This window comes from Myiozetetes cayanensis, unplaced genomic scaffold (genome assembly GCF_022539395.1).
Source record: "Myiozetetes cayanensis isolate MyiCay16 unplaced genomic scaffold, myiCay2020 scf19, whole genome shotgun sequence".
Classification (NCBI taxonomy): Eukaryota; Metazoa; Chordata; class Aves; order Passeriformes; family Tyrannidae; genus Myiozetetes; species Myiozetetes cayanensis.
The window spans coordinates 12,092,144-12,233,084 of NW_026087400.1; the positions used below are offsets into that span (position 1 = coordinate 12,092,144).

At 49.5% G+C, this 140,941-nt stretch overlaps 3 protein-coding genes across 4 annotated transcripts; 1 reads left to right on the top strand and 2 right to left on the bottom strand.

Moving 5' to 3' along the window:
- Positions 1-14,496: 14,496 nt before the first annotated feature.
- MYH7B (myosin heavy chain 7B) lies at positions 14,497-43,629 on the top strand. The gene is made up of 42 exons (XM_050314044.1): positions 14,497-14,650; positions 15,340-15,443; positions 17,142-17,285; positions 17,392-17,548; positions 17,650-17,677; positions 18,721-18,817; positions 19,686-19,709; positions 21,681-21,773; positions 22,531-22,594; positions 22,716-22,814; positions 23,793-23,896; positions 24,751-24,889; positions 25,994-26,112; positions 26,906-27,055; positions 27,387-27,557; positions 28,217-28,396; positions 28,483-28,615; positions 29,097-29,173; positions 30,764-30,851; positions 31,298-31,415; positions 31,744-31,867; positions 32,120-32,256; positions 32,667-32,922; positions 33,437-33,679; positions 34,036-34,212; positions 34,547-34,692; positions 35,206-35,296; positions 35,905-36,294; positions 37,172-37,298; positions 37,603-37,721; positions 37,976-38,172; positions 38,320-38,669; positions 39,189-39,313; positions 39,580-39,695; positions 39,824-40,016; positions 40,100-40,303; positions 40,413-40,538; positions 40,669-40,839; positions 41,064-41,168; positions 41,562-41,657; positions 41,797-41,934; positions 43,612-43,629. Exons 1-42 carry the CDS (start codon positions 14,554-14,556, stop codon positions 43,627-43,629), a joined length of 5,835 nt encoding a protein of 1,944 aa, XP_050170001.1. The 5' UTR covers positions 14,497-14,553.
- Positions 43,630-44,062: 433 nt separating this feature from the next.
- TRPC4AP (transient receptor potential cation channel subfamily C member 4 associated protein) lies at positions 44,063-78,197 on the bottom strand. Of its 2 annotated transcripts, XM_050313571.1 has the most exons (20): positions 78,057-78,197; positions 68,073-68,201; positions 67,695-67,811; positions 65,086-65,143; positions 64,494-64,565; positions 63,856-63,911; positions 62,226-62,354; positions 60,912-61,113; positions 58,959-59,147; positions 57,854-57,996; positions 53,511-53,642; positions 52,816-52,874; positions 50,716-50,817; positions 49,256-49,339; positions 48,982-49,072; positions 48,515-48,655; positions 47,211-47,319; positions 46,907-47,019; positions 46,474-46,680; positions 44,063-45,232 (listed from the first exon to the last, which is right to left on the bottom strand). In XM_050313571.1, exons 1-20 carry the CDS (start codon positions 78,177-78,179, stop codon positions 45,095-45,097), a joined length of 2,394 nt encoding a protein of 797 aa, XP_050169528.1. In that variant the 5' UTR covers positions 78,180-78,197; the 3' UTR covers positions 44,063-45,094. The 2 variants fall into 2 exon arrangements, with proteins under 2 accessions (XP_050169528.1, XP_050169529.1); XM_050313572.1 differs by lacking the exon at positions 64,494-64,565.
- A 4,331-nt stretch (positions 78,198-82,528) lies between these two features.
- Positions 82,529-91,124, bottom strand: EDEM2 (ER degradation enhancing alpha-mannosidase like protein 2). Its single transcript, XM_050313576.1, has 11 exons — positions 90,938-91,124; positions 90,750-90,860; positions 90,616-90,655; positions 90,020-90,125; positions 88,585-88,710; positions 87,756-87,967; positions 86,581-86,722; positions 86,215-86,339; positions 85,390-85,534; positions 84,139-84,260; positions 82,529-83,178 (listed from the first exon to the last, which is right to left on the bottom strand). Exons 1-11 carry the CDS (start codon positions 91,045-91,047, stop codon positions 82,687-82,689), a joined length of 1,731 nt encoding a protein of 576 aa, XP_050169533.1. The 5' UTR covers positions 91,048-91,124; the 3' UTR covers positions 82,529-82,686.
- Positions 91,125-140,941: the final 49,817 nt, after the last annotated feature.

Below are 140,941 nucleotides of genomic sequence, written 5' to 3' on the forward strand. Positions count from 1 at the left end.
TGGTGACGTCCTATCGCGATGTCGTTACGTCACATCGTGACGTCAGATCGCGATATCATGCGAAGGGCGGGATCACCGGCGGTGCCCGCCCGCACAGGGGGCTCCGGCTGATGAAATCTGGGCTCTGCTGCTCGGTGCCTTTGGAAGGCACAGCCCACGGGCGGCTGGGAGCTAAAAGCCATGGGGGTGATCGGATCCGATGATCTCTGGGGGCCTTTGCAACATGAACAGCTCTGTGGGTCCATGAAACAGCTTGAGGCTAACTCGCTGTCATTTATGCACTGGAGCTGCACCATCTCCTGCTTTTGCATGAGTTGAAATTCACCCTCTGCAGGCAGGGAAAGGCAGAGGAACTGCACCCCTGGCTTGGGAAGTTAAAGGAATTGGAACCATCTTCCTCTTTTCCATTTCTTCAATGATTCATCACCCACATCCCTTTGCTGCACTGCACAGACTGGACCTGGGAAGGGGCTGGCTGGGGCTCCTCTGTGCAGCCCCTATCCCTGATGTCCTCTGTTGTTCCCAGAGGCCATTCACTGTTCCCAGGTGTTCCCAAGGATGTCCATGGCCATGTGCTGGGACTGGGAGGCTCTTCCAGATCCAGGGCACTGTTTGGGGTGTCCTGGGGCTCAGTGCAAGATGGGACTTTCCTCCCATTTCCCTGCCTCTGTCCCTCAGGGGACAGGGTTGCTCTCTGCCCTCGTGTCTCACAGATCCAAGGCTGGGGCTGTTCTGGGCCTCCTCAGTTGGGCACACGTGGGAAATCTCAGCTCTCACAACAGCTTCAGGTACTTGCAGGACATTCCTTTCCCAGCAATGGGGCTTGAAATGGCAGTGTGAGACAGGGAGAGGGTTATTTCTGTAAAAGGAACAGGGAAAATTGTATATAAATCCAAACACAACCAGCTCCTTTCTCCTTTTTTATTTAAATATACAAAGGAACTGTCAGTCCTAACTTGCTCTGCCCTTGAAGAAGTTTAATAAAATGAAAAACACTTTGTTGGTCAGAACAACACAAGAGTGTAACTGGAGAAATTATTTGTTTTCTGTCACCAGGCCATCATTTGTGTTCCTGATGCAGTAATAGAATGACTTGAGCATTTCCATGGCTCACTTATGATACAACTGTGAGGAAACAGCAAAAGCATCGGGGTTGGAGTTGTTTGGGACCTGTGTTAGGAAGGTTGGAAAACATTGCTGGCTGGTGAGGAGAGGGGGTCTGATGTTTCTGTGCAACCGAGAGAACAACAGCTGGACACCTAGATCTGCATCTCAACGTGCCCCAGCCATGTGCCCTCTCAGCCCAGACACCCCCCTGTCCTGGGCTCATCCCCAGCCGTGGGGGCAGCAGGGCAGGGGGGGTTCTGCCGCTCTGCTCCGCTCTCAGCACACCCCACCTGCAGTGCAGCTCCAGCTCTGGGGTCCCCCCCAGAACAAGGACAGGAACTGTTGGGGCAAGGCCAGAGGAGGCCCCCAAGGTGCTCAGGGGACTGGAGCACCTCCCCTCTGCAGACAGGCTGGGAAAGCTGGGGCTGTCCAGCCTGGAGAAGAGAAGGTTGTGTGGAGACCTCGGAGAAACCTTCCCGTGGGTGAAGGGGCCTGCAAGGAAGGGGGGGGACTCTTGGTCAGGAACTGCAGTGACAGGACAAGAGGAATGGGCTCAAACTGACAGAGAGGAGGGTTAGATTTGATGTTAGGACTATATTGTTTCCTGTGAGGGTGGTGAGGCCCAGGCTGTGGCTGTGCAGAGAGGCTGTGGATGCCCCATCCATGGGAACATTCAAGGCCAGGTTGGATGGGCCCTGAGGAACCCGGTCTGGTGGAAGGTTGGTCAGGTTGGAACAAGATGATGTTTAGGGTCCCTTCCAAGCCAAACCATTGAAGGACTCCATCATTCATGATCTCCATCCCACCCTGCAGAGTGGCCCCACAACTCCTGTGACATCCCAGCTGCCAGAGCTGTGCCCGTGTTCCATGTGGAACTGCCAGTGCCCGGCGACGAGCACAGCGCAGCCATTCCCCTGCTGCCAGCCAAGGGTCAGCAGCTCCCAGCGACCCCTCATCAAGTGATCCCTAAAAGACTTGTCAGTCCTGTACTCTCCCTGCTGTCTGGAGCTCAGCATCCATCCCAGCAGGATGTGTACCCTCCTCCCAGTGAAGGTACAGTGCCATTCCATGGAGGTGGGAAATCCCTGAGTTCCCCGGAGGGCTGGAGCTCTGTGGGGATGGTGTGGGACAGGGACCCCTCTCTGAGGTTGTGCTACCATACTTAGACTGCCAGAGATACAGTGGAAGAGATGGAAGTTGACATGGAGATGTATACTGAGAGAGTATGGAGGTGGATGTGGAAGATGATGATGAGGTGGATGTGGAAGATGATGATGAGATGGAGGTGGATATGAAGGAGGATGAAGTAGAAGAGATGGAAGTGGACGCGCAAGATGAGGAGGAGGCCATGGTGCTGGGCTGAGGAGAGTCCCCCAGCAGCAGGACAGGCACGTCCTGGCCATGCCCTGCCCCAGGGACAGGGGGTCCCTGCCGCCAGGCTGGGGCTGGGCTGGGTGGCCCCGCTCAGGGACACGGTGCCCGTGCCCGGCATTGTGGCGGCACAACCCCCACCCCCGGCCTGCCCTGCGCCTGCTTTGGGCCACACAAGCCCCGTGCCAGCGCCTGGGGCCCGGCTCCCATCCCCAGCCGGGCTCAGGCCTGGCGCCAGAGTCCCGCTGTGCCCAGCGTGTGCCAGGCTGGGGGCACAGGGAACACCCAGCAGGGCCCGACTGCACTGACCCTGCCCTTGCTTTGCTTACAGGACTGACAGACATGGAATCGTCCACACTGTACAGATGTTTTCTGAGTTGATTCCTGGTTTTTTTGTATATACGTTTTTTTATTGTCGATTTTTTAAGAAGATAGTTGGTTTTTTACACAAGATTTTTTTTTTTAATTAGGAAGATCATTTTTTTATTAAGATGATAGTTTTTGTACTAAGAAGATTTCTTTATTAGGAAGATAGTTTTTTATTAAGAAAATATTTTATTATTAAGAAGATATTTTAAGAAGATAGTTGTTTTATTTAGAAGATAGGTTTTTCTAAAGAAGATTATTTTTTTCATAAAGAAGATAGTTGTTTAAGAATATAGTTGTTTTTGTTGAGAAGATTGTTGTTTTTATTAAGAAAATTGTTGTTTTTATAAAGATTCTCATAATGTAAATACATTCTGTATAAATGTTTACTGTGTTGTTGTTGTGTTGTCCTTCTGTAACTACATTGTCTGGGGGTGCTGGCACGGCCCCCCCATGCTGGGGGTCCCTGTGCACAGAGGGGTCCCCCTTGGGAAGGTGCCGGCCCTGGGCACTGCTGGTGCTGCTGGGCTGGGGCAGAGCGGTGTCCCCAAGAGCAAAGCTGTCCCAGCACAGAGGGGGGGTGACAGGAGCAGCCCCTGCAGCTGCCCCAAAGCAGGCAGGAAACCTCCTGCTGCCCTTCCTACTGCAGCCAAAGGCACTCCTGGGCCCAGAGCCGGGATCAGGACACAGGGAGGCCAAATCCCAAGGGATGCCCCCAAGGCCATGAGAGCCTTGGGAATTGCTGGAGGCAGGATGTGGGGAGAAGGTTTTGGAGCTGCAGGGGCTGATGTTTAAGGCTTTGAAGCTCCAAGCACTCTGGGTTCCCATACCCATGGCACTGCCCTGGGCCATTGGAGAGCCCAAAGCCCAGCGAGGGATCCTTGCCCTGCCCGGGTTGCTGCTGCTGGCAGCGGGCACTGGCCCATGGCCCCCACTCAGGGCACACGTGGAGTGGGCAGTGCAGGCTGTGGTGGGGAGGGTCTGGGGGCTTTGGTGTTGGGGTGCTGGTGCCGGGGTGCCATGGGCCCCATGGGTGCAGGGCCTGGAGGGGGTGCAGGGTGTGGGAGCCGTGGGTGCTGCAGAGAGTGCCGGGAGGGGCAGGGCTGTGGGATTAACAGCAGATCAATCAACATATTCACTCCCTGTTGGCTTCAAAGAGAAGGGATACAGAAACGGTGCTTCCCTGCACTTTTCCCTGCTCAGGCTCTACTGCCTTTCCCCCACACCGGGGCACTGCGGGCCTGCTGATCCCACGCCCAGGGCCCTGCACCTCCCACCGCTCCAGCACCAAAACCCCTCCTTCTCCCCGGCATTCACTCCACCCCCGTCTTGTTCCTTTGCCCTGATCTTCCACAGAGGGTTCGAAGCTTTGTTGATAAGTTTTTATGGAACACCCTGTGCCCCATCCCGAGTCAGTCACAAGCAGGACCCTCATTAACCCCAGCTCTCCTCTTTGGCGTCTGGTCTAAAGGACTTGGACCCCAGCAAAGCTCTCACAGGTGCAGCTTTGAGAGCTGCACAGGGACGAAGTCAGCAGGGAATCAGCCCTGCAGAGGAGAGGCTTTGATGGCTGCTGGCATTTCCAGCCACGAGCTGGTGAGAGGCTTTGGGAGGGTGTGGAGCAGGCGAAGGTGGGTGCTGAGGCCAGGCAGGAGGACACAGAGAGCTGTGTAACAGCCAAGGGAAAGGCTGCCCTGTTCCATACCAGGACAGGCCCTTTTGCAGTCTCAGAGAGCACTCAGTGTATTAACTTCATCCTTGAGGAGGTGACAGTGTAAAAAATAAAGGGCTTCTGCACAGCTCTTTGCCTGGCCTGCTCCTACGCTCCCACCACCACGCTGTGCCTGCTGCAGAGCCTGGAGACACCCCACAAGCTGCCCTGAGGGAAGCACCAGGACCTGGCAGCAGCTTATTCTGCTTCCCTTTCTTGAAACTGAACCACCTCCTTCCTTTCCCATCCCAGGAAAATTCAACCATGAGTTCCACAGCTCATTTTCTGCACGTTGCTGATTGAAAATGTTCCTCTGGATTTCCTCCATCAGAAACATCACCAGAGCACTGCAAGAGATACCAGGGGCACCATTAAACCCGCACACCCTGGACATGCATCCAGGATCACCAGCTTTTCATCTCTATGACCCAGGTTTCCTGCGCTGTTCCTGCTCATTTTGTCCTCCTCTCTCTTTGCCTTTGGGAACTGTAGAGCTCCCAGGCTTTGGCAGTTCCCAAGGCCAGTCCCTTCTACTGATGTTAGGCTGTCCCATCCCCGATGTTCTCTGTTATTCCCAGAGGCTGTTCAGTGTTCCCAGGTGTCCCAGGGATGTCCATGGCCATGTGCCGGGATCAGGAGGCGCTCCCAGGTCCAGGGCAGTGTCTGGGATGCCCTTGAAGAAGTGTAATAAGATGAAAAGTGCTTCTGTGCAACCAAGAGAACAACAGCTGGACACCATCCCCAGTGTGTACTTCATTTTTCATTAATGCAGCTTTGGGTGTGACGTGTAAATCCATGTAGGATGTTCAGATCCTGCAAACTGAGAAAATGTGATTTTTTCATTGACTTCAGTGTGCTGCCTGTGGATAGTTATTGTTTTCTGTCCGCTCTGCCAGTAGGGATTTGCTTTGATTTCTTGTCTGCCCTAGGAGCTACTTTTATCTAACAGCAAAAGCAGCACCAAGTTTGACACTGCACCAGGGCCAAGCCCCACAGCTCCAGTGCCAAGCCCCACAGGGGGCCCTTTGTCCCAAACCTGTCTGTGTAGGAGGGTCCCTGACCCACCTGACTTGCAGAGAGGCTGTGGATGGATTAAGGCTCTGTGTATATACATACATATAGAGGTACCCCAGACCTGAGGAGGATGCCAGGCTCACCCACCCATGCTGTGCTCACACGTGGGCTGCTCATGCCCTCACCCACACCAACACCCTAGGGGCAGCAGGGGAAAGCCCCAGGAGGGCACCTCACAGTGGGACACAGGCAGAGGAGGCTGCAGTGGCAGCCCTGACCCTGGAATGTGCCTGTTCACAGTGGAGAAGTTTCTCCAGCAAGTTGGGCAATGCCTGTTGTCACACTTGGTCACCCTCCTTAGAGAGTTCATCGGTGGTGGCTTGGACAGGCTAGGATATGTTACCTGTTACCAGTGCCAGGAGCTGTCCAGGTCATTGCAAGGCTCTTAGCTCTGCTCTTAGGGATCTATCACCAAAATGAAGCTCTGAAGTTACAGCTCTCATGGACCTGTTGGAGCAAGGCAAAACCCTCTGCTCTGGAGCCAGGCTGGGAGAGCTGGGGGTGTTCACCTGGAGAAGAGAAGACCTGAGAGCCCCTTCCAGTGCCTAAAGAGGCTCCAGGAGAGCTGGAGAGGGACTTGGAACAAGGGCCTGGAGTGACAGGACAAGGGGGAATGGCTTCACACTGGCAGAGGACAGGATTAGATGGGATATTGGGAAGAAAATCTTCCTTGTGAGGGCAGTGAGGCCTGGGCACTTCCCCAGAGAAGCTGTGGCTGCCCCATTCCTGGAAGTGTTCCAGGTTGGATGGGGCTTGGAGACACCTGGGCTAGTGGAAGGTGTCCCTGCCCATGGCAGGGGATGGAACTGGATGAGCTTTAAGAGCCCTTCCAACCCAAACCATCCTGTGATTCTTTAATATACCCATCTTGTTTCTTTTCTGGACTCAGGGATTCTACTCTTTCTTCTTCCTCTCTGCCACCCCTCTTTGTTCAGTAACTGTGGACTCACACCTTAATACATATCCAGGCTGTGAATTTGGAAGTGGACTGGTGATCCAGTCTTACATTACCAGAAAAATGTCCTGTGCCAGGAGCCAGCTCAGACTCCACCATGGGGCAAGGGCTGTTTGCCCATGTGCTGGTCAAGGGACAGAAATGAGCAACAAAGCCTTAGAGCTTTAACAATGATGCAGAAGGACAGAGTTTACTCAAGCAGAAGCATTTCCCTTCACAATCCTCAGTCCTGGCAGGGTTCTGAGTCCCCCTTCCTTGCTGTTTGCTCTCATAGTTTGAGAAAAGGCATAAAAAGCTTCAGTTTCTAAGCAAAACATTGCAAAAATGGTCCAGGTTCATTGCAAAAAGCTGGAAAAAAGAACTGCCCTGTCCTTTGGAGTTCCTAGAATGAATGTACCCTGCTCAGACTGAGAGAAGGCTTTGACTTACCTTTTCTATCTTTTACAAATTCAGTCTGGAGAATGAGGTTTCTTCAAAGTAATCCAGAAGCCTGGGGAGGATTTGTACATGCACATAGCCCATAATCTCTGGTACAGAGTAAGAGAGTTGCAATGCAGCTCAGAGGAGGTTAAATCACAAAAAAATATGGCAGACATGGTAAGTATTTGGCATGTTACATGCAACAAAAGATGAACAACAGCAACTGGGCCATTATCTTTATTTGCTAAAAATAGAGACCCGCAAAGTTTAAAGAAAAGCGCTTCATATTTGTAAACCTCTCCCCTGGCTGTTAAAGAGCCTTCAAAGATGGGCTTTGTGGCTTTGGGCTGTCGCATCCCCTTTCAAAGGCTGCCCAGCGCTCAGACAATTGAAACTCAATACAACATCAGCCACAGCGGGCTAGGGGAATAAATAGTTCTGGCATGACCCCGCTCTCCTCACTCGTCAGAGAAGACACGTGAATGGGAGCTGTGCAGCAGGTACGGCCCCCACGCAGCCCCATCCACCCCCTGGCGTGCCCACGGCACAGCCCAGGTGCCCCAGCCCTGCAGGCACCGAGGGCACTGCAGAGACACCACACAGGCAGCAGCTCGTTTGCCCAGAGCACTGCTGAGCTTCGCACGGTCATCCGATACCCTGCAGCTGATGGGTGGGTGCAGAGCTGGGCGCTGGCTGCGCCTCCTCACCTCCAAAGAGCCGCTCATCACTCGTGCTCGCTGCCCTGGCACCCTAAAATGGGGCTAAAACCCCAAATCTCCAGTTCTCCTTTGCTCCTCCACCTGCAAAGAAACGACTTAGCCCGGCCTGAGGTTTTGGCCGGCTCTGTTGTAGCTCAGGATATTTGGGCATTAATGAAGAAACTGGTGTTTGTAATAGGGCAGGACCAAAGCCATTCACTTGAGCACAAGAGGAGGGGATGATGTGATGTGCAGCACCAGCCAAACACGGAGAGAACAATAGGGCTATTTGCATGGAAGAGAGTTCAGAGTGCTCCTTGGGGGAGCCAAACCTCTTGCCAGCCCATCAACCACTAGAAAAACAAGACAAGGCTCTGGAACCCTGGCTTTTTTGTCGTTTAAACACCAGCTTCAGCCAGGGTCTGAAAGAAATCTATTGTCTTTAAAGCTGTATTTCGATGTAAAATGCTCTGGTAAGGCCAGCCACCCTCCCCCCCCCACAACGTGTGCCTATTGTTTGAAGTGCAGAACAATTGAAGGGTGCTCTCATGGGCTAAAGATAGAACGGCAGCTGGTGCTGTCCTTTTCCCTGTAACTGAGAATAAAACAATGCCCAAGTATTGTCTGCATTGCTGGAGCGATGACATTGGACTCTCTGCCAAGAGAGCATCTAAAAGATCAATGAAACCCGGGGTTATTTATAAACGGCTAGTGTCATTTCTTCCCCAAAGTAATTTCACTTCCTTAGCTTTTCCACCAGACCTTTCTGCACCGTGAAGTGGCCGTGGAGTGAGGTATAAATAGCACTGAGCCTGGATGTGAGAGGGGCAGCAGGACCTGCTGGTGGAAAACAGAGCTGCTGCACTGAACCTGAGCTGGGCTGCACCTCTGTGCCCCTGAGCTGTGCCCAAACCTCTGCAGCACCAGCCACAGATGCTGATCCCCTTCTGCTGGCAGGGAGCAGATCCCTGCAGGCACAGCCCCTGCTCTGGCTGTGCAGGAACACAGCAGCTGCTCCTCCAGGGCCAGAGCCCACCAGCACCAGGACCTGCTTCCCTGGGGGAGCTTTTAAAATCACAGAATCATAGAATATCCTGAGTTGGAAGCACACACAAGGATCATCAAACTGCTGGCCCTGCACAGACATCTCAACAATCCCATCCTGTCCCTGAGAGTGTTGTTCAAATGCCCCTTGAGCTCTGTCAGCTTTGGGGCTGCACCCACTGCCCTGGGGAGCCTGTTCAGTGCCAACCACCCACTGGGGGAACAACCTTTAAACTTCCCCTGACACTGCTCCAGACATTCCCTTGAATCCTGTCGCTGGTCACTGAGAGCAGAGATTGGTGCTGTTCCTCCACTGCTCCTTGTTAGGAATTTACAGACTTTTATAGGTTTATTTTACCTACCAGCCAACAAGCAGGTGGGAGCATGGGCTGTGTGTGTGTGTCCAGCTCAGCTGCTGTGCTGGGATGCTCAGGAAACCCTTGAGCCCAAACACCAGGGGACAGAGCCTTGTTTAGGGACAGGGGACAGCTGCTCTCTGCAAGACGTCATCCCACTAGGGCATATCCAGACTAGAGACTGGACACCTGGAGTCAGGCATTTGCTGCAGTTTTGAGACAGAAAAGCCCATCTTGTCTGCTGTGCCACAGTGAGATGAGGTCTCATGTCCTGATGTGAGGACATGTAGGAATACTGCTCCCTCCTGCTGACAGCCAGTCTTGAGAAAGGTCCAAGCATCCCGTGGAGAACTCCCATGTCTGTTGCCTCTCCATCTTGAACAGCTGTCCCCTGCCATGAGATGGGCTGAGCTCAATCTCTTGATGACCCAGAGCAGTGGCAGGACAAGCCCAGCAGTGCCTGAGCCCATGGTGAGCAGAATGCTGGGCCAGGAGAGCAGAGCCATGGCCTTCATTAGGCCAAGGAAACAGCTAAAGCCAAGCAGGTCCCAGCCTGGTGCAGCCACTTCCATTGGGTTATGACCTCAATACCATCTTAATCTAGTTTCCCATGGAGCAAAGGAGGAGGTGCATGAGGGCTGGAGAGGGTAGGGGGCTGTGATGGGATCATCCCAGGGACTGATGCTCTGTGAGCAGCTGATTGTGTGGGCTTGTTGTACATGTGCAGGACAACACCCACCCAACCTCCTGCTCCCAAATTCTGACAGCAGATGAAAACTGATGTGAAAGAAGAGCAGCTGGGGCACTACAGGGCAGGTCCTGCCCACAGAGTATCAGAACCACAGCCCAGCTCTGGTTCTGGTCAGGCTCTGCACCTCCCTCACAGCTTCCAAGGCAGCTCCTGGTCATGACTTCCAACAGCTGCAGTGTTCCAGGGTCTGTCCTGGCAGGCCAGGTGTAATTAAGGGGCTATTAAGTATACAAACGAACAGGGCAAAATTCTGTTTTCTCTCATTGTTTTGAAGTGCATTGCCAAAACCTCAAGCATCTTCAGCAAAGCCTTACACATTCCTGCAATTTTTGCAGTGTTCAGTATAGCCTTCATTCCCAAACAGATGCTTTATGATTGCAGTACCCAGAAGAAAGCTCCTTGGAACTCAAAGCTGGTAAATTGAAAGGAAACAATTAAAACCTCTCTGATTTTCCCAGTCTCCAGGTGACCTCACTGCTAACTCTGGACACTAATTTCTCATGCCATGTCTCTTCCAGGTACTTTCTCATTCCTGATACTGATTTTGGAGGCTTCCTGTGTGGAGGGTCATCCACCAATGTCCCCGTGCTCCCCAAGCAAGTTGTGAACCACTGCACCAAGGTGCTCATGGCAGCAGCAGCTTTGTGTGTGTTCATGAAGGGTTTTAGAGGCAGCACTTCACCCTCAGCCAAAGGCCAGCCAGCTCTGGACAGGGGTCCAGCACTGTCCCTAGGGTGGGACATGCTGGGAGGTGCCCAGGGAGGTGGGAGATGAGGGGATCCAGTGCTAACCCCATCCTGAATCCCACAGGAGCACCTTCCCTTTGGGGTCTCTGCAGCAGCATCTCCTGCTCACACGGAAGGGGCATGGAAAGCTGTGCTGGGGTGGTGGCTGCTGTCCCTGTCACCCTGGTGGGACAGGGCTGGGGGGCTTGGGGGTTTGCTTTGAAGGGGGCCTTGCATGGCCAGGCCCAGCCAGAGGGACGTGGCCAGGCTGGCAGTGCTGGCCTGTCACCTCCTGTCCCGCTACAAGCAGACATTCCCACTGGATGGAAATATGCCTGAAATAGCCCCTCTGCAGATTGTCTTTATCTAATCAGCCTCCTTTGCACCCCCCTCCAGTGCATTTCAGGGAGCTGATAGCAGTGATATGTTAAGTGTGGAAACCTCTAGCGAACTGCCCGACACGTAGAGTAATTCTCCTTCCTGCCACTTATCAGAGCCTGCTGATGGGAAACATTCCTCCTGGGGGTTGGGGAGCAGCAGGGGGATTTCTCTGGAGAGGGTGGTTGAGCCCCTGGCACCCTCTTGGCTCTCCAGGGCTGGGTAGTAGCTGATCTGAGCACAAAACACTCACTGAAGGGGCAGCTCTGCAGTCTGGTGCTGGTGGTGTCCTGCCCCATGGGGAGAGGCTTGTCCAGCCCTCGGGGCTCAGCTGAGGAGCCCCATCCTTCTCCATCATATCATGGGACAACAACACCAAGCACAGAGCTGCAGAGGGAAGAACAGGAATCTCAGTGGTCAGGGGAGATGGTCCCACTGCTGAGGATGGTTGTGCAGGGCTGGTGGGACATTTGAGAAGACTGTTTGCTTTGGGCAAGACCCACCTAAAGCAAAGTCCCCTCTCCTCAGGCCACGGGCTTCTCACTGTGCCTGTGGCATTTTGTGGGAGGTCCATGGGAGTCCTCTGTGACCATTACCCCACTGGGAATGCCCTGCCAGCTCAGGCCCTGCCAGCAATACAAGGATGAGCTTCCCACCACCCCGAAAACCACATCACAAACACCAAAAAAGCCCAGACCCATCGGAAGTGCCCTTCAGCAGCTGCTGGAGCCACCGCTCCACATTTCCCCTTCTACAGATCTGCTCGGCCTTTGATGGACCCTGCTGGAACCTCTTCAAAGAGGGAGAGAAACCAGGGCGAACAGAAGGAACTGCAGGAGGAATCTCCGAAAATAAAATCGCTTTAAAGATAAGGCAGGGGAGGGGGTGAGCAGAGAGCAGGGCGGGCACATGCCCTGAGAAGAATGTGTGAGGCTGGACCAGCTGGTGGGTCTGGGCCAAGAGCTCGTCCCACTGCTGGGGCTCTTGTGGCAAAGGTACTTGGCACCAGATGCACCAAAGGCCTCGGGTCCTTCCAGGGAGTGGGTGGAAACCTGACTCTGAGCCCAGGACAGAGAGGCAGAAGACCACCAGGGTAACCTCAGAGGGAGCTGTGGTCCACCAGAGCCCGTGGCTTTTTAGGATGTTGGAACTCTGCCGTCTTGACAAGACTGAGCACCTCTGATGACACGGTCAAGAGGGACCTCAGGAATGGTGTCCCCATGGTCTCCCCGGGGGATTTGCAGCAGGCACATCAGCAGTGCACCAGCTGCTGCCAGATCCTGATCTGCACTTCTGAGCACCCGCCTGGTGAGGAGAGCCTACATGGGAAACAGAGACCTGCATCCTGTTTCATCCTGATGTGCTCAGAGTCCTTGTTCATGCTACAGACTCTGCTCCATGCGAGTATTTGAATTCATGAGGAAGTCTGCCACCGTATAAAGCCCTGACATCACACTGTGCAGCCAGTGAAGGCAACATCAACCTGTCCCTCAGCCCAGCATCCTCCCTTCTGGGGCTCAAGCCACAGGGGATATGTCTGGAGTCCTCCTCCATCCTATGAATCCCTCAGAGTTCACTCCAAAGCAGGGCAGGAGGGCAGGGACCCCTGTCAGAGGGGTGCAGAGGAGATGGCACTGGGCACCCAGACAGTGCAGCAGCAAACCCTGTGTGTGTGCTGGGTGGACTTAACACGCCTGGGCCTTCAGCAGAAAGCCCCTCCGGTGCCTGGCTGGGATTCAGGGCAGGTGCTGGGGCTGCAAAAATCTCTGCAACCTGGGCTGTGTGCCCAGGCTGAAGCCACATGCCCAAAGCAGCCTCTGGTGTTGCTATTCTGGCTGTGGTAGAGGCCACACCACATCCAGCCTGGGCACAGCATTGCACAGATAATCCTTAACCACTCCCTGCCTCAGTTTCCCCCTCTCAGGAGAATACAACAGTGCCAAGTTACTTTGGGGTGTGAGGGGTACTGAGTGGGGAATATCAAACCCAGGCCCTGGTTCTCTGGGGTAGAAACCTCATTGCACCTTGGATGCCAGCAGCTAAGTGACTTTTCCTTGAGCCTGGCACAGAAATCCCTGTGGCATGGCTCTGGGTCTGGCTGGCCCCCACTGTGTCCTGTTCCATTTTGGGTAGCCCATGGTGGTTCTGCCAGGATGGAGATGTGCTCCAGGCTGCAATCAACGTGTTCTTCACAGAGCCTCTGAGTGCTGCTTGGTATAATGGTGTGCAGAAAACCCAGAAACCTGTCTGATGAGAGATTATGAACCTGGCCTAGTCACAAACCAAGCTCCCACACCAAGGTGAGGAGCTCTGGGAACACAGCCTGGGGTTCCAAGCCCCAGAGTCCTTCCCCTTTGGAGCAGACTGTCCAGGAGAGGTTTAACCAGAGCTCAGTGATAGTTTGGGATGCTCCAGCTGGGAAAGGAAGGACCACACAGATCCCACCAAGCAGCAGCTCTCCTGGCAGGGTGCAGGGAAGGAGCAGGAGGACCGAGAGCTCAGGTGCAGGAGGAACCAGCTGAGCACTCATTCTTCAGCTCCCCACTGGAAGCAGCAGTGCAGGCAGGCTGGGAGAGCTGCTCTGCCTTCCCAGGCTGGAGTCTCTCACCCTGCCTTTGTACTCGCCTGACAATACAGGAATAAAAATAACCAGGCTGCATTTGCAGAGAGATAAAAGTGAAGTTTGCCTTTTGTGTCTGTCCGGGCAGTGGGACAGCAGCACCAATGGAGCTGTGTGGACATGACACATGGGAATTTCTGACATATCTTTTCCCACTCTGACCTTGACAGACACAATAAAAAGGGGCTTTGCAGCACTCGCACAGCCACTCAGTCCTAGCACCAAGGTTAGTAATACAGAGCATGTCTGTGTGCACGTGTGTCCCCGCTACTAACCCGCTTCACCTCTGCAGGGTGGATGTTCCCAGAGGACAGGGGAGGGTGGGACAGACCTGGATCAAGAGCATTTTTGCTGAGGACTGTGTGTTTTGCCAAGCTGTGGCTCCATTCGTGGTGGCTGTGGCGTGTGATAGATTAGAAGGATATTAGAAAGCACAATCATACAAGTGCTTTTTCCAAGCAGCTGCCACAGTGGCCTTCCAGAAGGGTCTTCCCAGGGATGATACATCCAGCTTTGCTTTTATCCTCCTGCAGTATCGCTCTGCAGAACAGACCTGGGTCGTTGCAGAGGGTTTGTGCAGGACACCAGGGCTCCAACAGGAGCTGGGATGGGTTTTAGCTGAGTTTATCAAGAAAATGGGTTTTGTTGACAATCTCACACAAAGTGCAAATTTGGATTTTGACACCAAAGCGATGCCAGCTCACCCAGCTGGGACTTCCAGTGGAGGGTTGATAGCAGCAGAAGGGAAAGTGTCCTGGAATTGTCTGGTTGTTATAATTTTTATTAGCTAGTATTGTTGTCGCTGTCTTCTCTCACTCTCTAAAATTAAAAGCATGTTTGGCTCTGTTGCTCTTGGTTCTCAACCCATCAACGGGTGCTTGCCCGTGCACTGATTTTTTGTCCCTTCCCTCCTTTCAGTATTCAGGTGTCTTTCACTCTTCCTTCAGTGCTGCCAAGTGTTTCTCCAGCTGGACAAGATGTCTATGCTGGACATGAGTGAGTTTGGGGAGGCTGCTCCCTACCTCCGGAAAAGCTACACGGAGCAGCTGAAGCTCCAGACAATCCCCTTCGATGGTAAGAGCTCAAAGCAGCTCAGCACAGCCCTATGTGAGTGCCCTGAGCCAGCCCCTTGGAGCTCTCCTGGGAGTCCATCCCTGTCCCTTTCCCAGTGCTGCTCCTCAAGCTATCGCAGGGACTCCAGAATTCCCCCCAGCACCTGGGAGGGAGAATTCCCTCAAAAGTGGGAGAAGCAGGTTTTTGACTTTCCCCTTGTTACCTGAGGTGTGCCCCTGACACTGAGGGGCAGGAGGGCTGAAGGACTGGTGTTAAAGCCTTCTCCAGCTTCATTTCCTTTTGGAGGTGTCCTCTCTGTCCCAGCCACCCTGCTTTTCCTTGGTTTGCTGCGCTTGGGCTCCTGGGCCCAACTTTGCTCCTCTCAGCTGGGCAAACAAGGAGTGTGTTGCTTGCTCACACTGTCCTTTTTCATGATGGTTTGAGGTGCAGGCACACACGAAGCAGAAGATTTCAGGCTAGAATTCAACCCCAGCAGAGTAAACAGTTTCCAAACACAAAGAAGGCGAAATAATCCTGTCTCCTATGACCAAAAACATAGGAAGGAATAATCACTGTCCTTCCATGTTACCAGACTGCATTTATGTGGCTTTCAGTTGACAATTTCAAATGGTTTCCTACATTTCAAGCTGTATTATGTCTCATTTCCTTTCCTTTTTCCTTTGCTTTTCCCTTTCCTTCCCGTCCTCCAGGAAAGAAGCGAGCTTGGATCCCAGATGAGAAAGAAGCCTATATCGAAGTGGAAATCAAAGAAAGCTCTGGTGGCAAAGTCACTGTGGAAACCAAAGATAAGGAAGTAAGCAAAATACCTTTCCTTTTCCGAGGGAGAGCAAGTGTGTGCGGAGGGGGATACGTGTGACAAGATCACGTCTGAAATGAGGAGCTCGGGCTGATAACCCTGCCCCGCTCGCTGATCGCTCATGCCCCGGGGGACACACACAGCACTGTCAGGACACGTAGGCCACTTAGTTGCCAAGAGTGGCCGCGGTTCAGCATCCCCCCTTCGAGCGTTTGCCGTCAAACGCGGGTTATCGTGACAGACAGAGCGAGGGGACGGTCGGGCTGGCCCCGCACAGCCCCTGGATGGAGAAGGACCGGCTGCCCAGAGGCAGCACCGGCTCCATCACAGCCCTGTGCGATGCTGAACCGCTGCCCACCTCATCCCCAAGGCTGAAACAAGAGGTAAGGGGGCGATTGGCAAATTCCTGCTCGTTTTAGCCTGGATTTGCAGCACAACAGGCACTGGGCACAGGGGTAGGACAGGCGGTCTGGTGGTGAGGCTTCAGCTTTCCAGCAGCGGGAGGGAGGCAAAGCAAGCAAGCACCAGCTGGTATTTGTCAAGATAATATCCAGCACAATTAGCTGCAAATGAGCTTAATTAATATTTCTTTCTTGGCTGTGGGAGTCTCATGGCCCTGCAACTTTACTGCAGAGCAGAGACTCACCCTGGTGTGAAGCTGGGAAAAAGGACAAGGACCTGACCAGGCAGCAAACAGTAGATTTTATTATTTCTATCTCTCTGCTAGACAGAATGACACTGAGAAGTGCTCACATCTGCCAAATTTAAAAGAAATACATATAATAATCTTTGAAGAGTGTTAAGGCTTTGGAAATATTTTTGTCTGAGACCGGGAAAAACAAGTAAAGATATTTGTCCCAATTTATTGAGGAGGGGGTATAAATTTTAAAAGTTTATTCTGCTGTTGAGAACACCTTCAGCTTCTGAGAGCAAAGCAATTTCCAAATCTTTCTAGCTGTTCCCTCTTGAAACTGTCTTTTTAAAGACTTTGTCACAGATTTACAAAATCAGAAAGTGTATCAGCTTTCCCTGGATCAGCATTTCCAGCAGAAACAGCTTCAAGAGAGGCATAAACCCACCCTCATCCTTCTGTCTACCCTCCTGCTTTTAACACCTAACACCTTTTAACACCACACATTTCATCTTCACCCATAAAAAAAAAAAAAACAACCTCTGAAAGGTTTCATTTCATCTTTATTAACAAGATGAATTGCTAAATCCAGCTTGTCCCATCCAGGCCAGATACGTAACGCGATAGTTTCCCTGTGCTTGGCTTCATGGGATTAAATAAATCCAGTTTTAAGTGAAGGGGTACAGGCTTCAGCTGTTTGCACAGGGACCGTGCTGCCACAGGCTTTTAGGCTGGGAAGAAGAGCACAGGATGGGGGTGTCAAGCCCATTGTGGGGGGACATAGTGGTGCTCCCTGGATTCTGTCAGGCCCAGCCACAGCCCATCTGCCTCAGCAGGGAGCGAGGCTGGGGCTTGCTTATCCCAACTGGGCTTTGTGTCTGGGTGCTGGTGGGGCTCCCCTAGCCCTGTCACCCCGAAATGAGGGTCACAGCAGGCATGGGGCCAGGGCTGTCCCCAGCATGGGACTATCAGCATGTCCACCAACCCGTCAGGCTTTGGGGTAGGGGGTGTTTGGGGAGGGGGGGGTCTGGGGTCCACCTGATGTGTCCCCCCTCCTCTGGCAGACGCGGGTGGTGAAGGAGGACGAGGTGCAGCCCATGAACCCCCCCAAGTTCGACATGATTGAGGACATGGCCATGCTGACACACCTCAACGAGGCCTCCGTGCTCCACAACCTGAAGCGCCGCTACTCCCACTGGATGATCTACGTGAGGCCACAGCACCCGGGGTGGGGGGGTCATCCTGTGGGCTGGGGAGGTGAAAGGGTGCTGGGACACCCCCATCCCTCACCCAACCCGTTTTTTCTCCCTGCAGACCTACTCAGGGCTCTTCTGTGTCACCATCAACCCCTACAAGTGGCTGCCCGTCTACACGGCGCCCGTGGTGGCCGCCTACAAGGGCAAGCGGCGCTCGGAGGCTCCCCCGCACATCTACTCCATCGCTGACAATGCCTACAACGACATGCTGCGCAGTAAGCCCTGCCCTGGGGACCCCCATCCCGGGGGCAGCTGTGCCCCCCGGGGCAGGGGGGAGGCGGGCAGCACTGCCCTAACGCCGGCTCCTCTCTTCCAGACCGCGAGAACCAGTCCATGCTCATCACGTAAGTGCGCGGTGTGAGCAGCGAGACCCCCTTGTGCTGTGCTGCCAGGGGAGCCCTGCATGGGCACCTGTGCCCAGTAGGGCCCCCCTCAGGCCGTGTCCCCCCCACCCAGCCTGGCAGCTGTCACCCTTCCCGCCCAGGCTGCCGCCGTGCCAGGTGACAAAGCCGGGCGGGAAGGCTCCCCCGCACCCCGACAGCTGCGGGAGCTGCCGTGGGGCTGCCAACATCCTCCCCGGAGCGACGGGAAAGGAGAGATGGAGGCCAAGGCCGCGGGGAGATGGCGGCCAGAGGGGCGGCAGCGGGGGAGGAGGGTGACGTGGGAGGGTGGTATAGGCCAGGTTGATTTCAAGTGACATACAGATAAGGGCTATATAAAGGACTCTAAAGGACCCTTCGTCGCTGCCAGGAGCCACGGACATTTTTAGCCTCGTCCATGGCCTAATTAGGAAAGGCAGGGGCTGTGGAGAGATGCTTGGCGCGTGTCCGGTGGTGGCTCCGCTGCCCGCTCCCCCCCGGCTCTTTGTGATCTGGGATTACAATGGGAGAGCAGCTAACTATAGGGATGAGCTCAGCAGGGCCTGCTGGCCACCCACACCCCACGCCGGGCCGGAGCCACCCGGCTCGATGGCCCTGCCATCTCCAAGATGCCCCAACAAAGCAGGGCGTGCTGAAACCACCAGCGAGGCCAGTTCCTGGCTGATCCCAGACAGCTGAAGCCCCGGGGCCAGGGCTGTGCAGCCTCGGTGGGCGCCGGCACCTCCTGCCATGTCTGCAGAGGGCAGCTGAGCCCCCACGGCACCTCCGAGGAGTCAGGCACGGCCAGGAGGACACGGCGAGGATGGAGCTCAGTTTCTCTCCAAAGGCAATCCCCAAAGACAAGCACACTCCCAGGCTGGAGGGATCCACAGCTGCAGCCTCCCTGTCCCTCCGCCCCTTGGCTGGTCCCTCCTGGCAGTGCAGGGGTGCAGGTGGCAGGGTCTCTGTGTGAGTTGTGCCTGTTCTTTGCCTCATGCCCTTGATCTGTGTATTTCTGTTGCTCTAAGCGGAGAATCTGGTGCTGGTAAGACTGTAAACACCAAGCGGGTCATTCAGTACTTTGCCATTGTCGCAGCCCTGGGCGACACACCGGGCAAGAAATTAGTAAGACCCTCTTTTGAAACAAGTTCTTGCTGTTTTCTTCCTTTCTTTATTTTTTTTTTTTTAATATATATTTTTTCCCTCCCCTCCCCCTTTCTTCTTTTTACTGTTTCTTCCCCCAACTTTTTGCAGTTGGAAGTGTGTTTTGGTCTGACCCACCCAGGGCTTGGCTTTTCCCTGGCTTTTGAATAAGCAAGGCTTGAAATTATTCTGCTCAAGGGGAAATGGATTTTATTTTTTTTTATGTGGCTGCTCAATCTGTGCAGTCTGGAAGAGGCACTTTAGACATTCTTTTCTCTTCCTCCTTCAACACCCCACCAATCTTCTTAAGGAGCATTAAAAGGATGGAATAAACCTTCCATTTCCCACCTTGCCTCTTTTAAGCCTTGCTTTTCAGCCTTTTCTCCTTTTTTTCCCTCCTTTTGTTCATTTTGACCCTTTTCTACCTTGTGCTTTTCTTGCTCTTGTTTTGATTCTTGCATTTCTTTGGTGCTGGTTATTTTTGAGCTGCCCTTGCAATTGCTTATTTCTTCTGGATACATTGAGGCTCCAGCCTGCTTTTCCCTCATGGAAGCAAACTGGCTGCTTTAGGTATCAAACAAGCAATACTTCAGCATTGTTTTATTCCTCTTCTTTGGGTTTGTATTTAACTGTTCTTGCTTTTTGACGCATTTCTTTATTTTCTTGAGCTAATCTATTTAACAACTTTTTGGCATTTCTTACAAAGTTTAACCCTCCTGTTTTTTTGGGATTTTTTTCTTGGACTTCTTTTGGCACTAAATGGTCATGCCCTGCTTTTCTGACCATGCTTCTTGTGGCTCTTGCCTGGCTTTCTTGGATCTCTAAAGACAATTTTCTTTCCTTTCTCTAGGCAGCTCTTGCCACTAAAACTGGGGTAAGTGTTGTGGACTCTTTAATGCTGAGGACAGAGTTCTGCTGCACCATAGATCTATGATGGGGTGATGTGTGGGGCCTCTGCCTTAGGTCTGGGTCCAGGGGCAGTGTTTAGTTCTCCACTTGGCTTTGTATCACCCACCCTCCCATAGCTGGAAACTTTGGTGTTTCATCCTTTAGTGACTTTCTGTCTTACTGACTCCAGCCTCTCCTTCAAAAGGGACCATTACTCTTCAAACGGTCGTTCCTAACCAGCACAGTGTTTGTCTGGGGGTGAATGACGTGGGCTCCTCTAAAGATAAGGTGAAGCCTCCACTCTCTGAAGACATTAGTGTGTCTCAAAGTCCAGCTGAGGTTGGTGGTGCTGAGGGGCAGGGGAAGAACCTCTTTGCTCTGGCTGTAGAACTGGTGATGCCTGGACATGCCACCCTCTGCAAAGCCCTGGAGAGGCTCAGCCCACCACGCTGCAGCCGATGTCCTTCTCTGGGGTACACTGCTGAGGTCCTTGCTTAGCTCCAAGGAAGCCCAGCAAAGGTTCAGTCCCTGGTGCTCCCAGCACCCCAAGGGCTCAGCCCTTCCAGCAGCTCTGCCAAACACCCTCAGGCCTTGTTTTCTCTGAACCTTTAGCTGATGCACACCCTTTGTTGGGGGATGTTCATTATCACATGGGTCTCAGAGCTCTTGGGCAAACTTACAGTGAGACACCTGAATGAGGGGCCGAATCTGTGGGTCCTGGGGCTGCCTCTGTTGAATCTCACAGTCCAGGCAATTTTAGGTCAGGCTGAATTTAAAGATAGCAGATCCCAGGACATCCAGGTGACAAGATACAGCTTGTTGATAGCGGTGATTCAGAGCTGCTCCCTCTCCCTTTTACCCTTCCCATGCCTGGAGCTGCAGAGGTGCAGGAGTGGTGGGTCCAGCACTGAAAGAGAGGGTGGACAGAGCCCAGAGCTGGTGCTCCTCTCCTGAGCAAAGCCCTGTGAACTGTAATTTGTCAGAGAATGGGCAAAAGCTCTCATGAAAAATCCTGCAGGTCCCTGTGCCACCAAGCTATTGCTGTTGTCAAACCCCACCATCCTTCCTGTGGATTGGCACCAGTCTCTTGCTTCTCTCCTCAAATTCTTGTCCTGCTTTACCTGCATTAGGCATTTGCTGCATCTTTGCCTTTGAACTGGGCATGTGAAAACAAAGTCAGGGGAAGATTAATCTCTGGGTTTGCTCAGGAAAGCTCCAGTGTGTCCAGCAGGTCACACCAGCTGGGACCTATGGTGTGTTCCCACCACACCAGGACCCTGCTGTGCAAATTTTTGATATAAAGAGTTGTTGATCCAGCCTGTTTTATAGATCTCTTCTTTTGCAACATGCTGTGATGTGAATTGTCCACAACTTTGGTTTGGTGGAAGAGGAACTGCCTGGCAGAGTCAGAGAGCCTGAAATGACTCAGACTGTTTTGGTGACATCGTGTGCTTGCTCTTGGTTTGCATATTGAAGCTCCAAAGGAAGGGGCTAAGAGCTGCTGTGTGCAGAGGGTGCAGTAGCCTGGGTCTCCAGGGGAACCAGTTCAGGCAAGGAGAAGCCCACAGAGAGCACTGCTGCAAACCCCAGCTCTGCTGACCCCTAAACTCAGCATGTACAGGCTGGAGATTTACTCATTTTGGGGCAGGGGAAGTGTCCTGCAGCCTACTGTGAGCTCCTTCCAGCCTCCCTGGTGAGATGACCTGTTTTGGGTGAGCATGGAAAGAGCTGCAGCAGCTCACTCAGGGTCCTGGTGTAGACCTATACTGGATGTGATCCCCAGAACAGCCCCATTGCCTCCTGAGACAAGGAGGTGCCTCAGGAGCAACAGGTTCTCAAAAACACCTAATGAGGGTAGCAAGGAGCTATCTGTGCTCTGTGTTGTTGGTTACAGATCCCCTCTGGCTCGGTGGAGCTGACACATCTTTTGGTTTGTTGTTTGTTTTTTTTTTTACAGGGCACCCTCGAGGATCAAATCATCGAGGCTAACCCAGCTATGGAAGCTTTTGGCAATGCCAAAACCATAAGGAATGACAACTCCTCGCGTTTTGTAAGTGCCTCAGCAGGACAGGGGAGCCAGGAATGTCTCTGCAGGCTGGATGCCTGGCTGGTGGTATTGTGGGTTTGTACAGTGTGAGCCTGAGGCACTCAGCAGGGAGCTGGACCTGCTTCCTGGTGGGATTGGACTGCCAGGGCCAAGTTTTCCTGGTTACATCAGTGCAGCAAATAGTGGCCAGCACGGATGGCCCTGGTGCCACAGCCTGTGAGAGCGGTAGTCACTGGCAGATCCTGGAGAGATGTCCCTTCCAGGATCAAAGCTGAGGGACACCGAGCACAGCCTGGAGCGCTGGGGCTGGGACAGACAAGTGTGTCCCTTCCAGGAAGCACCAGTTTTTGCTAAGCCCAGCCTGGCTCTGCTCTGGGCTGCAGAGCTCCTGTGCCTTGCAGGGGAAGGAGGCACTGCTGGGGGAGACCCTCAGCACAGCACAGAGCAGGGGGCTGTGGGCAGGCTCAGTATCACACCACCCCACAGGAGTGCTTAGAGTTAAGAACAGGCCTAAGCACAGGGATTTATCTGCTCTCAGTGAAATTTCTGCCAGCCTGGTATTTAAAGCCCTGGGCAATGCTGTCTGAGCCTCTGCACGTTACAAACCAGAGAACTTCACCCCTCCACGGCTCACAGAGCCCAGGAACTTGCCTGGTCAGCAAGAGCCCAAGAAGTGGGACATTAATTCAGTTTCTAGGAGCTCTTCAGAATCATATCTGTGTAGCCAAGCCCAGAACTTACCTCCTGCACGTGCTTTCAGGGCAAGTTCATCCGGATCCACTTTGGTCCCTCCGGGAAGTTGGCCTCGGCAGACATTGACATCTGTGAGTAGAGATGTGCCAGCTGCAGGGGGGTGGGAATTCATCCCACTCTTTGTGCTGATGCTGGGACAGCTCTGGGAAGGAAGCAGCCCTCCTCTAACCCCTCTGCCCTATTTCATTCTAGATCTTCTGGAAAAATCCAGAGTGATTTTCCAGCAGCCCAAAGAGCGAAGCTACCACATCTACTACCAGATCCTCTCTGGGAAGAAACCAGAGCTGCAAGGTAAGGCAGCCAAAGATGCAGCACAGCCCTTACAGCATGATGGCCTGAAAATAGCCACAGACAGCTCTGATGTCAGCTTTGAGGTTCACAGGAATGAGCAAATCCAGCTCACCATGCAGGTACTGCCCTCCAATGCTTTGTAGCTGTGCAGGATCATAGGATTGGTGGATAATTCAGGGTGGAAGGGATTTCAAGAGGTCATCCAGTCCAGTTTCCTTTATCCCCCCAGGCTGAGAAGCCAGACTAAAGCCCTTTCTGCCACTGTCTAAGGAGCAGAGGTCACTCAGGGTCTATCTGAAGGGTGGGAGTGCACTTGGCAAAGCTGCCTTGCACAAAGGCCTTGTCATGTGGTGGGTACAGCACCAACCTCAACCAGCTTGTGCAGATTGGAGATTTACTCATTTTGGGGTGGGGAAAGTGTTCTGCAGCCTAATCTGAGCTCCTTCAGCTGCCCTGATGAGATGACTCATTTCAGGTGGGCTTGAAAACCCCTCACTCAGGGCCCTGGTGAAGACCCATCCTGGGTGTGTCCTCCAAGCAGCTCTGCCCTGCAGGGGCCACATCCCACAGAGTGCTCAGGAAACCTTTCCCCCTGCAGAAGGAAGGCTGGCACAGCCCCCTGGGGTGGTCAGCTTTTAGCTGTGGGCTCTTGAGCTTGGTGCTGAGCAGCACCTTATTAGGCAGCTCTGGAGAGTGGCACAGAGCAGTAATCTTATCTGGTGTCACAAGGGCACGGTGGCCACTTCTAAATCAGTCTGCAGCCAAGCCATATCCCAAGATAGCAAGCTGGAGGCGATCAGAGGAGAGGTGGACCCATGTGTGGACCTGCCTGGGCTGGAAGAGGCTGTTCCTCCACCAGCTGGTGCCCTCTAGTTCAGGCTGGTGAAGCCTTTCCTCTGCATCCATGGCCAAGGCTGCCTCTCTGCCCAGCTCTCTCTGTCAGATTGACCTCACCCTCTGCATGTCTTCCCTCGACAGATATGCTGTTGCTCTCCCTCAACCCCTATGACTACCACTTCTGCTCCCAGGGTGTGACAACTGTGGACAACCTGGATGACGGCGAGGAGCTCATGGCGACAGATGTACGTGGGCAGCCCGAGCCAGGGGGGGCACAACCTCCTCCTGGGCAGCTCTGGGGACCTGTCCTGCCTTCTCGTGTGTGTCCTCCCCCTCTGAATTAGCTGGGAGTTCCCTCTGGTTTATTGGCAGTTGCTCTACACTTGCTGTGAGCCTACGAGAGAGAGCAGAGTGACTCTGATCTCCATCAACTGCCTCATCCAGACAGGGAAGAGAATTCCCTGCATTAGGAAGGGCCTGCTGCACTTTCCATAGTGCCCATGAGAAGGGAGGTTGTAGAATCATAGAGTCATTGAATCGCTGAGGTTGGAAAAGACCTTCAAGGTCACTGAGTCCACCCTGTGCCCAATCCTCACCTTGTCCCTTCAGCACAGAGCACTGAGTGCCACAGCCAGTCCTTCCTTGGACACTTGCAGGGATGGGGACTCCACCACCTCCCTGGGCAGCCCCTTCCAATACTAAACCACCCTTTCAGTGAAGAAATTCTTCCTGATGTCCAACCTAAACCTCCCCTGGCACAGCTTGAGGCCATTTCCTCTTGTCCCATCCCTTGTTCCCTGGAAGCAGAGCCCGACCCCCACCTGTCTCCCCCGTCCTGTCAGGGAATTGTAAAGAGTGAGAAGGTCTCCTGAGACCTCAGTTTGGAAAACCTCCTTCTTGTGGATGCTAAGCTAATCCTTTTGGTTTCAAACAGGTCTTGTGGGACCTGGGCTAACATTCAGAGCCTCATGGACGGGTTTCCTTGGTTAGGTGCTCACCCTGCCCAGAGCCCCAGGACAGGGAGAGCACCTTAGGAGATGGTGGGAAGATGGACCAACCCTCACCTCAGAGTGATTTTGTTCTCTCTGTCTCTCCTCAGCATGCCATGGACATCCTGGGCTTCAGCAATGATGAGAAATACGGCTCCTATAAAATAGTGGGGGCCATCATGCACTTTGGCAACATGAAGTTCAAGCAGAAGCAGCGAGAAGAGCAGGCAGAGGCTGATGGCACTGAAAGTGAGTTGGGCTCTGTGCTCCACACCTGTCCAGCCTGGGCTGGGCAAAGTTTCCCCCAAAGGCAGGCTGGGATAACTCCCCATGCCTGGCCTGTGAAGGTTGGTGACTGTGATCCCAAGCACCCACACTAGGCCCTGCTATAGGTGCACAAAGGGGCAGGAATATTAGGACACTCTTTCTGCAAGCGCTGCGTGGTCTCATCTGCATCAGACCTGCCTCAGCAGCATCTCAGGGTGTCACACCCCAGCTGTGCTTCATCTCGTTCAGTGTTCTCCTGCTTTTCATCTCTTGCACCTCATTAGACAGCATTCCAGAGCAGGGCATCCAGAGGATGAGCCAGGCCAGGATCAGCACTGCAAGGACCTGCTCGGGTCACAGCCTCCCAAAGAGCAGTTAGAGCAGGGTACAGTCACTGTCTATCACTTTTCCTGGTTTGTGGCTTAGGAAAATCCAGTGCAAATCATAGATCTAAGAATAGGCAGAGCAAAGCTGGAGGGAGAGGGTGACTTTCCAGTGTGTGGAAGGATGGGAAGGGGAAGCCCCAGCACTTCCCTAGAAGGTTTAAGCAGGGATCCAGCAGAAGTGACTACCTGGATCAGACTTTGTCATGCTAACATTCACGAGGGAAGAGTTCTCCTTACCTGAGGAATGTCAACACAGGCTTTAGCTACTACCTGGTAATTAATGAAGATTTTGTTCCCAACAGAGGTGATTTTCTAGCTACAATCTGCTACTAGGAGTCTTTGAATGATAAACAAGAATATCACCTCTCTTCTGGTCACTTCAAATTCTCTGCATGGAAATCTAAGCTTCCACTGGAAATTGCATAGAGATTCCCAGATAAAACCTGATAAGCACCTGATGAGGTGCTATAGCCATTGTATCCAAACACTGACTTCTCAGGCAGGAGGTCCAGATTTTAAAAGCATCACACAATACCCAAGATGGGAAATCACATGAGACACTGGAGGAGACTCTGGAGCAGATGGGAAAACCAGTATAGTTAGCACTGGTCATCATAAGAGCTGGTCATTTTTTTCACTTCCTTTTTTCCCTTCCCAGAGCTTCCTTGCTGGCTCCTCATGCCTTTGTGCTGTTTTCCAGGTGCTGACAAGGCTGCCTACCTGATGGGAATCAGCTCAGCTGACCTCATCAAGGGGCTGCTCCACCCTCGTGTCAAAGTGGGCAATGAGTACGTGACCAAAGGTCAGAATGTGGAGCAGGTGAGTGGGACAGGACAGGGGCTCCCTGCTCATGCTGGTGAGTGACTCCTCTGCAGCCAGGCCTGATGTGCTCTGCACAGGGGGAACGGGGCCTCAGCTCACTCCCTTGGGTTTAGTGGGGGGACTCCAGAGCAGCGGGAGAAGATGTATCCACAGTTAGTGGCTTTTAGCAGCTGGGAAAGTTGGTGGCAGAGCTGGCAGATAGCTCTGCATATGAACCATGGCTGGAGGTTCAGTGCGCTCTTTGAAATGTGGGTTGGATCACAGCAGAGGAGGTCCTGGTTCTATGGATCTGCTTCAGAGACAGTCACACTTCTATGGAGAGTCCAGCACTGAAAAGTAGAAGGCTCATCTAAACACTCATCTAAACTGATCTCGTGGGAGATTCAAATGCACCAAAAATGTACCTTGTCAGATTTTGGCCACATCCCAGTTCAGAACCCAAACCTGGCCTGAATAGTGGAAGCCACTCCTTAAATACACTTGAAGAGGATCTTAGGGGCTGGTGTCTTATCCAAAGTGAGCTACAGGCTCTGGCAGGGCACAAGGCTTCTGAAATATCACTTTAGTCTGTATTTGTGTCCTAAGAACCTTGGAAGCAAGACCAGACCAGGGACACGAGAACACACTCGTGAGCAAAGTGAAACCTAATTTTGGAGCATATACTGTAACCACAAACTCCCTGGATCAGCCTGTCCATCCCTTGTGGGCCAGAAGGAGCTCTCCTCATCCTCCTCTGGCTCCTCCAGAAGCAGGGAGCAGCTCACAGCCTGCCCTGTGCCTTGCCTTGCAGGTGCTCTACGCGGTGGGAGCTCTGGCCAAAGCCACCTACGACCGCATGTTCAAGTGGCTGGTGACAAGGATCAACAAGACCCTGGACACCAAGCTGGCCAGGCAGTTCTTCATCGGAGTACTGGACATTGCAGGCTTCGAGATCTTTGATGTGAGTTCTGCAGGCCCCTGCAAAGGGTCTGGGGGGAAGCTGTGGGGGCAGCTCAGTCCCCTGGTGTTCTGCAGCTCTGTCTCCTCCAGGAAACTGCTGGCCTTGATGGGGAAGAGCTCTTGTCTGAGTTACCTGGAGCAAACAGGCAGCTCACAAGGGCTGATTTAGCATTGCTGTGGGCACGTCTCCAGGGATTCCTGGCTACCTGCTCTCACAGCAGATGCAGCTGGGCCTGGCAGAGATCACCCTGCACACCCAGACAAAGCAGAAGGGTGAACCCCTTCACTGCTGGAGCTCCTCCATCTGACTCAGATCTGTTTTGTTCTTGCAGTTCAACAGCTTTGAGCAGCTGTGCATCAACTTCACCAACGAGAAACTGCAACAGTTCTTCAACCATCACATGTTTGTGCTGGAGCAGGAAGAATACAAGAAGGAAGGCATCGAATGGGTCTTCATTGACTTTGGCCTGGACCTGCAGGCCTGCATCGACCTGATTGAGAAGGTAAAATCAGACTCAGGGCACAGGAATGGTACTGATGGTAGATGGTTTGCTTGCAAAGGCTGAAACAGTGAGAGGTGCTCTGCTACCAAAATTCAATTATTCCCTCCCCAGTCAATGGCAAGTGCCAAACTTTATTTTCCCTTTATTTACAGCTCAGAGTCTCCAGCCCACTGAGACCTTTTTGACAGAAATTCTGACTTCATGAAACCATGGAAATTATGTTCCTGTGCACTGGTGAGGCACAAAACCTGGTGCAGCCTTTTCATCCAGAGAACTGCCCTTTTTTTCCTCCCCACTTGCTGCCTCTCAGTGCCTCTTACTTGATTCACAGCATCTTGGAGAAAAGATCTCCATGCATGGAGGAAACTCCCCTTTTTTTGTCTGGGAAAGGAGCAAGCCTGTCAGGATACTGGGGAGGATCTCCCCTTCCCAGCAGTCTGAAGGAACTGGACAAGCTCCCATGTCTTGCAGGCCTGGCCAGTCCCACTCAGACTGGCTGGAGGTCAGATACAGCCTGGGATATGCCAGTGGCAACTTGGTCCCTGGCCAATGTCTTGCACCTGAACCCTTGTTGAGGTCTCCCAACCCCAGCCTTGCCTCACCTTGCTCAGTGCCACATCCCTGTTTTTGAGTGGGACTTGACCCCCTTCTCCCTGCAGCCAATGGGAATCCTGTCCATCCTCGAAGAGGAGTGCATGTTCCCAAAAGCCTCTGACATGACCTTCAAATCGAAGCTCTACGACAACCACATTGGGAAGTCTCCCAACTTCCAGAAGCCCCGTCCGGATAAGAAGCGGAAATACGAGGCGCACTTTGAGGTGGTGCACTATGCTGGTGTGGTACGTCCCTGTCAGCTCTTCCACAGCGTCCCCACCTTCCCCTGACAGGGACAGGGCTTTCCTCACCTGTGCCTCTCCTGTGACAGGTGCCCTACAACATCATTGGGTGGCTGGACAAGAACAAGGACCCCCTGAATGAGACAGTGGTGTCCATCTTCCAGAAATCCCAAAACAAGCTCCTGGCTTGTCTCTATGAGAACTACGTGGGCTCTGCTTCAGGTGAGGGGCACCTTCACCCCTTTTTTGACCTTGGTCTCTCCCTCCCTTTGCAGCAAAACCTTCTCACCCCCATGCCCACCCTCATGCCCGTGTGCAGCCTGGGCAAAGGGAAGACCCACACTGATCCCTAAAAACCTCCCTGGCCTGGATAGGTGGGTGCTGGCCTAAGGGATTTAGCTATGTGGTCAGGACCAGGCTGAGCTGGTGTGGGGCTGTAGGGCTGTCCAGGTGGCCCTGTGACTTTGGGGTGGTGTGTGAAGGGGTCTCTTGTTACCAGGATCTGAGGAACACCCCCCAGAATTTGGTGCTGTGGGAGATGGTTTTGGTGTCTTTGGCTTTGTTCTGCAGCAGGGCACAACCACCTCTGCTTTACAGAGAGCAGGGGCTGGCTGTGGGCATTTCAGGGGTGTTTGAGGGTGCTCCTGAGTCCTCCAAGCTGAGCAGGTGTCTTGCTGATCTAATCAATATTTCAACCCAACAGAGGAGCCTCACAAGCCGGGGACCAAGGAGAAACGTAAAAAGGCAGCTTCTTTCCAGACAGTGTCACAGCTGCACAAGGTAAGAGCCAGCTCCCCATCCAAGGCATTGAGGGAAACGTGCTCAGAGGGTCCCATGGGAGTCCCACTTCCCTGCCAAGACTCTTGGCATCTTGCACTTGAGCTCCTGTGGCCTGAAGGACCCCCAGAGCTCCTCATGGACCCCTAGAACTCTTCAAGGACCACCACTAGGCAAAAACTCCCAACACTCTCTCATCCTTGAGCAAAGGGCCTGTGCCTGGCAGAGTCCCAGCCCTGTCCCCGTGCTCCCAGGACAGGACAGGAGGTGATGGCTCCCTTGGAGCTGGGGCTTGTGCTGCCCCTGCCCACGTGACGCTTGCGCTGCTCGGCAGCTCCTTCGCCTTTGAGAGAGCGGCAGTTAAGACTTGTAGTGATGTTTAGATGATGTATTACATGAACATCACTTTAAGTCTGTGCTACTTCTCTCCTCACTCTTACCAGCGGGAAGGACAACCTTTGGGCAGAAGAAAATGGAGGAGGATCTTGGCAGGTCTCTGTCCTGGGAGGTTTTACAGCCTGAGCTGTAAAACCTGGGCTATCTTACAGCTCAGGATAACACACAGCCCCATTCCATGCTCACCACAGTTATTAGTCCAACCCAGAGCTTAACCAACTGGGAAACAGCCCAGAGGGCTTTGTGGGCCTGCCATGACAGCCTCGTGGTGACAGGGCAGTGGTCACAGCACCAAGGCTGACAGAGCTCAAGGAGTGTTTGGACAGCACTGTCAGGCACATCAGGGGATTGTTGGGTGTCTTGTGCAGGACCAAGAGTTGGACTTGGATGATCCTTGTGGGTCCCTTCCAACTAGAAATACTCTGTGATTCTGTGACAGGGTGCTTGAAGAGGCAGAGCCCCTGCTCAGGGAGAAGTGTGACTTTTTTTTGTCCTGGACAAGTCACAGACCTTGGGGAAAGGTGTTTGTGGTGAGAAATTGCCCCATGGTGATGTGGAGCTGTGGGAAGGTGTTCCCTTCCCTGAGCTGGTCCTGAACAGGCTGAGCCTGTATGAGCAGGGGAAGGATGCAGGTGCTTTTCCCATGAGCAAAGTCAAGGCCATGTCTTGCCTTGAGCCCTGCCTTGGAGAGAAGGGAGGTGCAGTCTGGGTTGGCAGGGCCCTCTCTCACAGCTGTAGGGGGTGAAGCACTGTGGAGGTGCAGGGAACTCCTGATGAGCCGAGGATTGCAGCACTGGAATTGCAGAGTGCTGAGCACAGAGCTGATGGGCACCAGCAGAGATCTCTACCAGGAATACGCCCAGTCCTGTCTTCCTGGCTCTCCCAAGCAGCAAAACTTTACCTACAAGTACTTGGGAAGCATCTGGCTCCTCTCTGGCACAGCAAAACCTGCAGGTGCCACTTGGCTTTGTCTGCCAGCCCAGTCCCCTCTGCCGTGGCTCCCATCCTGACAGGAGGCAGTGGTCCTGCTCCGAGGTGTAGTATGTCCCACTGACAGGATAGCAGGAGGGAATTCCCACTTTCTCATGGCAAAAGGGGCTCTCAGGGTCTGCTCTCTCCCTGCCTGAGGGGAAGGGGCTGGAGAGAAGTGGTTGTAGGGGAGCAGAGCTGTCACCTCATCCCGTGTCTGCCCTGCAGGAGAATCTGAACAAGCTGATGACCAACCTGCGCTCCACCCAGCCCCACTTCGTCCGCTGCATCATCCCCAACGAGACAAAGACCCCAGGTATGGGTGGGCTGAGGCAGCAGCCTGGCAGTGCCCCTGGGGAGACCCACGTGTGGGAGCTGGCAGGGATTCTTGCACCCACCTTCTCCCCAACCCTTTTCATGCTGCCACTGAGCCCTGATCCCATCTCCATGTTGATTCTCTGTGACCCAGGTCAATCTCCTCTGCTGGGGAGAAGGAGCTTTGCCAGGCTCCTGTTTTGGCTGTGCCTTGATGGTTGGGCTGCTTTGCACTTGTGTGTAACAGCAGGCACAGATGAGTCTGTCAGAGTGACTCCCCCGAGCTGAGGCCCAGGCTGCAGCCCTGGTGCTCAGCACAGACCTGCAGGACAGGTCAACACCCAGTTCAAGCCACGGGATGTTGCCAGAGTTCAGGCCCAGGCTGCAGCTCTGTTTGCTCTGCCTTCTTGGGCTGAGCACCTGCTCCAGCTCTGTTCCCACCCACAGGAGCCATGGATTCCTTCCTGGTGCTGCACCAGTTGCGGTGTAACGGGGTCCTTGAGGGCATCCGCATCTGCCGGAAGGGATTCCCCAACAGGATCCTCTACGCAGACTTCAAGCAGCGGTAACTCCCTCTTCTTCCTCACCCAGCAACCCACACATGTTCTGGAGGGAGACAAGACTTGTCCTGGCTCTGATCTGCTCCCCAGCTTGTGCAGGGCTGGTCTGAACCCCCACATACCCCCAGTGCATGTACAGTTTGGGATCTGTCAGGGTTCCCTGGTGTCTTCTCTGCAGAAGAGCCAGGACTGGAGCAGCTGGTTCATACACGGTTCCATCCTGTGCTGCAGCAACATGACTCTGGTGGGAACTGGCATGATAGGGATTCAGGGATGATGATGGAGCTGTGCTGCAGTTCTCCTGCATGTCCTCCCTCTGCTCTGTCCCTGCAGTTACCGTATCCTGAACCCAACAGCCATTCCAGAAGACAAGTTTGTGGACAGCAGGAAGGCCACGGAGAAGCTGCTGAGCTCCCTGGAACTGGACCATGCACAGTACAAGTTTGGCCACACCAAGGTGAGATCAGGCAGCTGGTCCCTAGGAGAGAGACACTGCCCCTTCTATCTCTCTCCATTCCCATTGCCCACATACTCAAGGAAGGACATCAGGTGCCTGTGCCATGTGTGGATGCACCTCCAGCCAGAGCAGGGTGTGGTGTGTGCCCATGCAGGCACTAGATCCCTGCTCCATCTATCTGCACACAGCCCAGGTTGTGTTCCCCCTGAGCCCTCTCTGCTGGTGACTCCATTCCCACTCCCTTCCCCACAGGTGTTTTTCAAGGCTGGTTTGCTGGGCTTGCTGGAGGAGATGCGAGATGAGCGTCTGGCCAAGATCCTGACCATGCTGCAGGCCAGAATCCGCGGGTTCCTCATGCGCCTGGAGTACCAGAAGATCATCAGCAGGAGGTAGAGTTGGAGGGGGGAAGAGGCAGAGCTTTGTGTGTCTCCTTGTTCCTTCTGCACGTGTCAGTGGGTTCGACCTGGAGGTCTACCCCTGTGTCTGGCAGTGGTTGGTGAAGGTCCTGTCCTGAGGGATGGAGGCAGACCTGGGAGAGGTCTGGCATGGCTCTGGTAGGGAGGATCTGGGGTGGGGGAGCCTCTGGTTTCTGCTGGAAGATTCAGAGGGAGGCAGAATGAAGAGACCTGAAAGTCAGGCCACACCACCCATCCCACTAGGGCCAGTCCAGTGTGCAGACAATGATTCATCCACCATTCTGCCATTTATCCAGCTGGTGGAGAATGGAGCCATGTCCAGGCCTGCAGATGGGACATGGGAAATCTACACCCCTGATGATGCTGTACTTGTGTTCCCTCAGGGAAGCCCTCTATACCATCCAGTGGAACATCCGGGCCTTCAACGCTGTCAAGAACTGGTCCTGGATGAAGCTGTTCTTCAAGATCAAGCCCCTACTCAAGTCTGCTCAGACTGAGAAGGAAATGTCCAACCTGAAGGAGGAGTTCCAGAAGCTGAAGGAGGCTCTGGAAAAGTCTGAGGCTAAGAGGAAGGAGCTGGAAGAGAAGCAGGTCTCCATGATCCAGGAGAAGAACGACCTGACTCTCCAGCTGCAGGCAGTGAGTGCCTCACCCTCTCTCTGGAAGTGTAAAGACAGTGCAGGGTCCATGGGTAGAAGAAGGAACAGAGGGTGGTAGATCCCTCCTCCAGCCTCTTGCACTTCTGAGGCTTCCTTATGGCCACAATCTGTCGGGAATGCAATGTAAGACTGTGCAGACATGAAGCAACCTCCCATCTCAGGGCTGTCCCCGGCTCTGGAAAGGGAGGGATGGCAATGTTTGCTCACCAAACTGTGGCTCATCTGTGCCATTTCTGTGCCAACAAGTGCCAGTCCAGTGTTTCCTTCCTCTGGAAAGATTTAGTTGCTTTTTGGCCCTGGTTTAGCGTTAGTGTTTGTCCCTTGAACCTTGAAAATGGGCACTGGCTGTATTTTCTGTACACCTGAGCACCTCGGGCTTGCTCTGCCCATTTCACACAGAGAACTTCAGCTCTGGGCCAGCACACCAGGACTCAGAGCCTGCTGGTGTGCTCTGGGACAGTGGATGAGCTCTGGCTCCCCTGTTCCTCTCCCAGGAGCAAGACAACCTGGCAGACGCCGAGGAACGCTGTGACCTGCTGATCAAGTCCAAGATCCAGCTGGAGGCCAAGGTGAAGGAGCTGATGGAGCGTGTGGAGGACGAGGAGGAGATGAACTCAGAGCTCACGGCCAAGAAACGCAAGCTGGAGGATGAGTGTGCAGAGCTGAAGAAGGACATTGATGACCTAGAGATCACTCTGGCCAAGGTGGAGAAGGAGAAACACGCCACAGAGAACAAGGTAAGAGACCTCCCTGGAGCCTCAGTGCTTGTGGGGACACCAGAGGCACATCAGGTGTGGGGGAGATGGGGTAGGGCAGAGTGAAAAGGGGTGTGGGAGAGGGAAACCTCTCCCCAGTGTCCTCTCTCCTTGCCCAGGGGGGTGTGGGCAAATGGTTCTGTGCTGTGGACAAGTGATTTGGGGCACTGACAAACCCCTGGTGGGACCAGCCTGGCCAAGGGAGAAGGGCTGGCTGTTGTTGGGGTGCTGGGCTGCTGTTGACCATGGACCTGCCCTTCAAGGGTCAGGCTGCTGAAGCAGCTCTGCACCCCCTCTCTCTGAGAAGATGGGCTCCATTTTTGACTGCACTTGTTTAGGTTAAAAACCTGATTGAGGAGATGGCTTCTCTGGATGAGATCATTGCCAAGCTGACAAAGGAGAAGAAAGCCCTACAAGAGGCCCATCAGCAGGCCCTGGATGACCTGCAGGCTGAGGAAGACAAGGTCAACACGCTGACCAAAGCCAAGGTCAAACTGGAACAGCAAGTGGATGATGTGAGTACAGACCAGCGACAGTGAAGCAAGAGAGGTTTGAGTCACACCCCCAGGAGAGCCCAAGGGCTGCCCCTGAGTGGGATCTGGAGGGTGGGGTCATAAGCAGATTCCCATTTAATATGGCCAGTTGATGAATAACCCCACTGGCAAACTGCCCCTGAACCAAGACCACTGGTCTTGAGCACTTGAGGGAGAGCAGTCCTGGGCTGAGGGAATGGGGTTGAAGACCAGCTGTCTCTCAGGGCTGGGTGAACTTCCCACAGCAATGGACACAGGAAGGGTGGGGCTGCAGAGGGTCCTTTCCCTCCCTATCCCACCTCCCTTCATTCTCCAGCTGGAAAGCTCTCTTGAACAAGAAAAGAAGATCCGCATGGACCTGGAGAGAGCAAAGAGGAAGCTTGAGGGAGACCTGAAGCTGGCACAGGAGTCTATAATGGATCTGGAGAATGACAAACAGCAGCTGGAAGAGAAGCTCAAGAAGTGAGTGTGTGAATGTGCCTGGGCTCTGGGTTTGCTCTGCTCCTCTAAATCAAACCTATGTGTGGCCTCTGCAGGGATGTGGCTCCTGGGCACTGCTGGGGTGACCAGTCCAGGCAAAATGAGGGCTGAGTTATCCTGGGCACTTTGCAGGGCTGCTGTGGAGCTTGTGAGCTACACAGACTTATAGATCAGGGCACTATAGACCTTGGGGTACATTAGCAGGACCCAAACACAGCTGGGACCTCAGCTACAAGTACAGACTTCATCACTTATGTCCCATTCATGTTGGGGAGCTGAAGAACACCTTGGGACCTCAGAGGGAAATCCTCAGAACCAGTTGTCTGCAAGTTTGGCCACTCTAGCTCTCCCTGAGAGCCTTCCATGAGCTGCTGCTTACCCCTGCAGTCCCTTTCCTGTGTGGGTTTGTTTGTCCTCTAACCAGGTGTCACAGTGCAGGGAACTTCAGGAGCCGGAAGGACCTGTCAGGACAGTGTTTGTCTTCTTTCTGTGCAGGAAAGACTTTGAAATCAGTCAGCTGAACTCAAGGATTGAAGATGGGCAAGTGACTGAGGCCCAGCTGCAGAAGAAGATCAAGGAGGTCCAGGTATGGTGGGAAGAGCTGTTCTCACAGCCCAGGAGTCCGAAATTCCCATCAGATGTAATGTGCTGGGGAATCTGCATGGGCCAGTCCCTCTCTGAGCACAGAGGCATCTCCTTGGAAAAAGAGTGATGGACAAAGCAGGCCTGGTTAGCAGAAGCAAAGCTCTCTGCCAAAATGTGGTGGGCAGAAAATTAAAGAATGAGCTATTGAGGTGAGCTCTAACACCAACCTGAGGGACAGCTTCTAGAATGTAGCTCTCTGTCCAAAATAAAACCTTTGATCCAGTGCCCAAACTCTGAAAATCCAAGTCTGGTGTGCTGGGCTTCTTCCTGTTGGAGACAGGCCCCCTCATTCATGGAAGTTCCCATGACAAGAAGCTAATACCAGCCTGGATCCTGATGGCAGGGCACAGAGAGGAGCAGGACATGCACAAAACACACTTCCAAGGAGCACCAGGAACTCCTGCCTCCCAAAAAGGCCCGAGCATTTGCTCCAGGCTTGTGTCTTGTTGCTCCCCATCCTCTGTGGAGACACCTTGCTCCATGGTGGAGGGCAAAGACACCAGAGCTTCACGCAGGGCCTGGAGCATCTGCCTTGCTCTGTCCCTGCAGGCCCGCGTGGAGGAGCTGGAGGAGGAGCTGGAGGCCGAGCGCGCGGCCAGAGCCAAGGCGGAGAAGCAGCGGGCAGAGGTGTCCCGGGAGCTGGAGGAGCTCAGCGAGCGGCTGGAGGAGGCCGGCGGGAGCACGGCCACGCAGCTGGAGCTGAACAAGAAGCGGGAGGTGGAATTCCTGAAGCTGAGGCGGGACCTGGAGGAGGCCACGCTGCAGCACGAGGCCACGGCGGCCGCGCTGCGCAAGAAGCATGCGGACAGCGTGGCCGAGCTGAGCGAGCAGATCGACAACCTGCAGCGCGTCAAGCAGAAGCTGGAGAAGGAGAAGAGCGAGATGAAGATGGAGGTGGACGACCTGTCCTCCAATGTTGAGTACATCACCAAGAACAAGGTGGGGGCTGGTCCTGCGCGGGGCTGGCTCGTCTCGTCTGTGAATGTCAGGGCAACTGGTGGTGGTGGGTCCGTGGGGTGGTGTCCCAGGGAGCTCTTTCACTAAATCACAGGATCAGCTGGGCTGGAAAAGACCTCCAAGATCATCAAGTCCAACCTTTGGCCCATTACCACCTTGACTACTAAACCACAGCACTGATGCCACACCAAATCTCACCTTAAACATCTCCAGGGATGGTCAATCCACCACCTCTCTGGGCAGCCCATTCCAATGGCTGATCACTCTCTCTGTAAAGAACTTCTTCCTAATGTCCAAAGTAAAGCTTCCCTGGCACAGCTTCAGACCGAGTCCTCTTGTCCTACTGCTTTTTGCCTGGGAGAGGAGACCAACAGCCACCTGACTCCCCCCTCCTGTCAGGGAGTTGCAGAGAGTGCTGAGGTCTCCCCTGAGCCTCCTCCTCTCCAGGCTCAACAACCCCAGCTCCCTCAGCTGTTCCTCATAGGAACTGTGCTCCAGTCCCCTCATCAGCCTCATTGTCCTTCTTTGGACACACTCCAGCCCCTCAATATCCTTCCTGAACTGAGGGTCCCAGAACTGGACAGTTTGCCATGGCTGAGTCCCTGTTTTTCCCCCCTTGTCACTATGGCAGTGTTCTGGTTGTCCTGGTTGAGTCTGGAAGCTCCGGGAAGGCATTTCCTGTGAGACAGAATTCAGAGAGCCACTGTCAGTTTAGCAGAGACACGAGATCCCAGGCAGGCTCAGCTCCCTGCCCCGTGTGCCCGTGGGATCCCCAGAGCAGGGCAGCGAGTCCCAGGCTGGCAGGACGGTGCTGCCAGGCCCGAGCTGGGCTCACACAGGCCGTGCTTGGTGCCCGCAGGCCAACGCTGAGAAGCTGTGCCGCACCTACGAGGACCAGCTGAACGAGGCCAAGGCCAAAGTGGATGAGCTGCAGCGGCAGCTGACGGACGTGAGCGCGCAGCGGGGCAGGCTGCAGACTGAGAACGGTGTGTGGGGCACAACAGAGGGCACGCAGCTGCCTTGGGGCTGCCATGGGTGGGGGTGCCAGGGTACAGCCAGGCAGGCTGTCCTCCTTCCCCCAGAGACCCTGGTTGTGCATCAGAAGGAGGGATTCCTTTGCTTTAGCTGATTGTGCCTCTGCCCGTGGCCCATCTTGCCCGTGTTGGATGCAGCTGGGACTGCTGAAGGCACAGGCTCTAGGGAGTGAAAGCACACTCTAGGGAGGGCAGGAGAGTGCACATTGCAACCCTTCAGCCCCAAAGTAGCTGGTTTTGCTCTGTTTGAACCCAGGGGAGCTTAGTCGGCTGCTGGAGGAGAAGGAGTCCTTCATCAACCAGCTGAGCCGTGGCAAGATCTCATTCACACAGAGCATCGAGGAGCTCAAGAGGCAGCTGGAGGAAGAGACCAAGGTGAGGCTTCTAGGGCATGGCTGATCTCTGAGTGACAAGGATCACAGGGAATGGAGCGTGTGTCACACTGTGGCAGTGGCCCAGGCTCTTGGACTGGGGAGGTGGGACATGCCCTGCACACGGGGCAGCTCTGAACCTTGGGAAGAGCCTGGGAAGAACAGAAGTTCCCTCCTGCTGCTCCCAGTGCCACGGCCAATGTCCTGGAGCTTTGGGGCCAGCTGCTGCTCTCACAAGGGCTGCTCTCCCTCCCTCAGAGCAAGAACGCCCTGGCCCATGCCCTGCAAGCCTCCCGGCACGACTGTGACCTGCTGCGGGAGCAGTACGAGGAGGAGGTGGAGGCCAAGAGCGAGCTCCAGAGGAACCTGTCCAAGGCCAACGCCGAGGTGGCCCAGTGGAGAACCAAGTACGAGACTGATGCCATCCAGAGGACTGAGGAGCTGGAGGAAGCCAAGTAAGTCCCGTGGCACAAGTCGGGTGGCAGGCCTCCATTCACCAGCAGGGCTCTCCTAGACCCTTCCACGCAGATTTGAGGCTGCTCAGAGCAGCGGGGTGGGGTGACACTCGGGCAGGGAGCGCTCACCCCGGCTGCCGTGGGCAGGAAGAAGCTGGCCACCCGGCTGCAGGAGGCGGAGGAGGCCGTGGAGGCTGCCCACGCCAAGTGCTCCTCGCTGGAGAAGACCAAGCACCGTCTGCAGACGGAGATCGAGGACCTCTCGGTGGACCTGGAACGCGCCAACTCCGCCTGCGCCGCCCTGGACAAGAAGCAGCGCAACTTCGACAAGATCCTGGCTGAGTGGAAGCAGAAGTATGAGGAGACCCAGGTGGAGCTGGAGGCGTCGCAGAAGGAGTCGCGCAGCCTCAGCACGGAGCTCTTCAAGCTCAAGAACGCCTACGAGGAGTCCCTGGACAACCTGGAGACCCTCAAGAGGGAGAACAAGAACCTGCAGGGTAGGACTGGGCTCAAGCTCTCCCCGTGGGCTCTGCCCATGCTCTTGTTCCCACAGGCAGCCTCCTGCTCCTCTGTCCTCAGACCAGGGTGGGATTGGGTCCCTTCTTGGCAGAGAGCAGACCTTACTGCTCAGCCCATCCCTTGGAGGGATACAGCAGCCCTGCCAGGATGCCAAAATGTGTCCTGCCCTCTTGCTGGGGCCCTCTGGGAGGTCAGGCAGAGCCACTTGGCTCCTCTTCCCTAATGGTGCATGATTTGCTGCCAAGTGCCATGGCTGTGGCATGACACTGCCCTGGGGGTGTTGCTCTTGGACAAACAGGTCTCCCCAGGTACTTTATGGCTCTCCCATTCCCTCTCCTTCACCAAGACTTCAGAAATGTCCCCAAGCACAACCTCAGCTGCCCTCTAAGGGGCTGGGGGGACATCAGCTGAGCCTGGGGCAAAGGGATGGGGATCTCACCTTTGCAAGACTGGTCCCATAAATTCCTTGCTGACCAAATGCCTTCTGTCCCTGCCAGAGGAAATTGCTGATCTGACTGACCAGATCAGTCTGGGTGGCAAAACCATCCATGAGCTGGAGAAGGTGAAGAAAACCCTGGAGAGTGAGAAGAATGATATCCAGGCAGCCCTGGAGGAGGCTGAGGTAGATCCTTGTTTCTTACATATTGCTGCTGCCCTCAGGAGCCGCTGGCCCACCCTGCAGCTCTGGTCAGGTGCTGCTGGAGTCCTGAGCCAGGCTCTAACCCCTGGGAGGTCATTCATGGGGTCCTGCAAGCACTGCAGGCACTGGGGTGCTTCCACTGCCTTGTGCCCCATAACGCTGGGCTAGGGGGTAAGGCCAGGCTGCCAGACTGGAGGGGGTGGCCTCCTCCTTCAGGAACCACTTTCCTATGGCTGAGCTGTTTCTAGGGAGCCCTGGAGCACGAGGAGAGCAAGACTCTGCGCATCCAGCTGGAGCTGAACCAGATCAAGGCTGACATGGACAGGAAGCTGGCAGAGAAGGACGAGGAGTTTGAGAACCTGAGGTGTGTGGGGTGAGGGGACAAGGCTGGGCCACGGCTGTGGGGGTAGAGCTGGCACCGTGGCCCTGGCAGGGCTGCCCCAGGCTGGCTGTCCCCAGAGGGCTGTGGTTGATTCACCGTCTCCCCCGCAGGCGCAACCACCAGCGCGCCATGGACTCCATGCAGGCCTCGCTGGACGCAGAGGCCCGGGCCAAGAACGAGGCCGTCCGGCTGAGGAAGAAGATGGAGGGAGACCTGAACGAGATGGAGATCCAGCTGAACCACGCCAACCGCCAGGCTGCCGAGTTCCAGAAGCTGGGCCGCCAGCTCCAGGCCCAGATCAAGGTTGGGTGGTCGTGGTGGGACGAGTCGGGTGCTGTCCCTGCCCGGCCCCCTCCTGTCCCCACTGACCCCGCGCTGCCCCACAGGACCTGCAGATCGAGCTGGATGACACCCAGCGCCAGAACGATGACCTGAAGGAGCAGGTGGGGGCCCTGGAGCGCCGCAACAACCTGCTGCTGGCAGAGGTGGAGGAGCTGCGCGCCGTGCTGGAGCAGGCGGAGAGGAGCAGGAAGCTGGCGGAGCAGGAGCTGCTGGAGGCCACCGAGAGGGTCACCCTGCTCCACTCCCAGGTGAGGCGCTGCCAAGTCCCACGTCTCTGCTGGCAGGAGAGCCAGGAGCCTCTCCACTGGCCACGGTGGAGGGACAGCCCTGGTCACACAGAACCTGCTCTGTGTGCAGAACACAGGCCTGATCAACCAGAAGAAGAAGCTGGAGGCAGACGTGTCCCAGCTGAGCGGAGAGGTGGAGGATGCGGTGCAGGAGTGTCGCAATGCTGAGGAGAAGGCGAAGAAGGCCATCACGGATGTAAGAGCGTGGTGGGCACTGGGCTGGGTGGTTTGGGGTGGGAGGAGAGGGGAGGGTCTCAGAACTTCCCACCGTGTCTGGCAGGGCTGCCTGGCCTTGTGGTGATGCCCCCTTGCTTTTGGCCTGGCAGGCTGCCATGATGGCAGAGGAGCTGAAGAAGGAGCAGGACACGAGCGCACACCTGGAGAGGATGAAGAAGAACATGGAGCAGACCATCAAGGACCTGCAGATGCGCCTGGATGAAGCAGAGCAGATTGCTCTCAAGGGGGGCAAGAAGCAGATCCAGAAGCTGGAGGCCAGGGTGAGAAGGCAGGGGTAGATCCCTGGTTTTGTGCCCCCAGAAGCCATCTGTCCCAAACCCTTGCAGTCCCCAAGGACCTGCAAGCCTGTGCCCAGCTCCCAGCCTGTGCTCAGGGTGGTTTAGCCTCTCCTGTGACTTCTCTGAGCTGGGAAGGTGTCTTGGCCCCGGCTGGGCTGGGCTGGTGCCCAGGAGCAGGGTGCTGAGCCGGGCTGTGGCTCCTGCAGGTGCGGGAGCTGGAGGGAGAGCTGGACGCGGAGCAGAAGAAGATGGCTGAAGCCCAGAAGGGCATCCGCAAGTACGAGAGGAGGATCAAGGAGATGAGCTACCAGGTACAGCAGCCCCAGGCACAGCCCCAGCACAGCAGCACATGGCACAACTCCCTCTGCTCAGCCTCTTGTGTTACCCACACACCGAGCCCAGCCCAGCCTGGGCTTGTTCTGGGCTCTGTGCAGGGACTGACATGGGTGGGACAGGTTTGTCTCTGCCACAGCGTGCACATCCTTCTCTGTCCTTCTGCCCATTTCCCAGCAGCTCCTGAGCTGGGTGACGGGACACAGGGAGGGAACCAGGGGGCAGATGCTGTGACAGGGGGCTGGGTTGGCCTTTGTGTGTGTGTGTGGAGGGCCCTGGCACCACTGGGACTCTCTGAGAAAGGTGGGGGGCAGGTGGACCCTGAGTGGGGGGGCTGCTGAGGTCCTGCTAACAGAACTGGGGCACTGCAGGCTGAGGAAGATCGGAAGAACCTGACTCGGATGCAGGACCTGATTGACAAACTGCAGAGCAAGGTCAAGAGCTACAAGCGCCAGTTCGAGGAGGCCGTAAGTGCCCAGCACTGCTCTGCTGGGGTGGGGGACGGGGCTACCCCTCCCTGGGACCGCCTGGCATCGCTGCAAGGGGCCTTGAGGGCGATGTGGGGAGCTGTGCCCCACACACCCACCCCTCCCCTCACCCCTGCAGGAGCAGCAGGCCAACTCCAACCTGGTGAAGTACCGCAAGGCGCAGCACGAGCTGGATGACGCCGAGGAGCGCGCCGACATCGCCGAGACACAGGTGAACAAGCTGCGCGCCCGCACCAGGGACGTCGTCCTCTCCAAGGTGAGCACGCCTGGCCTGGGGCAGGGGGAGGAGGGCAGGGGCTCCTGCCAGCCCTGGGGCCAGGGCACTGACCACACAGCCCCTGGCCCCCTCCTGCCCTGGCGCTGCTGCCCTCACCTCCCACTGCTGCCAGACCTGAAGGGTGGCACAGTGCTCCCTCCTCCAGATCCCAGCTCTCACCAAAGCCCTTTTGGGGTTTTTTTTCCAGCATTAGGAGCCTAGGTGCCCACCCTACCCTGTCCCAGCTGCTGCTGTAGGTTGGAGGGAAGTGGCTGCAACAGCCACACCAGCTTTGCACTGCGTGAATAAATGTAGATCTGCAGGACTTGCTCTGTTGTGTCTGTCCCTGGGTAACCTTGGCCTCTGCTGCTGGGGATGTGGGGCCAGCTGGGGTCTTTAGGGACATCTTTTCACAGCCAGGTAGGGGCAGAGGAGAGGTCCAGGCCTTGCTCTTCCAGCTCTACAGCCCTGGCTTGGGATGGGTTTTGGGAAAAGAGCCCTTTCCTCGTCCCTCCCCACCAAAACACATCTCTCAGCTGAGGGGTGAGGCAGGGCAGGGGGGCAGAACAGACCTCACCCACTACTCCTGAGAACATAAAATCCCAACTACAGCCCTGCAGGGCACATGGACGGTTGTTACAGCTTTGGCAAAGTCACTGCAAAGAAAGACACCTCCACTCATTTCTTTAAAATAGATTTCTTTAATAGTTTCCATTTGTTTATTTGCAGTTAGTAAATTGGCATTAATCAGGGCAGCACGAAGCTCAGCAATCCATAGGGACAGTGCAGACTGCCAGAGGTATTTGTTAAGTGACAGGAGTCCCACCTTCTCCCTGTCCCAGCTCCCACCCTGCTGCCACCTCTGTGGAGCCAGTGGGCTCTCCCAGCACCACCTGCCCCTGCTCTCCATAAATAACACACAGGGATGAAGGACAGAGGGGTCTGGTCCCTCTCAAAATGAGATCCTTGAGGCATCTGGCATGGACAGGAATGTAGCCCCAGTTAGGATGTACCTGTGACCCTCTGCACCGGGGCAGAGCCTCTCCCTGGAGCCCAGCTCCGTCCTTGCAGGAGCTGCCACGGGTTTCTCCCCTGTGCCTTTCTCTGCCCCTCCTGCCCCAGCCCCAAAGCAAAGCCAAGACACCTCAAACAGGCGAGGACCCAAACATGCCTGTGCTCCCAGGCCTGGGAGCAGATGGGATGGTGTGGGCTCAGCTCAGCCTCCTGGGGGCTCCTGGCCAAGGCCAGAGGCAGCTCAGCCCCAAAATTAAAACACAGAGAGGGGAGTGGGACTGGGCAGGGTTAGAGCAGCAGTCAGTGGCTGCACCAATCAACTACACTATGGAAAAGGCATCCCTTAACTTAAAAGCCTTTTAATTTGAAGCATTTATTTGAAGTGTACATCTATTACAGTTAAGAAGAAGCAAAGATACACCAAAAACACAAATACCCAAGAACAAAAAAGTACAGATGAGAAAGAAATCAGCTGAGGGGAGGGAGGGGCAGGGTGGGGGGGATCTAGTGAAGAACAGAGTTGCAGCTCTGTAGGGAGGAGCTCCCCAGGGTGATCCCACTGGAGCAGCCCCAAGAGAGGGCCCCCAGGATCCCCAGGAGCTCCTGCAAGGCTCCAGGTTTATGCACAAGCTCAGCAGCTCTGACCACCCTGCACGTCCGTAGCAGGACATCGAGAGGTGAGAGAAGAGGAGGAGGGAGATGTTCAGAGACAGGTCCTGCCCTTGGGACTGGAGCCTTGTTTGCTCCTCCCCCCCCAGCACTGGGAACCTCAGGGTGGGATTCATTCTGTTGGAAACGATGAGACACAAAATGCTGCTGCTCTGGGACATCCTCACCCCCTCCAGAGCCTGGACAAAGCTGAAGTCAAGTCATCTCATAAAATAAATTAGAAAATGGAAAAAAAAAAAAAATTATTCAGATGCATGTTTCAAAACTGTTTTCTTTTAGCTGGAGCTGCAAGACACTTTTTTTGACTTAAATGTAGTGGCTGTATCTCATTCCTGGGAATCTGTCTTGGATAACACAGTGTTGGTGAGCAGGCAGGGCACGTGCAGGTTTGGCAACGAGGACTGCCAAAACCCAATCCCCCCCTTTCCCAACATATCCTACAAAGTTACTTTCAGGAACAGGAGTGTTTATTCCCAGCATTTAACACATTCTGATTAAAACAGATGCAGGAAATACGGACATCTCCAGTAAATATTGCACTTCAAGATTAATGTGTGTGTTGATATTAAGGACTGAAAGCAAGAGACTGACATAAGACTTCCAGGCATAGCAGGTTAACATCAAGAGCAATGGTCCTGAAAAGGATTTTAAAACCAGATTAGTTACCCAAGAGAAGGGACAAGCCGCAAGTTTAAAAAATTAGTACATTTTAATGCTAGTGCTCCGTGAAAAAGCCAACCCCTGTTGCAATTCCACCACTGCTCGAATGTCTCTGTTCTCTGCAGCTTTGTAAAACACCTCCAGGTGGGAAGGATCTGCAGGAAAGACAGCAGGAGCAGAGGTTCTCTCCTAATGCACAGATTTAGTACCAAATGATCCAAAAGGAGATGGTGAAGAGGTGACTGGAGCTAGGGCTCTCAGGAATTAAAAGCACACACACCCACACACACACACACACTCACTCATGCTCTACCCAACCCTAAACCCCTGATTCCAAACCCCAGCAGAAAGGTTACACCTGAAGGGGGTCCCCATGGGGGCTCTGCACGTGGCTGGTGTTGGGATCCTGGTCAGACTGGCTCCTTGGACCTCACATTTGGAGGGCAATTGCTGTGCTTTTGACATGCCAGGAGAGAGCCACAACTCGGTTGGCACATACAGAGTATCCTCACTGTCAGCAAAACCATCTCTGACCACCCTGCTGGACCGGGAGAGGGAGAGAAAAAAAAATAAACTGAGGCTGGTTTTTGCAGGTGGTTATTTTTATCCCAGAACAACTGGAAGATACATCCCTGAATGTGTTGCCCAGAGAGCTGCCCGAAGTCTCATGGGTCAGAGATCAGAGCTGGGGACCGGGAGGGGCTGGGGTTTGACAGTGCTCCTCACACTCTCACACACACTACACAGCGTATCCCTGAAAATCCACGGGCTGCAAGGGACCCTCCAAGCGCTGTCCATCGGAAGCTGGAGCCAAGGATTACTCCTCCACAAAGTCTCTGTCAATGTCCATGTACGCCTCGTCGATGTAGCTGACTATGGCACAGGGGGACGTCCGGTCCGGACTGAGCAGTATAGATACAGTCTCTTTCCAGTAGGTAAAACTAATACAGGAGCTCTGTAGGGAGAGAGGAAAGGATGGTTGGAGTGGCCCACAGTGCCAACAAGCAGCACGAGACTCGTCCCAAAGGCACTCAGCAGAGAGAACTGGAAACTGCTCCCTGCTCATCCCGAGCTCCCCAGCCCGACCTTGTAACCAACGCTTCGGATTCACCACCCAGCCCTCCCTCCCTGGGGCCTGGAGCAGAAGGGCTGGGTGCACCAACCCCACCCTCCACAACCAGCCTCCCCCTGGCCAGTACATATAGAGATACAGACACTGTGCCTCCATACAGGGCCTTCCAGCACCTCTGCCTGGGCCAGTTCACCCACACGACCCCAAACTTCCCCTCTGCTGTCCAGTCTGAGCACACTCTGGGTCCCTGCAGTGCTGCAGATACTGGCAGGACATCCCACCTTTGGGAAGACACAGAGGCAACACCCCCTCCCTGCCCACATCCCTCCTGCATCATTCCCTTAAAGCCCAAAGGCCACTCTGGCAGAACAACACACATGATGTGTCACCCACAGCCTTTACACACTGGACTAGTTATTTCCACCCATCCTCCTCCTCCATCACCCTCCTCCTGTCTGGGAACTCATTTTCTCTACTTCCAGAGCCCTAATGGTGCTCCACCTCAGGTACCTCATCTATAGGAGCTTTCTGAACTGAAGGGTTTTTCCTTGAACTCATTAAAAATCAGTTAAAGCTGCCACCCAATCACTGAAAAGAAACCTGTACAACCTCAGTTCACCCTGCAGAGCGTACACAAGGGAGCTGCCTTCTCATCACAGGTCATTTCTACCCCAGTGCCCAACACAGGCCAGCTCTGGAGCAGAAGCCTGCAGGCTGCTTTCCACAGGGCAGCTCCTTGTCTTCCAGCAGCTGCACCAGATAATCTCCTGCACTGTTTGCCACTCCAGGAAGAGGGAACAGCCTGGTTAAGGTGTCTGGGAGCTTGATTTTGTCCTGCCTTCACATCCCTGCCCGTCCTGCCAGCGCTGCCTCTCACCCCACTCAGCACTGGCAAGGTCTGTGTGCCAGAGTCAAGACCTCAGGTTTTGTTCACAGGGAAAGCCATCACCTGCCTTGTGGCAGCCTGACTGTGTGAGATGGTGTTAAAAACACTGCAGGAGTTACAGCAGGGGCAGAACTTCCTCCCTCCCTTCCTTTCACAACCTCCCACTTCCCATTCTCGTGGTAACTGGCAGACAGGCATTGCTACGGTCGAGCCCTGCTGTGGTCAGAGGGTCACATACATTTTCTAAGCAGGTGCTGTCTTTGTCCTTGTTGAGGTAATGCTGCTGCCAGAATCGCAGGAGGCTGTGGAAGTTGTTCAGGATGAATCCAGGGTACTTTTCCGTGTATTCCATCTGTTGCAAGGTGCGCAGGTAAAAAGGGAGCTTTTCTTTCCTCCGGGCCAGCATTAGGATAACTAAACTTGTGTTCAAACAGCTGACATTTTCCTGAGAGTACAAAAGACACAGCAAACAAAAAACTATCAAGATACTGGTTTGTAAACGTGTCCTTACAAAACATGCTTGTGGAAAGCAGGCACAGGAGGTGCTCCTACACACAGCAAGGAGGAAGGGACGTGGATCTCCACAAGAGGAACCAGGTTCCTCCCTGCTCCCAGCTCTGCTCATCACTCCAGAACCAGCAAGGTAACCAAAGTTACTGTCAGCTCTTTACCTGTGTGAGTGTCTGTACATGGATAATATTAATGAGACGGAAAAGGAAGGACATTCTCATGGACATCTGGGACATGTAGGACAAGAGGCGGCACTCGGACAGGACCTCTGCCACTGCAGCGAGAGGAGAAACACAGTCAGCAGTGCTGGAGGGTCAGACACACCGGTCCAAGCACCAGGGCAGCAAGAACTGGTGCTCAGACTGCAGAAACAAACTTTCCCTCTGTCTACACCCCCAATTTTCAAAGCCCAGACTTTAAGATATTCCCAAACAAACACAGCCCACCCCACTTGTCACTGTTCACCTTTAGCATCAGACTGATTCTCAAACCGGTCCAGGGACAGTGTGATGCAGCGAACCAGCATGTTGGAGTCAACCAAGGAACTGTTGATCTGGTTTAAAAATATCTGGAACTGAAGAGAAACCCTTTTTAGTGTCCAATTAAAATAATTAAATACATTAATACTCAGGGCCATGACCCTTTTGTTATCTCTAACAAAATACATCTGCCTCATGCAGCCCAACACTGGCACTGAGGGCTGACCAAAGGATTCCTACAGCAAGTGCCTTAAAATCACTGTGGAACAGAAAAATGCCAGTCCTGGCACCCCTAAAATTTTTGGTGAAGTGCCACTCCAATGAGAGCAAGATTTCATACACTCCTTGTTTTGGGAGACTGGACAGCATTGGCTGCTGGCCTCTAATTCCTCCAGCTCCGTGTTTTCCTACATTTATTTTATACAGGCAGTCCTAGGGAGGAAAAAATACAATGAGGGAGTCACACAGAATGAGAACTAAACCCAGTTTGAGATCAATAAACAGGAAACACATACGAAGCGTAAAGGCATTCTCTAGAATGTGGGAGTTCATTTACTACAGAAAAAAACCCCAAATTAAAACCAACTTTCTTTTAAATACATTTTCATACTTCCATTCTCCAAGGTCTGCCAGACCTAAGAGCAATGACGGAAAAATTACAGTAACAAAAGCAAGAGTCTGAGGCCATTCAGAACCTACCCAACAGCTGATGTTATAGGTACAAAGTGCAGAAGAGCACGAAACCACTTTGCACACAGCTGCCCATCCTTGATTTACACGTGCAACTCAGTTTTACAGGTAATTACATCAGCCACGACTTCTTAAAACGGCTGCAAGTTCAAATAACATCAAAGATATGACATCTTTTTGCAGTATCAAATATTAATACTTGAATCCGTCCATAAGAACTGCAAGCTCCAGCAAAAGACTTTTTGGAGCTGTCTCAATGTCCAGAACTATCAGCTTAACCCAAAACTCGGTGGCTTCCCAGGAAATGCTCTGCCATCCTTGAGCCCTGACCTTAGACCTGCCTGATCATGTAACAGGGCAGCGTTTTGTGAACAGCTCAGCACTTGCTGACCCAGGACAGCAGGAGCACTGCTGAGAAATGAGTGTCTGCAGCAACTCACCTGCCTGTGGAGAGACTTTGGCAGCTCCCCCTTAACGTTTATTGTGGCCCAAGCTCATCAATCACACCCAAACCAAGTGAATCTGAGTTTTAATGCTACCTCTGGCTACAGGAGTTTGTAATTTGACCCCGGTGGGGGGACAGCTTTTACAAATATTTACCTTCTCATCTGTGTTGATGTACTTGTTGAACCTCTTGAATGCATCAATATTGAATTTCATCAGTTCTCCCAGAAGGTCAAAGTAACTCTGAAGCACATCCCGTGATTTGCACTCGCTGTCAACGATGCAGTACAGAATATGCTGGTGGGGGAGGAAAACACGTTATTGCCACAGCTCAGCCCAAGCCAGCAGCACAACCCAGATCAGGTTTAAGCACTACTTAAAGCATTTATATGCAGCTTCAGTTCTTGGATGACAGAACAAAAGACAACAATTCAGGTAAGTCTCTTGTTAAAATAACTTCCCACTGATGCAGGTTATACAACTGGCCACCCCAAGGACGATTCACAGATACTTTCCAAAAGCATTCCCCGTCAATGTTTAACATTTTTACCCACTTTTTTGAATTCACTGCAGATAAATCCCTCTTGATTGCTATGGAGGATGCCTGACATAGACTTCCTTACCTCCAGGAGTCCTCTCTTGAGCAGGAACATCTGGTCTGCATAGGAGGTGGTGCCTCGAAGGAAACTTTCGACCGCCCTTGCTTGCCAAAATCTGAGAAGCAGAAGAAATGAGGTGTTAATTTTGGAGCAAGGGAGTACCTTATTACATCTGTAATTTAAATCCAGTTTCCTGGATTATGGATTCTCAAGCATTCCCAGCTGAAAAAAGCTGTATGAAACCAAAGCTATATCCCAGAGATCTCAAACATCACATCAGAGTGCAGAGTGAACCCACCTGAAGGAAGACTCAGCTGGTTCCTTCTTCATGACCTGAAGCAGTCTGGTCAACAAACCTCTCTTCCCATCACAGACAAGACTCCTGGAGCAGGTGAAGGAATGACAGCATGAGTGGAAGGGCTGGCAAATGCTGTACCTTACAAAACACTGAATCCAGTCTCTGCTCCACAGCTTTTGATGATCAAAATCTCAGTATCAAGCTTATGGTACAAATATCGTGTCAGTTCTACCAGAAGAAGGGTTCTCCTCACTGCCTGAGGTAAATGTCTGCAATACCTGCAACATGACTTCCAAATAAATCCTAAAGAAAAATTATTCATCTTCTCTCATATTGTTAATAGTTCAGAAATACCAATTCACACTTGCAGAAATTAAAAGATTAGGGAAAAAAACCTGCCACGTTTGATCTGAGGAATGAAAACTACACACCTTGCTCAACAAGGAAGCTCTAAATTCCACTTAGAGGCAGAGCAGAGTATGGAAACCTGGATGCTACATGAGATAATTTTGTTCTGTGTGGTAAAAGTATAGAGGCTGTACAACTGCAACAGTAATTGTATTAAACATCTTCAGTGGAGAATCCACCTTGTGCAGAAGCAATGCCTTGACCTCACATTTCAAGAAAGGCAACATGGAAGCTAAATGCTAAAGCTGTAAAAACCCTCGAGTTCTTCCCAATTAGACACAGTATTATGATGATAATTATAATCTGAAAATCCTCTTAGAGGATTCCCTTTTGGAGCAAGGTAAATCTGCTCTGTGCAGCCCAAGTCCCTGCTGAAACCCTGGGAATATTCTGACAACTAAATCCTGCAAACTGTGTTTCACCTGGTGAGGTTTGTACATCAGAATTGTGTATTAAAGAGCTTGTTGAAATCAAAACAGTCAATCCAACAGATACTCCAACGTAACACCAGAGATTCTGTAAGTGGTTTAACGTGTTAATCTAATTTAGCTTATTCTGTTTATTAGCTGCTCTTAAAATACTCTGAGCAGACACCTGGATCTGTTCAAACAGCCTGGAAATGGACATTATGTGTGCACAGACTGCTCCTGAACCTCAAAACTAAGATTTATTTAGCAGGAGCAATTAATGGATTAGAGGGATCAGGGTTTACTTTCCAGGTCTGTCTGCAATGCCTGCTGCACAAAGCCAGGCAAACACTCAGAACTAGAATAACATCATAAAATCTGGGTCATGAACTCAAACCCCCAATTCTGGCTTTCTTTAAGGTTGCTTTTGTTTTTAAAACACCTCACACTGAGCATGAGCACACTTCAGATTTGTTGATAACCATCAATACCACACAAACCTGGACACTTCCTGCTGAAATGAATCACTGAAATTAAAGTGTGGTGGACAGATGGACCTCAAACAGAACAGGTGACATCAAACCTCCACCAGAGATGCTTAAAAAACTCCTAAACTGCTGCCCAAAGCCCTCTATTCCCTCTCACCTGTCAGTGTTGACAACTGCATCAACTTCAGGGATGTTGGCTTTGTGGGAGATTGCACTCAGCTCATTCAGTTCTTGGCTGTTTAGGAGGAGATACTTGTTCCTAAGGCAAGACAGTGGGGGAATAGGGGAGAAAACCAGGATGAATTCCAGAGGCAAACATGCAATTCCACGAGAAGCAAAGCCACAGGGCTGCAGGGCTGGGTAATCCTCTTTCACCTGGCTGCTCTTCACAGCATTCCCACCCTGCTCCCTCCCCCAGGCCAGACAGCTGCTATTTGGTGAACCTCCTCCAAAATTTACCACATTCCAGTTTTAACACTGACCAGCTTTAAGGTGATGATGGCTCTTTGCTGACTTGTTCAAAATCTCATGGCTTGTAATTATTTTCCTCTCATTTTTTAAAATCCCAGCAACATTTTGCTGAATTTCAGAGGACTTAAATAGCAAACCTTTTCACAGCTTCCTACAGTTTTTCTCTGCCTTAGCATACTGCTCTTTATCAGTAATAAGTCTCAGTTAGAAAGCAGAAGCTGCAAAAAAGTACTCAATCATCCTTGTATTTCATTGCTCTCAGCAAACTTCACTCTGGAAATCTTTAAAAACATCATGAAATGTAGAGATCAGAACAGTAATGGATATAAACCCCAGGAATTTGCAGGAAATTCTTTATCAAATACCGAATTTCGCGTAACGAAAATGAATTATTTCATCTGTGAAGCAAATTAAATGCAGAACAAGTCTGACAGAGTACAAATGTAGTCCAGGGGCTCCCTTTGCTGCCCAATGCCAGCATCTTCCTACTTCAAAGTGCTCAGAATCAGACTGTACAGAATTATTTTCAGGGAACCTCAGGGAGTACAGGATGCAGTGATGAGGGGGCAAAAGGAAACTACTCATCAAACCAGCAACTACACGGAAGATAAATTATTAGACCCAAGGGGACTGAGTGTCTCCTTGTTCCAAACACCATCATCCAGATTAGTGCCCACTGAGGCTCTCCTGTAAAGCTTCCTTTGATGTGGATTAACAGGTTTCTGCAAGGAGAACACAGCCCTCCTCTCCCTCCAACAAACAGTTCTGCAAGTCTGCTTTAGACACAATTTTACTGAAATTAATATTAATGTACAAGTACTTGCTCTCCTCTTGTCCTCAGCTAATCTGTGATTTCATAGGAAGTTCGTGCCATTATTTGTTTAAAACCCTTCACCAGATTCCACACATTCCACCTGCTCTGATGTTACAGCTGGGAGCTGTTTTCTGTTTGAACAAGCCTGAGATCTTTGTAGCAGCCACTTAAGTAGGAACGTCATCTAAACAGATTTTATTGGAAAACCTGGAGCGATTCCTGGGCAAACAATGTCTTGCCTGGAGGATTTACAGTGGGTCAGCTTCCCATTCACAAAGCTAAAACTCCACAATCAAAAAGGCTGATACTTCCAATGTAGCCAACAGTATTAGATAAAACCTGCACAGAAATATCATCCTGGCTGTGGATTTGACCAGCACCTGAAGTACAACATGCCTCAAACACAGAGGTTTGTCAGAAGTGGACACCATCTCACAGGACTGAATCAGAGCAACAGGACCCTGATGGAATCAAAGATGCAATTCCACAAGTCAGAACAGAGCAAGAATTACATCTGCACCAGCAGCACAGAAGTAAAAACCCTCCAAGCAAACCCCTCAAACTACTCCAGCAGCCTCAAATTCCCTAAGGATGCCTTTGGCAAGGTAGACAGAAGCTTTCTCCCTGTTCCCACTGGCTCACTACCAGCTCTCAGGGAGAAGGCAGATAAACAACACCATGAAAGCTGCCTCCTTATTTCCTCGGCCAGAAAGTGTTAACTCATCAGAGACATGTTCCAGCACATTGAAGCAAAATGGGCTGGTTTCAAGCATCAACAGGCATATCAAGACATGCCCACTGGAGAGCAGAGCCTTAGGCTGCTCATAGCAGGAGCTGAAAAGCACCTGAAATATGAATTAAGGACAGGACAACATTCCCTTCACGTGGAGCCTGCCCTGTGCTCAGGACAGCTGGAAGTGCAACCAGGCAAACACCACTGAGCCACAACCCACCACAGCTTCTCATACTCACTCGTGGTGATCACTGAAGCTCTGAAGAAGCCTCAAGAATTGTATCTTTAAAGTAATGTCCTAAAAAGAGACAAGAAAAGTAAGAAAAAAAATTTGCTTTAGGGTTTCTGGATATCATTAGTTACCAAGCTGAATAAAAAACCTTTCCAAATCAAAGCCCTCTGGGTCAGCAGAGCAAGTGACTTGCATAAAGGGGAAAGGCTGCACTTTGCAGGCTTCCCAAAATAGACTGCTCCAAGCCTATAAAATTGCTAATTTCTTCTCACTGCAAAGGCAGAAAAGCTCATCAATGTATTGATCAATTCAGAATATCTAGGTTTGGAAGGAAAAAAAAAAGTTAAAGAATACAACAAAAACCTCAACCCCCCCTAAATCTGACTGCGACCCAATTTGTATTCTGTGCCCCTCCTAGTTATCATTTCCTTAAGTTTTGGTTATCTTCTACCTCTGGCTTCCAGGGTCCACCAATTTACCCCCTTTCCCAGTTCCCAAACTAGGAGAGAGGAGAGGCTAAATTGTCCCTGCTAAATGGCTGGCACAAGCCAAAGACTTCAGTGAAAACAATAATTGCCAAGAAACCGAATGCTGCCACATGTCAAGTTGTGGATTGTGCAAGCACCCAGTTCCTCAGCACAACTCCTGAGGATTGTATGACAGGATATGACAACCCAACACAGAATTTTAGGAGTTACTCACTGGGCTGCAGTCACAATTTTGGTTGTGTCCATGCAGAACCAGGGCTGATGCTGAATGCTTCCTCCAGATCAGTTTGTCAAACAAGTTATTGAGGCCAGGAATGAGCCTGAACTCTGCAATCATTTTATGAACCTGGGGACAAAAGAGAGGTACAAAGTCATTTGCTGCAGCCTCAAACACAGATATAACGTGGTCTGGAAACAGATGGGCACAATTCTGTCATTCTCTGCCAAGAGAAGGTGAATTCTTGTACCAAACAGCAAGTGTGAGTTAACACTCACACCCACCATGGTGTATTGTTACAGTAGCTTCCATTTGGTGGACAGGGAGGGAAAACAGACATTTTGGGAGCTGTCTGCCAGTGCTTGTTAACCAATGTTCCTCTGGAAGCAGCTTTGGGCAGGGGGAGATGACTTACAGCACACTGAAAATGCATCTGTACCTAACAATTGTGTTACACAGCTAAGCTGTGAACGTTCTGCTGCCAGTCACCCACGGAGTGTCCTTGTCCTCTCCCTTTCCACTCACACAGCTGAAGCTCAGGAAGGCCTCTGAAGACAACACAAACTATCTAATGGGTGTTGTTCAACTGATCTGGGCAGGAGCTCTGAGCAAAGCTGGGTACAGCAGTAACACAACCACACTCCTTCAGGTTAAGGAGAAGCTGAACTCTTTAGAGAATGATCAGGAGAGAAGGAAATGCTAAAATACTTGGGTTTATTTATCAGTCTGCCTGCCAAGCTGGGACACAGCACATCATGACGTGTTTGAAACAGGGTTACTCATGTAAAAAAGCACCTAATGTTGGTGTGAGCAGCTGCTAAATACCTTCAGTCCAAGCTGTGAGACTTTCGATGTAAGCAATTTGGATGATGAGGAATTAAGGGAAATACAAAGTGGGACTCTCATCAACTGTAGGGCTAGGATAAGCAGTATTCCTTGAGTACAAATGAAAACCACATGACTGGGAAGCACAACAGGCTGCAAAAATTAAGTGCCCAGTGCACTAATGGACATATTCCTTAAAAATCAATAAACAAAATGACTCTATAATGAGCAGCATTTCCAGTAGGTCACTCAAATTTGTTCTATCTACTCAAATATCTGAATGAATCTAAAATAGTTGAACCTGATGCTGTTTTACAGCTCTCCATTTTCTCAGTCTTATTTGCATCATAGCTGATGGCCTTTTTGCATTCTTCCTGGCTGCAGCCACCAGCTGCCCCATCTCTATGGAAATCACGTTCCTGCTGCTGGACATCCCAAGTATCACACCTGAAGATGCATCCAACTCCTTCCCACCTCGTCCATCCTCCCTGAGAGATTGCAAAGCTTGGAGTCCCCTAGTGCTCCAGTATTTTAAAATGCTATTGGACACCTAGATCTCATCACAAACCTCCAACAAAACCAGCTCTGAGGAATCTCTCCAAACAAAGAGCTCCCTGTGTTCTCCCTGTCCCTCCACAGCCAGCATGGCACAGGCACAACAGGAGGAAGCCAAGTGTGTGAGCTGCCTGCAAGAGCCTCAGCCCTCACTACAGGAGAAGCTCTCTCTGTTCCTAGTTTTAACTCCTGAGTCTGCTCCCTCTAAATGACTCATCCCTAATTTCAACTGTGTCTTGTTCACTTTTCAGTTTGCTCAGCTCGAAAGTTCTCACCTTACAGGAGCTGCATGACAGTCACTGCCTTTGCATCACACTTTCTCCCAGACCTCAAACTCATTACAACTACCTGGGGATGCCAAGGCAATCCCTGCTCTGTATTTATCCCTCAAACTCCTTGGATTTTTTCCTACTGCTGCCCACCTTCACATGAATTGGCCTAGTGCTTTCTCACCACTAAAATGTGAGTTTCTGCTGTGTGCAGTGTGGCTCCTTACACCAGGAGCAAGGAAATCACCTGATGGCTTTTCACCCCAGCACAGACATGCAGGACAGCCCAGGAAAATATAAAAGGGGAGCAATTTAGGGTGTGACCATGATGAGAAGGAAGCAAAGGCACAGATATGAGAGAAACACCACTTATCCCCAAGGGTGAGCTCACCCCTGAGGTGGCAGCAAGTCAGTGCTACCACAGTTATCAATTCATGCAAATTAACCAGCAATCAAGTTTACACCCATGATTTGGAGTAAACAGGTTGAGCTGGGGAAGCTGCACAATGCTTCAAGCAAACACCAGACCATCGTGCTGCTTGCCATGGTGGACTGAAGCAGGTTTATGATGCCCTTTAGAAATTCCACGAGAAACGAATCCAACCTAAAACCAGTAAGTCCTCTGGCTGCTTGGACTGGAATCACAGATCCTGTGCTTTAATTCCCTCATGGAAAAGGGACACCACCAAGCAGCTGCAATGCTTGCCAATGAGAGTGCTACTGCAGACACCGCTGTCCCTCACACTGGAGCTTTCCACGGAGAACAGCTCAGCTCCAGTTTCCATCTGCCTGGCTCAGGAAGGGAAACGGAGTCACATCTGCCACACCAGTTTTATGCAGATGAAGGAATGAAAGATATGTGTTTCAAAGGCAAAGGATTTCACAAAAAAGGAAAAAAAAAAGAGCTGACTCTGGACAAGAAGTGTTTGGGAATGAAGTAACTCAAATCTTTCAAGAGTTCAATACCAGTTCCCCTTCCTCAGTCCTGCCAGCTTTATCCTTGGTTTTCCCATCTGCACAGGGGCAGAGAGAGCAGATGAAGGATAAAGAGCTGTTTTCCCAGGAAATTAAAAAATAAATTCAGCTTCAAAGCTAGCTGTTTCAGCAGCATATTTTCTGCCTTGTCATATCTGACAGGAATACACTGGAGCTGACCCAGGGAGGGAAGGAATCCAGCTCCCTGAAGCAGTGGCAGCAGGATGAGTGCAAGCTGTTTCTGCAGTATCTATAAAACTGCATTCCTGTGGTGAAATCAGGCAGGGATGAATTATCTGGCTTGATACAATGGAAAAAAAAAAAGTCCTCCTAACGGATCCACGTTCTGGTGGTTCCCGTTATGCTTGGGCCTCGTTTAAATTTCATTTTATGCCCAACAGAAACAGCATTTCTAAAAGGAACGACAACAGTTGCTTATGGTAGTGATTGTGGTTTCTGCAACAATTGTTTGTTCCCTCTTATAGAGAATCTATTTATTTTTAATGCCAAGTATCCATTTAGAATCCTTGAATGGTTTGGGTTGGAAGGGACCTTAAAGCTCATCTCATTCCACCCCCTGCCATGGGCAGGGACATCTCCCACCAGACCAGGCTGCTCTAAGTCCCATCCAACCTGGCCTTGGACACTCCCAGGGATGGGGAGTCCACAACCACTTCTGTAGGTTCAGAGTGAGCAGGTTAGTTATGTTTGGAACTGCACTACAACTTCTATTTTAAATTCAGGTCAAGAGACTTAAGAGACTGGTGAGTGTTTGTGACTTCGATACAGTGGGAGGTCACCAGCAAAGGCCAAAATCCTCAAGATAAATGTGCTCAAGCAACAGCCCCCCAACACAGCCACTCCTGCTCAACACAACAGCCCTTCAACAACTCACACCAATTTGGCCCTCCTGGTCCCTTCCACCCACACCAGTTTGGCCTCCCAATCTCCAGGGCACGTGAATGTCCCTGCTGTTCCGAGCTCTGCTGAGCTGAGCAGACTGACAAAGTTGGAAACCTGTCAGGACTGCACCAAGGACTGCTTTTCTTTTCCCTGCTCAACATGCTTTTGACCCATTTAAATCAAACCACAGCCAGGCTGCAGGGACTGGTTCTCCATAAGCCCGTGTGAGGCACGGAATAACTTTTTTTTGTTTGTTTCAAAAGGAAGAAAGGCAAAAAGAACAGATAAGTGGGGTTTCCAGGCAGTGACCAGTGCAGACAGCACTCAAGTGCATTCTCTCAGCTCAGAGTTTAACAATTTGCTCACACTCAGCCAAGACATGGGAATCTGCTGCAAAAATCACCCACTCAAACCACTCCAGAGGGTTCCAAAAGTGAGAGCACCCAAGGATGGGGAAGGTACAAAGGGGCTCCATCCAAACAGGTCCCCATGAGGGGTAAGAGGGCCTGGCTGCAGCTTCTGCAGCATCCAGGTACACCCACACACTTCCTCACACAGAGGGACAGGATCCCCATGCAGGAGACATCCTCCTGCATCCATCCTGCACCAGAGCAGCAGCTCTGTGGGGACTGGACCAGCCCTGTCTCCCAGTGGAACACCTCCTGTGTGTCTGGGCACGGCTGCCACGGTGGGACCTGCCCAGCTTTGTGCCTTCAGCCCTGCCCTTCACGTTTCTGTGTCCACGACCCGATTAACAAGCACTCGGGTTCAAAGGCACATCAGCTGCCCGTGTGACCCCGTCCCAGGGCTCACCTGATTCCTCTGCCTCCCCATGAGCAGCACACAGAGAACGTACAACACCTCCAGCTTGTACATGATCTCGTGCATGATCTTCATGGACTGTGGAAGCTGCGTCCGTGTCGAGCTGTTGGCCAACCCACTTTCATCTGAAGACTCTGGACAAGATGGGCAAAAAATGTGAGCCTGAGGCAGCTTCAACAGCAAGGATTTGTTACAGTTATTACTTTTACACCGAACACTGCAGGTGTAGGACCAGCCCCTCTGCTTGGATCTTCCTCTCAGCTAAAAATAGCGATGTACAGCAAGTGACCGATTTAAATCGCAGAAGAGAAAAAAAATACAGCTGGAAATTTAGAGACAAGCTTTTAAAAACTGTTTGTTCATCATAAGCTAAATGACCTAAAATAAGTAGGCTCACCTAAATGAATTAACAGACCACTGCACCAGAACATGGCAGAAAATGTAATGAAAGCATGGGTGAGAGATCAGAAGCATTTACTCCTAATATACTTTCATTTCATACCTCAGGAACAGTATTCTTAGGCCACAGTTAAATAATTTTCATAACCCTCTGCAGAATTACCCTGCTAAGGGCAGAAACAGGAATACTAAGTACTTTGAGTTTTACAAGACATACCCTGCATTTTTGTAATAGCAAAGGGTGAAGAAACAAACCACACATGTGCTTCAAAGCATTTTCCTACGGTTGTATTAACTGGAATAATTATTTTTCTCCAATTACTTACTCAATTTTGCTGAAGTTAGAATGCCTTTTTAAAGAAGGGGCCACTTAACTTGGTATGAAGCACTTGGACCCAAAGCCATCAGCCAAAGTTTTAGAGGAAAATGCTGATGAAGTCACTCACCTCAGAAGGGTTATTTTGTCTCTGCAGGGAGATTAGTGCTGAGGATGTACAGCATTACAGGGCTGTCTAAGCATGCAAAGGGCACAGACTGCTGAAGGACATTTCCTACCTATTCTGCTAACTTTTAATCATGAAAAAAAACATCAGTGCTACATGAGAACAAACTGGGAATAAGATCTAAATACTGATATTTCTAGTTGAGATGAGTGGCAAACCCTGGAGAAGGTTAGGATGGAATGCAAGCCAGGTACCTGTACTGCTCTGCTCTGCCTCTTCATTTGCCACTCTCATCAGTGCATCCAGAACCAGTGCATTGTCCAGCCAGGTGTACCACTCTTCCAGTTCCTGGAGGAAGCTGGAAGTACCTGTGGTTTCAGACACTTTCCGTGTTGCCAGTTTGCACAATCTCTCTATGAAGCCTGGAATATTCAGAAGTGTAGCTGAAAAAATAAAAAGAAAAAAAAAAGGAAAAAAGAAAAATAACTTTATTACTATTTAAGACCAACACAGCAGTCATCAAACCCTCCATACCACAAGGTACCAAAACATCTACATCAGGGATATAGAAGAGTATGGTTAAAAAGATCTGATCAGAAAGATCCAAAGATGGAAGAAGTCAGTGCAGCCTCCTATTAAGGACTGGAAGAGAGTTTCACATCCCAGGAATAATTCAGTGCTGTTTTCCAGTCCACAGTGAGTCAATATCAAGGAACTGATCTGGCTGACAATTAAGCTGGCAGAAGTAAAGCACCAGCCCTTGGAATGGGCAGCTCCACACCCCCTTTCCTCTGTGTGATGCTCCTCCTTCATTTCCCCTCCTGTGTGTGGTGTTTGTCTCACAGCAAACTGAACTGGCTCACTGGAATAGCTGGGGGGAAAGCCCTCAGCTTTTTAAGTAATGGTTTCCTGAATGAGATCATCAAGGAGCAAAACAGATGGGGAATACCCCACAGCAGCCTCAGGTTTGAGGGGTTTAATGGTGAAACTGCACCCTTAGAAGGAACAGTGCAAGGACAGAAGTCACTGCTTTGCAAAATGCTTGGGGAGCTGCATTTTGCCCTCAAGTTTTCAGAGAATAATTTAATTACAGGACCTATTTATTAAAGATACATAGGGTTCACTTCACTACACACTTGCAGATGCAACTGGAAAAAGGCAAAGAATTTGGTCATTAACGTTATAAGAAAGAATTTAATCTCTTAAAGGATAAGCTCCCTGATAAAATTCTTAAAGTAGAATATATTTTATCATCTCAGAATCAGTTTCTAATCGTGCACACAAAAAATGACTAGTTAAACATTTGCTTGGTTAAGTTCAGCTCTGGGGGATCCAATTTCAACTGACTGAAATTGAACTCAGTACCCACACCTACCCATACTGGTCCACTGCTCTTCACAAGAGAATTCTGGCTATCCCAGAGTAGAAAACACACCCATCCCATTAAAGTTTCTCAGTTGCTGTATTATGCTACTCATCTCTCACTGCCTCCTGCTCTCACATCTGCTTCAGAAGCCCAAATGCTTTTCAGCACAGTTAGAACTGAAAACAGCAGATTCTATATTTGAGGGCACTTCAATTTAACTTTTCCAACTCCTACTGATCCTTCTAGGCAAGGCTTTTTGCACTTGAGGAGTACTCAGCAAAATAAGGAAACCTACACTATGCCCTAAGTTAAAGCTGAGATCAGACCTACGGATTTCCAAGGCTGTTTTGGTAACAGTGGGCAACATAACTAATATTAAACACAATTTCCTTGTTGATAAAGGCAGACATCCTGCTCAACACAACATCAGATAAAATCAGAGAGGAACTGCTCCAACAGCAACCACGCTGCACACAGTTTTAGTTCAGAAATCAGTCTTTTAAGGAGGACACGGAATTACCAAGAGTTGCCATGGACATGACTGAGGCAGTGAAAGCAAATCCAATTATTTTAAGCCACTCAGTTCATCAGAGAGTGCTGAAATGACAGAAATTAACCCACCTAATTAGCAACACTGTATCAACCCAAAAGCTACAAAGTAAAGTTCATTAGCAGGAAAGACTGTTTCCAGGAAACTGCCTGAGGGATCACGAAAATAAAGAAAAATGCTCTGTAAGACACAGCACTTTCAGTATCCTCCAGAAACATAAATGACATTGAAAAGGGGAAAATTGAGATTACTATGGAGATTACTGTGATTTGTTCACAGGGTAACAATTACCTTGATTAATCTCAGCTCGAGAAGGACCCAGGTTTTTTTTCTGCTGGGCATTTTTGGCAAGAAGAGTGTGCTTGTCATCACTGCCCGTGTCGAGCTCAGAAATGGTGACAGCCAGGATCCTGCAGAAGTTTGCCAGCTGCTGCTGGTCAAAGCTGGACACCAGGCTGGCCAGGTTGGGAATATCATCCAGCTGGATCATTTCCTGGAGGAGGCAACACCAACTGAGTCACATGTGACGTTCAATAAGTGAACACAGACACAAGATCCTCCCTGGGGAGCTCTGTGGGTTATTCCAATGTTAGTAAAGGAGAAGCAAGCAAAGACTCTGAAAGCAGATGGGATTTACAACTGCTGTACAGATTTTAAAGACTAGATATTTGCAAAAAATCTGGGGGCCCTTTTTAACTAAAAACCCCACAAACCAATTTAACACATAAATTATGTTCGGGTATTAAAAGTTTCAATTTTGTTTTCCACTTCTGTTTTTTCTTTGAAGCTCACAGATAAGAATCACCTTTCAAATTACTTTTCAGTTTTTTCATCAAAAGATCTTTTTAATAAAAAAGAGGCTGAAAACAGTTGTCAGGAAAAAAAACCATTTTTGTTCAGACAAACCAAGCTTTTTTCTTATCTATTTCAGAGAGTACACCTACCTCAACCTCGCTCTAAGTAAAAAAAGTATCAAGTTACAGACACCTGACTCTCTCCACAAAATGTACATAGACACTGCTCATGCAGGGTTTTCCCAGGGTTACACCTTTAATATTTTATTTGCATCACATCAGAGAACTCAGCTGTAATGATGATGGCAAATATTTAAAAAAAACAACCCTCATTTGTGCAGAAGACTGAAGTGTCCTGTTTCCCCAGCCTACAACTTGCTTGAGAGGTGACAAAGCCCAAGGTGAGGGAGAAGGATGGGAAGCCCTTCCAGATGTCATGAGGACAAATATAATGTGTGAAGGGTAATCAGAAGGCAAGGATGAAAAATTACTGTATATGAGGTTCATGTCCTTTATTTGAAACACTGGCTGTACTTTAATGACAGTGAGGTACTCAGATGATGGGTGCTCACCTCCCATCATCCTCTGAGCTATGGAAAAGCATTGCAAGGATGACTCCACGTGAACAGTTTGGCTTCTGTATGAGATGTGATTGAAGTTAATGATCACTGCCAACAGTGAGGTTTCAAATAAACTACAAGTGGGACTGGCAGCTTAAGAGGACTGTCCTCAGCAACTCTTCAAAGCAACAGCTCTTTCCTCTACTGGCCTGAAAAGCCATACAAATAAATCAAAGAAACCAGCAACTAACCTTTTTAACTCCCAGGATATCTTCAATGAGCGTTGCAGTTTGCAGGAATGTCTTTTTGTTTGTCATCAGTGTAAACAGGAACAACACGAAGTCGTTTCTTTCTGCCAGTCGCCTCGTGACTCCTTCCGTCTAGAAACGAGCACAGACCCGGTCAGAGCCCACCCTGAGGAGCCCCACGTCACAGCACCTGCAGGACACAGCCCTACAGATGGTGTGTTACTGAGCCAGCCACCCCTGACACCAGGAAAAGTCGTGTTTACGGCCACCAAAACCAACCCCAGTCCTTGTTCGGAGTTACCATGAACCTGCAAAAACGACAGGCTCCGTGATGAGAGGCTGCACCTCAAGAGTTGTTTACTTGCCTGAATCAAAACTCAACACTGCCTGCCTGGCAACACTCCAGAGAGGCTTGTCTCTGCTTTCCCATACAAATTGTCACCAGCTCCATGTCATGGCAAATGCAGCCACTCCTCAACCCTCAGCACCACTCTCAGCCTGAGCCACCCAAATGCAGCACTGGCCTAAATAAACCTGGTGATGAACCCAAAAGTCACACTGAGGCCTGAACTTGAGTTCAGCACTGAATTTAAGACTGGCTGTCATGCTCTAATTATTAGACAACTTTCATGCTCTGAGCTCTGCTGAGAGCACAGCCAGGAACTTAAAACTGCCTCCTCACTGCCTGCAAAGCTGTCTGCTGTATGTGCCTGGCATATCACCAGTGATCACAGAACTACACTGGCTTAGATAGTTCCTCAATATCTACACATTAATATTGCTCACACACCACTTCTGTGATCCTGCACACTTCTCATTCAAGAGACAGCGGTAATACCAAAACGAATTAAAACAGCAGCTACTCTAAAAATTGCAAACTCGCTTCTTAGCACTTCAGGCTATTCACAGTTTGCAGAAGTAGCGTTACCTGTAGTTAAAAAAAAAATCATCTAAGCCAAGAAAGAAAGCATCCCTTCTCTTTCCCCTCCCATGTTTGCAGATCCTCAGCAGTGAGACATGATTGTGTAAGACTCACACTCTGGAGATTAAGCTGATGTCTTCAGAACAGCTCCAAGCCACCAACTGCCTGTCTTTTTTTATAATTTTTGTTAAACAACGTTCCCTGGGTTATGGCATAATGAAGTGTGTGATGAAGTAAACAATCCTGAGGATGTTCCCTGCATGCATAATTGGAGGCCTGTGCTTTTAGCATCTTAATGACAGGGTATTTCCACAGGCCTTTAACCCAGCACCTTCCCTAGCACTGCTCTGCCATCCACAGAACTGAACTAAACTGATATCCAGAACATGAAGGAGTTGCAGGATCAAACTTAAAACACTTGGCCAGCATCCATTTCTGAACAAGACCAGCTGCAGCTGGGGTTAACAGAGATCCATTTCCAGTTTCAAATTTTAAGATGGAGCTCAACAAAGGCTGGCATGGCTTTCCTGTTGAAACACAGAGACAGAAAGATCCAAACCAGAGGATTTAACTTGACTGAGAAACTGTGTAACACACTGAAGTATAGGGTGGTCCTCTATTTAACTGAAGGAATTTTCACATAAAGCTTCAGAGTAAGTTTAAATTACAGTTAAGAGTCCGTATGTTGTCTTTTGCAGCAGTTGTACTTACACACAGACACGTGTTGTACAGTATGCTGAGACAGTCCTTGATGAGGTCATCACTTACTGCAAAGGAGAGAACAGTCAGTCACCAGCCTGAGGCTGCCAAGGGGCACCAATGCCAAGGAGTGCCACAGAAAGGTATAAAATGGAGAATTTCAGGCTGCTATCTCACATCACTTGTGCAAATGCCTTGGAAGAAGCACTCAAACCGCCAGGGTTAGATGGGATATTGGGGAGAAATCCTTCCCTGTGAGGGTGGGGAGGCCCTGGCACAGGTTGCCCAGAGAAGCTGTGGCTGCCCCATCCCTGGAAGTGTCCAAGGTCAGGTTGGATGGGGGCTTGGAGCAACCTGGGCTAGTGGAAGGTATCCCAGCTCGTGGCAGGGGGTGGAACTGGATGATCTTTAAGGTCCCTGTCAACCCAAACCATTCTACAACTCTGTAAGTCTTTACCTGACCTGTTCACATGTTAAATTATTTAATATGGGGGGGAAAAAAATGACAGTTCATGCAGTTTTCTCCACACAGCACCTGGACTTTATAAGAACAGCTTACCATCTGATTCACTGCACATTTTAATATTTAAAATATGTTTTCAGTACAGCCCTACAACAGCTGACTCTAGCTCAAGTTTAAGCCACTTCACCTTTGAAGTTCCCTGGCTGAAGGGCACAGAGTGCACCAGGACAGTCCCTCTCCTCACAAGGGCTCAGGGAACCTGCAGAGTCACAAACAGGGGAAATGAAAACACTAAAGCAAAGCTGCTCCAGCAGGAAAGTTGTGCTGAAGCCACTGCACCCCCTGGCAAAGTTCTCCTCACAGCAATGTGGAAATGAGTCAGGAGAACAGCACATTTTTTATCTCACAATCTCTGTAGCTCCTATTACATAAACAATGTTTTGTGGCTTATTATTAAAAATTGCTCACTGTAGCTGTAGCCACAGTAGCAATAAGAGTTTCCACGGATTGCAGATTTAGTCCTTTGAGTGAGGGATGTTGTGCTGAGTGTATGAACCCTCTGGAGCTGTGTGACTATCCCAACAGGTGACTATCCCAAATCCCAGCACGAATCAGTACCACGGAGAACAAAGAGCCCAGTGATTCATTCCTAAATGAATCAACAGGAAATTGCTGGTATGGAAAGAGAATAACAGAAAAACAGAACAATTTCTGTCTGAATAAGAACACAAGGAAAAATTAGGGGGGGGAGGAAGAGATAAAACATGCTATTTACTTACTTTTCTGCTTCTTTTTCTGGGTAATAAGAGTTGGTCTCATGAGAATTTCTACCAAAAGCTGTAAAGATAAGATAAAGAATTAAAGGAATGATCATTTAGATACAAATACCAATTAATTTGTCAGTGACAAAAGTCAAACATGGACCTGTCTCTGCTGAAGTCACAGAGGTGAATTATGGAGGCTCTACAATCAAAACTCCACTGGTGTCAAAATCACACTGATAAAAAATAGTTGCATTTACCCTGAAGAAACAGTAATGGTTGTATAAAATAATCTCCCACTGGCAAGTCTGAAAGAATTTGAGCCTGCAAGGAATGTGCCTTCACATGCCTCCAGATAAAATCAGGAATGGCTACCACACATCTCCCAAAACAGGGAATCTTTAGCAATAATCTGCAGAGAAATGCAAATTTTGCAAAGGCTTTCCCTAAATCTTTCTGGCCTTCAAAGGTATTTCAGGTCTAGACACAACAGAATTTGGTTGCTCCAGATTTTAATCTCACCAAGAAAAAGCCACTGCTGGTGTTCATCACCTTGATCTATACTTATTATATACTTACAGATGTTGCCTCATTTCTATTTAAGGAATGTAACAATCAGTTTTCCAAGACTAGGACTGTGGTCCTGTTAAATGCAGAACTGATCTTTAGTTGCTCCAGTCTATACCATTGATTTGTCTTAAAACATTTTGAAAAATAAGTATTTATTTAAAAATGAGAGATAACCACTAGAAGCAACTGATAACTCCTCCCAGTACTGCAAAATGCCCCTAGTTTTAAAATTCAGTTAAAAATTATCAACAGCAATGTAGGCACCACCCACCCGATCAATAAACTTTAAAATTTACTACTTGCCCTCTTAGTCCAAGCTTAACTTTGCCCTTCTTTTAATGAACTACCCACCCAGACACAGAGGAAACCACCTGGAGGCCACATTTTAAGCACTGACAAATAAATAAATAGGAACATACATTTTCCAGCAATATTTGTAATAGTAATTGTAGCATCAACAGAGTAGAGAAAAATGACTGCAGCAGCAATGCAGAGCTCATATGAATGGCTCCTGTTTTAGGAGGAGAATTCACAGCTCAAGGTTTGGGGTTTATGTTTTTTATGCTTTAATGTCGTGTGGTAGAAGGCATGGAAAGGGAATTATGAGATCTTATTGCTTGGAATGGGGGTGCATTCAGGTATAAAATCCAAGAGGCTTCATCAGTTCATGTGTTTGCACCCTCAGGTCATATTTTACATGGATTCATATAAAGGGAGGACAACGTGGTTTTGTTCTTCCTTGATGTAAAGACTGTCAGAATCCAAAAATATTATAAAGAATATACTACCATTATAGCTTAGAGAATACACTGCAAATTGAGGGTCCTTCAGAGTTACTCATGGTTCACAGTCCAAAATATTGCAAAACAATCAGCACCAGCAGGTCAGATTGATTCCCCTTCAAGCCACAGAGCAGGATTTTTGGAAAAAAAAAAAAAAAAAATCACAGCACTGGATTCTACCACTGCCTTTAACCACATTAAACCCACCTGTATCAGCCAAATCTCTGGCCACAGCACCAGGTAATTACAGCATATCTGATATTTGCCATCTCCAGCCCAAGGGGAAAAAAAACCAACCAAACCCCAATCAGCAAAAAAAAAAACCAACTCACCCCCAACACACACAGATTCTGTGCATTATTGTTAAAATCATTCCTACAGGAAGTATCACTATTTTCCTTTAAAATCAAAAGGGAAATTTAGAACATTTTCAGGAAGTGTTCTAAATTGCTTGGGTAGCTGAAGACTTTTGTCCTCAACTGACAGCACACAGGCAACTAAACCACTGCTCCTTTCAAACCAGCACAAATACCAGTTTTACTTAAGTAAAGGCATGCTAAGTGTAACAAGAAAGCAGCAGCAAAAACTGCTTAATTAGATAATTAAAAAAAGGGAAGAAAAAGGCAGAGAGTGACAATTAGTTCATCAGAAAATATAAATCATGCATTTCTGATGGAAGCCAAGATCCCAGAGTGGGTCACTGTAACACTGAACAAAGGGGTATTTCTGTAACATGGAATTAAAACAAATAAACAAAAGGATAAATTGCCAGAACCTCAACAGAAAACTTACAGTTCTTTAAAAAAACCCCACTTTTCCATAGATGAAGCAATAAACACAGACAACGTGGCTAAGAGCGTCCTAAAAAACTGCCACACATCCCTCAGTGGTAAGTGAAATTCTCACTGCTCTGGTTCCAACTGTAGCATTTCATCTCACAATAAGGAATCGTCTGAAACTGTTTTCACTGAGAACTAAAGACCTCACCTTTGTAAGTTAAAAAACAGACTGAGTGAAGAAATATCCAGGTTTTCTGGCTGTTTATCATATAAGAGAAAGCCCACTTTTTTATGTGATACCTTGAAAAACACCCCCCCTTAGTATTTGGATTAATAGAAACAGGCACAACTCCAAGGGTCAACATCAACGTGGTAAACTCATTCTGTAGCTTGCATTTAGGAGCTTCAAAGGTCTCAGAGACCTCACCGAAGGGATTTCTCAGGGGCATGATTGTCATGAGGAAATGTTTTGATATTGTTGAAAAAACACACTCACATCGACTCCTCCGAATAAGTCGAACGTGTACGTATTTGGGAAAGTGGACTCTTGAGCAGCTTTTCTGTCCTCTGTAACATATGCCATGGCTTCCATTGAAAGAAGGGGAGAAATTTCCTGCATGGAGTAAAGAAAAAAATTAAAAAATTAAAAAAAAAAATCAAGAGATGGTTCAAGAAGAAAACTGCTCATGAGCATAAACACAATCACCTCCCACGATTTGTGTGACCCGCTGACTAATCACTACATGCATTCCCAGCTCTTACCTACCAGCCCATTTTCAGAGATATTATCATGCAAACAGCTTCAAAAATTAGTTAGAATTATGATATTAGGCAAAATCATGCCTGGCTGTAAGAAGGACAGTGCAGGCAGTACCTTTAGGATGCTTTGGCACTGGGAGAAGTCGCTGTTTGGGTGGCTGTGCTCATACAGCTTCTGCAACAGCAAGGGAATCCCATTCCACTTTGCTTGCTTATCTCTTTCCTTTAACAAGGCCTCTGTGATCTGCAAGGAAGGAACAACATAATTCCCATGTGTCCAATGCTTCATAAGCAGGAAAATAACCTTATCACCTCCTCCATATCAGCAACAGAATATCATGGAAAAATAGCTTCCTGTAGAGAGTACCACTACAAAATCCAGCACCTCTTTCCATGAAGCAGTTTATCCAGGACTGGGAGCTGCAGAATTTCACAGTATCTGAAGCAGGGCAGGGCTTCAAGCAGATTTTGTCATTTAGAGCACTTCATCTCATCCTGTATTTTTATATTGATCATGTATGTTAAAATGGAACACACTAGTCTCTAAATAATCCCATTAGCAGCACTCCAATTGACAGGTCAGTGAGGGAGGAACTGGGTGCCCTTGCCACTATCCCAAATTAAATTATTCTAAGGTGTAGAACACATTAGCTGGAAAGGCTTCACTACTTGAAATGAGTATTTCCTCAGCCAAGTCCCTGAAGCCATTATTGGTCACAGCACTGACCCAAACCATGAAGACTGACAAGCAACCTCCAGAAGAACACATCAAAGATACAGAGGAAATTCCCTTCTGTTATAAATGGAGGCCACCAACTAAATCAGTAAAACAGCAACGTTGGCTGAGAAAGAGGCTGCAGCCACAAATAAAGAACACTTTGGCATTTGCTATTACGCTTGTCCAAACTATCTTCAAGTTTGTCCTTCTCACCAAAAGATTAAAAAAAAATTCTCAATAATCACCACTGTATTTTACACCTGAAAAAAGAAATGAAGAAGCAGCACAAGACTAAAATATTCTGCTTAGAATCCACGAAAGATGTTTTGAAGCCCGAACACTTCCAGGTTAACACCAGCAGAAGCTGTAGAGAAGGACCTCTTTGGGAAAATTCACCATCCAGTCAATGCTGACCAAAACTTAACTCCCTCTCTTTATGATATTTCAGAAGTACCTACACCAACCCCCAAAAAGGGAACTATTCATGTACAGAAAGGTAAAGCAGACAGTAATTACAGCCAGCAGGATTTCAAGGCAACATTTAGAACACAGATAATCCTGACTTGGAAGGGACCCACAAGGACCATCCAGTCCAACCCCTGGCCCTGCACAGACACCCCAACAATCCCACCCTGTCCCTCAGAGCGTTGTCCAAACCCTCCTGGAGCTCTGGCAGCCTTGGGGCCGTGCCCACTGCCCTGGGGAGCCTGTTCAGTGCCAACCACCCTCTGGGGAAGAACCTTTTCTCAGCATCCAACCTAACTCTGCCCTGACACATGCGTGCATCTGCTCTTACTCCTAGGTCTAAACCTCTAAGCTGTTCTCATTCTGACCCTTCCCGGGGTTAAATGAGTTTCCCTCCCTCCTGCTTAAGTGTTCCTTGTTAATAATTAACAGCCAGGAAATCTCACTCATTGTTTCAGCCAAGACATCCTTCTCAGATACACCTCAGTGTGCAATTCCAAAGGGCCATTCAAGTCCTGATTAGACAATTATATGCAAATATACCCCAATTTCTGACTGAGAATTTAACCCTTTTCTCTGCTTGTTATACAAGAAGACCAGAAAACTGATGCAAGCCCATGAAAATTCAGCCTGGCAATGTAGCTGCTGTGGGTCCTCATCCTTCCAAGCTTCCCAGATACTTAGGGGTCTTTTCCTGATAGAAGACCTAAATTTGTGGGTAACTAAGAACTTCCAGGCTCTTGAAGTATCAGTTCAGGTATGAAGTATCAAGTTTTCTTGCTACAAGGGGTGACTGAAGCAGCATGAGCAGACCTGGGACATGAAGTCAAAAACATTTTTACCTTCTCCCTGCTTTCTGACTTCTGCAACAGAGTAATCAACCAGCACTGCTGGAGAATGACACAGAGTTTCCTTCTGAGGAGGAGAAATAACAAAGGGCAAAACCAGAATGTCACAATGGCTTCTTTTCATTTGGACTCCAGCTCAGCTCCTCCTGAAGACACAGACTCCCATTTCTCCTTGTGATTCCCGGCACAGAGGGAGCCAAAGGAGCTCTCCACAACCCCATCCCAGGTGTGGGAGGAGCACACAACCCCAGGGGCGGTGGAGGAACTGGATTAATGACTGGGTAAAGTGCAAAGAACACACAGCAAAATGCCAGGGAAAGAGTCCAGCTCTGGCTCCAGCTGATGGGAAGATACCCCAGGCAGAGGTGACGTGCTTGGGCTGCAGCTCAGGTTCCAGCAGCAGAATTCAGTATCCAGCTGCTCTCTGGAAAGGCCAAGAGCCCTTAATTGACATTAAAATCTTGTCCTGGGCTTAACACCACTTTGTTAATCTCACATACACTCTTGGTTTGGGGTAGGATCCATCCCCACTCCCATTTTTGTACTCCCTGTCCTGGGCTCCCAGAGGCAGCCACAGGAAAATCTTTTAGAGCTGAAATTCTGAAGGAGTGAAGCAAATGTTTCCTTGCTCTCATCATCTTTTAACTGCTTTCAAAAGAAAAAAAAAAAAAAAAGGCAGTTTTTCTTTCTCTTGATTTAACATGTCTTTGGTTTCATGGCAAGCTCTGGCTTGTGGTCCCTCTTCTGTGTTTATGAGGCTGCCCTGGCTCGGGATATTTCCATTGTGGCCAGGCAGGATTTGCCAACGCAAAGATTTTGGATTCTCTGAAGGGATTAAAATTCAATCTGACTGTATGGAGCTGTCCTTCTTTACAGCCAATTTGGTTAAAAGCTGCATCTCTCCATTTCTGTACCCACAGCCAGTCAATGGTTTTCATTTATAGACAAAGGTGGTTTTCTTCTTGGCTCTTCCTGGGCAAATTTTACTGAATAGTCATCAGTAAAATGGGTTCCTTTCCTCTGTAAAAATTTTTGGTGTCATCCAAGAAGGGTAAGTGCAACCCAACACTGATTTCTCAGAGATTTTGTTCATTCACTGAAAAATTCTGGATAAAATACCTGAAATCTTGCACACAGAGCTTGAGAAGTTGGGTATTACCCAGGAAAGGGGAGGCTGCAGCAGCCCAGGTGGAAATGGTATCCACACCCGTGGTTTCCTGGATCCTGTTCCCAGCCAGGTATCACCACCTCCCCAGGATCATCCATCCATCCATCCATCCATCCATCCATCCATCCATCCATCCATCCATCTCCCCCACTCCAGCTATGCCACAAAGCCGTGGCAGTGTGGATTTGCTGGAAGGACAATCAGAGGCTTTCCAGAGGATTTAAGTACAGAGTTAAAAGTGTGTCCTCAAGCTCATCCATGACTGCAAGGTAGAGCAGACTAAGGGGTTTTCTTTTTAAAGGCTCCTAAAGAACTGGGCCCAGGATTTCCAAGGAAATTACTGATACTACTACACAGTTTAAAATAACTTTTATGCATAATTTTTCTTGGAAGTATAGAAAGAGCTAAACAAAGGCTGCACTCAAGTCTAAATATTTCTTGAAATTTCTTTCTAATCCTCCTGTCTTTTAAATCCTTTTAAAGATCACAAAATCATAGAACAGATTCACAGAATGTCCTGAGCTGGAAGGGACCCACAAGGACCATCCAGTCCAACTCCTGGCCCTGCACAGACACCACAACAATCCCACCCTGTCCCTCAGAGCGTTGTCCAAATCCTCCTGGAGCTCTGGCAGCCTTGGGGCTGTGCCCACTGCCCTGGGGAGCCTGTTCAGTGCCAACCACCCTCTGGGGGAAGAACCTTTTTCTAATATCCCACCTAACACTCCCCTGACAGCAGCCATTTGCAAGATGGTCAGTAAATAATTACGAATAATACCTGAATCTCCATGAAGTTTTATGTTTTTACCCAAATCCACCCCTTGATCAGTTTAGTTTCCCTTCCATTTCTCCCCTCTGCTCATTCTCCAGGCACAGCCTCTCCAGCAGCAGCTCCTCCCTGCTCTGTGTCCCTTCCCCTGCCCAAACATTTGTTACTGCCCTGAGACTTCTTGCAGCTACAACTGCTTCCAAGTCCCTTCCCCTTCCAGTGAGGATTTTCCTTATTATCCGTGTTCCTGCATTCTCATCTCCCAAGAAAGTAAACCCCTGATTTTCCAAACCTTTTCCTCCCCTTTGCTGAGCTGTGGTCTTCCCAGAGCAGGTGACGGCAGGAGAAACACCAGGAGCTCATCCTCCCCTTCGCTCTCCAGAGCAGGGAGAACAGTTCCCTGATAAAATTCTGTCTCTATTTCACATTTTACCCTTCAAACATTTCACTGTCTAGCTGAGCACTCACTCCAGGAGGGCATTTGCTGTCATCTTTCGAAAAGCAAAAAGCAGTGACTCAGGTGTCCAGGCATCTTTGCAGCTCTAAAGGATTCGTGCTGTGACAGACTTCACAGCTATGACACATCAGTTGTGAGTTTCTTTTAATTCCATTTTGCATTGCAACCATACATTAAGGTTGGAAGTGCTTTTAAAAAAGCAGAGTTTTCATTCTTGGTATTTTCCATGACCACTTCTAAAGCACGTATTTAAATGTCCTCAAAGTTTCAAAGCAAAGAGGCTCAAGATTATGGATCTTGAAAAACAGATGCAAGCATATTGTCTCTATGTATTTTTAATAAAATTGAAGCTTTTCCAGATCCTTTCCTTCAAGCCTTTCAGGCTGTACCTTTAAAAACAGGAAACCAATATTTGTGCAATTAAATATTTAATTTTCCTCAGAACATTAATAACTTAGGAAGTCATCTCTGACAGGCTGCCAGGAGAATGATTATTCAAGATTTTGGGGAGTGCCCCATCATCCCAGCTCATTATTACATTTTCCTTTCCAGTTGCTAACAACCATCCATCAGCCTGGCTAAGCTGACTCCTTCCTCACACAACAGGCTGTAACCAAGGTAAGTGACCTCCTCCCAAGTTTTCCTTCACTGCAGGAACACAACTGCTGACCTATGGAGTGATTCTGGAAAGAATTCCAAGGGAGAAGCTGTGGGCCTGCAGCTCTGGGGCAGAACACCGTGGTCAGCCACCACTGAGCTCTGATCAAGAACCATGTCAGAGCCCCCCAGACATAATTCATAAAAAGAAACTCCTCCACTGATATTAAGCCAGGAGAAGTCCATTTAAGAGCACTTATGTCCAGCCTCTCTCCAGCTCCTTGATTCTTCAAGTGCAGATCAAGTTTCCTGTACCTACTGTTTCTCCATCCTCCCCAGCCCCTCTCCCTTCTCCTGCCATCCCAGAAGCCAGGTATGAATCCAGGGACACACTGTCCTAGGATAAAACCTGCCACAGCTTCCAGGCAGGCCTAACCCTCCCAATGATCCCAACTACAGCTCTACTCACCAGGACTGGAAGAAGAGCTGGTCTACCAAGTCAAGAACAGGTCCTGAGATTCCCAAATCCCCACATTTCCAAGAGCAGGACAACTCCAACATGGACCTCTGACACCAACAGCTCTCCAAAACCACTACAGGATCTACCAGAGCTATTAGTGTTTGCTTTGATCATCTTACTCTCAGAGAGAAACAGATCAACTAATAAGTAAAATCATATTAACTTCTCACTGAATACTTTTCCTTGGAACTGCCTAGGTTTCTTCTTTAATTCATTTTGAAAGAAAACAAAACCTGCAGGGATATATCTAAGGAAAAAGCACAGAAACACGAAATATCACAGCTGTAACACTCCTCTTCCCACTCATCTTCAGCCACACAAAAAAATAGACTATTCAAGTCCAATACAACCACTTTTTGAGCACTTCCAGTGCATGACAGAGCTCTGGGGCCTGTTACATAATAAAAGCATTTCTAGGCTTTCTAACACTCCCTCGCTGTCCTCTCCTGAAGAGGCCTAAGCTTGCTAAGACCCACACAATTAGAGCTACTCAAGTGGATTATATTCACGTGAATGTTGTTTTGGCGGTGCTGTTTTAAGGAGGAAACAAAAAACTGATTAGAAAACAAAATATTTTTCTCAGACTTAGGAAGCTACTTCAGCCTGTTGAAAACCTGCAAGGGTAGGAGCTGGAAATCTGGGTGTCTGAGGCAGAAAATGTTTTCCTTGCAGAGAGATTTTTTTTCCTGAGTGGATAGGGACTACCCTGCGAAAGGAAGTGTCTATTCCTAGGGATAGCAGGGCATGAATTACAGCTGGAAAAAGAGGCTTGTTTTTTCCATTCTGATTGTTTCAGCTAAGCCTTGGCAATCCTGTGAGGGTGAGAGCAGTGCTGACAATCAGCTCTTGGGACTGCACCAGGAGCATGCTGGTTTGCCAACAAATCCCTGGTTAGTCCATTATTACACTGCTCTGTCTACAGGGATTCCCATAGCTGCACCTAAATATCTTCTGGTTTCATGCTGTATCCATGTTTTTCACAGCTGGCTTGCAGCAGATGAAGTGTGTGCCCTCTTGCTAAGGGGATTTGAGCTCCATCAGCTGACCCAAAGTGTTATTTTGCCTTCAAGGAACAGCAGCACAAGCCCCATTAGAGCTTGTTCCCTGTGCCTGTGACACACGGCACAGCTGTGTCCAGAGAGGGACAACACACCAGCCCACTCACAACCAGGACTCCTCCTTTTTAGAGAATGTGTGACACTTCTGGAAAGTTGATTCACCAGCTCCTGCAAAGCCCCTTCCACTGGCTCTGGGGTCAGTGCAGGGCAAACCCCGGCCCAAGGTTAAGCAATCTGATACCAACCTGTGTCCTGGGCACCAGCTGATGCCCGAAATATGGATAAAATGGATACAGGAACAGATAATGGCAATATACACTGAAATCTGATTTACCCATCAACCTTATTATCACAGAATCATTTAGGTTGGAAAAGACCTCCAAGTCCAGCCTGTGCCCGACCCCCACCTTGTCCCCCAGCCCGGAGCACTGCCACGTCCAGTCATTCCTGGGACACCTGCAGGGATGGGGACTCCACCACCTCCCTGGGCAGACCCTGCCAATGCCTGAACACCCTTTCAGTGAAGAAATTGTTCCTGATATTCAACCTGAACCTCTTCTGACACAACTTGAGGCCATTTCCTCTTGTCCTGTTCCTTGTTCCCTGGGAGCAGATCCCGACCCCCCACAGCTCCCCTCTCCCATCAGGGAGTTGCAGAGAGCAAGAAGGTCGCCCCTGAGCCTCCTTTTCTCCAGGCTAAGGCCCCCCAGCTCCCTCAGCCCCTCCTCATATGACTCTCTAGACCCTTCCCCAACTTTGTTCCCCCTCTCTTAATAATTTATTATTAATAGTAAAGGAAGAGACCAACTGGCAAGAGAGCTGTGGCTCCTGGTAGGTGAGCACAGCAAGAACACCCAGGGATCCAGATTTCAGAGCCTCAGCTGACCTCAAAACTGCCAGATATTCAGGGGGCTGCTGCTGTCAAAAATGTTTTGATGTCCCTGTAAGATCAGAGGGATGAACTTTCAGATGTAGGCCTGTCAACAGTGATCCTTCCCAGTTCACAGATAAGCCCCTACTTTCCCTATACAAAAATGGATCTTGAGATCATCTAAAAATAGTACACAAAGCTTTGTTTAAGGATAAATGCCTCTGCTGCCCATGGCAGGCACCACAGCAAGGAAGAGTATTCCACAATCTCCCTGAATTAATATCTTGAGAAGGGTTTACCTTCCTCACAGGATACCAACAGTGCAGTTCAGGCAGCACATGACCCAAAACTTCTTTCCAGAGGACAGGAAAAAAGAGCTCCAAGGACATTCCCCTGACTTGCTCTAGACCCCAACAGAGCAACCTGGAAATTCAATCTGCTCTCAGGCTTTTCAGAAGAAAAGGAGTTGAGAAAGGGCTCCCACACTGCCACTGAGGAGTGAACTGCAGGAAAACTGGGAACATTCTGTTAAAAAATAGAACTTAAAAAAAAAAAAAAAGAAAAGGAAAGCACCCAAAACTGCCTCGTGCTTCTTTAAAAGCTACATCAAAGTGTTTTATATTTAGATCGTCTACAAACAAAAAAAAATGCTTCAAGGTAAAAGTACAGAGACACGTAATTTATAAAGTCCAAAATCACTCAGGGAGTTGTTATTTCCCCTCTCTTACTCTAAAAGTGAATCATAAAATGGTTTGGGTTGGAAGGGATATTAAAGACCATCTTGTTCCACCCCTGCCACGGGCAGGGACACCTTCCACTAGCCCAGGGTGCTCCAAACCCCATCCAACCTGGCCTTGGACACTTGCAGGGATGGGGCAGCCACAGCCTCTCTGGGCAACCTGTGCCAGGGCCTCCCCACCCTCCCAGGGAGGAGTTTTTTTCCTAATATCTAACCTAAACCTACTCTCCATCAGCGTGAATCCAACCCCCTTAGTCCTGTCACCCCACTGCCATTATAAAAAGTGATTTAAAAGTGTCTTCCTACAGCATTTATGAAGTGCTGGGAGCTCTGTGTATCCCAGCTTTAAGTCTTTCAAGGCAGTACAGGGATGCCAAAATTTTTCAAGTAAAACAAAACAAAACCCCAGCAACCAAAAACCCACCCCAAACTCGGGCATTTCGAGGAGGAAGATGCAAATAGCAGAAGTTTCCTTGTTCCTTGATTACTGTAAAAGCTTAGTTTTTGCTTCAGCAAATTCATAAAAGCCCCAAGTTAAAACAGCAGCACTGAATTTCTCAGGCAAACCAAAGCCCAGATTGGAGGCACCATGCTACACATCCACAAGTGCACAGGCTTGGTACAGGTTTATCTGACTGAAAGAGCAGAACATGAAATAAAGAGCACAGAAGCGGACAGGTAAGTCAGGGAGACAATATCCGTCCAAGTGCTGTATGAAATCCACTCCTACAACAGTCCCACGGAGATAACTTCCTTCAAAAGAGTCAATACACGTTTATATTCATGCAAATTATTTACTTTTTCTCAAGGATTAACCAAACTAGTAGCTGAGCAAGCAGCACGATAAGGACAAAAGAGCTGTAAGAAATCACCTCCTGCTCTTTTACCCATCCCTGCTACAGAACGAGGCACATTCACGATGAACAAACCTCCCCTCAGTAATTCCTCAGAATCCTTGCTAATCAAAGAAAATACTGTTGTCTGCACTAGTAAATAAATTTAAAGGTGTCCCAATTTTTATTCCATTTGAACTCTTTTAATCTAGTAAGCTATACAGTAGAGGTTTTATGGCCACAACAGTTTAGCTCAACAAATCACCACCCAAATGCAAGTTCTTTATCCCACATTTCGGCTTCCAAGCCTTCGCGCCATTTCGCATTTAATCTGCGAAAATAAACGACAATTATTCTCCATTAAAAGAAGAAATTAATAGTCCATTATGCGTGAGCAGCTTCCCAAAAAAAAAAAAAAGGAAGAAGAAAAAAGGGAAGAAATTAATAGTCCATTATCCGTGAGCAGCTTCTCAAATAATAATAAAAAAAAATAAAATAAAAAAAGACCCAGCATCAGCACGGGGCAGGCACAGGCCTGGGCTGAGGAGCCGATCCCATTTCCCAGCATTATCAGCTGGGAAAGGCGACAAATACGGAACCCAGACCCGGGGCAGGAAAGACCACGAGCACCACGGGGCCGAAAGGGTTTTTCGTTGTGTTTTTTGGGTTTTTTTTTTTTTTTTTTCCTGAACCCCAACACCACGAGGTCGCCTTTGTGCAGGAAATACACCCAAATTTCCACGCCGCATTGTTCCGGCAGAGGAGCAGAGCGGGGGCCGGGAACGGCTCTTTTAACAGCCCGGAGAACGCCCGAGCTGCGAGGCTGGGAGGACGGAGGAGGAAGGCAGGGACGCCCCTCCAGCCCCGCGCCGAGGCCGGGAGGGCTCCGGGGAGCCCCCGGCACCCCCCAGGCGGGCCCCGCCAGGCCCCGCAGAGCGCCGAGAGCGCCGTGCTCGGCCGGGAGCTGCCGCACCCCCAGCCCCGCACCCCGCACACCCCCGGGCCCCGCACACCCCCCCGTGTGTCCCCCTGCTCCCCCGCCAAGGCCGCCCCTACCTGCGCCCCGCGGGTGAGCCCGCGGCCGCTGAGCTGCCCGCGCCGCAGCTGCGACACGATGTTGGTGGTGGTGGCGGCTCGGGCCCCGCGGGCGCCGGGGCCGCCCCTCGCGATGGCCGCCATGGCCCGGCTGGGAGCCGATCCGAGACAAACAACAAGCGCCGCCTCGGCCCCCCCGGGGGGGTGTGGAACGGGCGGCCGCGGGGGGCATGCCGGGAAATGGAGTCCCGCCTGGGGAGCGGACATGGCGGGGCCTGGGCCGCGGCCTCTGCCGCTCCCTGCACGCTCCCTGCGCTGCCATTACAGTGCCTTTATTCCCCATAAAACGCCTTCATTTCTGCCAAAACGCCTTTATTCCCACTGAGATGCCTTTTATCCCCCCCCAAGATAACTTTATTCCCGCTAAAATACCTTCCCCCCTCAACATGCCTTCTCACTAAAATATATTTTTCCCCTCACTAATGTTATAAGTTACTGTAAGAATTTAGACAACTCAATTCCAATTTAACATTCATAAATTTATTAAGCAAGCAATAATAAAGCAAAACAGCGCTGGGTGGCCTGGAGGGCAAGCGCCCTGCTGAGGCACACACCAAAATGTAGTAAATGTTCCTTTTTATACATTTCCAAGTCCCGGGTTTTGAATGCAATTGTTTTATGGCTTGAGTTCGTGGCTTGCTGCTGAGTGGTCATCTGGGATTTGTCAGAGATAAAAGCTGCAGTTCTTATCAGCTGTAAATTTTACTAGTACTGATACTTGTTTGTTTAGCAAGATGTCTGCAATTATTTTTACTGATACTTGCTTGATTAGCAAGATGTCCATGAAACTGATCTTGTTGAATTATAACAAAAGTTCCTTATTCCCTCATACACATAAGATTTTATGAACAAAGTTAACCCTTCTATTACAACTAACATGCCTTTATTCTCACTAAAATATCTTATTCCCACTAAAATATCTTATTCCCACTAAAATGCATTTATTTCCACTAAGACACACCTTTCTGCCCACTAAGATACTTTATTCCCACTAAAATGCCTTTATTTCCACTAAGATACCTTTACCCCCTAAGATAACTTTATTCCCACTAAAATATCTTTACTCCCCCTAAAATATCTTTATTCCCACTAAAATGCCTCTATTTGCACTGACACCTTTATTCACACCAAAATATTTTTATTCCCACTAAAATGCCTTTATTCCCACGAAGATACCTTCGTTCCCTCTAAAATGTCTTTATTTGCTCTAAGATAATTTTCTTCCCAATAAAATACCTTTATTCCCACTAAAATGCCTTTTTCTCCCCACTAAAATGCCTTCATTCCCACTGAAATACCTTAATTCTCCCTAAAATGTCTTTACTTCCATTAAGGTACCTCTATTTGCACTATACAACCTTTTTATTTCCACCAACATGCCTTTATTTCCAACCCAACAGGTCAAAGGAGAGGGAGCACCTTGGGAAGATGGACTCTTGGGGCTAGTTCTGGACTAACGCCCAGGCAGCAGCTCCAAGGGACTCAAGAAGCTGTGTCAGGGCAGGGTCAGGGTGGATCTCAGGGAAAGGTTCTTCCCCCAGAGGGTGGTGGGCACTGAACAGGCTCCCCAGGGCAGTGGGCACAGCCCCAAGGCTGCCAGAGCTGCAGGAGGGTTTGGACAACGCTCTGAGGGACAGGGTGGGATTGTTGGGGTGTCTGTGCAGGGCCAGGTGTTAAACTTCATAGATTCTCCCTCACTTGCCACTCATCCCCTTTCCTAGTGCTCCCCCTGCACCCTCTCCCTTGAATTTTGGTATGTTTGATTTGTTTTGGGGGTTTTTTTGCCATTTGCCAGCAATTCATGTGCAACTCTGACTCTTTTTCCTCTTCCTTCTCCTTTGAAGCAGTCTTTCACAAGCTGTTTGTCTGACTTTCCATCAATCCACTTTCTCTCCAAATCCAAACAATTACTTCTGAAATACCTCAGAAAATCTGGCCTTCAGTTTTGGGCTTTGCAGGCTGCTTGGAGTGGAGAAAAAAAAAAATCGACACAATTACAATGATATCATCAACAGCAAGTGCTAAATTTGGTTTCTGCACTATCTTTCACCACTTAACCCAAATCCAGTTCCAGCCTCTTGACAGATGCCACGAGTTTACTCCGTAGGTGGAACCTTTGGAGTGGTGACCTGCCTCATTTGGAAGCCACCCAAAATTGCCACACACATCCTATTTTGGATTCCTGACAATTCCGTTCACAGGACCAAAGCACTCCCCACATTGCTCCACTGGAGCTCTCCCTCCAGCTGGAAAATGCCAAAATAGACCTGCCATCTCCTCCCTCTTCCTCCCCTGGGAGGAGACATCAGGAGACCACAAGTTTTAGCCTTATTTTATTTTCCCAGCTTGTGACAGTGATTCTGAACCCGTGAAGTTCTCACTGACAGCACGGTCTACACAAAGGGAATTGAATCTGTTCTCCAGTGGGACAGCCAGCCAGCTATTTCATCCCATTATCCCTTAGAGATTCCCAGACATCTGCCCTTCCTCACGCTGCCTGTGAAACAGCACAACTTGTACACGTGCCCCTGAGATTCCATCACGCTCTGCCCTCCAGCAGCAAGGCCAAGCCAGTTTTCCATTTAAAAAACGCTTACTAAAGATCCTAAGAGCTCCTATCAGTTCTTTTGCTTAAAAGAAAGTCTTGCTAAGATGGAACAAACCAAAATTAAGGCTGGCCTGTGTTATTCTGACTCACCCATCCCATAGCACTAATCAAGATCCATCTGATTCACAGTAGCTGTGGGCAGAGGAGTTCTCTCAGCTCCAACTGTGCTGAGGAAAAATCTTCTCTCTTAAGGCTCCTTCCCCTTAGTTCTGCTACTGGAGTCTCACCAAAATGCCCTGGTTAGAAGAGATTTACTGAGCTGGAGATTTGCAGCCTGGCCTCTTAAGTCCTTCCTTTTCCTCTGCTTCATGGGTGGGGCAATTCTGAGAGAAAATGAGGACCCAGCACTTAGCAAAGCCATAGGAGAAGGCCTGTGTTTTGTTTTCAACAGATTACACAATGAATAGTGTGTGAGATGTGAGCAGCTGGAAAAGATAACCTAGGGTTACAACACGGAGCCACTAACAAGAGCTCCATCTTTGCCCAACAGTGCCTGTTTTAGGGTGCTTCTCTCTCAGTATCTCCCCTGCAATTGCTGTATCCATGCAGAATTCCTGAACAGCAGCTGTCCCACCTGCTATGGGAAGGCAGGACAGAAGCAGAACCTTCATAGGTTAACAATCCTAGCAAAATGCCTGTCCAACATTTCAGGTGACTCTTACAATGAGTTTACTCACAACTGCAAAAGGATTTCTACCCTGAAGGGTAAAATGCAGATTTTATGTAATTTTACAGTACTAGTATTGATCAAAACAAAAATGGTTTCTTAAAGCAACCCAACATGAGCACAGACTGGGCATTGGCCCAGTTATATTTAAGTCTCTTGCTGGCCACAGGGATTTATTTATCCTGTATCTCTAACCCACTCCAGTGACTCTAGATTGTGTGCTTGCTCCAGACTCCTCACATTCCAGCAGGTTTGAAGAAAGTCCATCACTTTTCTGCCCCCCTCTTTTTGTTTTTCCTTCAGAAAGAAAATCTTTTGGTAACACTCCTGGTTTCTCCCTTTCTGACCATCACACACACCTGCTGCAAAGACACTGATAACACACTTAAAGGTTTGGATTTGCCAAGTCAGCTGAACACCAAGAACAGCCTCGGGTAGCTCAGCTCAGCTCAGCTCAGCCTCAGTGACTGAGGGGCTGACGTGCAGTAAGGTGAAGCCCAAAGGGAAGTTGAAAAGAGGAAGGAAAATGAGGAAACTTCACCAGAAAAGCACGTTAGGTTCTGTAAAAAGAAAGCAAGCTCCACTGCAGAGTCAATCAAACCTTTGCTAGTCCATCGTCCACCTCAGTTTTCTGTCCAGACAACCTGGAGAATCACTCAGCTGTTTTTCAGGCAGGTGGTACTGACCAAACTGATTCTAAAAAGAGCACCTTTCCCAGTTCTAAGTGCTCTGCTTTCCCCTATGCCACCCTTCATGCTCAACAGACCTGCCAGAGCTCCAAATCTGAGCCTCCACCTCAAAATCAACAGGTTCTCTAGACTGGCCAGTGATCTTTCAGGTGAATCACGTGTTTACAAAGAGACTAAAGATAAAAGATGGAGCACACAGAGAGCTGCAGGCTCAGAAGGGAAGCCACAGTCAGTAATCCCTGCTTTTCCCTTATGACAGGCAGCCACTCAGGCTCCTTTTTAGAGAACAAAGTAAGCTGGGGACTCTGTGTAAGCCTGGAAAACTTCAAACTCCCAAGATGCACTAAACAAGGCACCTTTAACCTGCAGACATTTTGTTTTCTTTCTGAACACCTCTTTGCTATTCAGGCAATGAACTGCTTTGAGATGAGCCCCTGGACAGCATTAACAGGCGGTATCTGAGCCAGGGTTTATGAAGGAGCAGTAGCAGAATTTAATGGGAAGCTGTTTCACTTCATAATACACTTCACATTGTGAGGTACAACATGTTTCCATTATGAAACTATAAAAATATATTCCCAGAGTCTGAAACAAGTTCAATAATTTACACTGAAGATGCAAAAGGGATCAGGTGTTATCTAGGAAAACTTGTCCCAGTACTGCAAGCTTGGAGTTAAAAGACTGGCTGGGGCAACTCAAGAGGGAGTGTGAACTCTTCTTAGAGTTCTCTCTCCTCTTCTCTCCAGCTTTCTCTGCATCTTCAGGGTCTTTTGCACTCTCCCCTTCACCGGGGTCAGAGGGTCTTCTCAAAGTGAATTTCTTGGTTTTCTTCAGTGAGTAGAACTCCCGCATCAAGTCTTCCACCTCCCACTGCTCTTCCTTGCGCTTCCTGCAGCAGTGCAGGGCAGCAGGATCGATGGGATGAGCCTCTGTGTTGAAGATGTATCCTCCAGCATTCAAGACACACTCCCCATATGGCGTAACCACCACGTCGAAGTCGGACCCATCGTTGTGGATGAAGTTGTCCGGGTCAAACAGCAGGTACAAGTATTTGATTGTTTCAGCCAAAAAGAAGGATTCCATGCGATTATCCAGCCTGTGATCCCTCAAGTCTTTGATCTAGGACGGAAGAAACAGAGTGGGTTACATTTATATCAAATTCATTAAAGTTATGAACTCTGGGGGGGGGAAATAAAACCAGCTTGCAATTCATTTCAGTTCAGAGCCCAGTATGACATCAATTCACCCTATTTGTTATCACAGAATGCTTTGGGTTGGAAGGGGCATTAAAGACCATCTTGTTCCACCCCTGCCACTGGCAGGGACACCTTCCACTAGACCAGGTTGCTCCAAGCCCCGTCCAACCTGGCCTTGGACACTTCCAGGGATGGGGCAGCCACAGCTTCTCAGGGCAACCTGTGCCAGGGCCTCCCCACCCTCACAGGAAACAATTTCTTCCTAACATCTAAACTTGCCCTCTGTCAACTCAGTTAGGGCAAAGAGAAGAGCTTCCCATCATTTCCCCTGCTAAAGAAAAAAAGAATCATAAGGCATTTACCTACTTTCCAAATCACAAGACCTAATTCCCAATATATTTTAAGAGTTTTTTGTAAAAGTATGTGGTGGTAGTGGATAGTATGTTTGAAATCCTCATTAAATCATGTTAGAGAAATCACTCCCTGCAGTTCTTGTGTGTTTGATCAGATTTTCAAGGCACAGAGGGAAAGCAGAATCACACATGAACGTGGCAGGCAGAGATCCTACCCACGAACCTCCCTGCTCAGATGCAACATCTGGTAGGGATGCAGGAGAAACTTCTGATGCTTTCCAATGTTTTGGGCTCTGGTGCAACAGCCCATGACAGAAATTGTCCCACTGTTCACACTGTGAGGGAAGTTACTACCAGAAACACAACCAGATCAGCTTCCCAGAAAAATATAAGGGGCTTTTTAAAAAGAAGTCATGTTTCCACCAAAGTGATCACTTAACTCAATGGGAAAACATAATTAATAAGAACACCTTCTAAAAGCTGATTTTCAGCAGCCATTTAGCTGATTTAGCAGATGATTTAGCACTCACAGTTGCAAATCCACAGTCCACCTTGCTGATTTTCTCTATTGACTCCACTGCATCTCTTCCCAGCTCCAGGAGTGTGGGATCTCTCGTAGCACGGTACAGATACATTGCACTCTCAATCAGCTCTGCAAAAACACCCCAGACATTTGCAAGTACCAAAGATGACCAAACCACACACACAGGGATGATGAGATGCTCCTTAGCTAATTTAAAAATCCTTTATGATGATCTAATAAATAACCTAAGTTAATGAATTTCCTCTGGCTCCAAGCACAGATCTGCTTTTCCTACGATGTGCTACTAAGAAATTCCCTCTAACCAGCCTGGATCAGCTCAGGTAAGAGTGACTAATCCTCCTTCCCACATTCAGTGAGTGGGAGGGGGAGCAAGAGAGAAGAAGATTAAAACTCAGTTGTCAAAGGAAGAAAAAAAAATTGCTTCTAGAAAGGCTTACAAACAAGAAATTCCATTTTAAACAATACTGTAAGTAAGTCTCTTGAAACAGGGGTATCCAAAATATCATGAAAACAAGCACCATGGAAATACTCTAAACAGGTAACATATGCACTTTGCTGTGTTTACTTACTAAGATCTTTTTGGATGCTGTAATTAATTTGAAAGTTAACGCTGATGAGTATTTTTGGTGGACTTGTCCAGTGTGGATGTCACCTGAACACTCATACCAAAAGGAAATTATTATTCTCATGTACAAAGTTTTATGGACCTAATAATGAGATTTGACTTTCTTTTTTATTTTGGTCAGAGTTGTAAAAAATCAGAAATAAAGATCATTTCATTGCAGTATCACAGACCACACAGAATCTCACTTAGATCCTGAGCTTTACTAGTGCAACCAGAACGAGTTTATTTCAGGAACTCAGCAGAACTGCAGTGCTCTATTCAAACTCACTTTCACTTCCTAAATTTAAAGGACACAAACATTTCACATGACTGAAACATCCCATGTCAGGCCATCTTAACACTTAAACATGTCAAATCCTACACTACAAACCCAATTCATTAACAGGCCTCCTTTTATGGTAACATTTCCCTTCCTTTAAAGGCAGCCCCGTCCTTGTGAATGGGGGAAAACAAAACGTGCGGTTTTGACTCCGCAAACTCCTGGTGAAATCCGTGCAGGAACTGAGTCAGAGCAAAACTGGGGGAGGGATTTGTGGAAGGCAGGTATTGCTAACACTGCTCTCACCACCACAGCAAAAGCAGGAGTCCATGGCCCTTTCCATTGCTGCTTACCAGGCCTGAGTGGATATCCCTCTCTCTTGTCCACTGTGTAGCCCTGGGGAATGTTGTAGAACTCAGGCAGCCCCCCAAACTGCTTCCAGACAGTGTAATAGTTGAGGAAGGTCCTCATGGCGTTATCCACATCCCCAATTAGGCTCTGGGAGAGAACAATTAGCAAAGCAACATGTGAGTGAAGAACAAAGAGCAAAGGAATCGATGCAGTAACACTCCTACAGGCAAAGCAGTGACAAATGGTTATTTCAGAAGGTCTGAATGGAGGAAATAACACTTGGATATGATGCCTTAGGAATAGGAAAGACTGAAGAGTTACATGCTGCTTTTCTGCTGGATCACATTCTCACACCTGAAATAATATGAGGTCTCTTTGATTTTTTTTTTTTTACAGAAGATTATGTTTAATCAGTCAAATGTTTAATCAGTCATGGCACTTAGTGGGGATAAAAAAGTCTCAGTCCAAACACAAGGACTGATGAGAAAGCAAAGCACTCAGTGGGAAAGCATTCACACAAACAAAGCATTTATGAGGTGATGGAAAAGAGGTGTGAATTTCTTTTTCCTCAGATTTACATCTGGATTATGAGACCACTGTAAGTGGACTTCACTGCAACAAAACTGCCCTCCCATGATGCTGAATGGGAGACTTTTTTATAAACTGTAGATAAAAATCAACATCTGCTCTTCCACAGGCACAGATTTCACCAGAGGTCCAACCAAACTTTTACACCTGCACAGATGAGGGTTATATTTCTAACTTTTATATTAAAGATAGACCCATGACAGATGAACAAAATCACCTTGTACTCTGACAGCTCTTACCTGCAGGCCTGGCCAATAGGCCTCCAGGGACTGAAACACAGGCATGGACACTGTTCCTTTGTACATCTGAACCCACAGGTACCAGTCATCGAACTTGGTGTAATTTTTGATAGCTTTGTTATATTCTATAAAGAAACACAGATGGGTAGGTAAGCCAACAACAAGAAAAAATATCTTTCTTTTTAAGAATGAGAATCACTTTGGTGATTCTGTAATCACAGACTGCTCGAAAGTATCACAGCAAAGGCTTTAGGAACATTCTTGAATGTACCCTGTGAGATTTCTTCATCCACAGTGCCCAGTGCTTTCTACAGGTGCACAGCCAAGCACTGCTGGGTCCCTTCACACAGCAAACCAAACACTCACCCAGAAACATGGACATCAGCTCCTTGTCCTGCAGCAGAATGGCTCCTTTCACCAGGTACTCAAAGTAGGAGTCCACTCCTGCCCCAATGCCAGCATCCTGGGCCACCCACTTGGCAGTGATCACATCAATGTGGTTCCCCACCTGCAAGAGGCGAAGGAGAGAGTTAAAGCGAAAATACAGCATTTCTGCTAATTTGGAATTAACAAATCCCCACAACACCCCCACACAAGAAACCCTTGACCTTTCTCCAGACCACTGGTTCCCATTCCAACCAGCATTTTCTTCATTCAACATGGGCGTGGCTGGTCCTAATTCTGATCTTACAAAAAGAGTAAAGAAGGATGAAGAGGTGAAAATACAGAGGTGGAGGCCAAGAATATCAAAGGCACAAGAGCTGCCATGGTAATATTTAAATAGACCCTTCAGACCTGGGACTCTTCAGCCTATGAACAAACCCAGCTGATGAATAAAATACACAGTCATGCCTTGCTTAACAAACATGAAAAAAAATAGCTATTCAGCTTCTTTCTTGAATGAGGATTAGGGGTATAAACCAAAAAGAAACAAATCCCAAAGCAAACAAAAGGACAAACAAAGCTCTTCATACAGCCTGTGAATAAATCTGTTTCAATAAACACAGGGTATGAATAAATCTGTTTCGCTTCACATCTGCAGCACCAAGTTTTCCACATAGGCTAAAAAAGCAGCAATAGAAAAGACCAGGAGACAGTGAACACCGAGTTGACACTTCCAGCTCTGGATATTCCTAAAGCACCAAAGCTATATAGGCTGGGAATATCTTGGTGCACTTGCCATGCTCTTATTCTCTTCCCTAGACCATTGTCCCACCAGGCATTAGACAGACCTTCTATTTAATCTGCTACAGCTGCTGTTACAAAAGCTGCAGTACCCAGCAGGAGGGATTTGTCTCCCAGTCACATCTGTCAGGGGATGGAACAATGGGATAATGTTGGGCTGCACTGGTAAAGCAGAGATGTGGATGCTGCAGGTGTTCAGGAACAATGTGAAACACGAGACTGCAGCCCAGCTATGGGCACTGTGGTTATTTATCCAATTCTATCTCCTCTCTGTTTATGCTTTCTTACGCTCAGCACTGCATCCCCAAAACCATACAGAAAGCAGCCAGCACATTCCAAGTCGGTTCTTCACTCACCAGCCCAATATCTGAGCGATTTTTCCACAGGGCCTTCAAAGCCTTCCTGGCCACGTCCTCGAACACTGGGTCACCAGTGAGGTGGCTTAAAGTGGCAAATTCCACTATAAAAGTACCAATTCCAGCAGTACAGGTAACTGGGGTCTCCCCAGGGTTGACTCCATGCAGGAGGTTCACTGTGCCATAGGGCATCCCAGTTGGGGTCTGGAAAGCTGAAACACAGGATTTTTGGGTGACATGAGTGTTCAGTGTCATGTTTAACAGACTCTCGAGCTTCACATCCCACTGCACACGGGCAAGGAGTGGGACTGGAGCAGCTGCAGTGACTTTAATGAACAGAGTGAGCAGCAGTGTGATCCTGGGAGGGGCAGTCCCAAGGCACACACAGTCCTGGGAAGGTACTGTGGATCTCTTCCACCTTGCCACAGCAGCATCCCTACGTTTTTTTCCAGCAAAGTGCCAACACTGAGGTTGTGATTCCTCCTGGGTGGACAGTGCCATGCCATCAAGGAACACATCCCAGCTGCAGCCCACAGAGAGGAGATAAGGCTGCATCTCCTTGTCTTTACAAGCTGCCCTTTCACAGCCTTTATTTATTATTTATATTGAGTACATTTCCCCTCAGCAAGCCACAAACTGATGTGTTAAGCCCCTGCAACACTTGATATGCACATATACAACCACATTCTCCCTGCAAACTAAACTTGCTTTGAGCTCAGGGAACACAGGGCTGGTTTATGAGCCGACACATCACGTTGTGCATGTTCCCCAAAGCCAGCAGCCACCTCCAGACCCACAGCACAGTGACACAAAGCAGACAAGGGCTCACCTGGCAGCAGTTTCCGAGCTGCTTCCTCTGCCATCCTCAGGAGAGGCCCTGAGCACGGCCAGCCCGCCTCGACTTGCACACCAGCCTTCCTGGAGAGCAGGTGGGCAGAGAGGAGCCCCCCCACCACTGCAAGGGCACAGGAGAACCCATTTAACAGTGTGGAAGGAATGAAATGCAGCACCAGTTGTGCTCCTCTTTATCAGAGGCACGGTTTTACAGGGGAGAGAGCTGAGGAGGCTCATCCTTCCCAGCCTCACTCAAACACCAGGAAAGAGCGGTTTGACTGTTCCTGCAAGTTTGTGTGTGGAGCGACAGCACAGGGGGTGATTGATGGCTCCAAAGTGACAGAGGGCAGGGTTAGATGGGATATTGGGAAGGAATTCTTCCCCACGAGGGAGGTGAGGCCCTGGCACAGGCTGCCCAGAGAGCTCTGGCTGCCCCATCCCTGGAAGTGTCCAAGCCAGGTTGGAACAATGTGGGGTAGTGGAAGGTGTCCCTGCCCCTTGGAAACAAGATGGTCTTTAAGGTCCCTTCTAACCCAAAACACTCTCAGATTCTATGACATATTTATTTAGAAGCATCAGATCCTACTTGCCCTACTACAGCTGCACTGCCCTGAGGGCTGTCAGGGTATATATGACATTATACAACAGTGTAATGGACACAAACCTCTGTGAGAGGAATTCTGAATAATTTCTTCCAGAAAGTGGAATACTGTGTTTGTGTAAAGTTCTTAAACTCCTTGGAGAAAACTGCCCAGGCCAGAGACACAACTTTCTGTGTGACTGACAGAGGCAGGGAGTTATTAGCTATATTTAGCTGTTAGTTCTGTATTGCTAACATAGCTATATTAGTTAATATTAGTTATTTCACAGGTCTGTCTACAGTAACAATAACAACCACAAACATAGAGAAATTACACTGCTGTAAAATTGGCTCAGCAATATCTGACAGGAGAAACAACAAAAGCATAACTAACAGTTGTGTACCCTGACAGTGTTTTTAGTTGGATGGCACTGAAGCAGTCAGGAATTCAGTCAGGTGCAAGACTCCAAAGGCCTCTGTGATTTTCAAGGAGAAAAGGCTGAAACTAGAAATTAATAATCTCTATTCCAAAACAGCGTGTGAAGGAAGAAAGGGTATAATCTGTCCCTGATTCAGTGGAAAAGATGTTTATTCTAAGGCTCGAAAACCTCACACCAGAATATTGAAACTGCCACGTCTACTTCTGTTTCTGTCGGGGCAGGAAGCTGAGAGGGACGTGCAAAGACACAAAGGAGTTGAATTTCTTTGGGATTTTTCTGCCTGTTTACATGTCCTGTTACTCTGCAGCAACAACTCCCTGTGACCACTACCTCACATTTCCCTGTGTGCAGCTCAGAGGCTCCCACAGAAAGGAAACCCACCACAAACCCCCCAGGAAAACCCACCTCACCTCGAATGTTGGTTTCAAAGACAGATGCATTGACATCAATATCGAAGTCCACCCCTTCCTGCAGCACACTGACAACTCTCTGGAACTCAGAGACATTCCCCAGGATCTGCAGGGGAGCAGGAGAACAGGGAACAAAGCTCAGAGTTCACGGGAAAACGGGTGGCAGTTCAGTGCTTGCGGCTGATTCTAGTTTTGTTTTGCTATTTTGCAAAATCAGAAATTACAGATAGCACTAAAAAGGGAACTGATGTTTTCATCACGTTTAAAATGCTTTCTTGGCACATTTTAGGCCTTTATTCCAGAGTTAGGAAGTGTGAGGGATGGGGAGCTTTGGCCACCTGCTCCCCAGGGGTGATGCCAAGTAAAATCCAAAGCTCCAGGGTCAATAAATAGCTGACTTTCTGTCACTGCCACGTAAAAAACAGGTGTGCAGGCAGCTCCCAACGGCCTTGAGGGCACAGTGTGGGTGCTGCAGGTGTTCAGGAACAAGGCCAAACACGAGACTCCAGCCCAGTTACAAGCACCTCTCCTCTGCTTATGCCTTTTCACACTTAGCGCTGCATCCACAGAACCATACAGGGCCGGCTCCTACTCACTAGCAGCGTGTCCAGGGCGTCGATGAGCGTGAGGGAGAAGCTGCGGAGGAGGAGAGAAGCCAGGTGAGACCCGGCGGGGGAAGGACGCTCATCCCCATCCCCATCCCCATGCCCACCGCGGGGACACCCCTCACCTGCCCCAGGTGTCCTGCCCGTCGCAGGTCAGCGGCCGCAGCTCGTCGTAGGGGAAGGCGCTCTCCAGGTAGTGCTCGTAGGCGTGGTAGAACATGGCCCGCACCCTGTCCCTGCAGCACAGGCACACGGCGCTCAGCCCAGCCCATCCCATCCCAGCCCATCCCAGCCCCGCCCGCCCCGCACTCACCGGTACGAAGCCACGTCCAGCCCGCGGGCGGCCCCGGCCGGGAGCCGCAGCGCCCACAGGCACAGCAGGGAGCCGAGGCAGCGCAGCGCGGCCGCGCCGGGGCCACGCATCGCCGGGGGAGCCCCTCCTGTGGATCCTCCTCTGGATCTCACCTGGATCTCCCTTGGATCCTCCCCTGGATCCTCCTCTGGATCCTCCTCCCCTGGATCCTCCTGTGGATCTCACCTGGATCCTCCTCCCCTGGATCCTCCCCTGGATCTCACCTGGATCCCCGGCGCTCCCGCTCCCCCGCCCCGCCCGCCCCGCCCCCCGGCCAATGGGAGCGCGCTCCGCCTGACCTGGCCCCGCCCCCGCCGCGCCCGCCAGCCAATGGGAGCGCCGAGCGCTCGGCGCACGCGCCGGCGGAAGCGCTGGGGGCGGCGCGGCTGCATCCGGGGAGGAGCGGGGATGGAGCCGGGATGGAGCGGGGGAGTTGGGGATGTTGTTGGGGTTGTGGGGCTCCGGCTGCGGGAATTGTCGCCGGGAACGGTGTGTGTGTGTGTGTGACGGAGTCCGGCGGTGCCTCCCCGCAGGCAATAGCGCGTCTGCGGTAGGGATGATCCTCCCCGGGCGGGTGGGAGAGCGGGCAGCGCTGGAGTGATGCTCTCACACCCAGAAATAAAGATAACGAGTGCTGCGAGGCTCGCGTAGTAATGAGGTGTTGCCAGAGGAGGGCTCTCAGCTGCTCGGGAAGCGATTGCCCCGTGTGGGGTGAGGGGGTGGTGTGAACTACACAGCGATGCACCGGAGCACGTCTGGAGGGGTCACTTCTCCAGCATTCATCTCCTTTTTGCCTTTTTATTTTTGCATTCAACATAAGACCATTTCCAGAAGCACTGGCACAGGTTGCCCAGAGAAACTGTGGCTGCCCCATCCCTGGAAGTGTCCAAGGCCAGGTTGGACGGGGCTTGGAGAAACCTGGGATAGTGGAAAGTGACCCTGCCCCTGGCAGAGGGTGGAATGAGATGGTCTTTAAGGTGTCTTCCAACCTAAACCACTCAGTGATTCTGCCATCAGCGCTGTGGCTCACACCAGGAAAGATTCCAAAGCCTGTATTCCCAGTGTGATCACGCTGATTTTGGCACCCTGCTGTATAACCAGGTTGAATTTTAACATCAGAAGGACTGGCAGAGCTCTCCCTACACCTACACCTTTAGACTTGTATTGATCCACAGTAAATCCTTGCTGTTCTCCCTATCCATGCCCATGGGTGAGAAGGGGGGTGAGCTGGGCAGGAGAGAGCAGGAACAAGAGAAAAAGTCATAAACCAGCCCTTTGCCCGACAAAAGTGCAGCATTTAAAAGTCAAAACTAACCCACTTTGCTTGCAGGAGAGGAGGGGGCACAAATAACCCAACACTTTGTCTTGTCGTGACATTTATAGACTCATGGAATGGCTTGGATCAGGAAAGACCCCAAAAATACCTAATTCCAGCCACCCCACCATGGGAAAGGATGTTTATCATCCGAGAGGGCTGGCTGTTGATGTTCTGTAACAAACCCAGTTTCCCCTCAGCTCCCATCCCGGAGCCATCCCACTAGGTGTCAGTGCACACCCGGATACCAGTGGCCCAAACAAGAAGCCACCAAGTAATTTAAACACATTGTTCATTTGCTGCAGCTGTAATTTGGGTTTCTGGGACCATTTATCATAAAACTGTCTGCTTGCTTATTCTGTGGCTCAAGGCTGCTGGAGGATATCTCGCTGTGTTCCTGGGAAAATCAAACTGCTGGAGCTGATTTCACCAAGAGCTGCCACAGTCCATTTTGTTGAAGTTCATTTTCCAGACTTAAATTTAACAGTGTTCTAGAGCACTGCCTTTTGCCTTCTACTGGAACAGTAATTTCCCTATCAAAGTCAGTTATTCAGTTCTAAAAGTTGACTGAAGCCTTTTTGAAACACACACGGGGTGTGAGTTGCAAGAAAAGCAGGACAAGGCGGAGGCAGAGCTGTGTCCCTCCTGGCGTCAGAGGGAGAGCTGGGAGGGTGGGATTGCTCTGCCACTGAGGCCAGGGAGGAGAAAGACTCCAGGGAGGCTAATTGCACTAATTAAAAGACCAAAACAAGAAGTGAGCACAGGGTGGTGTAAGTGGGACTGAATCCAGGGATTGATCAGCGGCTGGGAGAGTCGGCTGGGTCAAACGAAGCTGGTTGGCAAAAACTTGGAAAAACTGCTTTTGGTGCAGCGCTCACCACCCTCCTCACCCTTTCTGAGAGCACTTTTTTCATCCTGGGATGGGTTTGGAGGGCACACGGGGCTGTTCCTCCCAAGCAACTCCTGTCACGGGTGGACTACAAGCCCTGCTGGAGCAAAGTGACTGTTGTGGCCACCACAAACCCCATCACAGAGAGGCTGAGAAAACTCTGGAGAGCTGAGTGGGAGTAGCTCCCACTGCCAGAGGGGAGAGCACCGTGGTCAGGGTGTCAGACAGATGCTGCACAGCCCCTGAGTGTTGGAGAGACAGCAGCTTCCACGTGATGCTGTGGAAATCACCTGTGTGTGCTTGTTAATAAATAGAGCTGGTGGGATGGAAATTATCTGGGGGGGAAAGGGTGGTTTTCACTGTGGCTTATACTAGAGGATATTAATGTGGTGTGCACAGAACATCATACAAGTTACAGAGGCTTTGCTGCAATAAATCAGAGGAGGTGCAGGGGAGTGGTGCTTCCAAATGGACAGAGCACACAGTTGTTAGAATATTTAGGCCACAGCAGAGTTAAGTGCTTCTTCAGATGCCTCACTGCAGCTTGTCAGGCTCTCTGTCTTCATGAAAAAGTCCACTGGAAAAATAATAGGAAGTTTGGGTTGGATGTGGGAGAGGCTGTAATTACAGGGGCATTTAACACTTTGGTTGATGGCATCTTTAGGCTCAGGACATGTTTACTGCCTGCTATTACAGTAAGTGGTGCTGTTGCCCTACTTGCAATTTTGATGCCCATTAAGATGGAAACTGTATGTAAATCAGGATTGCTCATTAATATTCATAATTCATGGTGGGATGTAGATGTTTGTTTAAACAGGAGGTTTATGACCACTGAAAACTGTTGCTAAGGTGGCTCTCTTGAAATAATTTTCCTTTGCAGCCCAACATCAATTCTTAATTTTAGTAGCACACGTAGCAGGATGGAAATGATGATTGATTTTTCTCCAAGTGCTGTGGGCTGCTTCAGTTGAGATTTCACTATAAAGGACTAGACATTTCCAATTGCTTTTTATAAGTTCAGAATTGATTTTATTTGTTTAGCACCTGACTAAGAGAATAAAAGAGAAAAATACAGCTGGGTAGAAGGCGTAGAAAAGTGATGAGCTGCCTGGTTTCTGACCTTTTTACAGGTGATGTGTTTTTAAGCCACACCACTTGTGCACTGTGTTCACAAAGGATTGTGGCTCTGTACAGAGTTTGGATATTTTATGCCAGTTTGGTTTGCTGTGCCATTTTGACAAGTGAGAAAACAAAGCTAAACCCCAGTTGTTACCATCCCTGGGCCTTGGTTTTCGCTGTGGGGATTTATGGCACCCACGTTACCTGACACTGTTCAAGTCCAAAACTGCCACGCTTGTGTGAATGAGGTTTAATATTCCTCATCCAAGCTGGGATAAAGGATTTCCCACGAGGATTGTGGCTTTGATTTTTTTTTTTTTTTTAAACCAGGCAGATTTGGAGGTGTTCAGAGGAGTGGTGTCTGTAGAACACAGACAGGCAAACAGGGGACAGGCAGCATTTCCCTGTGACATAAATTCACTGTGTCTCCATGGCCAAGGAGCAGGAGAGAGGTGTGGGTCTCTCTGCTAGAGAGTCAGGGATGTCTGCACAGGCACTGACTTCTCCATTGTTTATTTTACTTGGTGGGCTTGCAAAGAAAAAAAAAAAAAGGGATTAAAAAATTTCTTCAGCTTTACACAGGGCGGGAAAGGGGTGAGGAGTTTTGTTAGTAGCTCCAGCTCAGCCAGGATTTCGACTTCAAAGTTCAAAATACTTCTGTGTCTGGGAGAATCCCTCACCTTCCACATGCACATGGTGAATGTGGCGAGAAGGGCTGAGTTTGCAGATGGAGAGAGGCAATGAGAAAACCCTGCTGTGGCTCTCTGGAAACACAGAGAAGTGGTAGAGATATTTTATTCCCTAGTTTAGGACTGTGTAAGACAAATTCACTGAAACTTGTCAGTGAACAAGGATCTCCTGCTCTTGGGTAAAGGTCAGGACACAGGTGAGGTTGTTTCCCAGAGCAGGAGACAAGGACTGTGTGACTCCACACTGGTAACTGCTGCCAAAGGGGTGTGGGTCTGGGGGAAGTGGGTTTGGAGCTGTTGAGGAGATTTCTTTGGTATTTGGGAAAAAGGAATTTTGTCCTGAGGTTTTGAGGAGGGACAGTGGAGGAAGGGGGGCAGTCTGGGCTCAGGCACAGGAGCCTGAGTGACAGAGGCTGACACTGTTCTTGGGTGTGATGTGAGCTACACAGAGAGGCACCAGAGCACGTCTGGAGGAGTCACTTCCCCAGCATTCATCTCCTTTTTGTCTTTTTGTTTTTGGTTTCAACCTAAGATCACTTCCAGAGAAGCTGTGGCTGCCCCATCCCTGGAAGTGTCCAAGGCCAGGTTGGATGGAGTTTGGAGCAACCTGGGCTAGTGGAAGGTGTTCCTGCCCATGGCAGGGGATGGAATAAGATGGTCTCTAATGTCCCTTCCAACCCAAAGCATTCTAGGGTTCTATGATTATTGCTGCTACACAGAGAGTGTCATATATAAGACAACATTAAGGCATCTGGGTGATAACTCTGATGGCTGCCTCTGTCCCCAGACTTCCTCTGAGACAGGGGTAAAGATTAAGCTCCTCCCTGGTAGTGCTGTTTCGACCTGCTTGGGGCAATAATCTGTCAAACCCTGACAGACATTGTTCTCTGTGAAAATTACTTTGGTATTTGACAATTGCCGATTTTGCAAAGTAGAAATGAGCATGAAAACAGCACAATTGATCTCTACAAATGGTCATCAATGGAAGTGACCACTGGTGCTTGGAAAGAGGATGGTTTGTAGTGGGAAGGCAGAGCAGAGGGAACCCCCAGCCCAGGTTTTAGTAACATCTCCATGGAGTTGCCTGCTCAGCAGGGCTGGCTCACAGGAGCTCTGCACAGGAGCCAGAGCCAACCAAAGAGCACTGGTGCCTTGTCCTGGCAGGGTTTGGGTGAGACCCACGTGCTGGCCACACCTCGCTCCTCCCTGCAAGAGGTGTGATGATCTGGGCAGTGAAATGCAAACACAGCTCAGGCTCTGTGACCTTGCTGTCTGTCCTTCAGGGATCCATCACCTGGCTGTGAGAGAATTCCCAGCTGGGGTTTCTGGAATAAACACCTGGCTTTTTTGTCTGTGCTGTTGGCACTCAATGCCTTCAAAACTTACGTCCTCTGTTCTGTACTCTCACACTGAGTAACCCCTCCTGGTGAGGTCCTGGCCCCCCTTCCTGGGGATCTACATAATGGCATTTTCAGTGTCTCATCCATGTTTGATGAGGAGGATTCCAGCAGCAAGCTGATTTCCTTAAAAGCTCCACTCTGCAGGTGAGGAGGTGGCTCCTGACCCTGTCCTTCCTGATGCTTGTTCCCACAGAGCCATTTTCCCCTCCCTCAGCGTGGAAGCAGGTGGGGAGGACCTCCTTCCTCTCTTTTCCACATCCCACTTACGGAGGCTCCTGCTGGGACTGTGATGGCCTGATGGTTGTGGATCTTTCAGTGGGACCCCCACCTTGACTCCAAGCTGATGAACCAGCACGTCGAGGTCTCCCTCCACAGATTCACCCACCAAGCCGTGCCCACTCCATTGTCCCTGCCCCAGACAGGGATGGGAGAGGGATATGGACAGGGTGGGTTTCCTTAGTGCTTCTGGTCCTGCTCACATTGCATCTCTTGGCTTTTCTGTGCAGCCCCATAAGCTCAGGAGTTGCAATGTGTTCATAAACAAGCTGAGGTCCTTGGAGACACACAGATTCAAGGATCTGGCTTTTAAGGAAGAAAGAAACCCAGTGCCCAAAACTTGCTCAAAGTTCTCCAGTAAGGCAGGGCTGTGGCTGTCTGCTCTCCTAGGCTTGGTGTGGCACATCCCCCTTCCCAGCACCCTGTGGGTCCTTCTTCCACATCCATGGGCTGTCACCTGAAGGACTCCTCTAAGACCTCAGCTATGCAGCAACCAGCAGGACCACAGGGACCTTTTTGGTGTCCCCTTTTGCTTCCTGACAAAACTAGTAGACAAAGACAGCTTTCTGTGGGGACAACCAACCCAAAGGTGGCCACTTCTGGAACAGCCTGGACAGCCTGGACACAAAACAAGGTGGTGGCCAAGACACCGGTGTTGAAACCTCTCTGGCAAACATTCGGTGGTTTGTAGAGAACTGAAAGAGTGAAAACTTTGCTTTACAAACAAAACTTTCAGTTTTCAGTTGTTAGTTTGGGATTATTGATAAAAATCAAGCCTGTTATCTCACTGGCAGTGACTTTTCAGAGCAGGATTTGGTGGCTAACCACCTACTCCCTCTGCGGTCAACCAGAGCTCATTCGAAGGCAGTTTTGCACCCTTGAGTCCCTGGTCTGTGTCCCCAGAGAGCTCCTGCCCCTCTGGTCAGTGCTGTGAGACACAACCCCACCACTGGGACAGCATCACAGATGTCCATCCATGTCCAGCGTGGGAAGGGAGGCTTTCTGTTTGCTGCTGCTCTGGAACTCTTCAATGATGGGACTTCCAGCTGGGTGCCCAGAAACCCACTTTGGGTTTCTAGACCCTCACCTGTTTCATTCCTCAGCTTCTCATCTGTTCTGCTGCCCCTTTCTGTCAAGAAAGAACATGGAGCTTTTCCCTGCAGTCCCAATGGCAGCACTCAGGAAAACACCTTTCTGTCCAAACTGGGCTTAGGCACCCACCCCACTGCTCCCTCTGTCCCTCTGTGGGGGCCTCCAGGAAAGCTCCTGGGACTGTGGGAGCCAGTTCTGGGCTCCTCAGCACGGGACAGACACGGAGCTCCTGGAGCGGCTCCAGCGCTGGCTGCGGAGATGCCGAAGGGATGGAGCAACTCTGGGAGCAGGAAAGATGAGTGAGCTGGGGCTGTTCAGCCTCCAGAGCACACACTGAGAGGGGACCTCCCCAGGGTGTGTCAGGGGCTGCAGGGAGGGGGCAGAGGATGGACCAGGCTCTGCTCAGGGGGGACCAGCAATGGCACGAGAGGAATGGGCAGGAATTGATGCCCAGGAAGCTCCACCTGGACATGAGGAAGAACCTCTTTGCTGTGCAGTGACCCAGCACTGAACAGAGACCAGAGAGGGGGTGGAGTCTCCTCACTGGGGATATTCCAGACCCATCTGGACAGATGACCCACTGTGTTCCCTTCTAACCTGAACCATTCTGGGATTTTGGGATTCTGTGATGCTCTGGATTCCTCCTCTCCTGAGGGCTGTGGGCACAGGAGTGACCACTGTGCTGCAGAGAAGTCCAGCCACTGACAATGCTGCCAACAGAGAAATTATTTTTTAAGAAATCCATGTGTCTTTTTTACTAAAAATTACTGTGAGTGGTCCAATAGCATCTGTGTCATGAGAGGACAGTTTTCCTGGCAGTTCTCCTTCTCAAATGTCAGCAGGCTGGAGGGTTCCTTCCTATTTTATTTGAAGATGATATTTATTTGTCCTCTGTTAATGTTTAGAGCCTTCCAGAGAGCCTTGAAGGCAAGTGCTGGCTCTGGGAGTGACTGAGCAAAACCATCACCCTTTTTTTTACTGGTGTACAAAGGAGAAATGAGCAGTGGTACAGAGAGACACCTCAACCATCCATCCATTGTGTCACACTTATCTGCAGCTCAGAATGGGTAGAGGATGCCATGGTTGATGGGTGCACAGGAACTTCTCTTGGACCTTCCCTGTTACGTTTTGAGGGTAAAACACACTTATAAACTACATATCATTTATAACTGATCTGTTATTGCCTCATGAGTCCCTGTTTCAGGCTGTGTCATACCAGCTTTTTCCCTGTCAAACATTTCAGTGCTGTGGCTTCTGCATTTCAAGTTTTCAGTTGTGATTTCTCAAAAGTTGGCTGAGCACCAACAAGCAAATAACGACAACAAGGTACCACCCTGCCACAGCAATGCACTGCAATTTTGGGACCAGGTCTGATGGGATTCCTTCCAACGAATCTGAGCTGAATTTTGCTCATTTTGAGACCTGATTGTTGGGGCTTGTTTCCTGTCTTTTCCCCTCTTACTGCTTTTTTTTTGTTGTTGTGTGACAAAACCCTGTGAAGGTTGACAATAGAAATGGGGTAGGACTTTGCTGAACTCAGATGTTTAAAAGTATTTTGGAGAATATCTTCTTGTATCATTCACTCAAAACACAAATGAACCAAGTGAAAAAGTAGTTAAAATTCAGATGATTATGCTTATCTAGGGATTAATCTAACAAGTCTTTGTGGGTAATACCTTATACCAACACATACTTTCTGAATTTGTGTACATGTACACAGGTAAAAGAGCTGTTTTTGTAGCTGGAAGGGGAAAATATGACCTTTCTGAAATTGTGGAACTTCCCCCTGCTCTCTGAAAATATAAAAAAAAAATCCAACAAAGAAGCTGAGAGGTTTCTTTAGCAGATCAGAGAGGGGTCTGTTATCAACGATCCCTGTGTTAGGTTTGAGGGCTCAGCAGGACATGGTGATCAGGGTACGGGGTGTGAAATTCTGAGGTTTTAAAGCCTGTGAGCTCCACCTGTTTACCTTCTTGTTTCAGAGGCTTAAAGGGTCCAAGACCTTCTTAAATTTCCCCTTGGTACCCTCCATGGCAGAAACATAACATTTTTCTTGCTGGCAGCTGAGATCTTTAACTGAACTGCAAGACTTGGGCTGAGATAGAATCATAGAATCACAGAATTGTGGAATATCCTGATTGGAAGGGACCCACAAGGATCATCCAGTCCAACCCCTGGCCCTGCACAGACACCCCAACAATCCCACCCTGTCCCTCAGAGCGTTGTCCAAACCCTCCTGGAGCTCTGGCAGCCTTGGGGCCGTGCCCACTGCCCTGGGGAGCCTGTTCAGTGCCAACCACCCTCTGGGGGAAGAACCTTTCCTCAGATCCCACCTAAACCCCTCCCATGACAGAGCCCCAGTTGTTCCCTCAGGTGCTGTCACTGGGTTTAGGAAACAAAACAACTCCTGGGAGCTGCTGGTGCTTGGCCGAGGCAGTGGAAGTTCAGGGGATGTCGGTGCCTCCCCCAGGCACAGGCACTGCCCTGTGTGGCACTTGGCTTGTGTCGAGATTTTGGCCAAGCTTGGCTGTGGTTGGGTTGGCCCCTGAGCACCGCTGGCACGAGTTCCTGTGCTGCCTGGTGTGGATGTGCAGCACCAGCAAAGCGATGCAGCAGCCCAACCTTCGTAGGTTTGCTGTGTCCCATGGGACTGACCACCTCTCTGGGGCTGAAGCCACGACTTTTTGGCCCTGCTGGTGTCTCCTGGCCAGCCCAGCTCGCCCCAGGAGCGCCCCGTGGCTCTCCAGCCGTGCTTCCAGCAGCGGTGCTGCGGCTGCTGCGGAGCTGAAGTGGCCAGCTCATCTCACAACTGCTGTCATCACCCTGCTGTTGGAAACGATAGAGATCAGAGGAGCCTGTGCCCCGGGTGAGAGGTGGGTGAGGAGCAGTCGCTCCGCTCTGCGGCGCCGGGCGAGCACAAACACGGTCCTGCCTGGGCTGCGGTGGAAACGGGGCTTTCTGACATTTCTCATCAGAAGAAAGGCTTATCCCTTCCAGCCCTCAGCTGCTATGGCCAGGCTGGCTCTTGCCTTCTCATGTCTCCTGCCTCCAGACCCCCATGGGGGCAGGTGCTCCTCGTATGGTCCTTCCTCTCATCCACTGGAAGACTCACCCCCATCCAGCCCAGCTGTGGTGAGAGTCTCCCAGTCTCTCCACTCACTGTTCCCCATTTGAATAACCAGAGAGGGTAAATGCTCATTTACTGGTTCCTGCCTGCATTTTTCCCCACCTCGGGGGCAGGAATGATGTGCAGCCATGGGAACACTGGACCCACGTGTCTCCTGGTGAAGGCTGGCTGGTGCAGGCCCCGTGGAAAGGCCTTTCTCCATAGGAAGGGACATGCAGTCCCTCTGCCTGAGTAATCTGGAGACTGTTGACCAACCCAGCCAGGTGTCCAGGTGGGAAACTCCTGCTACCCGCTGAGGACAGTGGCTTCTCAAAAGCCCATAAGAACTTTTACCCTTCCAGTCCTTGTCTTAGAATCACAGAATGGTTTGGGTTGGAAGGGACCTTAAAGATCCTCTCATTCCACTCCCTGCCATGGGCAGGGACACCTTCCACTAGCCCAGGTTGCTCCAAGCCCCGTCCAACCTGGCCTTGGACACTTGCAGGGATCCAGGGGCAGCCACAGCTTCTCTGGGCAACCTGTGCCAGGGCCTCCCCACCCTCACAGGGACAAATTCTTCCAAATATCCCATCTAACCCTGCCCTCTGGCACTTTGAAGCCATCACCCCTTGTCATATCTAGCAATCAGCACAGCAAGATGTTTTCCTTCACTACCATGGCCTGATATTGGGAAATGTAGTCAGACATCAAAGCCAGAAAATATGAAATTAAAAATGGGTTTTAAAAAAAGGCTCCTGAGGCTTCCAAGCCTTGTTTAACCTCTCTTGTCCAGGCTGACAGCAACAAGTGAGCTGTGGATCCTTTGTCCATCAGTTTTAAGGCATAAGAGAAAAAGATGCATTACAAAATCATCATGAACTGGTGGCCCTTTCTCTGGGGAGGTTTAGGGAGGCTTTGAAGCCTGGGAAGGGATGGCTATTTTGCTATGGGCATGTTTTGCTTCTCCTATGCACATGTGCCCCAGTCTGGCTGTACCACAAACCTTTGGAGAAATCTCATCCACCAAACACTCCATGTGGGGGTCAGGGATTATTTTGCATCTCCCATCTACAGCAGCCAAGGCTGGGAGGTTGAGTTTTTCTGTGTATTCCATAGCATTTGCCAAGTGCTGAGCAGGAGAACTGAGCTGCAGTGAGGAAGAGGGATTAGGAAGAGGTCTAAGACAAAGATCCCAAAGCATTTCCCATCCCTGGAAGTGCCCAAGGCCAGGTCTGATGGGGCTTGGAACAACCTGGTCTAGTGGAAGGTGACCATGCCCATGGCAGCAGGGTTGGAATGAGATGATCTGGAAGGTCCTTTCCAACCCAAACCATGCCATGATTGTTGTGGGGAGTTGGGGCTGGGAAGCTGGGAAATCCCTGGCTAAGGGAGCTGTGGTTGGGATGGGAGCAGTGCTGGCATGGTTTGGTGAGACCAGCAGCTTCTTTGGCAGAGGTCTGTGAAGTTTCCATCCTTCCTAATAATTCACGTGGGTGTGATCATAATGACAAAGGAAATAATTACTTCATTGTGTTTTTGTGTTAAGAAACTCATCCCATCACACCCCAGGGCCTGTGAATGGAGCTGTGAGGGGTTTGCAAGTCTGGAGCTGGGAGGGAGTTCAGGCTGCCAGCACTCAGGTCACCTGTGCCAGGTGTGAGTGCAGGAGACCTGCAGCAGCCAGGGCTGGAGTCCTGCGGGTTCAGCAAGGTCATTCAGAAGTCACCACAGGGCAAAAAACCTGGGGGCCAAGCCTATAAGGTGCTAAGGCAGCTCTTTGTTATGTAACTAATCTCAAATCACCCTCAAGTGAGCCAACTGCCTGTTTGAGCACCCAAACTCAGCAGGTTTTGGCCATGAACACCATTGCTAAACCTTTAGTGGGTCAGCAGTTTCAGAGATCCTTTGGATCTTTTTGGATCCTTTGACCCTCATTTTTTAAGGCATAGGAGAAAAAAGATGCATTACAAAATCATCGTGAGCCAATGGGTCTTTCTTTGGGGAGGCTTAGGGAGGCTCTGGAGCCTGGGAAGGGCTATCCAAAGTGTGTCCCCACTTTGGGGATGTTTTGCAGTGCCTGGCCATTGTGTAAGCAATGACTTTATTTCCTATGTGTCTATCTCAGCCCACCATTAGAATTTAAAATCATTCCGTACTGATGGGTGTTAAACGTCTTTGAAAAAAACCCTGTCCTGGTGGTGGGCCTTGTTTTGCATTTCTTTGTGACAAAAGTGATTAAACTGCTAAATCACAGCTGCTTTTCTCATAAAAAAAGACAAAGCATCTTTCAATCCCTACATCATTTCAAGAGTTGCAGAAAGCTCTAGGTAAATGGGAGTGATTTGATCTATCTTGGCTTTATCACTCTATCTCCTACACCCACAGGCTCCTGAGCAGGGTGTATTTGCTGTCTCATGGCCCAAAAGCTTCCCGTGTTACTCATAACTTAAACACCGAGAGAGAGATAAGGAATTGGGTTTGGTTTGTTTCCTTTCAGAAGAAATGAACATTAATAAATATCTCATTACCAGAAAGTGTCATAGTGAAAGTACAGCGCTTTCTCCTGTTCCACAGTTGGCTCTTTTAATTTTCACCGTGGTTAAAGAGCAACACGAAAACCCTGAAAAATGATCCTGGTCACACTCAGCTGAGTTTTCAATAACTGCTGGATCAGATAGGGCTGGGCACCTATCAGGGGAGATGATCAGATATGGGGCAGCGAGTGCTGCAGGCTTTGCTCTGCACAAATTGTTCCCCACCGATGGCCACTGAAAGGTGAAAATCTGCTGTTGCAGCACCTGTGATCTCCAGTACTTCAGAAAACTGAGCCTCCAGGCCCTAAGGCTGGCTGGGGAGCTGTGAAACACTTCACACAACCCTTCCTGTCACAGCTGTTGCTCCAGCTTGTTTTGCTCCAGAGAGAGCCCCTGGAGAGGGTCTCCACCAACCTCGTTTCAAGGAGCGATGGATGTTGATGCCCCAAAAACACAAGCTGGCCACAGAGGTGGCCAAAGGATCTGCTGCACTGGAAGGCACTTGTGGTCACTGTGAGTCCTATCTCTGGCCAGCAGGTTGTCCCTCAGGTGGGAGCAAAGGTGCTTCTGCTGCAAAGGGCTGCTGGACAGAGCACCAAGGGCTGCCCAGAAGTCATGGAATCATAGAATGTCCTGAGCTGGAAAGGACCCACAGAGATCACCAAGTCCAACTCGATGAATGTCCAACTCCAAATGAAACTGTGGGAGGCAGAAAGAGAAGAGAACATCATGCTGGGGGGAGAGGGAGCAGGGGAAAGGAACAGTGAGCCAGGGCTGGGATATCCCCAGGCAGGGGATGGACAAAAGTCCCTGCAAGGAAACTGTCTGCCATCCTGGCTTCAGCCACACTTGCAACGTGAGTCTCTCTGCATCGATTCCCTGAAGAGGAGAATAAAGAATGGAAATCATTGCCAAAATCACCCCACAGAGCCTCAAAAAATGACTTAAACCAAAGAGACAACACCCTCTGTCCTGGATAACCCCCAAAAATCCACTGCTGATTGGAAAAAGCCAGTGACAGAGAGATGCCATAGAGCATGTACGTCTGAGCACAGTTCCCCAGTCAGGGAAAATCCCAAAATCCCAAATCTCACAAGCAGCCCCTTGCTGGGCACTGGTGGCAAGGGTGATTAGATGCCTGGGATTGGATGGCAAATGCTTTTGGGTAAACTGTGTCCTCCAGTAGCATGAGAGTAGGAGAAGTCAATACATAACACACAGCCAGGAGTGGGGAGCGGAGAGGGAAGCTTGAAAAATGGGTGAGTGAGCAAAAAAAGATCAGAAATCAGATAAAGATCCACCTCCTGAAACTGCTGAAGGGAAAGATCTCATGAGTTTTAGGCCAATCTCTGGCCACATGACTCCAGATTTTAGAACATGTGGGCTTGGCAATACTGTGGATTATTTGTTGCAAATGATTTACAAGGCCCTTCAGAGGGAAATAAATTTCTCAGGACAATGCCTCCAGGGAAAATAATATGTGTTTGGATGGGTGATTCATCATTCTGCATTAAGCCCATAAGCTCAGCTGACATCGAAGTATACCTGATAATCTCTTATCTAAATAATTTCCCTTTGAAATCCACCATCTGTGCAGCTGATGTGAGGATAAACTGTTGGGCCAGAACTTCTGCTGGGGAAACTGGTTGTGTAGAAGCACAGACAGGAGCTGCTGAGTCCTCCCCAGAAGACCCCACAACGTGTTGGGTTCTGTGGAAGGCACAGGTAGATCCAGAGAGGTGGTGGAAGGCAGGGATGGAGGCCTGGTATGCTTTATATTTTTCTTTTTTAACTATAGGTTCCTTTAAAGCTTCTGAGGATGTCCCAACTGGTTGTGTCTTGGCTTCTGATAAGTACCAGAGGAAGGCTAAGAGCAGGGCCCTCATTCAGCTTGGCCAGCTTGGAGTTTTCCCCATGTTCCAAGAGATAGTAATTGTCCTTATCCTGAGACATCTCACCATTGAATTCTCCTAATCTCTTCTTTGCTACTACCAGTGTGGATCATCTTCATTATCCCTCCTGGGGTGAGGTCAGGCCCACATGCTGGGCTTCCAGATCATCTTCCACTGGCGATGCTGAAAACATCAAACCAACCCCACCTCTCAGCATCTCCCCCCAATTCCCTTTTTTTTTTTTTTGCCTTCCTTTCAGCATCCTCTTGTTCCTGCTGTTGCAGCCACAGGAGTTTCTCCATCATGGGACTCCAGGGGCTGTTTTTTGGGAGGGATGCTGGCCACGTGTAGGTCATCCCGTGTATTGGGGCAGGACTGCTCCATCTGAGGGGGTTAGAGCTTGGAATGGCTGTCGTGGGATTGAACATGGATCCTTCAGGGGTCCTGCAGCACCCTCCCATCACGTGTCTTTGCAAAGCAGGGACACGTGTGGGGAATGTGGAAGGTGCCCCTTTTCCTGCAGCCAACGCGCCCCTGGGGCCTGCTCGGGGCTGGCTGGCACCTGCCTTGCCAGGGTGATGAGATGCTCGTGCTACCAAACTCTAGAAATTAGTCACTAATTATAGCAGCCTCCCACAGCATCCCCAGTAGTGGAGTAGCTGAGAAGGTCGTGAACCCCGTGATTCACCTTTGAATCCGCGTGTAACTCCGGTAAAACAACAGGAAACACGGGCACAACAAGACGTCACCCATCGCTGATCCTGCTGATAGCGTGCACCGTGCTCCTTCCTTTGCCATGGAAACAGCTTTGGATGCGACCCAGAAGGGTAAATGCTCTGCAGCTGCCTTTCTCCTGAATCCAGGCAGCAGGTTTGCCTCCTCTCTGGGCTTGTAGGGATAGCTGAGCTCACGGAGCTCCGCTGGCCCTGAGCGGAGAGGACATCTGCAGAGAACATCCATCCAGCCCCAGTGACACCCCAGAGTCATGGTCACCCCAGAGAGCAGGAGCTGGGCTTTGCATGCTGGCCAGTGCATGGTGTTCATCCCTCTACCTCACATCCCAGGCCCTCATCCCACCCTGGCCCAGCTCCAGGATGGAGAGACGGGAGCAGCTCCCGCAGAGCCGGCAGCCGGGTCCCTTCCCAGCACAGGTTTGTGGCTGCTGACACAGTTTCTGTGCAGCACCAGGGCAGGGCTGCCAGTAAACAGCACCTACCAGAGCCTCTCAGATGTGGTTATTTTGTTTTTCTCCCGTTTCTCCAGAGGGGAAAGCCGCGAGCAGAGCTCACCACCAGGTTTGGGGTGCCAGGAGAAAGGTGCTCACAGCCCAGGGCGCACATCCGAGGGTCTGCACGGCCTGGTAACCAGCAGGGATGGGCCTTCCTCTTCCACCCAGCAGCTGGACCACAGGTGGTGGGCACAGAAATCATGTCTGGCCACATTTCATCAGGTTCCTCTGCCCATAACCTCCATGCCACCTTGTAATCCCTATCACCCTCACCCATGAAGCTGCCTGACTCTACTCCAGCCCTGCAGTGAGCCCCTCTTGCTCTTCCAGTTTCTTCCCATTTCCTCCTCACCATCCTCCTGGCAACCCCACAAACTGCTGCCCCCCTTCATTTTTCCTTCTCTGACTCCTCAAACCCCGCCTCAATTCCCCCCATCCTTCCTGTCCCTCGCTCAGCCCCCGTGGCTGCAGGAGCATCTCTCCGTTAACAATCCCTCCCTTGCAATCCAGCAAACCCAAGGCCTTTTGGAAAGGCTGGAGGGATCTGTGAATCTGCTTAGAACAGAGCAACATGTTTTGGCTAAAGAGAACAGGAGAACATTTTGAAAATGTCAAAATATTTTGTTTAGGCATTTTTTGAACAAAATGTTTCACTTGGTAGTTGACAAAAAAAAAAAAAAAAAAAAAAGAAGAAGAAAAGAATAAGGAAAAAAATTAGTCCAAAATCTCCAAAGCAAAACCTTCCCACTCCTGTTTTGAAACAGCACCTGCCTGGGAGAATTCGAACTACAAAGGCACAAAAGCCGTTTTCAATGGTAAATAATGTCCAGGCACCCAAGGGAGTTTCTTCACTGGAAGTCAAAATGTTTCAGAGGGAGTCAAAACATTTTTTGATTTTATTTTTTGTCCTATTTCACTTGGGTGGGAAAAAAACCCCAACCTGTCCTTGCTGGGCCTGGATCAAGGGCTGCTGTTTGCTTTAGTGTTGGCTGCTAAGCAGAAATATTTATGACAACATATGTGACTTGATAGGGAGCTCAGGTCTACTTCTTGTGTTGGAGAGGGAATTAATTCTGGGATCAGTCCCTCTGTCTGTCTACCTTGGCTTCTCAGCCTGTAGGATAAACGAGCCAGAGAAAAATCTCTGTTCTGCATGTCTGTTTGCTGTGCCCTGGAGCTCCTGGAGCTGTTTCCCAAGTGAGGCTTCAATGCCTTTGTGTTTTTCAGAGCCTTTCTTATTTCACAGAACCACAGAATGGTTTGGGTTGGAAGGGACCTCATCTAGTCCGACCCCTCTGCAACAACCAGGGGCACCTCCCACTAGACCAGGTTGCTCAGAGCCCCATCCAGCCTGGCCTTGAATGCTCTCAGGGATGGGCCATCCACAGCTTCTCTGGGCAACCAGATACAATTCCTACTGGATCTGTTTGTCTGGCCCTTGTCCTCCTGTCCTCTCCTCTCCACTGGTGGGAAAGAAGACCAGGGCCGTGGTCCATCTCTTCCCACCCAGTTCTAGCTGTACTGAGCCCCTGATGAAAAGCCTTCAGATGACACACATCCCAATTCCTGCCTGGTTTGCCATTCCAGCTGCCTGTTTGTCTCTCTACCATCTGCCTGTGAGTCCCCCACAGCTTTTACAGCTGATGACTAATTTCAAGTAAACCTGCCCAAAGACTTGAGGGTGGGAATTTCCAACAACACAGCGACAGCTGGGAACAGGGCTGTGGGGACCAAGTGGGAATGGGTGATGTCATGGCCTCCTGGTGGCACCTCCAAAGCTCTGTGTGAGCTGTCAGTTAAAATCTACAGATGGAACAAAACTATTCAAATCATTCGAATCCAAACATTTTTTTTGTTAAACAGAATTATGGGGAGCAGCTGAGGGAGCTGGGGGGAGCTCAGCCTGGAGAAAAGGAGGCTCACAGGGAACCTTCTCACTCTCCACAACAGGAGGGGACAGAAAGATCTGTGGATGTGGCACTTGGGAACATGGTTTAGTGGTGGCCTTGGCAGTGCTGGGTTAATGGTTGGACTCAGTGATCTTTTCCAACCTAAATGATTCCATGACAATCCAACCCTTCCAGTTAATCCCATGGCCTTCCTTCCACAGCACCCTGGTGGGATGGTTGGAAGGAGACCTTTGTGTTGAGGTCTGGGTTTTGCTGGAACATGTTTCCACTGTTAGAATTACAAACATTTTGATCAATATTTATTAGTCACTGGGTTATGGAGACCCAAAGATTTTTATCTGCTGTCTCTTGTGGACTTTCTCTGTGATCCTGTATGTCACAGCTTGCCCTGGGACCACAGAGATGTGACTGTAGTTTTGAGGGTGAATTCCTAGGCAGGCAGCCCCATCTTTCCCATCTTTCTATATACTTGGTACTTTGAATTATTAAACTTTTAGGATTGCCCAACAAGTCTTCATGATACCCAGTTGTTTGTTTGTTTGTTTGTTTGTTTGTTTTTTAAAGCTGAAGCTCCTGGAGCTCCACTTGTACCAACATTTCATATACAGTTGGAAAAAAAACCCCTCCACTCTCCTGTCTTGTCCTCTTCTCTCTTCTGCTCTCCTTTTTGTTATCCTGAAGTCGGTAAATACCCTTTATCCCCCTGTCTAGCAGATCAAATGGCTGTTTAATTAGCTCTTAAAATTGTGATTCCTTAGTTCATGAGTGGCTTATTTTCTCCCTGTGGGAGCTGCCCTATGTCAAGCTGCCTGTGGATCCCATGGGATAAATGCCCTTATGCCTGGAGCAGCCTGGCACAGGGGGAGAGCAGGGAGATGTGAGGACCAGTAGGGTTTTGGGGCTGTCTGTGACCAGTTCCTCACTCTCTCCAGGATGATGGGGCCAGTGTTTCTGCCCTGATGCTGCAGAGCTGCCCAGCAGCTGCTCCAGGTGGGCTCTTCCAGGAGACTTCCCAGTGCAGTAAGGTGGTCAGAGTGGTGCTGAAGGTGGCAGCTGCCCAGTGAGAGAGAAGGGGTGGCAAAAAGCATATTTAAAAGTGTGGCACATTTTTTTATTCACCTCCATCTGGAAAGGAGGAGGAATGAAGGATCCAGTCCTCTTGGATGATCTCCTTGGGCTGAGAGGGAGGGAAGAAGCTGATGAAGGAGCTCAGCAGAGCAGAGGGCAGTGCTGGGAGGCTCTGCCCTTGTCCCGTCTCTCCAGGAGGCCTTGGGTCCTGGCTCTGAGGATGAAATACCCTAAGGGATCATCTCCACAACAAATACAATTAATATCAGTGCTGGATCAATGGGCAGAGGGAGGTCTTTGGAGGCTGGATTATAAGACCTTCAGCAGTTTCTTCCTACCCAAATTATCCTCCCAGTCTGTGAGCTGGGGCTCAGTCAGCTGCTGGGCAATCAGGCTCCCCAAGACTGTATCTCAGGAGTTTCTTCCCAGTGAGCTTGGCTTTTGGGATCTGCCGGGTCACAGCACTGCTCCTGTCACAGTCAGACACCTCTGATGGGCCAAATGGCCTCCCATTTTTTTTCCTAAGTTTGATTAGTCTTCTTTCCAGATTCTAGCCAGTAGGAGCCATCAGTGAACATGTAGGGGCTGTGGATTCCCCAAAGCATCACCAAGCCCCGGAGCTCTGCTGGTTTTTAATTCCACGCTTCAACTTCACAGGAAGCTGGTTTGGTTCTGCCAGAAAGGGGTAACATGGAAACTCATGGAGTTCAAGGGATGAGAGAGAAATCATGTGGAGCACTGACATGCATAGAATAACAGGTCATGTATATGTGTATGTGATAAATACATGAAAAAATCAGACATATATATGTGTGTATATGTAAATACATGAACAAACAGATACATATATGAATATATATCAACATTACCCATATAATTTGTGCTGTCACCCATTCCTGTGACAGCCCCAGAGTTAATATCACACAGGATTCGTCTGTGCCCACTAGAGGCCAGTGTGCACCTTGAATTAAGATGTCAGTGCACTAATTGATCACCTGTTGGGAGAACAGTGTTCAGTGTGGGATGAGGTCCTGTTGCACAGGGGATGGTGGCCAGGTCAAGGCAGGTGGATGCACCCCGAGGGATGGGCAAACCCTTTCATCTGGAGCTGGGACTGGAAATTGGAAAATCCTGCTGCACTGTGATGGCTTGAGCGTGGTCCTACCCAGGACCTGCTGCCTTGCCCGGGGTGGAACACAGACACAGATCCTCTTCTCCAGCCCTGCACAGCCAGGCAGAGACACCCACCAAGAGCCAGCCCTGTCCTCAACACTCCTTGGGGACCAGTGGGACACCACGGTGGCACAGCAGGTCCCACAGCTTCCCCTCTCTGTGCCACTGCCACCTGGACACCAGGCTGGAGCAGCAGCCGAGCTCCAGGCAGGAGCTGGGCAAACAACCACCTCTCTGACTGAGCGAGTTTTGGATGGCCCCGAGAAGTAAAATCAGCTCCTGAGGAGAAATGGAAGGCCTCTGCAACCCTTTGGTTCACTGAAGTTTTCACCTCCTCGTGGGCAGCAGCTGCAGCAAATTGAGACACCTTTCTCCACATGAGAAGGGCTCGACACCATAACAGCAGAACCTTTGTTTACTGCATGTCCAAAGGAAACAGGCAGCTTTTAAACTCTGTCCTGAAATGGGGACATTTTAGCCTGAGTTATTTTCCAGCCTCAGATCCACCCATGGGTGCCTCTTTAGCCATGGGGAGATGGAGGGAGAGATGGAGGCGAGCCAGGGAGGGTGGCAGGGGGATAAATGGGGCTGAAGGACAGTAATGGAGCAGTGCTTTGCTGTGTGAGCTCCTCCATAATGCAGCTGTATTTTGGGAACTCTTCACTGGCAGTTGATGTTTTTTAAAACCTTGTTTATTGCTTGGCTGCCTTTGTCTTTGGGAGATGGAAAATAAGGCCACAGTGTTGCTCCTGTGGGGTAACAGCTTCTGTCTTTGGTGAGCCTGAGGGAAACAGTGATGTTCAGGAGTACAACTTCGTTTTCTGTTAGAAGCCCAAAACCAAATACTGAGTCCTAAATAGTTTTTAATTTTTTTTCCTATGTGGAGCAGAAATAAAGACAAGAAACAAAAGCAAGATGATATTTTCCCCCCAGAATCCTTCCAAAATCTATTCTTTCTGCCTCTAGTAATGTATTTGCACTCGTATTCACAACCTGGATGAGCTGAGATTTACTTCAACGTGACGTAACCCAGGAATTACCCCAAGGGCTGAGAAAGAGGGTCATCCCAGTGATGAGATTCAGGCACCAAAGGAGCAAGAATGGTACATCATACCTCATGTCTACCTTCCTTCTGTTCTCAAGTCAGGGAAATTCTCCTGCTTGCTTAAAAATGAGCATTTTCCCTTGCCCTGTGCCCCAGAGCAGCTACTGGCAGAGAAAACCAGGGATTTGATCCAGCCCAGTGCCAACACCCCTTGGGACTGGGATCAGAGGAACTGCCAAACATCAGGAGAAAAGCCATCCATGAGGGCTGTGTCCTTGGGGTCCCTGGGAGAGAGACCCTGGAGCACTCCCAGCCATTGCCAGGGATGGCTCTCTCTGAGCTGGATGAAACTCTGAATTAGTTAAAGTCTGATTTTGGCAGGAGTGGGATAACTCCTGTGCTGGGCTAGGGGTCACTGCTGCCTGCAGGTTTGCTGGTCAGAGACCTCATGGGAGCAGATGGTTTGTTTAACCTGGGACACCTCAGCTGGGGAATGTCAGGCTGAATGAGCTGCTATTTCCTAAAGGAACTTCCCTGCCCATGGCTCTGCTCCAGCACAGTGAGAGGAGGGGTGAGGAGGGAGAAAATCCCTTGCCCTTTGCTCTGGGCAGCTCTCAGTGCCCAGAACAGCCATCCTGGCATCACCATGGCTGGGATGCAGCATCTCCCATCACTTTCTGGAGACGCCTTCTGGGATGGCTGCATCTCCCAGGGATGCTCCATGTGCTGACCAGCACAGCTTTGGTGGAGATCCACTGGGTCCCAGGGAGATGATGGAGAGATGAGGGGTTCTGATGGATTCCCCAGCCCCAGGAGCTGGACCCAACTGGGTGTCTCGAAGGAGCACAGCCACCCAGGAGTTAACCAGGATCCTCTCTCCACACACAGCTCTCCTCCCAGACTGCTAAAATCCACTAACAGAATTAGCACTGGAAATTTGTGCACTGCACTATGTAGGGGGGGGGGGGAAAAAGCATGAAATATATTTAATCTCTCATTTTCAGAACTGCATTTGACATCTAAGTTAAATAAAATGTTCCTGAGGTCATTAAAAATCAGAAATAGTACAAGATTTGGGTTTACCATGGTTTCAGAATGATTCAGGTTTCTGAACTTGTTTTAATCTCTGTATAATTGCTTTTCTGTATATGGTAACCTTTAGAAAATGAGTTTAATAATTAGTCATCTCAAACTAGTTAAAGACAACATCCTGCCCTCAGTTCAGCTTTATTTTCAACAAAAAACCAATGTCAAAGTAAATTCTTCACTGTAGTTGGAAACATATATTCAGGCTACACATTCAGCAGGTGAAACAGCTTGTGTTAAGCCCCCTAAGAGTTTGAAAGTTCAGCAATGCTCATCTTGATGGTTTTTCACTTTCCCTCTCCAAGAAGAATGGGAAGAGAAGAGGAAAATGTGAAGAAGCAGCACTGGCTGTGGCCAGTCTCTCCCAGGCACAGAGCCCCAGACCCGTGCAAGGAGAGGGTTTTACTGGATGGTGAGACAAGGGGCCTCGTACCTGGACCCTGCTTTTCCCAGGATGGCATGCCTAGGCAGAATTCCAGGGTACCTCTAGGTACCCTTTTTTCCTCACACTGGAAAGGACACTGCAAATACCTTCCTCTCCATTGCCTTGTGCTTTATTTAGTTTAAATTTCTAAAGGGTTGGACTTGCCACCATTTCCCTGGGGGGATTATTCCAGTGTCTGATAGATCTCTGGGAAATCTTCTACCTTCCTGCAGCCCACCTTATATTCTCATTTGTCATCCTCAGACAAAGCCTCTGGTGGGATTTGCAGGAGTTGCTGGTTTACTGACCAGGTCCTTCCCACTGAAGCCAATGGTTTCTGTGGTGCACAGGTTAATGGAAGGTGCTTCTGGCTTGGAGTGACCTTGTTGACCATCCTGTTCCCCTTGGAGGGACGGTCCTGTTCACCTGGTGTCTCCAGATAGGGCTTAACCCCACCTGGGAACTCCAGGTCACTGATCCAGTTCCCAGCCTTGGAGTGGCCACTGAAATCAATGCAAAAACTCTCCTCAGGGGTGGGATGAAGCTGTAATCCCACAGATGTGCTAATATTTGGATCAGGAGCACTCAGTGCTTAAATGTCTCTCTCAGACAGCTGAGAGTGCGTTTTGCTAAAGCAAACTGCAATTACATTTAGCATCTTCAATTTAGCTTGACATGTTGCCTCTAGAAAGAAGAGATGTCTTGCATTGCAGGCTCTGCAGCACAGACAGTGTCTCTGACCCTCTCCTCTCTTCTCCTGAGCCCCCCCAGACCTTCTCCCAGGCTGAACAGAGCTGAGGGCAGCGGAAAGGAGCTGCTAATGCGCAGCTATTTCTGTCACGGCAAGGACCATCCCACAGCCCTGACCAAGGAAATGAAAACAGAGCCTGTGTGTGGACCAGAGCAAATCCAGGAGCAAAGGCCAACAGGAACCAGCCACTTGACTCCAGAACCAGAGGAATCAGCTCACCAGAGCACAGTGGTGGGTGAAGAGAAGCACTGGCACAGCTCTTCTCCAGACTGGTGCAGCAGAGTGAGAGAGTTTTCCCTAAACTGAGAGCCCACCTCGCAGTAATGGACTTGGATTTGCTTTTCACTGTCTTCATGGAGTAAAAGTCTCTGTTGTCCCCGTTCTGTGCAAAAGTGAAGGTCTCCTCCCTCTTCTTAGGGAAGAACAACAGACAAGGTGATGAACTAGATCCACTTTTGCTTCCTCCAGAAGTTACTTTTGTCTTCTTTCTCTTTCTTGTTGCAGTTTCAACTTTTACAGTGTATGAGGCCATGAAGTTTCTCATTAGCTCACTGTTAAACTGGACTTTGGGAACAGCTGTGCCAGAGGTAAAGATCTCCCTGTGCTCATGGCAAAGAGCAGAGACACTTGTAGGTCAGCCAACAGCCTCCTAATACACCCTCATCCTGTCAATCCAGGTTATTCACAGGAATATTTCTGTTGCTGAAGTTTTCTATAATATTCTTTCAAACCACTCATAGCCAATTTTTGACCACACTCCTACACTGTAGTCCTCCAGCATCCACCACATGTGAGGTGCAGATGTGCAGCAGATCCTGTACCACCCATTACAACATTCTCACTGGAAGACAAAGAAAAAACAGGGGTGTGTGTGAATAAAATGCTTTAAGACACATATCTAAGGTGCCTCAGAATGTTGAGAAGGTGTGGGTTTCCTGTAGGCCCCATGAGGAAGTTTCAGCTACCCCATGTCATTTCTGGGACACAACACATCTATGTTTAGATACCCAGTCTCTCCCTAGGCTTCTGGAGGCCCAGGGCTCATTCGGGAGCTGTCGTGGTTTGTGTTTGTACAGCCCTCAAAGATAGAGCAGCTCTGAGTTTTACAGAGAATTTCAACGATGGGGAATGCCCATACCTGGAAAAGCTGATGGCTGGCAGAAGGAATTTTCTGTGTTGCTTGGTGTGAATCATATTTTCAAGTCCAGAGTGAATGTTGAACATGAGGAAGAACAAAGCACTCCAGGAAAAGAGGCAAACACCTCCACAGCACTGGAGCGTGGCTGGCTCTGGCTCACACATCCCCTGCTATTCCAGGGAACACTGTGCAGGGGACACAAATGCAGTGATCACTGTCCAACAGCCATTGGGCTGGAGTTTCCTGCTTAGGGAAACTCCATTAGTGAAGAAAGTACTCACCAGTTGGTGCCCATGGTAGCTGAGCTCACACACCTGCTGTGGTACTTGCTGGTGCGTGTCTTAAGCGGTTTTTCAAAGGCTGCACATTCTGAACCTGCTCCTTTCCTTCAGATCTGGTGGCACAGGTACTTCCTGAAAGCACCACATCTCATTAGAGCTGCCAGAGATCCTGCTGGCAAAGCATTCTTCCATCTTCTTCCCAGTCTTTTCCATGGCTCTGCTCAGCAAGGCTCAAGGGCACCTGGATGTGGAGGGTCCACGTATTCCACGGGGATGCAGCAAAGATGCCTGGTGGGGACATCAGAGTGGGCTTGGGTGGCCTGTGTGACTGGTGGGAAAGGATGTATGTGAGGCAGGAGGGAGAGGGAGGAATGCCACTGCCCTTGGTCTGTCATCACTCCGTCACGGTCGGTGTTTAAATAAACGCCAACAGGCTCCAAAGCTGTGGCTGGGGTATGCCCAGAGGAATTCACCCAAGTCAGCATCTAAATAAGGAAACACTGGACTTGGAAAGCTGATCTGCGGTGTGTGTGTGGAAGCAACGTCAGCAGAAGAAGGTCCCTTCCCCCTCCCTTCACCGCATTAGGGATTGCTTTCGCTTTACTCCCGACCAAACGAAGACAACAGCTGTGCTATTTGACAGTGTGCGTTTTACTACCAACAAAGAATGGTCCTTTCAAACAGGCAAAGTACTGTGTGCCCTCCCAGGGAAATGTGGAACTGCAGGTTTGGCCAGGATGACCCAAACAATAAAAGTGCAGCTGGAGCATTAAAAACATAGTTGGTGGCGAGGATGGTTGGGTTTGGCTGGAGTAACTGGAATGGTGATCTAAAGGACAATTACGCTGCTTTAGGAGCGGAGCCATTTGCCACTTATTACTATAATGGCAAACCTTAAGGATTGCAGGACATTCAAGAGTGATCCAAAGTAAAAAAAACCAAAACAACAAACCCAAACATTTCTCTATTGCTACTATTTTTCTAAAGGTCATTCAGATGCCGGAACAGTTGCCTCACAGTGAAAACCTTGGATGCAATCCATGAGCAGAGGTTATCGTGCCTGTGCTGAGCGAAGGAGATGAAAGCAGTTCTTGGGGCCAAATTTGAGCTGACCTGGAAACAGCCACCGTGGGGACCAGAAGCGATGAAACCACATCAGTGCACAACTCCACACGTGCTCAGTCAAAATATTTCCCCTGCTTCCAGCTCACTGCTTGGCTTTCCCTCTTTGAGCTGCCTTGACCCCAAAATTGTAGCACAGACCAAGCTTGAGTCTGGGGAAAGAGTGAGTTGAATATTCATGCAGGGAAAGTTGTGCAGAGAATGACACGAATGACACAACACATCCAACATCTTGTCTGAAGCACTCAGCGAGGAAGCTGATGTGTGCAAGGCATTCTGAAACCTAAATGGGAATGTTTGTGTAAGCTCAGGTGACAGTCAAAGGAGAGATGATGCATCCTTGGGGTTACTTTGATGCAAATGGGCACTTGAAAAGAAATGTGATGGTTGGTTAGCCAAAGGCAAGCGGTAATGTGTGCTAAAAAGGCTATTGTATTGATTGAAACGCATCTAGAAAACATCAGCCTGATGTAAAACATGAGTAATCAGCAGAAGCTAAAGGCTATTTCATAGAGCTCACCAGCATGTGTTTTTGAGCACCCTTCATTAATAAATCGATGAAATGTTCATGTTGGCAGAGGGTTCAAAGCGGCTCTCGGTGAGCTGCTGGAGGAGAGGGGTCTGTCTCAGGCTATGGGAGGGAGTGGTTGTGCCTCCAAAGGGGTGATGCTCCCTTTGAGTATCCAGGGTGCTCAGGGACACCAAAGTCTCCACTGGTGAGTGACCAGCAGCCACAGAGGATGGTGGTCCTGGGATCTATCAGGGACAAGATGCCTCAAAGCCCTAATTGCAGAGTGAGGGATCCACCTGCAGTGCCAGGGCTCACTCAGAACCAGCAGCCTGTCCTGCTGTGCTGTTGGACCTGGGACTGGAAATCACTGCATCCCTCCAGAGCAAAGGAAGTTTGATTTCAGAGAGTAAATCCCTTGCTCTCATCCTGTATCCATTGCAAAGATCTCCAGTGGCTCTTACAGAGGTCTCCTGGCAGGTTTCAGATAATCAGAGAGATGCTGTGGGTCATGTAAGACAGAAATGTAGAAGGTTCTCACAGAACTTGCATGCCAGGGAGACTCATGATGTGACCCTTTGGACTTTCTCTGCCTCCTGTTGGTGCCTCTACCCACTGGCCCCTCAGCACTTCTGCTGCTGGTTACCTGATGGATCCTTTCATGCCAAAGCTGGAAGCAGAACCAGCCACGGTCAGAAATAAAGGTGTTTTCTGGCTGCCCTCCATCCCCAGCACCCCTGCTTGCAAAGCAAGGCACATTTTGAGCACTTCCCTGAGCTGCTGAGGAACTCCTGTCCTGGTGGCATTTTTAGCTACTACATCCTTCCACTCCTGGGATTTTCAGCCTGTAAATGTGAGTTAAAACATGCACTGGTGTGAACTGCAGCTCCCTGTTCCTGTGCCTGCCTGGCTGCTCCAGGGCTGGGAACAGGCTGTGCTGGTGGCTCAGGAGAGGTTTTGGTGCAGCAGCAAGCTAAATGGCTTTGGGATCTTGGGGAGTACTGCTGTCTCCACGCTGTTGGGCCGTGTATGATGAGCTGCACTCAAGCTCTCCCCCTCCTGATGGTAATGCAGGCTGATGGCCCTGTCATGGCATGAGCTGTGACGCCGCTGACTCTGACGTGGCCCTGGGGTGTAACCGTGCCGTGGGTGTGCAGGGGTGTCACTGCCTTGTGACACTGATGCTGCAGGACACAGGGGTCACTGTGGTGAGACGGGGATGGGCTGTGACGGCTCCTTGGCAGGGGTTGGCAGCAGAGAGGGGAGAGCTCTGCAGCGTGACGCTGATGCGGGAGGAGCGGGGTGGCACTGCAGTGCCAAGGGGTGTCTGTCACCCGTGGTGGGCGAGGGAATGGGTGCAATAGATCTGTTGGGTTGTGGGGATCAGCCTCCTCCATCACAGAATCACAGAGCCATGGAACGGTTTGGGTTGGAAAGGACCTTAAAGCTTGGCTTATTCCAACCCTTGCCGTGGGCAGGGACACCTTCCACTAGCCCAGGTTGCTCCAAACCACATCCAACCTGGCCTTGGACACTTCCAGGGAAGTCACAGCTTCTCTGGGCACCCTGTGCCAGTGCCATCGATGACCATGGGCATGGCTCCAGTGCTCAGCCACAGGACCACAGCCATGCTGAGCTTGCTTGAAGGAGCTTGATCCACCCGCCACCAGCTCTCCAGCACAGGGCTGAGAATGCAGGCCCTGCAGAGCTCTTACAGCTGGGACCTCCCCGAGTTTGTAGTCAAAAGCTTGACTTTCCTAAGGATCCTAGAAATTAATGAATAAATTAAAATTCGCTCTGGTGCTCATGGCTTCACACCTCTGCGGTGAGCAAACCACACACTAAGGACTTGTGACTGAGCACAAAGAATCACAGAAGGGTTTGGGTTGAAAGAGACCTTAAAGATCATCCCATTCCAAACTCTGGTTTTCTGACCTTTCAGACACAGAAAACTTTAGGAAGGAAAGAGGGAAAGAGTTGCTGTTCAGTTGCACACATAATGCCCCTTGTAGAAAACACCAAAAGCAAGATACTAAAAAATGAAGCAATCTGACTATTCTTGGCCCTCTCCCTCCTTCCACTACCAATTTGTATGGGAAAATTGAGGTTTTACTTCAAGAACTATACATTTTTAATGGATTTTATTTACATAATTTTTGTCTCTAATAAGATGGGTTTTAAATGCATTAACTGCAGCACAGTTCTCTCAGACCTTTGGAGAAAAGAAACTACAGTAAAGATTCTTGTCTCTTAATATTCTGGGTTTCAGGCAAAAAATTATACTGTAAGATAGGAATGCTTAAAAAAAACACAACACCATAGTTTCACTGAACAAGAAAATCCAGTTAGGAAAAAAAAAACCAACCCTGTATTGGAAAACATCTATTTGCCCACAAAATAATGTAAAAATAATGAGTCCATATTCCTCTTTGATGTGTGTGGCACATGCTCCTTTAAGGAGAAATTCTGTATTTCAGAGATAGTGTGCATATCGTGGAATGAAACGGTTGTTATGGCAACAACTCTCAAAAGCAAGTACTTAACTGAGAAATGTGTTCCACATAGCCATAGAAAAATGAAAACATGAAAACAGAGACAGGAAGAATGGACAAACAGAAGCAGTATGAGACGGCAAAGCCATTTCTGATTTTCAGGCGCGCAGAGAAGCAGCACTGAACCAGCTCTGGGGGTTTTTTATTTTAATTTAAAGCCAAAGTTTAAAGCTGCATCTGTTCCTGAAAGGTTTAATATGTCTTTTATTTGATGTCAGTGATCTAATAATTAAAAAAGTGACATATATTAGCCCACCCTTGTTGCTGTGAACGAAAGGATGGGATGCAGGGCTGGTGTTTGTGTTTGTTGCTGCTCTGTCCAAACACACCCCCAGCCCAGGGCACGGGGATTTGGCACTCCAGGGAAGCTGGGATGGCTGGATCCAGTCCCCTGTGGCTCTGAACCAATGGGTTTGTACACCTACCTGGCAGGTCACTGGAGATTGGTGAAACTCATTATGATAGTGGGTAATCACAGAATATTCTGACTGGAAGGGACCCACAAAGATCATCAAGTCCATCTGCTCACAACCACCCCCAGTACCTGAAAGGAGCCTGCAAGAAGGATGGAGAGAGTCTGTTTAAAAGGGCTTGGAGTGACAAGACAAGGGGGAATGGCTTCAAACTGACAGAGTGTAGGCTTAGTTTGGATATTAATGGAAAAGTTCTTCCTGTGAGGGCGATGAGGTCCTGGCACTGGTTGTCCAGAGAAGCTGTGGCTGCCCCTGGATCCCTGGGAGTGTCCAAGGCCAGGTTGGATGGGACTTGGAGTAAACTGGAATAGTGGAAAGTGTCCCTGCCCATGGCAGGGGGTGGGACAGGATAGTCTTTAAGGTCCCTGCCAACCCAAACCATTCTTTGATTTTATGATTCCATGATTTTATGATCTCCACACAGTCTTGCTCCACAGACCCAGTCCTGGCCACCTCCCAAATCAGTCCAAAGGACTGTGGGAGAGAGACAGAGAAATCCCAAACACTGGCTGCTCTTGGCATTGCTGGTGTCTTCTCCCCTCACAGCCCCACAGTCCAGAGACCAAACCATTTCCCATCCTATGGAGAATACCCCTCTGGTCAGTCTCTTCCTGGGGAAGATGTCATTCCTGAGCCCCAAACTCTGTTTGGGTCTGCCCTCCTGGCTGATAACTTCATTCTGCACAGCCTTATCTTCAACTAGACCCACATCCCTTTGTAATTCCTGTAACTCCTTCCACAGAGATTCTGGGAAGAATCTCTCTTGAAAGACTAATTTCCCACCAGGCTCTGTATGCAATATTTTGTTTAAACCTAGACAGATTAGCTCCTCCGCTCCTCTCTATTTTCCTATTAAAATGATATTAAATTAGTCTTATGTGATCTACTTTTGATAAAACTTTCCTGATTTTTTTTTCCTCTCATTTTGTATTTGCCTCCATGTCCTCAGAGGTCCATGTCTCAGTCAAATTTTCTAAGATAAATGGAAGGGCCTGAAACCAGAAAGTGAAGCAGCAAAGAGAAAATAAATGATTAAAAAACCCTCTAGTGTTTGAGGAAACCCAAAGTGATCTCCTTGATTTCTTGAACTACCCTGTTTCATACTGGTTGTTGAAGCACCTGTGGAGATGATGCAAAGTGAAATGTGAGATGCTGAAGGTCTCACTCTGCAGTTGAGGTGGGTCCATGCTCAGCTCAGCTGTTTTCCCTTCACATCCATACCCATCCTTCTCTACCAGTGTGGCCTCTTCCTGGGAAAAGACAAACTGTGCTGGGAGCCTGAGTTCCTGAGGGAAACCCTGAGTGCGTGGTGGGGTGACTCTGCCCAGCCTTGCTAGGGCTTTGCCCAGCCCCAGGTGGGTGTGAGGATGGCCTGGAACGGGATCAAGTGTTGGCTGTGGCCGGTTCCTGCTGCCACAACTCCCCACACTGAATCACCCAGGGTCATCCCTGGTGGGTGCCACCTTCTGTTTAGCAATGCCAGGTGTTCCCATGGCTGCTGGGACCCCACTGGACCCTTCTCTGTGAGGAAGAGCAGCAAAAAGTCTGGGACAACGGGGATGGCACCACCTGGCTTCAGCACTCCTACCCCTCCCTGACCTCCTCTGGGCAAAGTCCTGAGGGAGTTGGTGACCCCCAGGTTCACATCTAGGGCAGGTGCATCACACCCAAGCTCTCTCACTGTGAAGCCTTTCCTCTGAGCTGCGTGTCCCTCTCTCTCTGTGGTCAGAGGGGAGAGGAGGTGTCCCCAGAGCCCAGGAATCCCAAGGCTGTGTCTGAAGCAGGAGGGTGACACCCCTCCAGAGCATCCATTCCTTTCCCCTGACTTTTCTGGAGCTCACTGCTAACCCCAAACTTCATTTGGGAGACAGATACAGCCTGGCTGGATGAGGATTTATCCAGTGCTGTGTGTGTGACGAGAGAGGGGAAGGATTTCTCAATCTAACCCGGGTCTGCCGAATCCTCCTTGGCAAATAAGTCACTTACACGTCCCAGAGGCAAAGCAAGAATTTGTAAATGAAAACTTTTTCAAATAAATCTTTTGTAGGATTTACAAACCCTCTGATCGGATTTGTAACTCCAAACACAGATTTGTATACTTGCTGTGAGATGTGAAGGATTTAAAAAACCCATCTCTTGACTTGTGAAACAATCCAACGTTTTAGAAACCAGGTAGCTAAAGCTAAGACTAAAAGCACACAGCACTTGGGCCTGAAGGTTTAGTGACAGGATTTATACATTAGAACAGGGAGATAATGTAACTCAGGTGTATTAAATCCTGATTTATTAACAAACTCAGAAGTAATAGCTTTACAAATATCTCCCAAGACATTTTAAAGCGCTTAACCCTTGGAGTACTAGCATTTGTCAGGCTGCCATCTCTGGGAATGTCAAGAAATATGTCTAAATACATCAGGGAAAATTCAGCTGCATTGAAGGCAAGCCCTGCAGCCCCTCTCCCTGGTGTTTCCCTCTCACACAGGAGCTGGGAGTGACTCCTGAGTGTCTGGGAAGGGGCTTCTCCAGGTGCTGCAGACACCCCTGGCAGGTTTCTGGAGTGATTTTTGGTCCCACTGTGCTCAGACAGTTGTTGTGGCTGCACATCTCTGCTCAGTGGGATGGGGCTCTGTCACATCCCCCTCCTGACACGTCCCAGTGCCTCCGTGGTCTCTCTGCCTTTAGGGGGGGATGATGGTTGGGCCCAGAAACCTCTGTTGGGGAGGGCACTTTGGTGGGCTGAGATGTTGGGGAGAGGCCTGAGAGCATGTGGGGACCAGGACAAGCTGTTTCTGTTACTGGGGGCTCTGTGAAAGAAGATTTTCTGGGAATGCCCTCCCTGTATCTTCTTGTTCTCCTCTCCAGCAGTCTCAGGCTTTTCCCAGTTACCTCCTATTCAGGCTACATGGCTTTGAGCTCCTCACTGGGTGGAGAGGGGGAACCTCTGCTTTGGGATGATGAGGAAGGATTTCATCCAGTTGTTCCAGATCTCTGTGTGCTCTTGCATCTTTAAGTCCCTTGGGTTCAGCAATAACCAAAAGCTCATTGCTTCCTGATCACAACCAATTCTTCAGTAATTTTACCTTTGGCAAACCTGTTGGAAGACAAAGGTTTCCACAGCAGAACCAGCTCTTCTCCCTTCATACTTACACCAAACACACCAGCATAACAAAATGGCATTTCCAGAGTGGTGGTAATTTTTAGATAGGAAAATCATAATTACCTGAAGGAGTCTGCCAGAGCTGCCAATTCCCTTTCCTACTCCCTCTGGTGCCCTATTAGCTTTTGTTTAGCATAATTGAGTTCTCCAGGCAGTGCCATGCCCCAGAGAGCAGGGTGTTGGCATTGCCCTGGGCACTTGACAGGCTCCACGGGTGTCCAAACCCTCGTGCAGGGAGCGGGGGAAGCCCTGGGTGTTTTCAGCTTGATGCTGTGTCCAAACTTGCCTGGAAACAAAATGACCATTCACAACAGCTTGCTCTGTTAATGGTATAAAGTGCACTAGACAATGATTGTGAAAATAATAGCTGCTTCTTGATGAGAGAGCCAGGAGCAGCAGCAAAGGCCGGAGCGCCGCGTGCAGGAGGAGCTGGAATGGAGAAGGCACTTGACATCTCTTGTGGGTTCAGCTTTCATGAGCAATTAGATATGCTTAAAACTTAACTCTTATTCCCCTTGGTAAGCTCTCCTCTCTTCCTTCTCTTTGGCTTTCTTTCACGAATGGCTGCTCATTATTTCGGGAAGGTTTTTCTCTCCTGCTTTGGTCGGGACTGGTTATACCTGGCATGGGAGCACCCCAAAACCAGCCTCTGAGTGTGTGGGGGTGAAGCCTTCCTCCTGCTGAGGGACATGTGCCACTGCTGTGCCTGCAGTCACTGCAGCAGCTCTGAGAGTCTCTCCTTGATCTCCAAACCTCCACTTGGGTTGCTCCACCTGGAGAAGAGGAGACTGAGGTCAGACAGCATCAGGGTCTGCAGTTTCTTCCCCAGGACAGCTCCAATCTCTGCTCCCTGTGAGCAGTGACAGGACCCAGGGAACGGCTGGAGCTGTGTCAGGGCAGGCTCAGGTTGGATCTCAGGAGAAGGTTCTTCCCCCAGAGGGTGGTTGGCACTGAACAGGCTCCCCAGGGCAGTGGGCACGGCCCCAAGGCTGCCAGAGCTCCAGGAGGGTTTGGACAACGCTCTGAGGGACAGGGTGGGATTGTTGGGGTGTCTGTGCATGGCCAGGAGCTGGACTGGATGATCCCTGTGGTTCTCTTCCAGCTCAGGAGGTTCTGTGATTCTATGATTCCATGTTTTTACAAATATATTTAAGATTTGAGGTGCTTTAGGGATGAAGTGTCTGCTCCACTTCCCTTTTTGTGTTTCCTTTATGCGTTTTTCACTTTAGACACCAAAAGATTTTCATCTTCTCTCCCGAGCTGGCTCAGGGCTGTGATGGACCAAAGCCCTGATTCCATAAAACATTCAGTCACCTGCTGAACTTTAATCACATCCTTAAGTTCAACTTTATTAAGGAAAGCTCTTAAGCATGAGATAAAATCCCAAGTGTTTTCAATGATTTGGTTAATCTTGACGGACAGGTTGGGCTTCTTTGTCCTGCCAAAATGCACAGCAAAGCTCTCACTGAAGGTAGGGCTGGGGATGGGGTGTCTGTGTGAGCACTTCTCATGGTGCTGGGCCAGAATGAAGTTCCCAAGGGCACTGTGATGGCTGATGCCTTGCAGCGAGAGAAGAAAGAGTCTGCCCCTCCATCCATCCATCCATCCATCCATCCATCCATCCATCCATCCATCCATCCATCCATCCATCCATCCCTCCATCCTGGGGCATTCTCTGTTGTCTACCTGGGACACTCAGGCTTGAGCATTGTGGCTGCACAGACCAGGCAGGAGGGCAGTTCCTCTAGACATGGCACAGAAGAGGGTGAAAAATGGCATCTTTAGGTCATCCCTGTGCACCCAGCTCCTTCTGGAACATCTCCCAGCAGAGACACTGCAAACCCTTGGACGTACACAGCACCACAGGCACTGCCTCTGCTTCCTTCCCATGATTTCAGTGTCCAGAAGGGAAAGGGTTAAACCCCAAGTAATTAATACAAGGAGACTGTTCATTACTATAAGACGTCTGTGTATCATTAAATTTCATTTGAGCTTTAATTAGACAATTTTTTTCTCGTATAAAAGTCTTTGTTGTGTCAATTAGTTGATTGACTATCATCTGGTTTCTGGGTTAGTGAAACCTGATCCGTTGTGAATGAATTTGTTTATCAGGGAAAAAGGACCAGGGGATGGAAAAAAGAATTCAATTAAATGTCAATGTGTGGAGTGACAAGCATTATTCGATAGGGCTTTTAGTTTAATTGCTTGTATTTCATTAAGAGATGTATTTATCAAGAGAATTCTTAATTTTCAAAAGATCTTAGTTGTCTTCTTGTTCACTTCTGGCTTTTTAGGTACTCTTGTGGTACTCAAAAAATATTAGAGAACTAATTTTTTTTTAATTGGAAAAAGTACTTTATTGTGAGATACCCTGAGACTGTTACATCACTGATGTGTGGTGACAGCCTTTTGATGACACCCACATGCAAATTGCAGGGGACAGGGTGTATCCCGACATCATTTGACAGACTTTCACCAAAGATCCACCACTCCCTTTGCTATTCCATGGCCTGTGGCCACTCTGTTAATCCTGAAGGTTTATGGGAGGAGGATATCATTCAGCTCCCAGTCCTGGGAACATTTTGGAAGGTCTGTTTTAAATCTTTTAAAAGGCTGTAAATCCCTCTGGGAGGAATGGTTTTCATTTGGCTTGTGTTTGGATTCCAGCTCATCAGTTGTGGTTGACAAATCAAAATGGAGTAGCCTTTGGGAGGGCCTGGCAGGAGCTCTCTGAGCACAGTGTGGTTGGCCTGAGCTGGTGTAGTAACACAGGGCACCCCTGGAGTACCTTCAACCACCCTGGAGTAACGTGCTGAGAGCGCTGAAGTTTATTTTGATACCTTTCTGTTTATTTCTAATCCAGCCTAAAACCTGTGAGGAGATAAACCTGCAGCTGGGATTGGTTGAGAGGCGGCAGCAGGACTGCAACAAAGCTCCCAAAATGTTAAATGAAAGGTTACCTTCCTGTATGTCCAGGTCCTGGAAGGAGCAGGGAGCCCCTGGATGCAGTGTTTGGTGCCAGTGGGACGTTGCATCCATGTGGGAACTCCGGCATCACTGCTCTGAGGGTGAGACATCAGAGCCCAGCTTTACTCTTGTAGAGCACTGGGGATTGGATGTATATTCCTTTTGGAAAGGAGGATCTTTTGGTCTGGATGTGGGAAGGTACCAGGCCTAGTGATCAATCTGTTGTGTATTCAAGGAATGACTGGACGTGGCACTCAGTGCTCTGGGCTGGTTGGCAAGGTGGTGATGGGTCACAGTTGGCCTCGATGATCTCGGAGGTCTTTTCCAAACCTGAATGATTCTGTGGTTCTGTGTGGAGGAGAACTGGAGCAGAGGAGTCCCTGTGACACCAAGCCACAGTGCACACATGCAGGGAACTCCACAGTGCATCACTTGAGGGAGGTGATCAATCTCCACCTCAGAACTAATTCAATTCCTTGCCCTTGGGAGATTTGCTTTTCAGATACCGAGGCTTGGGAGTAGGGAGTGTCTCTCTGTGGATTTACTCAGTGCCCAGCAGAAATCCTGGCAGGGCCTCTGGGAGTGCCTGTATAATAAGTAGCTCTAATGAGTGCAAATTACAACCAGCACATGGGTGATGAATCTCTCTCCTGAAACACATCAGTACAGTTCAGTGTTTTCTGCCTTGTATCTATTCTGTGCCCCCATTTGCTTGGAAAGTACAGCCAGGACATGGCCTGCTCTCAGAAACTCATTATTTCTCCTATTCTGTGATGAGAATTCGTGTTCAAAGAGTTCAGATAAGATACTGGGAGACAATGCATGAAGCAACTGGCAATTATATCCTCCCTAAACATTTTGTCTGCAATGCTACGCTGGCATCACAGCAGAGACTGGAAAGCTGGGGCTTTTACATGAGCAAAACAGAACAGCAGAGCACAGAGAGATGCTCCAGGTTGTTCCCTCTGGGCACAAACTACCACTTTACAAATGTACTTGGGAAGACTCGAGATTTGGTTGAAGAGTCTGTATTTTACCTGAACCTGCTGAAGAAGGATAAAAAAATAAAAAGAAAAGGGGAAAAAAATTTATAAAACCCAGACCAGCCTTTCCAAGAAGGTTTCATAGCAGAAGAAGCAGCAGAAGATGATGAAGGGTGGTGAGAGACTGGCACAGGTTGTCCAGAGAAATTGTGGACTCCCCATCCCTGGAAGTGTTCAAAGCCAGGTTGGACGGGGCTTGGAGCAACCTGGTCTAGTGGAAGGTGTCCCTGCCCATGGCAGGGAGCTGGAATAAGATGGTCTTTAAGGTCCTTTCCAACTCAAACCATTCAGGCATTCTCTGATTCCTCTGCAGCAGAGCCCATGAGCTGTTCCTGAGTTCCTGGCAGTGAGCCTATGGTGGAAGGACTGCCAGGAGATGCTGAGGGAAGCTGGATCAGCAGCTTCAGCCCCTCAGCCACAAAGGTTTTGTTTTCATCTCTAAGTAGCTGAAGAAGTTGTGCTTATCAGTGAATCTCCATCCTCCCAACCGCGGCGTGTTCCCTCCGATAAGGGTGTGGGATGCACCAGGAAAGGATGTGGCCATGCCAGAGCTGTTGTCAGTCCCTGATCCCAGGAACAGGACTGGCTGTCCCTGCAAGTCCAGAGACAGGCAGGTGTTGGAGGTGTCTGTGCACCCACCTGGTGTAGCACTCAGGATTCCCGGTTTTCACCCATGCAGGGTGGATTTGACTCCCACAGCTTGGGAACAACTTGGGAAAAGAGTTGTATTTCATATTGTGCCTGGTTTGGGGCTCCCTCCTCCTAGGACAGTAGCAGGTTCAGCATTGGAATGCCTGGAACACGGGACAGATAGAGGGAAGATGAGGGGCAGAGCTCAGTCTGTTCAGCCCAGAGAGAGCACAAGGGGAAGGTTTCATTGCAGCCTGGTGGGAAGGCGCATGGAAGATGGGATCAGACTCTTCCCAAAAGCACAAAGAGGGGGATGAGAGGCACCAGCTAGAGCAAAGGAAGCTCTGCTTAGTTGTAAGAATAAATATGTCACCACGTGGTGGTGAAACACTGGAACTGGGGCTCAGGAAATCTGGAGGTCTCAGTTCCTATTTGAAACTTAACTGAAGAAGGTCCTGAAGAACTTGCAGAAGCTGGACCTGCTGGAGCATATGGACTGGACTACAGACCTTCAGGAAACTCTTCTGACCCATAAAGTCTCTGTTAGGATGGTTTTAATTTCCCTGGATACAGGATAGTCAGCAGTTCCTCATCCTAGTTGAGCTGCCTGAGCTCTCCTCACCTCTCTGCTGACCCAGGGGGGATGTCTCTGTTGAGATGCTGAGTTACATCAGAAGTCAGTGAAACATAAAAGCTGCCTTGGAAGGAGTGAGAATGACACAAAAACATTTATTTGAGATGGCAAGGAACAGACTATCAAGGAGGAAGGCTGGGACACTGCTTCCCTGATGGAGCTGCTGCCTGGACAGTGCTCACCCTGCCCCTGCAGCCAGCACATCACTCCCACCAGGCCTGGGAAACACTCTTGACGGGCATAAATTTGTCCTGTGGGTAAGAAAAGAAGGAAACAACCTGGGTGTGATCTGCATCAAGGGCTCAGCAACTGCTGAGGATTGTCAGTAATGCGTTTTTGAGCACTGTGAGCTTAACAGCCTGACATCATGTAGGAAGCACTTTAATTCCCAAAGAAAGATTTCTTTTTTCCCCCCAGAAAGTAATAAATAGCAACTGTAACTTCTCTGAGGGGAATTTCACTGCAGATCTGTGTGATATCTACCGAGAAACTTCCTTCTGCATTCATCCATTAAGTGTATAACAGGAGGAATGCTACCCTCATTTTTCATCCCTCTGCATAAAGAGAAAGACTTTACAGAGGTTTCCACCTGAAATCTCTGCATGGTGTTACAAGACTTGAATTTTTCAGGGTTTACCACTGAGTAATTTTGCCTTTGTCACACAAATATTCCCGTTGAGTTCCTCAGACCTAGCAGGGGACTCAGCAGACCCAAAACCCCACGAGCACCTTCAAGCCTTCAAACCGACACAAGCTGCAAACAACCTTATTCAAGTCATTTGAATAACCACTAAATTCTTCATAACTTGGATCTTTCCAGGAATGCCCAGGAAAAAAATAAAAGAAGTGAGATTCATCATCTCAGCCCTCAGCTGTGAATTTTCTGCTCAGCTCTGCTGCTGATACTGAGAGAGCAGATGCTTCCTTACTCTGCAGAAACACGGCGTGTGAAACAGTATTTTAACAGCTTTATCTGATATTTTATATCTCACTGTCAAACATAGCGATGATTCCACTTCTATTTGGGTAAGTAATCTGAAAAGAAGGCAGCAATAATCTCTCAGGAGAGCCAGGCACGGGACTAATTACTCCAGCTAGAGATTTGTAAAGACACATTTTCAGTGCTGGGATTTTATCATTCCACAGGGTAATTAAAAGACAACCCTGTCAAAGGAAGTTTTGCTGCCTTAAATATTCTTTTTCCTCTATGAAGAATAACCCTTTCCAAGCTCACCATTGGGATGGCTTTATTTCCCAGTGATGAGTGAGGGCTACCCATGGTACTTGTCCACCTGCCAGCTCAATGCTGTGGCTGCTTCTGTGTCACAGAATGACAGAATAGTTTGGGTTGGAAGGGACCTTAAAGCTCATTTGTTCCAACCCCCTGCCATGGGCAGGGACACCTTCCACTAGCCCAGGTTGCTCCAAGCCCCATCCAACTTGGCACTGAATGTCGAGGGTTGGGAAGGAGGGATGCTTTAGGAGAAGCCTGAGCCAGGCCCAGGGAAAAGTGATCTGGCCACTGGAGAGGTTTAAAGAGAGGCTTCTCTTGGGCATGTTGGGCAGATTGTCAAACGCTGTAAGTCAGAGTTGTGCATCAGCAGCCAACCAGAGGCAGAATTTCTGCTTGCAATTTGTTTCTTCAGTGAAGCACTTGCTGAAATCAGAACATGAAAGAGGGGAAATTTAGGTTAGGTATAGAGAAGAAATTCTTCCCTGTGAGGGTGGGCAGGCCCTGGCACAGGTTGCCCAGAGAAGCTGTGGCTGCCCCATCCCTGGAAGTGTCCAAGGCCAGGCTAGGACAGGGCTTGGAGCAACCTGGGCTAGTGGAATGAGATGATCTTTAAGGTCCCTTCCAACCCAAACCATTCCTGGCTTCTATGATTCCAAAAGGAAACCTGCTTGTTGCACTGGGTTATGACTCAGTCACCTCTTGAATGGGGATGCCCAGCCTGGGGCCAGGAATAATGCCCAGAAAAGGGGTCAATCTGTGCTGTTGTGGACAGATGATGCCCTCACCCCTAGGTAGGAACCAGCCTTCAGGTGGGGTGAGTGAAGTGCTGCTGCTTTGATCCCTGCTCCAAGTTTATACAGCCCCAGGCTGGGCTGGCTCTGTGCAAGCAGAGATGATCAAAGCAGGGACACAAAACAGAGGTCAAAGGCTGACTGACTGACTGCCAGAGGGGATTTAGACCCAGCTTTGCAAGTCCCACAGAAGGACAAGTTAAATTCAGGGCAAACTGTTTGGTTATCTAAGGCAGTTCAGAACTCTATTCAAAGAGTCAAACAACATCCACAGCCTCCTCCAAGGCTGATGCTGGGTTTTCCAAAAGCTGTCACTGAGCCATTTATTCTTTTGGATGGCTTGATAACGTGGATAATTTGAAAATCCAAGTGTGGGCAAGGAGCATGTCTGGACTGCCTCATCCATGAGATGCCAGGTCAGCTGGAGAGCTCTGCTTCCCACCTTGGGATGCCAGCTCAGCCTGAGACCTCCCTTTCTGTACCTTCCTACTTAAACCTCCCTATTTTTCTAAACTGGGTTTTAAGTCCAATTAAGGATGTGGAAGTTAAGAAGTTAATTTTTAAGAAAAACAAAAGAAACAAAAAGACTTTGGAGCTGACCTTAGTGTCCTTGGGTAGAAGGGGAAACCACTGGCCATAATCTGAGAGCAAGGCCTTTCACTTGCACCTTTTCCTCTAGTCAGCTTTTCCTTCTCTCTGCTCCTGCCTTTTGATGCACATGGGGATCAGGGATGTAAGAGGCCAGTGAGACTGCTGTGACATGTGTAATGAGAAAGAATTAGTACCAAACACAATGTATCACAAAATTAGCCCCACCCAACTGCCTGTTCCTTGGCATCCTGCCCATTCCCATCTTTATCTGGGCATTGTTTAATTGCCTAATGGTTATACTTAATTTATTTATTTTTAACTTGCTGTGAGCATGAAGAAATGTGAATTCAGCTTTAGAAGATCACTTAACAAAGGATTCCTTATAAGAGAGGTTAACTTCTATTATTTTTTTCCCCCAGGATGTGAAGATTTTAGGCTCCACCTGTGCCAAAGCCAGCCAGATCCTGGCAGATGGAAGTTCAAGCCCTGTGGCAAGACTGGTGGATTCAGTGCATGGGGATTTGCATCACCCAGCTTGCTGTTTCCCTGCCACCAGCAGCATCCTTTGCTCAGGGTGCTTTCTCCTCTGTGTGGATCATTCCTCAGCTGGAGGGTTCTTGGAGATTGAAAAGCCCAGGCATCAGAGAGCTGTTTGGGCTCTGGAGGTGGATGCTGGGACATGAGTTGGTTGAACTGGGAAAAGCTGTAAAAAAGAGTCCTAAAGGAACACGGCCATTTCTCAGGCTGAGGTGAAATCTCATGAAATAACAGTCTCTGACCATGGAAATGCACCTGGGGAGGGCATATCAGCCCTTTCTGTGTCTCAGCTGTCTCCAGATTTCCAGTCTGACTTTAGCACCAATGAAAGTGGAGATTTCTCTACACGGCCGTGCTCGTGTCAGAGCCTCTGAGGGGAGAGCAAAACAGCAAATTGAGATGAGAATTTCCCACTTACTCCATCCCAGCCAGGCCACAGGGCCTTGCTGCAAACAACATTAATCTATGCAGCCATTTACTGCTTTTTTTTCCCCAAAAAAACACTGTTTAGAAACTTTCTCATATTTCTGTGAACACAATTCCCTATCACGCCCTTTATTTGCCAGGGAGTGCTCTGCTCAACAGGAAACTCTATGCTAGAAATGGCCTAATTAGGCAAAATTAACATTTTATCATCCAATACTAATATTTAATCCCATATTCATGCAGCCTGCTTTAAATATACTCCCTGCACATCCCTTCCTGTAAGTCTCTCATGCTCTGCCAGCTCCACTCTGGTTTTACCCATAAGGAATTGAGCTCGTACCTGTGACAGGTGCAGAGTGGGTTGAATCTTTTGATCATCACACAAACCACTCATCCTGATGTCCTTTAATCTAAGCAATGCAAAGAAAATCCTATGCACTCACTTCATGCTCCTTCCATCTCCCCGAGTTTAAACAGGAGGTTCCGCAGCTACAGATCAATGGACCTAAATTGTTTGTCTTTAACTTAGGTGGGTTTAAAGGAAAGCTGCTCAGCCCAGCTGTCTGGAAGTTCACAAGATGGGAAGGGCTCCGTGCCGTTTACTGATGGGAGAATTTCGGTTGCCTTTGAAACTTGGTTTAGTTTTTACAGCAGTCAAGTAATTAAACAGGAGAGAAAAATCACAGCGCATCACTTACTGCTACATTCTCCACGCCTTCCCTCTTGTGCTGAAGCTCAGAGTGAAATTCTTTATTTTATCAATTATTGAAAATTTCTACAGTTCACCAATGTGGTTTGGATTTTTATTCTCTCCGTTAAGTTGTTGGGGGAAAAAAAGAGGAAAGGGGCAGTGGAGGATTTGGGACTGGTCATGATGCTCACATACACTGCTTATGATTGCTGTGAACCAGACATGCTTTGCAGGGAAGGGAGACACTGGTTAAATGCCAATAATAAATGCCTATCATTTTTTGCACCAAAAAGGCTTGAATGGGACCCCTGAAGAGATTTGTGTCACCAGGTAACTCCACGTAATAATCTTATTTCACTTGCCCAAATGGGTGTGAGGAGAGTCCAGGAGACCCCACAGACTGCTGAAAATGCAACTTGCTGTTTTACCTTATATTCAACCTAAAAGTTCACTTCAAATATAAACACTCCACCAGGAGTGTGGAGAAAATTTTTTGCTGTGAGATGCAAAATTCTTTATTTAGGAAAATCAGATGCCGTTCCCTTTAATGCTGCCCTCAGGATGTTTCAAACAAACAAAAAAAACAAACCAAACCCCTCCACTCCAAACACAAAGTACCCTCCGTGCTATGCAAAATATCACAGAAAGCTTTTTTCCATTACAGTGGTCACAGGCCATTTTGCTCTTCACTGGTGACAGGGGACCATTAGAATACAATCCCTGCTGCCTGCGTATCGTAATGAAAATCATATTTCTTCCTGAACTGGTACATCAATTGTCTTTTTAGTAACCTGGGAAGTGCAGCTGTATGCAAACCAGGGAATGGTCCTTCACTCTTAATCTGTTCTCCTGCAAGATAAGTGATAACTTCTTAATGTAACTTTCCAGTCTGGTAAATAAGAAGTAGCTACAACATGATCCTGTGGTTTAAATAGAATCGTCTTCCTGAGACTGAGGAGCTGCTTTCTCTCCTCCCCTGGGCAGGAAAACTGATTTTGATAAAATCAGAGCATTCCTCTCTGTCTCTCTCTTTCTCTCTCTCCCTCCCTGGCACCTGCCTGAAAATCTGCAGGCAGAGCCATTTGCATTTCTAAAATCTAAAATGTGCTGTGGGAACTAGTCCTAAAAAAAAAATTATATTGGTGACAAGATGCTGTCCCAGCTCCTTCTGCAGCGCTGCAGGGAGGGAGGGATGGAGTGAGGAGAGGGAGGGATGGAGTGAGGAGTTTGGAGGGAGGGATGGAGTGAGGAGTTTGAGGCTGACCAGGGAGATAAGGCATTGACTGAAGTGGTGATGGTGGGGGATGAAGGTGACAGGAGTGGGGGACCCCCACCGCCATCCCTGCCACCAGGCACCAGTGCCACCAGTCCATCCACATCAGGCAGCAGTGATTTCTCTACCTGCTGAACTCTGTGTGATGCCCTGTAGCCACCAGATCGCTCCTGGGGCATCTGGCACATCCCAGACGGGAGGTGGGCACAGGGACAGGGCTGGTGGGTCCCTGGGAGGGCAGGTGGGCTCTGGGGAAGGTAGAACATCCTGACCCCCTTTGGAGTCACCCACCACCAGTCCAGGGGTGCCCAGCTCCTTGCAGGCTCCAGCGCTGCCTTTCACTTGTGTGGTGCAAGCAGTTCAATCAGTAGGAGGGAATTAAGAATCTCTGAGTCATTAAGGTCAGAAAACACTTCTAAGATCATCGAGTCCAACCACAGGACCCTGCACTGCCAATCCCACCACTAACCCATGTCACTAAGCACCACATCTACGCAGTTTTGGACACTTCCCTGGGCAGATTTTCCTCTTGGAGGTTGGATTTTTGTGTTTCTACTTTTTGTACTGCCCAAGAATGTGGGATTTTTTGTTTTGTTTTTTTTTGTTTTGTTTTGGTTTTTTTGTGTGTGTTTTGATTTTTTGTTTTTGTTTTTGTTTGGGTTTTTGTTTGGGTTTTTCTTTATTTTTCTTTGGTTTTGTTTTGTTTTGTTTTGTGTTTTTAATAGAAACTAAGATTACTTTTTGCAAAGACCTACTTGGCTCCAGGCAACAAGCCCTCAAGAGGTGCCAGCCCCTCGCAGGGGTCGTCAGCAGAGAAGTGGTGCCAGCACCACCTCCCTGCCCAGCTGCCCTCTCCACCACTCTCAGCTCCCCAAGGGCTCCCATTTCTTCAATCCCCTTTTCAGGCATCCCATTCTGCACCCAACCAGGAGATGAGAGGATGAAAACCCTGGCTCCAGCTTTGTTGAGGAGTACACTGCCCTCTTCCTTGTTCTCTTTCTTCCCTCTCATTCACGTGCACAGGGAACCTTGAGGAACCAATAATTCAATCTACTGCTGGATTGGCAACGACTTTAATGAAAACACTATTTATTTAGCATTGCCTAATACAACATCACCAGTGACAAGGCAGGGGACTGAGTAATAACAGGTCTGGAAGGAAAGTGCAGAGCAGAGCGTGCCACCAACATAGGACTGTTCCAAAAATGTATGATTTCAACTTCTGGTTTAATTAGAATTTATTTTAAGTGGGTTTGCATCAACTAATGAAACAACTGTCATTGATGAACTGCTGGCTGGGCAGGCTTGAGTAGATTTTAATCTCTAAGCAGAAGCTCGTGTGAGAGGAGCCTGAGGAAAGTCTATTAGAGATAGACATCAATTTAAAATTACTCATCTTAGGGGAGTATTGATGCACAGGGGAAACCATTACAGAATAGAGAATTGTCATTAGATAACTGATCCAAACTCAAGGCTCACCTGAAAGGAGATGAGGGTGTAGGCAGCTTGTTGTGTTACTGCTGGAAGGGGAGTAGTTCTTATCAGAGCACCACGACTCGAGAGTTCATGATGTGTGTGGGGTTTTGATGACAAACAGCCATCCCTGGGACAGCTGTGCCCCCCAGGCTCCCCACAGCTGGTTTTGCAGGCAGTCCAGGGACGTGATACCCAAGGGAGGAGTGAAAATGCCATCCTGCTGTTGGGGAAGCTGAGGCACAGCAAAGCCGTGCAAATTCCTTGAGGGGAACCTATTTTGTGCAGGAAGAACCTGACTTACTTCCTGAGGATTGCTCCTGCAGTTCAACTCCTGGGTTATCCTCCACCCTTCAAGAGCCTTATATCCTCAAGCCAGGTTGTTTAGAAATAGCTGGATACTCGTGTGCTTTGGAAAAGGCCCTGGTGTTTGTTCATCAGACCTGAAATCAGGAGTGCTCTGGGTGGGTGTTGGCAGTGGCTGATCCAGGGACATTCCCAGGCCAGGAGTGACCTGGGCAGAAGGGTAAGAAATGACAGGGACAAGTGTCAAAATCACTGGTAATCACTAAGATGCTGTTCCCCACCACCTTTCACCAAGGCTTGGGATAAAACTGTCCATCAGACCTCTGCAGTCAGTTCTCCAAGGTGCTGAGGGGCCTCCTGGGCTGGTCCTTGCTCCTGTGGGAAGAAGTCAATGCCAGTCCTGGCTCCTAGAGGACCTTTCCCAGTGGTGGGTACCCCAGCCAGGCCTGGCCTGGAGGATGGATGCATGGGAGAGCAGTGCCAGCTTCCCTGGAACTCACACGGGGAAGAAAAGCACAGGAGAGTCATCCCTGAAGCACTTCCCAAAGAGAAAGGTGTGAGACAGCCCTTGTCACTGGGATAGACATGGGGAGAAAAAATGAGGAAATTATTATAAGGGAAGATAATTACCTATTTATGGCTATTATAAGGAAATTTTAATTATTACAAGGACAATAAGGCAAACAAGGACTGCTCATCACTCTGGTGCTGTTTCCCATCTCCTTTCACTGCAGGCACCAGCTGATGGAGATGTGGGCTTTATCCCAGGGAAAACCTGGGACTGTTACACAGCAGATCCAGACAGAATCAGGGCAGGAAGGGAAATCATGCAAAGGATGTTTGACACAGTAGAATTTGTTTTTTACCTCTTTCCTTTAAAACGAAAAGCAAAGCAAAACAAGTTAGGAAATTACATGCATGCTTTCAGAATGAGACAGTAGCTCAGGGTCATCTGTGTTTATTTCCAACATTTTATCTTATTTCCGTGAGCACTTTCTCAAAACAAGGCTTTTGGTTTTTCCTTTTCCTTGCACGCCCCTCAGCCCGAGCTCTGGAAGGTGAGCTCGGCTCTGGGCTGCCACAAACAACCCCAAATCACACACAAACACGTCCCTCCTTCCCTGCCACCGTCACTCCCCTCTCCCATTTCCACCACGGCTTTTTTCTTTCACCACTCACTGTCCTGGAGGAGAACAAGGATGCAAACACAGCCTGAGTTACTCAGGTGATGACCCCAAAGTTTAGATGGCACTGTCTCTTCTTGTGATCAAAACAAGCACTGACATGGCAAGAGCAGCCCAGCTGGGGCCCCAAAGCCACGCTGGGGAGCAGGGCTGGCATCCTTCACCCTGTGAGAATCCCACTGACATTCTGGGAACCAGGACTGTCATCCTGCTCCCTGCATCCCAACACATCCTGGGGACCAGCGTTGTCATTCTTCTCCCTGGATCCCAAATCTGCTGGAGACACTTTCTCTGAGCCACCACACTGGGAATCACCAGCCCAGCCCACTCCTCCTCCAAACCAAACAGCACATCTTGGGTGGGTTCTGCAGCATCAGAGCTTTGGGGAGGTTCATTTTCCAGCTGATTTAGTGCCTGGCCTGTCAGCTGAGGGAGGTCTCTCCTGCCTCCCTCCCCAGGAAGGCAGTTTGGAGGGGAAAAGAGTTGGAAGCATTTAATTTATTTTTTTTTCCCCCAGCAGAAAGAGGGGAAAATTTATGTTGTATGTGAATATTTTCTCTTCTTTATTATTTTTCTGGAATGAAATGGAGTTTTTTGATATATTGAATATATTTAATATTCAAATGCAGCGAATTTGCAGGACGGAGCAGACAGAGACTGCCTCTTGCGATAAGAGACATTATTACTGTTGTGAAGAATTCCTTTAAGATTCCATCTTAATCGTTCCGCTATTGAAATGGAAGAATAAAGTAATAAAATTAGATGTTTTGAAAAGACTTGATTAAAAAAGTAATTATCCTGCCAGCTCCCGGATTCCCACGTCCTGTCAGGTTCCTCCAGCTCAGGCCCTCTCCTCGCTGAGCCCTTCCACAGTATTCCAGGGGGATGGAACCTCTCTGTGCCTGGGCATCTCCAAGGCACTGCCCCTTCTTCCCTCCATCCATGCTTTGGGGCTGTTTTGGGGTGTGACTTCCCTGCTGCTCCTGCCCCCCAGCCTGGGCACTCCTTGTGCACAGGGTGGGATTGCTGGGGTGTCCTGTGCAGGGCCTGGAGCTGGACTGGATGATCCCTGTGGATCCCTTCCTACTCAGGATTCTGTGATTCAATGATTCCTGCCTCTACCCACCCCAGGCAGATGCTCCCAGGGTGTCCCAGCACCAAGACCAGGCAGCCCCACGCAGCCCATCCTCCCTTGGCAGCACAAAGCAGGGCTGGATGCCCACGGGAGACCACACACAGGAGCACTGCACCCACCAGGGCTGCCTCGGGTGCCCCCAGACCCTCCTAGTGCAGGGTTGCTGCTCTGGAGGTGTTGGGGGCTGGCTCTTGGCTGGGCTCATGGGGCTGGAGGGGATTTCACAGCTTCCTCTGGGCAGCCTCAGTTCCTGATTGTGGCTTCACCAGCCTGTGTGGGCATGCACAGGAACCCTCTGAGGTCTGGGGCACGTGGGCAGCACCTCCAGCATCTCCTTTGGAAGTGCCTCATGCCATCATGCACCATTTTGGGGTGACAACCTGAGACTGTGCCCCAATCCAGGGTCCCCCAGCCTGGCCCTGCCCAGCAGGACAGACAGGGGATGCAGATGGTGCCCCACCCCTGGGAGAACCCTCCTGGTGCATGGGATGGGGTTGGGTCTGCCCAGCACTGTCCCCAGCAGCAACTGGCCGAGCTGGAGGGACAGGATTTCCCTGGCAGGAGAGGAGGGGGGGGGCTGCCCACAGAGCTGTGCTGGGCCTCCCAGAGCCTCCCAGCTGTAATTGTGGAGCTTGTTCATTCTGCATTTCTAATGGGGAAACACAGATGGTGACAGCTGAGTGCAAAATGCATCTATTAAAATCTGCTGCTGATTGTTCCTCATAATGGGCTTGGGGTTTTTTGAAATACACTGCAGAGAATCCACATCCTCATCAGGGATGGAGCAGGTTACAGGAGCCTCGTGCCTGTGCCTGTCTGTCTCTTGCCCATTGCTAGACTTCTTTTGGCCATTATTTGTTATTTTCATAGCAGAATAACCGGAGACCCATCTCTTCTGAGGCCAACTGGGAGTTGAGTAAGTTCTGAATAAATTCTGACTAAGTTCTTCACTTGGACACATGAGGCCACCCCAGGAGGATGCCTTTGCCAGGAGAAGGGCTACCTGTGCTCCAAGGCTGACCTTCAAATGACTGGAGGCCCTGGTAGCCAGGCAGTGGGGTAAGATGTAAGGAAGCCATGCAATGACAAGAAAATTTAGGGACAGAAACTTGCTGTTTGAGAGCTGCAGGTTCTGGGAAGCCTGTTATCTCTTTGGAAAACCTTGTAGAAAAGGTGGAGCTGTGATCTTCCCTCATGGGCAGTGTGCAGGGTTGAGCAGGTCAGCCTGGCTGGATGGTGAGCCCAAGGTGTTTGATTGTCCCTGGAGACCAGGGTGTTGTTCACAGCCATCATCCCACTGAGGTCCCTAAATGCCTCTGGGAAGAGAAGTGAGATGGGCCTGAAAAAAGAGGATGAGATCCTCTGCTGGACATCCTGAGTGCAAGGACATTTAGGCTGAAGGATATTTTAGTTTGAAGAGCTTTCCTTGTCTCTGTGCACAAGCTCCTCACTGAGGGTGGATTCTTTTTCATGTGTGAAGCTGCCCTCCTTCAGCTGCAAGGGATTGATCTCCTCCTTAACCCCTTCAGGACAGAAGTGGAAAGGTATTTGGTCACAGAGAGATTTGTAAAAGCCAGGAGTGTCCATGAAACCAGTCCCATGAAGCCAAGCTCCTTCTGCTGGGGAAGAACAGATCTTCGTGTTAATTTTCATCATTTTCTGCCTGGGGAACTTGGGTTGGTGGGGAGGAGAGGAGGAATAGTGGATTGTGGCTCCTGCTGGGCATGGTGGGATGCTGAAGGCACAAAGGAAATGAGGTACCACCTAACCCAAGCCTGGGAAGCCAGCTGAGAACTACCTATCCATGATGCCCTTCCATCACCCACCACCCACAGGTCAGAGGACCTGTGAGACCAACACAATCATGGGGGGATGAAAACCTCACAAATGGGGAGTAACTCTGATGCCAAGTGCAGACATCTCCACTCATGCCCAGAGCAAGGAGCATTCCAGGCTCCCCACTGCCAGACTGGGGTGACTCCACATCCTGGACATTCCTCTCTCCAGCAGCTCTGTGGCTGTGCAGCCCCATCCCAGGGCTTTGCTGGCCCACCCAGCTCTGCCTGCACCACTCACACTCTGCTCCCTTGCTGGGAAAACCATCGTTTTGCTGGAGAAAATTTCCAATCTGCCAAGATTTCTCCCAAGCAGGAGTGAGAGCGAAGCTCCCGCTGCTCTGGCAGTGACCTTATAATTAAGCGGTGTGGAGGACACTGGGCCCAGCCAGCTCCCCGAGTGCTTATATTTCAGTTTGGGCTGCATCCAGCTCTAGTAAATCCATTAATTACACTTCATAGAGTGACATTTGCTGACGAATGAAAGATTTCATTAAGTCCTCCTGCTTCCTAAAGAACAGTAAGACCTCGGACAAGCTCCCCCGAGCCCAGGCCCCGATTATTTAAGTACCAGTGTTGGGCCTCTTTGTTACACACACCCCTCACCTGTGGGGAGGATTTAGCCAAGGATCTTTTATCTCCCCCTGTGCTGCTTGGATCCGGGGGCTGCAGAAGGCAAGACTGGGTTTCTCCTCCCCAGCCTGGCTTCTCACTTCCAGGGAGAGAGAGGAGATGCATTAAACTTTCATGAAAACAAGTCAGTGACAAAGGCAGAACATGAGCTCTTCCCTCAGTAGCAGCTCAGCAGGACCCTCCAGGCACCAGCCCTGCAGTGCAGGGCCCAGGCACTGATGCCAGGTAGGGCAGACTCTTACAGACCCTGGTCTGTGCTCCAGAGGATGTCCACGTGCACGTGGCACCTCCACATCTTCCATTGTCCCACCAGTGTGTGACTTTGACCCTCAGAATGCATTGAGGCAGTCAGAG

What these genes read in the sequence shown, in the direction of transcription:
- MYH7B (XM_050314044.1), top strand. Translation starts at nt 14,554, where the DNA reads ATGTCTATGCTGGACATGAGTGAGTTTGGGGAGGCTGCTCCCTACCTC. An exon ending in GAAGAAACCAGAGCTGCAAG is followed by an intron (nt 22,815 to 23,792) that starts GTAAGGCAGCCA and finishes TTCCCTCGACAG; the next exon opens with ATATGCTGTTGCTCTCCCTC. An exon ending in CAACGAGACAAAGACCCCAG is followed by an intron (nt 30,852 to 31,297) that starts GTATGGGTGGGC and finishes TCCCACCCACAG; the next exon opens with GAGCCATGGATTCCTTCCTG.
- TRPC4AP (XM_050313571.1), bottom strand. Translation starts at nt 78,179, where the DNA reads ATGGCGGCCATCGCGAGGGGCGGCCCCGGCGCCCGCGGGGCCCGAGCC. An exon ending in AGCTTCAGTGATCACCACGA is followed by an intron (nt 50,818 to 52,815) that starts GTGAGTATGAGA and finishes GTCTTGCCTTAG; the next exon opens with GAACAAGTATCTCCTCCTAA. An exon ending in ATGTACAGACACTCACACAG is followed by an intron (nt 46,681 to 46,906) that starts GTAAAGAGCTGA and finishes TTGTACTCTCAG; the next exon opens with GAAAATGTCAGCTGTTTGAA.
- EDEM2 (XM_050313576.1), bottom strand. Translation starts at nt 91,047, where the DNA reads ATGCGTGGCCCCGGCGCGGCCGCGCTGCGCTGCCTCGGCTCCCTGCTG. An exon ending in ATCGCTCAGATATTGGGCTG is followed by an intron (nt 86,723 to 87,755) that starts GTGAGTGAAGAA and finishes CGCCTCTTGCAG; the next exon opens with GTGGGGAACCACATTGATGT. An exon ending in TGGACTGTGGATTTGCAACT is followed by an intron (nt 83,179 to 84,138) that starts GTGAGTGCTAAA and finishes CTTCCGTCCTAG; the next exon opens with ATCAAAGACTTGAGGGATCA.